The sequence below is a fragment of the Pomacea canaliculata genome, linkage group LG2 (genome assembly GCF_003073045.1).
Source record: "Pomacea canaliculata isolate SZHN2017 linkage group LG2, ASM307304v1, whole genome shotgun sequence".
NCBI classification, from domain to species: Eukaryota; Metazoa; Mollusca; class Gastropoda; order Architaenioglossa; family Ampullariidae; genus Pomacea; species Pomacea canaliculata.
In genome coordinates this window covers 33551427-33661679 of record NC_037591.1, presented here as the reverse complement: position 1 = coordinate 33661679, position 110253 = coordinate 33551427, and the positions used below count along the sequence as shown (strand labels likewise).

General features: G+C 42.1%; 2 protein-coding genes and 1 long non-coding RNA gene across 3 annotated transcripts; 1 reads left to right on the top strand and 2 right to left on the bottom strand.

Moving 5' to 3' along the window:
- Positions 1 to 374: 374 nt before the first annotated feature.
- On the bottom strand, positions 375 to 31789 carry LOC112556648 (D-glucuronyl C5-epimerase-like). The gene is given in 12 exon segments (XM_025225841.1): positions 375 to 7946; positions 8041 to 9222; positions 9852 to 10042; positions 10415 to 10611; positions 11018 to 11275; positions 11886 to 12020; positions 12023 to 12118; positions 12549 to 12720; positions 13990 to 14197; positions 15074 to 15206; positions 15783 to 15911; positions 30774 to 31789. Coding segments are annotated over 9 exon segments (1755 nt in total). The 5' UTR covers positions 15184 to 15206; positions 15783 to 15911; positions 30774 to 31789; the 3' UTR covers positions 375 to 7946; positions 8041 to 8834.
- Positions 31790 to 37894: 6105 nt separating this feature from the next.
- On the bottom strand, positions 37895 to 92074 carry LOC112556649. The gene is made up of 3 exons (XR_003097800.1): positions 91962 to 92074; positions 87837 to 87932; positions 37895 to 38613 (listed from the first exon to the last, which is right to left on the bottom strand). It is a non-coding gene; the product is annotated as an uncharacterized LOC112556649 (long non-coding RNA).
- Positions 92075 to 95527: 3453 nt separating this feature from the next.
- LOC112558005 lies at positions 95528 to 102729 on the top strand. Its single transcript, XM_025228183.1, is given in 6 exon segments — positions 95528 to 98021; positions 98233 to 98676; positions 98678 to 99156; positions 99491 to 99695; positions 100051 to 100287; positions 100473 to 102729. Coding segments are annotated over 6 exon segments (3579 nt in total). The 5' UTR covers positions 95528 to 96830; the 3' UTR covers positions 101496 to 102729.
- Positions 102730 to 110253: the final 7524 nt, after the last annotated feature.

The following is a 110253-nucleotide window of genomic DNA, read 5'->3' as shown; positions in this document are numbered from 1 at the left end:
AAATTTACCATTTCCCAATTGCTGCTATCTTCTCTAGGTGGGAATTGCAGTAACACAGTGTAGCTTAATAAAAAAAGAGTAACATCCCAGGAGACGACTCAATACCTGATGAAAGCGTGTAATGATAACAGTCGAGTTTATAAATATTTTAAATATTTGATCGGTAGTGATATAGAAGCCCGGTTTTGAAACTTTTCCAGATGAGTACCACTATCGAAAATTCGCTTTGATGACTGCATACCACGATTATTAGTTCTGATAAGCATACATCTTTTTCAGCCATTGTTACTACATCACACATTTTAATATGGATTTTCTTGAGGTTGTTTCGCAGTGCATCCAACAACTTAAACAGAACAACACAAAAAAACACATAAAGTTGATGGCAGGTTTTATGGACTGCACATAATTATTCAAATTAGGTCTCTCAAGAATTCACAACATTTTTGAAGTAAAACAGTTTCCAGCATTTTTAAGCAAGTTATTCTGAATGCACATGTTAGGGTGCCAAGCTAAGCACCCATGAAGCAAAATATACAAATACAATTTTATGTACACGCTCATTAAAAAGAAAAATACAAGTATCCACAAAAGACTTATAAACTCAGACATAATGACAATAATCTTCTTTCTCAGAAAAGGTGTTGATTTTTAAAATGACCACACACAGTAAAATACTTCAATTTTTTTGTTTTAAATTAAGAGCTCCATTCAATATTGTTTTCTTTCACTCATTCTAGAGCCAATACAACAGGAAGTGCAATTAGCAGACATCTCTGTATGACCACATGATCTGTTGCTTAACAGAACACCACAAAGACTGTAAAATACACAGAGAAACACCACTAATAAGCAAAAGATTGTAAAGTGCACAAAAATCAGAGCTGATAGAGTACATAGAAAAACAAGGTAATAATAGTAAATCCATTACCTCTCTCCCCCTTAAATCCACGGCAACAGTTACACAAAAAGAGGGTGGAACACAAGGAACTTATTTTAGGGAAAATAATTTTGCTTGAAAAATTAAAAAGACACTGAAATAATAACCATTTAAAAAGACATCTTAGAGACAAAAAAGAACCTTTTCTGGCTGGAAAAAAATCTTATGCACAGACGCTGAAGCAGCACAATGTTTCTCCCTCATTCAACTCTGCATGGGGCATTACTAAAAACAAAATGCTCCAGAAATTACAGAGTTTATAACAAGGCAAACAGGTAAGTGATGGCAAGTTATAAGAGTATGAATAGTTATGAACACTTAGATCACAACATTTTTTAAAAAGAAAGTTCTGATAAATGGAAGCATGAACAGTGTGGACTCTTGAGAGTACATTTCTGATAATAAAATTGGAGCAGGCAGCACTTGGTACATTTGCTTGCTTGTGATATGCTTGCATGTTACGTGAAACTTTATCAGTAACACAATAATGCAGAAGAAAAGGGATAAAAAAATACTCTTAAAAAATAAGTCTATCTGTGCAATGAGTGGAGATAGGTGGTTTTTTCAGAGAACAGGCTCACAGTTTCAAAATAATAATTAAGCATCTATGACAGCTTAGCAGCTGCTGCTGTTAGAGGGTCTCACAATTCTCTACAGGACAGGATAATGTGTTCTTTGTAACTTTCCCTCCTTAAGACAAATGTAGAGGAAGCAAGGAAAAAAAAAATCGGTGATAGTATGAAGCAGATGTGCAAGTTGTGGTGTGCACATATATCATCAAACATCATCAGAACATATCAAGATCACTAGCATGAACAAGATAAAGAAAATTAAATTCAGTGATTCCACAACTACTTTATCTGCATTTTGCCATTTTCCTCACTACAATTCCTCAACACAACTGTGACCACTTATTTCTCTTACATTTGATCAACCCTGTTTTCCATTTAAAAGGAGTTTTTATACAGCTTTTCCTAGGAAATTGTCCATGAAGAGACAAGAAATGACAGAGAATGACAATGAAAAGAAACAACAGCTTCAGCCTTCAAAAATTTAAAGTACAAGAAATAAAGTGCACTATAAGAAGAAAACTATGATGGGATATTAATGGTATTAAACCCTTGAATAAAAGGTACATACCGGTAACAAAGATGGGGAAAAAAAAAACCAGTGGAGGCCCTGTAGGACTAGCACATCATTTTGAAGTTTCCAAACAGTTGGGAGCATATTCAACAGACCACATGTGCCTAGCATCTGTCCACCACACACTCAATGAAACCTCTGTGGAATGCTTAATGTGTGGTGACAGTTATGTACAAATATCACAAAACCACAAATTGCATATCCACCAGTAATGTTTTTCACTAGCAAAAAAGAAAAACTTCTGTAAAAAAATTTTTTTGTCCACTCATTTAGGTACTGAGACACTAGTGACAAGACAACCAAACCCTTACAAGCTTATCACTTTCCTGATAAATGAAATTTTATTATTTTGAAATGTTCTAAATTTTAAAAAAATTGAGACTCCATAAATATTCAGTGAACTGGGTACGTTTACATGATAAATTATTTCAAAGGTTATGCTGTTTACAGGAATCACTAATCACGATTAAAGTTAAAATAACAAAGACATCCCTTAGATGTGGGAACTCCCCAAAATAATCCAAACCCATCAACTTTAGTAATAAAAAGGTAATCCTTACAAAACATCCTAAAATGGTGCTAAGAACAATTTGCTAAAAATTATTGTGATGACGCAATTTAAGAAAAAAATTATTTCAATAAAAAGTTTGGCAAGGAGACCTTTCTAAAAAATCAACTAAAATGATCTAAAATAATTCTTTTAAAAGAAAAGAACTGGAGTAGATTTGCTAATACATCAATTGCTAATAAGCTATTGATTAAAAACACTTAAGAGAGTCACCAACATATTGAGAGGTGAGACTGAGAATCCATATTGATTTAACTAAGAAAATAAAGTGAAAAATCAAGGAGATAATTTCTTTTCAACTCAGCTCAGATTAAGCAAGATGCCACAGAGATGGCTTAAAAAGGAAAACAGCATGTCTCATGCAAAACTGCCACAGTTTAGGGCTCTTTAAATAGAAATCTGCAGAAATGCTTTAAAATAACTGTCTTCAAAACAAATCTATAAAATGTAATTATTTTCAACTACTGTAATTTTGTTCTTCACAGTATGAACTTAACTCTTATCTCAATAAAGAATGATCAATTTGCATGTACGAGGTGTGAGTTCTCAAGGCTTTTTGTGACAAAAAAAGGAGTTGTGACACAAGCATTGTGAACTCTGCTTGCCTAGCACGAGAAAGCTGATAGACAGCAAATCATGCACACCATTAACCACAAAACTAGACAGACCACTTTAGGGGACATAGCACTATGTTGATCGATGGGCAACCCACGTTCAGAGTATAACAGTGCAACCTACAGCCCATGTACAGGATGGCTACCTGTTGTGGGGCCCACCAATAGCCTAAAAGCTTTGTGAGCTGAGTAAACAGCATGACACATAAGTTGTAAAATTTGTCTGAACAGTCGTTGACTGCTTGTCAAAACAAAAAAAGCAAGACACGAAGATATTACTAAATTAGACAAACCAAAGGTAACTAGAGATATCTATAAAGCAAAGCCAGTACTTTGAAGAATACATGTACAATCATTAAGAAGGGAACCTTTACCTCAAAAAAGAAATTACACCTGATGCATGTTTTACATTTATGTAGTAAAGAACCAATAAATAAACAAAACATGCAAACTATCATAATTTATCATTTATGAAATGCACACCATTTTTTAAGCTAGATGGTTTACAGAAAAGACTGAATTTTTATTGGATGATGTCTCTACAGTGAGAACATTTAATAAGTGAAAAACACTCTATGGCACAGGTCCTGCTCAAGGAATTTCCTTACTTGTATAAATATATACTGGCACAGTTTAGCTTGCTATGTGGCTACAAAGCTTGTGTAACAAAAGGAAATAATACATATATTTTATTTCTAAATCAAAAGTAATTACTTCACCAAATAGTTAAACTAAATGAGCATGAAAAAAGATAAGTACACTAGGTGAAAATAGAGATTTAAGTCTGATCAGCTTTCTGGTTAGATTATTAGACATGATCCCAAAACTACTCATTGCACCATACCACAGAATTTCAATATAACCCCTTTCTAAAGTTGGTCATTGTCATTGTCAACGTACTTTTATCTTTTCAAAGCCTACATCCTCTCTTGCAGGAAACTTAGCTTTGCTAAAGCTGTCTGGGTGATTATCCCTAAATTTTTCTGCAAAATTATCACTCAAAATTATTTACATTTAATGTTTCTGCCTAAGCACGTCTGATACCCCAATAAGAGAAAATAAAGATCTTGGCATGAACAATGTTATTCTGATGGCTTTCAGAACTCTGCTACTTTGTAAGGTTGACCAAGACCAATATGTGGGAATTTAGATGAAAAAAAACCAAACAAAAAAACAAGCCAGCAAAAGGACAAATATTTTTGAGGCCAACTGGAACTGATGTTTATACTACTTTTAAATATTCAACAGCAATAAAAGCCATGATTTTCCTTAGTAGCTTTCCAACAATACCACATAAATTTAAAGAAAATATTTAGGCATAATTTATTACTTTAAATAATAATGATGATAATAAAATTAAGTGCCTGATTCTTAAAACCTGTCAACACAGAGAACTTCTTTAAAACACAAAAAAGAGCTACAAAAGAACAAGAAGAATGTATCGTGCACTTCTCTTTCTGGCTGTTTTATGCCATGGCAACAACCATTACTAAATCATGGGGGAGGACCTGGCATTGGAAACAGGTGACATATGCAGGTGAAATGCTTTGTATCAGTGGAGATATTCATCCCCATTGAAGTCTTGGTTACAAGCAATTTAGCTCATCAGACCATACGGCAAATGACACAAACATATTATTACACAAAGTGTTACTTTAAGAGAAAGTTAGTTCTTAGATAGTTTTGATCATGAAAAAGATTGTTACACAAGTTGCAGAATCCCCCCTCACACACACACACATATATTTACTTTATACTTGCAGACATGGTTAAAAAAAGTTAAAAGGACAATAAAAAAAACTAGAAATGTAGATATAGTAATTTAAGACAACTTTAGGTGCTCTTTATACAACTTCACAAACAATAATAATGCAAAAATCACTAATGAGAACCTGGCAACAAGCCAGAAATATCCATCCACAGGCCAAGCTGTGATTATCAAAGAACCTCAAATAAAATTAAACAACAAAGAAATACTTCCATGTACAAAGTCTGAAGCCTGTACACCTGTATGCTTGTAACAGTTTTGATTAAGACTCATCACAGCTCAACATGCCATTTTCTTTCAAACTACCATGCACTTTTCTTTTTAAAAAAATGTAGTGTGAAAATAATGTGACAGAAATTCATGCTCACATAACACTGTTTTGTTTAGAGTCATAGATACAAGGCCTTAGGTGTGGTCTTGCAGGTATTCATGTGTAATGGGGGTTTTGTTTGAAGTAACTTCTCCTTGTATATGCATATTATATCCTATATCTCTAAATGCAACAGACTTTTGTAGCAAGAGAAGAATCTTAGTAAAGTGTACCATTCTGTCTTTTGTTATATTTGGTGTAGAAAGAAAAAGACCAGTTTAATCCTGAAAGCTAAACAAATGTGAAAAGCAGAAATAAAAATTATAAAGGTAAGATGAGGAAGTATGCTTTTTGGGAAACATACACATACGATGACAGATACACAGAGAGATAAAGACAATGGTTGTGAAGGCCAATAAATAATTCTTGAGGAAAACAAGAAAAAAAAAAAAGACCATTTAAAATCAAATACAATTTTCCCATTTTTTTTCACCAGGGCAAACATAAACATTTAAATGTATACAAACGGTGAGTTCTAGGAGAGGTAACTCTGTGACTGGAATGTTTTATAAACAAAACACCAAGTTCGGCTCCCCTTGCCCCAGCACCTTCGAGCTAGTGTTGATCTAAAGATCTTTTTTATCCAGTTATTTTTGTTGCAATATAACCACACTGGGTATTAATCTTTAAATTATGTGATGAATGAGACACAGTTCTTTATTTTGTATTTGTATATTCTACCCTGATGAAGTTAGTTTTGTAATGGTATCTATCCTATCTGGCATAGAAATGACTGGCAATTAAGAACTTTCCACAGGTATTAATCATTTTAAAGAACCCATTTATGCTTTTGTTTGTTCTTATGTAGATTTAATAAGAGCAATCTATTTTGAAAGCTTATTAAATGTCCTGCATAGACACAACAGCTGTAGGCTCTGGCAATAATGAGATCAAGCCAAACCTATGATCATCCGTAGCCTGAGTTGTTCTGTGGATATATAAGACAAATAGCCACTGTCTTAAACGGGGCTTTATACCAGCCAATTTCATGCCCATACCATACTAAAAATACTTTCAGTTAAAATAGTGCCAACTTCCTCACATTATGAAGAAAATTACACAAATAAATATTTACAGTGACTTATTGCAAAACCTGTGTTTGAGAAGTCCTTCTGTAAAATTTGAAATGGGAAAGAAAATTAATACTGTACTAAAAGTAAATATTTAATGCTGTATTGAAACCAGTTGTATAGTTAACAAGATGAGGATATAGAGGTTGTATTAAAACATGGCTCAAGTGCTAATATGCAATAAAAATTGAGAAAATAAAGAAATAAAACTCTAAATACTGCAAAATGCTATACTCTCACACACTTACATAAAACTATACATATATGCATCCTGCTAAGTGCTTGCACTAAGTTCTCAGCTGTTTAGTACTTGTAAGCGAATATATGGTAGGTAAAACAGCTGCTTTCTATATGTTATAATCTACTTCTACTTCCAGACCAAATGATTGAAGTCTGAAATGAACAAACAATTAAAATACTTTAAAATAATCCACTATCAAATCAAAGTAAAATTTTTCTCTATTATTTTTACACTTTAAAAAATGTAGTTCTGAAACTAACTCTGTAAAACAAAGTAGTTATTTCTGACTTTTAAAAATGGAATGCAAAAGGCCAAACATTTGCTCCCTTGTTATGAAGGAGTGGTTAAGCAAGATTTTAGTATCTTCACAATGCACTCTGCAATATTTCCACTTGAAAAATGTACAAGCTGGAAACAGTAGCCTTTACCCTGCCTTAGAAGTCAGTTTTAAGTCCCATCCCTTCTCCTTATTGTTGATTTAGTCTCGACTGACTAGAAAGTAAAACATTTGTTTTCATCCACACAACTGGTTTATTGTACACCTATCATGACTTGAAGGAATATATTATTAGCTAGTGGATAAAAAAATTTGAATTTTCAAACACAGGAATTACAACCAGTAATTCAGACACACACACACAGCTATTTCTAACTTGGTCAGAAATATAGCACCTGCAGCAACATACTTTAAATCAATGAACAAGCTCGAAACATAAATGTTAGTCTTCCATTATCTAGTTCTGGAAAACAAATAAAGAAAGTGAAGGTTCAGATGTGCTAGTTGTACCTAAATAGTCTATTAAGTTAGGCATGATCTATTCAGCTACTCGAAGTTTTCCACAATTCAAAACTGCCAGCCAAATACAAATTGAACATCAATATATATAATAAATAAAACCAATAAAACCATTAAAAACTAATTCTCTGTTCATATTTGCAATACATAACTCCCATGAAAGATCTGGTCCAGAAACAGATCATGATGTTAATGGAAGTTTATTGTCTAGGGGTCTGGCTTTATATTGTATTATATAAGTCAAACCCCTCCTACCAATGTGCAAGTACATTATTACACAACTGAAGCTTTGCCCAGAAGAGTTAGCTGCCCTGAGATCAAGTATATAAACACAAGATGCATGAAACATTCTCTATTACATCACAAATAGGATGTGGTCTGCACTGTTCCCAGTGTATAGCAAAGACATTATGAACTACTCAAAGCCATTCCTCCCCTACAGCCCTCCTTTCACCATCGGCAAAGAAAAAATCTGAATACCGTACGCTGGTTCCTTGCACACCATCATCGGAAACGTCTGGTCACCTTACCTACAGCCCTCCTTTCAAACCATAAACAGAATCATATATGATCACAAATTTATGAACACACGTGATCAGACATGATCAACACAGTATGCCACAGGTCATGTCTTTTCATAAAACATCAATTTCACTCTTGCTTTTTGTTGGGGTGACGTCCTCCATAGCAAGCAAACAATTTCAAGTTGCTGTCATTTAAGCACCTGAGAGACAGCTGATAGATGGTTTCTGAAAAGTGAAAGACTCCTCACCCCTAAACGTTTCAACACATAGTGCACTCTGTGCAAAAAGCATCTCCTGGCTCTTGCTCATCAACATCCTTCCATTCTCAATGCACTTCTAGTCCACCGCTCCACTGCTGTCTGGTGGTGTGCTGAATGTAACACTTTCAGCCTCATTCATTACATCCACGAATGTGATCACTTTGTATGGTTCTCAAACATGTCTGTTTAGACTATATCTCTCACACAGACACACACAAACAATCTCATTCTCACTGGCAAGACTGGGCTGCAGGGTGTTCTGCTGTGTGGCATACTAAAAAAAAAACAACCAAAAACAACATAAAACAAACAAATAAAAAAAATGGGTGATCAACATTATCACAACACACTATGCCACTGATTTCTTACATTCCAGTAGCTGAATTTAAAGTCTGTAGAGGTTGGCAAGTGAAATCACTCCTGGTCAGAATCATGGCACAATCTTCTATAAAGCCACAAGCAGTTAAGAAGATTCCCATCCATTTAAGTGACATTCAAACTGCTGAGTGAAATACCAGCCAAGAGTTAGTGCAACCCTAGTCAGTTGTGTCGTGCACGTTTACCTTTCATATAACCTATCCACCGCTGGGCAGTGGTTTTGAACACTGGGTCACTGTCTATCACTATCAGTTGGAGTAGCTGGTTGATATGTGTTGTGTGGTAGTCCCAACGTGCTCGGTTAGGTTCAATCCCAATAGTAATATGACGCAGATCATAGAAAGTTCCAGTGCCAGAGTCAAACATCAGTAGCATGGCCTTCAGAGATTTCATGCCTGCCTCGTACAACCTGGTAGCCATTTTCCCATCATCTCCTTTTGCTGTCTCCTTGAGATCATATAGGCCAAGGAGGGCGTAGACAAAGCCATTTAAAACAAAACTGCTGGGTGAGGTAGGGTATTCTTCATACCAAGCATACTGACCGAGGAACCTGAATAAGAAAACAATAGGTTTACTGTTTTACATTAGTCTTTCTACCCTTCCATCTAAGACCCCAACCTCTACCCCATATAGAATACATGCTGAAGATATAATGGAGAATCCTCACCCCCAGCTACAGTCTCTACAAAACTTGGTGGGGATGGTATTTTTCACGTCATTTACAGTGACCCAAATTTCTACACGACGTATACTTTTAAAAGTGTCTGTACAGAGCAAAAAGGTTAAGAAAAACTGAGGTCTTTAGTACCCCAGAGGTGCATTGTTCATCATGCAAACAGGTATCACAATATGCTGAGCAGTTAGAATAATAATATATTGTTTTCAAATAACTACCCCTTCAAATTTCTAACAGAGACAATTCACAGGGATTTAAAAAATGCCTAGACTGTAATATATTTTATATAACATGACTGTTCTTTGTTTTCCTGTGGTAAAGACTGTAATAATCCACATTCAGTAAGTTCACTAAAATGAGTCACAAAACATGAATTACAAAAAAAAAAAATTATCGTGCACTTTGAGAAAGCAAAATGCTTTCAATTATTTAATAAGATTTCTTGATGTGCGCATGCAGACTCACACAAATGCTGGCACACATTAAGAATGTCAGATCCTTACCTTGCCAATACACCACCTTGATCGCTGCTAATTTCAAACAGCTTCATTGCACTAACAGCTGCTTGCAGATATTTGGGATTGGACGTAACAAGATATGCTCGCACCAACAAAGACATGGCTTGACCCTGAGCCATGGCAGAATACCAGCCAGGTGGCAACTCCATCACCTCTGGCAACAGCTTCCGAGCAACCTTAAGTGCACAGGTGATTTATATAGCAGATGTGAATTCATCATGAAAAAAACATACTGATTTTTTGTTGTACACAATGGTAAACTTTATGAATTCAATAAATAGAAAATTCACTTCATTATAAATTATTATTTAATGATATAGAACATTAAATATGCATTTGCAAGGATACTGGATGCCTTTAATAAAAGTGTTTATCACCATATTAAAGTGTATAAGAACGAAAGATATATCTGGTGACTCACAGCAATAATAAATGCTCAGCATGTATGCTCGATAGCTAGGTGTAAAACAGGGAACAGAAGGTTATTCCATCTTCTTGGACCCTTTAACTCCTTCAGTAGTGACCATTTTGAGTATCTATAAACTTACCACTATAGGCCACCCTCCATGGCTATCCTGATGTTGAGCTAGCCAGTCTGCTGCAGCAAAGAAGTGGTCCATGTGAGCTGACCTTGCTAACGTCAAGTTGTCCAGACGGCCATGTCCACGTACAGCAATGTCTCGTATACGCGAAAACTGATATCTTGATTTGGTTCGTCGTACCTTGGAATACTTTAGACTCAATCCTGCATGATAATGAATTGAACATTGACATGCAATGACAGTATAGCAATTTTTACTCAAGAAAAGCTGAATGAAAACTAATTGGCTACCCCACAACTTTTGTTTCCTTTTTAAAAAAAGTGGAAAACATGGAAATACAGAGTGTGATTGGACATATACTGTTTTCCATGTCGTTTCTCACACAGAAAAAAAGACCTTGAAATTACAAACCATTAGATTGAAATAAAAAGAACTCTTTAGCATTGTACATGAGACCATATGATTTCATTAGATGATATGTCCTGATAGTGGAATAGTCTTGGTAATAAAATATGGATTTTTAAAACATTGCTTTACACTTTTTAAGACAAATTTATTTCCACTATTGTTAAAACCAAAGTCTGTATCATAACCATAGCCTATGCTCACCCTTCTGTAGATCAATTTTGATATCACGAGCTAAGTGTATCCAATGATTGCGCTCAGGACCAAGTCCATAAAATATATCTGTATTTTCCATGGCAATCAGTGTCGAGGTCAACACATAATGAATATTAAATGTCTGTCCACTACGTGTTTCCACAGAGACGGTAAGACTACCATTGGAGATGAAGAACACATCCACTGTCATTACATAGTCCTCTTTTTCATCTGCGATCATGACCAGCCCTGGATTCTTCAGAGAATCTGAAAGATGGAAAAAAATTATGAAATTATTATTAAAAAAAAACCAAATAGCAACCTATAAGCAACATTCAAGAGATCTCACCTCTATCCATGAACAATTATGTCTTTTTATCTTGACAAACACATGGAAAGGGTGCAAATAAGATGTCTTTCAATAGGAGACTTATAGGGGTTTTTCCCATGGTTTGTCCCAAAAAATGTTTGAGGCATTTTGATCTCCTTGTACCATTACACTGTAGTCTGTTTCCAGTTGTTTTTAATTTCATAGACTGCTCTTATTCTTGTCTTTTGCATTCAACCACTTTGTCACTGCAGTTTGCAAATGATCAATAGCACTGATTTTAACTGAAGTGTGATAAACGGATTTTGATATAAACTGAAGATACTGAGAACAATAAGTGTATAAAATGCATTTCAACATATTTTTTTCAATCTCTTTTGTGAAGTAAAAGAAAAATTTGTGGAAGATTTTATTCATTAAAAAGTCTCCCCAAAAGAAATATGCAAAGGAATAAATCCTCTCACCCTCTCAAACAACAAAAAGGAAACATTATGTATGTCCTAAAGTTTTATTTAATGAGCTTTAAGTTTAGGTTTCTGGCTTCTATACCTGACACTTGAAATTCCACCACATGATTTTTGCTATTGTCTAACAAGAGACTGATTTTGGCCCGGCTATCAGGTTTGGCCCAGTCGGCTGTATCTTCTTCTTCTCCATCCTCCATCACCAGAACTCTGGAAGACCCTCAACTAAGTGCTTGGAGTAGTGACTCAGCCCATACTGGGCAATCTGTACTGGGTAGAAATGACCTTCTGGAGTCCACTGAGTGGAAAATGGCACACCTGCCCACAAAATGCATGGCTTTTAGTAAGGCACTTTAACATTTATTTGAGCAACTCATTAAAAATGATTCATTGTATTTTCTCACTTTAAAACCAAAAGATAATGAGGAAGTCTACTCATCTTGTGACATTACCATCACTTCCTGTAAATATCAGCTAAAGCTATTTTATACTTTGATAAAAACAAAATGAGTGATTGTGCATGAAAATTAAATGTAAGCCTACTCTGTACATACTGCTGTTTTGTGGACTATGTGATAATCCCTTGTGGGCATAAGCCATTTCTAATTTCTACTTGTTTCGTGTGATTATATCATAACATGAAAATATTCAGGTGACCTTAGACATAACCTTATTCAACAAACTGAAGTGTAGTCTTGCTTAATGTCTAAGATCCATAAATCTGATTGACTAGAAACAAAGATCTGACCTTCCATAGCACTGATGCACTTTACTCGGTCTCGCTCCTCTACATGGTAGAACTCGAAAGACATGAAGACACCTCCAGGACTGTACGTCTGCCGAGGTGGGTGCACCTTAGAATTAGAATGCTGAAACACCAGTCGCTCTGATTTCTCCCCAATTTCCAGTTTGCCATAAACCTGTGCAAACAGACAATGCTCATGTGGTTAGAGACTACTATATACCATAATCTGGTTAGTTTTTCCTCACTGGACATGCTGTCCTATGCAAAAACTCCTTTCATCCTCCATTCATTTGCATCACTCCTAACTACCACTCTCCACATTTTTATTGTCATATTCTCCCTCTATAAATCTGCTCATTATATTAAATGAGCAATGCAAGGATATGCTCTGTATTTTACACTTTAATTTCTTCTCTCTCTAAGTCTTCTTATGCATGAAAACTGCATTCTCACTGCTGACTACTGTTATAAGCAGCTGGTATGATGGTTACAATGACACAATGATTCAGGAGTGAGGGCAGTCAAATATCATAAATTTGAAGGTGGTTGGTGCTATCTGCAGACTCTAATCCCACCCTCATCATAAACAAATGACAGACAAAGCATGCAGGGAGATTTTCTAAGCAACATTTAAAAAAAAATATGACATGAAGGAGGGACAGTTCAGAAGAAGGTTTATCTCCTCAAATGGGACGACTTGTAAAATAAGGCCAGTCTGCTTATCCTCATTCTGTCTTATGATAAGGAGGACCTAAATATTCTTAACTCCCTTTCTATTCTTTAATGTGTATACATCCTGACAAAGTGTATATCTTAGCTTTATTTTGTCTTCTTTTTATTATATTATAAACTCCACAAGTGATGCTCAAAATACTTTTGAAAATTCAAGGCAGAAGTTGACCTAGTTTCCTCATCACAAAAGCCTCAAATCCATTGTTTTGTTATAAAGTGGGGGCATACACAATGAAGGAATTGCCACTTTTGTGGGTCTTAAGAGATTTTAAGGTATCTGAATCTCACAGTCTCTCAGACTTTCTTCCTACGAAAGGAATATTTAAATTAAGCATTAGAAACTGATTTAAGGAGCTTCCACAAACTGAATGAGCCCCTTTTGTTGGCTATCAACACCATAAGCTTTTTCCTCTCTGTATAACTGTAAACTTTCCTATTTGTTCATCTGCAAATATCCATCACCACAAGGTGTCTATAAATAGTCTCTCACAGTAATTCCCTCCCCCTTTCTCACCATGCCACCAACTCCCATCCCCTCCTCCTCTACCGACTGAAAAAAATATGGATGCTGAGGCATGCAATTTCTTTTAAGCTATTTACTAGAGTCCTACCCCTCCCCCCACTTTAAAAATGAGCCTTTTAACAAAATATTTCAAACCACAAATATACACAATCAGTTTCTGGATGATCATTCAATCTACCAGCACTTTACCTCAAAGTATTTCTGTACAAAGCTGAAAGGCAGAAACACTTCATGGCCTTCTCGTCGACATTTGATGGGGTAGTCATCGTTGATGAAACAATCAATTTCATGGTATTTAACATTGTTATTTCCACCAACGCCTATGCTGGTCTTGATGGAGTTAGTGCCCCGATGGTGGAACTCAGCTTGGAAATCCGATGGTACAGCCTGGGCGTCTCTGCAGTACAGCAAGGGACTATATTGATTACGCAATCTGTACCGTGTCTTCCCATTATAGGGCATGCATAGACCTATCACAGTAAAATCTCTCTTCACTAAAAAAAGAAAATTCTCCCCCCATCCCCATCCTTGTAAGCTACTTTCCTGCCAAGGTCCAACTTAAGAAAAATGCCATGTGGAAAACACTATATCCTTTAGAGCTGGAGGATGTTGCACATGTTGTTTCTCCCATTATTTATTTCCCTACATTCTTAATGTACTCTGTCTGTAAGTAATAAAAAACACTGCAGCCAAGGAATGCAGGATGAAGTGTGTCATGCCTGCAAATATTTTAAAGCATTGGGAGGAAGGGCGGGGGCAAAGACGCACCTTAAGGTCATTGAAATAAGAAAACAAACAAGTTCTATTCAGTTTGAGCAAAAAAAGTTATTTCTTACAGGTTTTATCCTTTTTAAAACATAAAACTGCATTCATTTTCATAATACCAAACCATAACACTAAGCGTGGGACATCTGTGTACAACTAAGTGCAATAACATTTGTTTGACCTTACATTATAATAAGGCCATATTTTGGTTAAGATCATAAATCAAGGATTATGTCTAGAAAATTAATACACTTCTTGGAAAGTAAACATGCTAGGGTTTTGCTTGTAGGAGAGTTATCATCAGCTTAAGATTCATTATGTCTGCTAGGGTGTGTAGCAAGTACATCTTGGAAGTACTGTGCACACCAAAAACACAGCATACAATTGCTGTACAATATTAACCTGCTGTACACCAGGTATACACATACCATATAATATACACCTGCTGTACACCAGGTATCTACATACTGTATAATATTCACCTACTGTACACCAGGCATCTACATACCGTATAATGTGCACCTGCTGCTTGCTGCAAGAATTCCACAAACAAGCGGTGACCACGATAGAGATGATGCCAACCACACCCACCGCCTTCACCGCCTGGTTAATCCGCATTCTGCTGCACACTCACACCATGGCTGAAAGATGCCACCAAGGTGATAAGCACTATGCTCTTACAACAAATGTTTTGGTTTCTCTGAAGAGAAGCTTGAAAACAAAGTTAATGCAAAAATACCTCATCCAAATACCATAGTTTTATTTAGTACTATTTAATATTGATATCAGTAGTGATTCAGATAGGCTTATCAGTACACAGTATCAAAGAACACACACATACACAGAGAGTACTCTCTAGCTTTCCTGAACATCAAAAATCATCTGCAGCTTTTAGCATGCACCATCAGCTTTTCTTAGCATCAGATAAAAAAAATTGTAAATCTTTTCTAAGCTCCTTGCTGCTTTGAAGTGATTCATAATTTCATATTTATCTGTGTGTCCTGAATTCCCGTTGAAATTGCTTCTGGGGTCTAAATTTTTTCCTCCAGTCTTTGCTACACACAACTAGTACATTTACACCTGTCTTTGTTATATCAAGGCTGTTTGGTATACAGTGGAAACTGTGAGATTGGAAGTAAAAAAGAAAATGTGATAAATCCTAGCACACACACACACACACTACTTAATCTTTTAAATAACAAGACCCCTTTACCTACCTGCAGAACAGCCGGCTGCACCATACCTCAGAGGTTGTGACTAGTTCGACTGCTGTCAACCTTCTGCAAGCTGGTGCTCATTACTAGAAGTTGATATCCCTTCACAAGTGATCCTCAGGATTTTAAACTCTAGAGGTACCAAAAAAATAAATAAATGAATAACTGTGTCAGCATAAAAATAGTACTAATCCTATTTGCCAAAAGCAAATTACAATGACTTTTTTAGACATTATAATTTACCTATATCTACATAATACCTCTTTTATCTTTACTGTCTAAGGTAACAGCAAAACAAAAATTTTAAGAATGGATAAGCTAGTATAACAGCAGAGAGTAAATAAGCCTATTTTCAAATTGTGGGTAAAAAACAACTTGGTTCTGATCTTATGCTGCAACTGTCTTCCATCTACTGTTTGTTGTAAAGCTGGGATAGTTCCTAATAATATGTGCATGTCACTTCAAGGTAATAAATCTTGAATCATGCAACAGGACGCATAAAACAGATAGTAGGAGAAATGGAGTTAATTTTTGCCATGGCAGCCTTCTAGCCTTTTCTACAAGATTCCATTGGCACGATGCCCATCCTAACTACACAATATTTTTTTTCTCTATGGTTTGTGCCATCTGTGCCTATGAAATTGATCATAGTCACATTCTTTTACTAATAAGAAAAGGCATAACTGCAAATTAAGGGAAAAAACTGGGAGACCTGAGTACCAGCCTTTGAAATGGGCAGCTTTACAACAGTGCAGCACAGCAAAACCTTGGCTTGATTTATGATTGGGACAAATTTTTAGAAGTTAGTGCTTCATTATGAGCAGTAATGAGATAAAATGGAATGACAAAGGAATGTGATGATAGATATGATATTTATCTATTTTGCAGTCAAAAGGTCTGAGCAGGAAAAGAAAACTCTTTGTCTTTACAGGTCTACCTATCTAAGCATGTATTTTCTTGCTAAATCCACCCAGTATATTCATATACCTGTATATCTATTCATACACATCTACAAATACAACAGTATGCAATAGAATATAATTCCAAATAGTTTGGACAATGGCCAGAAGATGGCTGTCTACATAGCCGGGACTTATAGCGCCCATGTAATCAAGTGTTACAGACTGCACACTTCAAAATCTCTAAAGGAGGGTATCTCAGGAGCTCAGTGCCTGTCTTGTAATGCTCTGCTAGAGGAGTAAGCTGTTATGGCACAAGTGACCTTTTATCTGTCGCCAATTCAATCTGCTTCAGATTTTCTGAACCGACTTGCAACAATAACACATTCAAATGCGGAGAGAAACAGGTGTACACTTGGCGTCACAATTAACTTTTTTGTAACATTTTCTTGATCTGGTGTGAAAAAATATGTCTAAAAATGGCTGCATAAAGGACACGCATTTTGTACAGTCTCAATTCAAAGCTGTGCTCTCACAATTTGTTTTTTGAGTGGGAGGGATCGAGAGAGAGAGAGCTGACTGCGTGCGTGTGCGTGTGTCATTACAACTGCTGCTAGCGTTTCACTTAAACAAACCTACCACACAACCTTTGACCGAAGCTATCACATACCCATGAAATCCTTACCAGCCCTCTACTGTAGGGGTTTAACATCTACCAGCTGGTACAAGGCGCAAATTTCTCGATCCGCCCAACCCAGACAGGGTTAAAAAAAAAAGTGTTGAGAAATAACTGCATGTTGTAAAAGGCTTGTTTCTCTTCGAAGCCATGTCGTCCACGACTAGGAAAAAAAAAAAAAAAAAAAACAACAAAACATAACACATCCTAAGCGCGTACACACTGGACGGTGATACCGCGTCAGTGCTCCTCCTCCCACGCGCCAACAGACATACTCCTGGCCCCATGCTCATCGCTGGTTTGATGTTCCCTTGGGTACGAAATGTTCTTTGAGCTGCAGGATCACTATGAGGTTAAAATACTTTTACTTAAGAAAACCTTGCAGAACTGGTATCTGCGTGAGGTAAGTATTCCATGTGGACGCTCGACGATGCAGACCAGCACCTCCCACTTGCGACCTCCTTCCCCTTTATTTCTTTCATCCTTGACCTGCTGACGTACAAAAATACTGTAAACAGACTGCTCAGAGTGTAGCCAAGAGCACCTTGCCCTTCGTTTGAGACGGGCTGCGTACAAATGTCTTTCCTGTAAACAGCTTGGGTGGTTCTACGCGCACCAATAAAAGCCCTTCTTTACCCTCGTGCCAACAGACTGCAACAGCGCTCATGCATCGTTGAGATCTTCCCTAGAGACTAGATGTGACGACAACTGCCTTGCACCCCTTCTCCAGGAACGGTAACGCTGCTTGGCTCGAGCTCCTGGTACTACCTCCGCATAATGTCTCCCGTCTCTACGTGATTCATAACCTCCCTTGGGGGGTGTCATTTCCTGCCTTCGAGACCATGACTTGGCTCGTCTCGACACCCAAGCCCTAGCAAAAGCTCTCGAGAAAATGCGTAGAGCCACCCGGCTCTATACTGCCCTCGCCAACGTCTCCGCAGTGTTGTTTCCGGCTTGAACATAGACCCAGGCTGATCCAGACCACGGGTCGCAACGTCCCGGCGCAATCTATCCTCGCCGTTCGGCAAGACTTCCCATTCACCGTCGCCACTGACAACGGCTTGTGCCAACAGCAAGGACAACTTGAAGATCGCTCACTTTCACCTTAGCCATCTCTAGCGAGTTCGCTCCTTCTACAAGTCTGTAACGCATGCTTCTCCTGAAACATCGGTAGCGTGTACCGCCACCATTTCCTGAAACTTTGTGTGACTGCAGTGCCATCGAGACAGCAGCGACATGATCTGTGTAGAAATCGTCTATCTTATAATCTAGTAGATAATACAGTGTACCTAGCTGCCTAACTGTAGATAATACCGCAATGCTTAAAGGTGGATAATGTCTGGGTCCTCAGCCAGCAGACAATACCTGGGCGTGAAAATGTGGAGCAAAGTTGTAATGTCTGGAAGCACAACCAGTTCTGCGACATACAGCAACAAAATAAAACACGGAAACGACTATCTTCAGGCATCCTAATGCCATCTGACTGCCGCCCTGTAGCTCTCTCCAAATCTGCCAAGTCACGTGCACACCCTCACAGGCCGATGTCACAACGATGCCAGAGTCACTACCGTCAATAGTTCTTAATAGGCCTGGTCTCCTCATCAGATGCTAATATTTCTCCTTCTTAGCCGTCTTGCAGTTCTGTTTCTTCACCATTTCTGTTTGTGCCTTTCTCTGTCCATCGTGCTGTACAGATAGATGGCCAGCGGTGTGCAAGCTGGTGGAGAGGCCATGCAGACGATCTTCCACTTTGGTCTCTGCTTCTCATCTGTGGCAAGGAAGTAAACGACTGCGAAAGAGAGAGAGAAAGTCTTTCCACGGTTTCACAACTGTTTTTTCTTATCGCTCATCCTTCAAGCTAAGTTGCTCAGTTGTCATCAGCCAGGGGCCCAGCGTTTGGACCGCCGCCGCCGAGTAGCACCTGCTCGCTGTCTTTCCGTCGAGATGACAGCGAGACCTGAGCGACACAGCTAAAAGGCTCTCATCTTGATGAATGGCGCCAGATGCACCCATCCCCCTCTGCAAAACTCTTTTCAGAACTTCCCCATTTACCCCCTCCACACACACCCGTTTTGCATGGGGGAAGGGGAAGGAGAAGGAGGGAAAGGATAAGGAACGTGAACATTTGCCTGATCCAACGGAACCATGGTTGACGGATGATTCGTAAGCGTAGAAGGGGATTTCATCTGGATCAAAGAAGTTCTTTTGCACACACCCCAAGCGGCATGCAATCAATTTATCCACCTGTAGAAAAAAAATCAGGTGTTTGTGTTTTATAGATATAGAGCGAGAGTTACAGAGTTACTAAAACAAGCAGATGGATTTTCGGCTCTCGCCTGCATGAGTATCCCGAGAGGCTGACCGGCACTCTTTTCACAAGTTCACGCAGTTGTTGTTAAAAACTATTATTACATTTTTTTGGCCCAGATGTGGTGACATGACCTTGTCTTCTAGCTCGATGCTGGTAGAACAGAGCACACATGCTGGTGTCAGAGGTAGAGGCTAACGGCACCGTATTTTAACCTACAACGACTCCTGCATTACGTGCTCCTACACCCCAAGCTTTCACGTCTCATAAACACCACAACCACCGCGACCACAACACAAAGAGTGCCTTCCCATCGTGTCTGGCCTGTGCGCAAGACTTATCACAATCATATAGGGAGGCAAGAAACCGTAAGCAAACATTACAAAGACAGCCGTGGAAAGGCAGATTACCTAGCGTCCGCGGCGATGTAAAACATGGCCCTGTAAACCAAACCTGTACCCGTACAGACCTCTTCACTCACAGCGCGCGCTCTCGCGAAATTAAACGCCCCCACCCTGCCTCCCCGCGGCACTCTTTGACCTCCTCCGCCCACTCCTCAAGTGTATGTACCTCTCAATGGACGTTAGCGTGGAGCTGGCTCCCATCTCCAGCACCTCCCTGCCCCCTTTCCAAGGATTAGATTTATCATATCCCATCTAATACCCTGCCAAGCTCTTAACATAAATAGTCTCTTCCTTGCACAGAGCACAACCTTTTTGGTTCCTTCCCCTTTCCCCTTCCTTCTCTTCTTCTTATCACCCCCTTGCTTGTCATCTACAACGCACAGCGCCAGCCTTTCCTTCCATCTCCTGCACCGCCGAGTACAGAATGCTCGTGGCGTGCAGGACCGCTCACAGCTCGCTTGTCGCGCCGATGGCCAAACGCATTGAGGAAAGATGAGGACGATGATGAAGAATCGCGCGGCGTGCGGAATGAGAACGGGAACGACGGTCTGGTGATGAGGGCGGCGATGTGGTGGTTTAGAGGTGTGGAGGGATGCAAGTTCGGGAGGGTGCATGGGAGCGAGATGGAAACGGCAAATGCTGCAGGAAGGAAGATATATATTACCGGTGGGGGAGGGTGGGCACAGGTCTACAACAAGAAGTGATGCCATCAGTTTTAAGAACGAGTTAAATTGCCAAATGATTTACAGTTTGCTTCTGAGGAAAGAGTTTGCCTGTCTGGCACGCTCTCTGAAAGTTGAGTGCACTTCCTGTGCTATTAAGTTACTCTACTCCGATCTCCTACCCCAACTCTCCAAGTTCGTGTTGGAAGTCGACTCACCCTATCCAGCTCACCTCTCCTGCCCTCCCATGCTTTTCTTGTTCATTCTTTGGTTTGCTGGCCATTTTTAAAAGTGTTTTTTCTAGGTCATTATCAGCCTATTTTTGGCAGACATTTATCGAAAAAGCTGATCTTCTAAGCACCTCTAATCTTTTAACGAATTCTTCCTCTCGCACCATGTACAGTTCACTGGGATCTGATCACAACTCGGGGATCAAGTGTTTAAAGAGCCGCGACCCAGTTCGAGATGCCAGGATGTCTGAAATCCTCTTTTAAGAACGCACTGGCTGACTGTGGGGTGGGAGAGTGCGGCAAAACACTAATTCTTGATGTGAGCCTTTGAAAGCCTGGTAATATGCCGTGTCATAAAACACCTCATATCTGCTCCTGTCAGCAGACGCCTCGGAGCAAAACATACACGCGTAGTGCTGGGAGGATGGAAGACTGACAGGTAATGATGATGAGAGTGCTAGCCATCGCTCCCTTCACTGCAATTTCTCAGTATTTTCCACATTAAGTCTACAAATCCACACATAATTAGAAAAAAAAAACTTTCGCAAAGTTTCGCGCAGCCTATGAGCTGCATAAGCTGTCAGAAAACTAAGAAAAGGCGATATTAAAACACAAAATCCCGCATATTAGGCATTTAATGCATTCAGTGGCAAAGCAAACGGCTCGATCTGTACACAAGTGCCATATGCAGCTAAAAAAAAAAACCAGGAGATGCTCAAGACGAGGTCTGAAAACACACACACACAAAACGATCCTTAACATGCCAACAGAGAAAATGAAAGAAATATATGGTAGAGTGACGAGTAGGCTGGAGATGGAGAGAACGCTGTGATGAGCGTGTTAATAAAATAAAAAGAAAAAAAAGGAAAAACCAGCAGAAATAATACAACTGTCAACAATTTTTGTTTTCACTACACCTCCCTCTTTCTCTTCAAACTCTCTTTTTGCGAAAACAGGAAACTGGCCACATTAGACGCCAATTATTATTATTGGAGCAAGCAGGCCAGGTCGAGCACAGTATGATTCATACACGACACACCTGTAATATCTCCTGCCATCACGTGCGAGAAACCGCGAAGACTGACGTCATCCGTCATCACGTCATGGGAAGCAACCCAAGCGGCAGCTCGTAATGACCTCCCCTGGCTCTCGCCGTCACGAGCTTCAGTCCAGCGATACACACACAACCCGAGTCCCTGGCGGCTACAAGGTGAGAGGTGGGGCGGGGCAGGGTGAGTAAGGCATTTCTCTCAGCCGCTCAGATCGATCAAATGCTGCACTGATCCTCGCGCTGCCAGCCCGCCTCAGCTGAAGACCCTTCATCACCTGTTCGCGTGAATGTGCGAAGAAAAGAGCGCCGCAGGGTTGAGATAAGTCTACCTAAGTCCAGGTACTCAGTCGTACTGAAGAGGACGCACCAAGCAACAAAGAGTGTCGTGGTGTCCCGTAATGGGACTTCCGTGTCTCTCTTGTGTAGACTCCAACCTGCCTCACGAGACTAACCTCACATCACCTGACAAACTCACCTGGAGATTCCCGTCGTGCATGGAAGTGCTCTCCGGCGCCTTCCTCGTCCGTTGGAAGGATGACGCACGCGCGTGCGTACTTGCTGGCGTCGCGCGCGGAGGACAATGGGAGGGACATTCCAGCCTGCGGAAGCCACGAGTTCGGCCTGTCTCACTGCCAGTTAATGACGACTGGGCAGATAGCGCCCCCTTAACACACACCTGCCTGCTGACAGTCACCTCAAGCCAGTCTTGCTCCCTGTTAGAGGGCGGGGGACGTGTCTGCGCCTCCACCTCCCCTCAGCACACTGACACTCGAGGCCACAAATGCGAACCTGATTATGCGAGCAGTCTGGTGGCGGCCACAATGCCTGCAGAGATGCGGACGTGACGTGACCAAGACGTGAGAAGGAAAACGTAGGTTTGTCGTTCGGCTGTTTTTCCCTCCCTACTTTCCCACACACCTCATCGGTGGTCTGGAGGAAAGAATATAATATGGTTTCAACCCATGCAGCTCTGAGGGACCCGTAACACCTGTCCTGCGCCCACCCTCTCAACTGGGTCTTCCTCACCTCATTTCGCACTCCCCGCCGGCGCCATGAGCTTCGTTTCTCAACTGCTGCTGTCACCTTCTACTTCCTGTCCTTCATTCCCCCCTCCCACATCATCGGTTCTCCTCGCATTCTTAAAAAAAAATATATGTCAGCGCACTGTATAAAAAAGGCACTAGAAACACAACTAATCAGAGTCAGATTATGGAAAGACGTGTCTTCCCGGCGACATTTCTTTTGACTGTCTCGTCATGGTCCTCTGTGAGGTGATAATTACACCCGCATCATTATAAATTCAAGGACTATATATAAATATTTTCTTAACACTTCAAAAGCTGAAAAGTATTAAAAATGAACAATAAACAAACCCACTGACAGAAACCATATCTGCAAAATTGTAGCATCAAACTTACCTGGGTGTGCTACAGGACAGGACAGATGACTAGACTTCAGTCACTAGCGTCAAGGGAAAAAAAAGTTAGTCTCGAGCCCAAACTGCTTATCGTCCGGTAAAAACGGCTAAACTGTTTTAGGACGACCACAAAGACACTGCGTGGTTGAATGGTCGTCCTCCACCTACCCTCTACCCCACGTCGCGTTTCGGACAATGGGCTATTACTGGTAGCCGGTGGGGGCAGCTGGCCTTCGTCGCAGTATTCATTACGACGGGTTCACGATGCGCAAAGTTCAGCCGGTGACAGTAGCCACAGTGGGTAGAGGAGGAGGAGGAGGAGGGCGGTCATAGTGTCACGTAACAGCTACGTCATGCTGACTTGCCACTGACAGCTGTCACTCATCAACACCCCTACCCCTCACCCACCACAATTGCTATTAAGCAGGCGACATATTAGTCTCCGCAACTCGGTTGTCTTTCAGCACGCCTTCCTTACCCTCCACCCCTATATCCACCCCACAAGTGCGTGTGTGGTATCCGGCGTTATCTGCATACACCCTGGAGTGATGAGACTCCACGTCTCGCCAAGCGACGGACAATCAGCGGCAGTTGTCATCTGATGACCTAGCGGAAAGATGTTGCGGATAACACAGTCAAACGACAGCAACTGAAAACCAACCTTACTGAAAACGTTGAAATAGAATGGCAAGCTCGTTTATCATGGACGAGGCTTCACGAGAGTCCAACATGTTCTGTAAAACCTTTAGATAAAGTATGGATTTGAAAGTATTTGTGACTGGCTAATACTACCTACTACTACAAAGACGAGAAAGAAATTTGTCCTGATTTCCTCATTTTACCTCCAGGCAACGAGTTACCCTCGCTTCATTAATCCGGCCCCTGGCTGGCGTCTACCTACGGCTGTGACTCGAAAAGCCGGTGATAAAATTTCAAGTGGCGCAGGCAGACACTGGGAAAGTAAACTGCTGACAGTACTACTCGGGGCGAGGGAGTTATATCTGAGCTTCGATTCTGACGACCTTGACGTCTGGCTTTGTCCCCGCAAGGAAGGTTGCGACCTCATGTCAGGGAATGTTTGCTTCCTTTGTGTAGCTTTTCTTCAAGGGCGACCTCTCGACCCTACGGGTATTTTTTTTGTTGTTGTTGAATTTTTCGTCATCCTAGTCGTCATCATCTCCACTTTTCAACGCTGCCCTAAAGCGAACAATCTGACAATATTACACCAACACAAAGAAAACGCAACACACGCAATGAACAAAACGACTCACGGTTCGACTCCCGGACTTGAAACTATAAACACTGAAGTTATAATCAGTTAATTGCCGGGCGCTGCGGGTAGGCGGAGAACGTGTCAGCTGCTGCAGTTGCCTATTTTCACCCTCTAGTCAGGGAACTGGGTGGAGGCGGAGTAAGCTAACACCACGCACGGATTCGCTCTGACAGTCCCTGATTTAAAGGCCATGTGACACGAGTGACCGTGACGACAGAGACAGTCACACAGACGCTCGTAAACGCCTGAGTGCTTTTATACAAACGAGAGCTGCGCAAGCGAGGTGTTATAGGGGACAACGGACACTAATGCTGTCCACTAGCCGGACCTGTCTAACACAACACAAGTTTACTCTTCTGACTACTTTTTCGGATGCATGAAATGAAACAGTCTAAACGGGGTTTTTTCCCCCATGCGTAGGAAAGCCTTCGAAAATTAATTTTTAAAAAATGGCAAGAAACTTTAGTCGTTACAAAGGAAAGGGGGTAATGAAGGAGACCAGGATCCTGACCTCTCCCTCCCCAAATCCTCTCCCGTCGCCAGGCCTGCGAACAGGTGCTGCATGTAGAGAAAACTACCAAATCCAGGAAATTACCTTCTCCACTGTCTTGGAGAAAAGCGTTTTTCTACCAGCCCCGCCCTTCCAGCGGCACAGAAAAAGAGAACAGCAAGGACAGGCCAAGAAAGAACATAGTGGTATTCACATTATTATAGACAACAGCAGAGTTCACCTTGGCGCAGGGGGTGGTGGTGGTCTAAGCTTCACGCGAAAGGGTAGGGGAGAGAGGATGGGTAAGGATAGGAGAGAGGAGGGATAGCGGTGGTCCTTTGTTGATGACCTATGTTTCCTTGGGAGGTCAAGGATTTCGGTAAACACCAGCAGATAGGCACCCTACAGAGACCCCTATTTACAACCTTCGCTTCCACAAGCACTATGAAAACGGGTGACGGCGATTCCCCGCACAAAATGGACCAAGAGTCGAGGGCTCTTCAGTCAAATTATTCACGAGGTCGTTGCGACTGTCGCGCGCCACAGGACTATAGCGCCCTCGTGTCCGGTCAAACGGTCGTGCGAAAAACTCGACCGCCTGGGCAAAGTTCGGCATAAAGGGTAGGGGTAAGAGATGCAGGAGTCTAAAGGAAGAATAAAAGGGTGGACAGGCAGCGACTCAATGCGGTGCTCTATATGGCGTAGCTGGTAACGCCAACGGTTTTCAGTACGAACGTTGTCAAGTGAATCTTCTCTTTTCCCTTCTGAATATGAGTTTAGTTTAGTTTTTTTTTTTTTTTCTTTTTTTTACAACTTTTGTTTGTTCACGCTGCACATTCAGCCATGCCATGCAGTGACAAGACTTTCTACACAATCACACTAATTTTTACTCTCCACACACATTTCAAGTACAAGTGTACGGGACGTTTTTGTCATTTTTCCTCGGAGAATATTTTAAGAAAGGCCTCCCACTTCACACGACAGCGTCTTCAGTCCTGGCTCCATTACACGGGCAACCGCTGCTCAAGCACCTCCGGGCGCCTAGACCGAAGTGCACGTTAAACAGTCAGCATTCCTTTAATAAGTGCCATACGCTCAATGATAACATTGCAATTCTCTTGTACATATCACTTTTGTTCTGGAAGACGACATAACAGACGACCGTAATGCGGCACAATGTAACGAACACCAAAAAGCTTACAAACTACGAGGCGAAGACAAGACCATGACAAGGATCATAATGATGTTGATGACGACGAAAAATAAAAGCATCATAGATGCACGGGGTAGGGAGGAGGCGGGGTGATTAGACACAAAGTGCCTGGGCAGACAGTACGGAAGTAGTGAAGCCGGGTGCGCCGCAGGTCTGACGGCGTTTGTTGTTGTGTCTTGCTGCGCGCCGACCATCAACACGCGGTGCAGCGAACGCAGCGCCCGGAAAAATTATTAAAATAACCCGCGTGCCTGCGCCATCTGCCGGGCTGCTTTCAAAAGTAGAAGGGAGGAGAACATGCCGCATGCCGACAAATCTGATTATGCGCAGGCGAAGCGCTGCATCTCGGGCCTGCCACTTTTTACCTCGTCCAGCAGCTGCCGCCCTCGCCAGGGCTCGTCCCTCCCGCTCCCAGCACCTTCAAGCGCTTCCGACGTTAAGAGGGCCAAGGGATTTGGTCTACTTCCTGCTTTTTGCCCGGCGAGTTGTCTTTGTTTATGACGCAAGCAGAGGGAGCAAACATACAGGCGGATTTCGGTAAACTTGCTACTGCCTGCTCGTCCTTTCCTACCTGACCCACGCATCTCCACCTCCAACCTCAAGCTAACCTGCAACTCCGCAGTCTACAACAGCCAGTGGAGTGTTGCGCGAACAGGTAAGAAATGCGCTGGGCGAAACGTGATACAGACTCACTGTATTTCCTGTCGCTCGAAACCAATTATAAGGAGCTTTAGGGATGTAGGCAGCACATCACACCTCATTTACCGCGCTGCTAACGCCATCTCGTGGGCCCGAACCCAGTTCTCCCGAACTACACCCGCCCAGTCGCCCCTTCTTTCTCGTTCTTCACCCCTCTTCGTCTTCGTGCAAGAGCTCCCCCGCCCACAGTCGTGCACCCTACAACCGAGGCAGATGGCGAGGAATATTTTTTCCAGATAAACACCGATGTTTATAGTTTCCTCCCGCTGTACACGAGGATGCAACAGTCTCGCTGCGTGGGTGAATGGGAAAGGGGGGTGGATGGGCGGGAAAGTTGGGGGTGGCAAACACAAAGAGTCTGCAGTCTTGTCCAGACTACTAAATAAAGATGCTGTATGTTGCGCGACGAAAACCTGTTCCTCCATCCGCGGCGCGTGCAGGTACCAGGCAACGCTAGCAGCGCCCTCACAGCCGGGAACGTGAGGGTGCAGCAGTGATCAGTTGAGACCGTAGGTAAGCGAGGGCATCACGCCGTGAGTAAAAGGTCTTAACGGGACACAAAATTGCGGTAAAGACAACTATGTTTGGCAACTACACCAACTTAATAAAATATCAAACACAAACGACAATAAAAGACAAACAACCACCACAAAAAAAACAAACCAAGCATCAAAAGAAAAAAAATCAAAGGAAAAAACAAGAACCCCACCTTCACCAAGCTAATACAACATCCCCCTCCCCTTCCAAAGCCCGATGGTTATATAGACTTTTGCTATTGTCCGACAATACGAGTCCGGATAAGGCTCAGTTTGGGGACATAGGGGCTACTTGGCAAGCAAGCAGTGCGGCAGTTGGTGATAAGATACGACCCACGTACACGATCATCTCGCCCTCCCTTCACATCTCGCTCCATCTCCGTAATCACCATCCGCGATTTTGTCCCGTGCGGCGCCTCTCATCTAATGCCGATTAGGCATAAACCGAGAGTTACTACCCCGCTCATGGGAGTTGGAGCCTGGAAGCAAGGGCTAGGTTTTATGGCGATTCGTATCTCCTTTACCGTACATAAACGTGTCCATAGGGCGAGCTCCTCGTCTGAAATTTATGGGCACTTTTATTCGGAAGATGCAGGGGATGTAGGAATGCTCACGTAATCTAGACTCCATTTGCATACCTAAGCAAGACAAGGGAACAAAGCAGGAAATCCAACCTACACAAGTGTCTGAAGAGCGTGCACTCTCAAACACAAGGTATAGCACACACAGAAGGGGAGAGTGGGTCTAGCAGCAAAAGCATATTTAACAGCAGAATATCTCAAAGGTCTCAGCATCTGATAACAATATTATATGGCAGCTAGTAAAGAATCAACCCAACATCCGACAACTGTTATATATCAACAGCAATCCACTGTGTAGCATCCGCTGCATCAAAGATGTCAAAGGAACTACGTTTAAACAAAATCGATGAGGAAAACAGCAAAGCAAAAACAGCTGGAGAGAAAAGCGGAGGATATGCGAAAAGCGAAGGCGGAAGGAGAGAGAGACAAAGAGAAAGGAAATGAGAGAAAATCGCCTTGCTAGAGATTGGTGCAAAAGGCTTTAGGTCCTGCTGCTCACCGGAAGCAAAACAGGAATGCAAGCGGCATTGGAGTTTCTATTTAACCTTGCACGCGAACAAACAATTAAAGTCCCTCAGCAAACCCTTGACATGCAACTTTCTAATTTCTGCATGTCGGCACTAACACCCGAGTGGAACAATACGATGCTAGAAAGAAAACGCCAGTTTAGCATTTTACGATATCTGGTCAGACATCTCTGAGAAAATGTGCAAGGCCTCGGGGATAACGGTTATCCCTTAAATACATTCTTCTTCCTTTTTTGCTCTATGGAGAGAGCGGGTTGAAATCCTCTGGAGACGAATAGGCCGTCTCAGAAACCAGGCAACTTTCCTGGCGATAGCAAGCATTAAATATAGTGACATTTCCTTCCTAAAACTTTCTATATTTTTTTGTAAAAGAAGGTGTGTGTGTGTGTGAGAGAGAGAGAGGGAGTCAACGAAGTCACGAGATTCGCAGGAAAACAGAAAAATAAAAACTGATCTGATTTACACCCGACACTATTCAACAGGCAGTAAATAACAAGATTTTTTAAATCAGATGTTTTACTCCAAATGTCACCATTCTTGTGCAGAGGCTGGAATAAATCAAGCATATTGTCGATACGCGTGGGTGACATGAAGAGCCCTCAACTCCCTCCTCCCAACTATATTTCGTGCTTTGATTACACGTGCATGGGCGGTGAGAAAGGGGAGAACGCAGGCATTAGTCTTCATATGAGGCTGAAGGAAAACTGTGTGCATCTGCCTTTGTTAAAAACAAGGATGGTCGGTCGTTTGAGTTTTCGCCGTGCCAGAAACTAAGGCTACATCACGACGAGCTAAAATCAAAGAAAAAGAAAGACGAGAGGGATGGAGGAAAGAAACAAAATACGGAACAAAACAAAAGACTCTATCGTATGTCTTTCTTTCCTGCCTGCATCCGTGTGCGGTGTGTGGGCGAAAGTGGCTGTGCCAACAAACTAATCTTTAATCTGCTTCAGTTGTGCATACACTGAAGCATATTCTGATAGCTTCCACTCCTCCCGACCGACTCCGCCCCTCCAGCCATGGCGTCCTGCTGATCTCTAGCTGCCTTGTGTTCTCATGTCCATGTCCCAGGAGCATGACTGTCTGGTGAAGGTGAGTCATCGATGCTTTCGACAGGCGTGTTTTCGATCACTGTCATCGCATTCCACAGAGGACAGACTTAGCTACGATGTGCCCTCGGGCTAGGCTCTGTGAGAAGTTTACAGAACGAACACGCAATATTGGCTTGGTTATATATACCAACATTTCTAGACAGTTTTTGTGCAGCACGATTTGAAAACTTGATTACTTCACGGGACTCTGGAATTATTTGTGCCTGTCAAAGAAATGTCAAGTAACAAGTCAGGATACAACTAAAAAATATTGACGCTCTAATTTATTTCAAAATTTTGGGTTGCCGAGTTAAAAACACGTTTGTTAGTTGAGTCCCACATCCTTTTTGTGTGTAAAGGCAAGTCGTCTTTTCCTGGTTCCTCTTGTGGGCAAGAATGTATAAATGTTATCCCCACCATCAAAAAATTGACAAACAACGACGCTGAAGAAGAAAGTAATCTTCTGAACAGCAAGAGATCATCGCTTTACAGCAATTGTTTTTCACCAGATCGACTACCCAGCTATCACATTGGCATTCTATCCTACTGTTCGGTACTTTACTCTTTGTCATGCCGCTTTGCTCAGTTTTTCCTTACTACCCTGTCACAATCCTCACATCCGCTATACCCGCGTGTTGACGAGGCAAAATATCCTCATTCGAACAATAAACAATGGCAGCCTACTATTTCCGCTCCAAATGCGATTGTAAATAGACTATTGTTTGGCAACCCAAAATTTCATTGGCAGAGCATCTATCACTACTTGCTACTTCCCTTCTCCTTTAAGTGTCCTCTGGGGTGGAGTGTGTATGTCGGTGGGGTGGGAGGAGAGATGAGACGAGAGTAGCGACACTAGAGCTAGGTGGGCTGGGTTAGGGCTTAAAAGAACGAGCTGCTAAGATTACCTGGTCCTAAAAGATAGAAGTTTCTAGCTTACCCATTATACCATGATAGGCGCCCGTGAAAAGACACTTGGTGTCTTCAAACGACTCCTTGTTCTCCACTAGTCTTCACGTCGCCATCGGTGCTCCCCTCCCTTTCGTAACAGCCTCTCGTGTTGGGGGGAGTGAGGTCTACTGATCAAGTGAGGTGATAGCACTCACTCAGGAGCGCTTGTCAGGGACGGAACGCGACTGTCACCCTACTCTACCGGCGTGTCGCGAGCCAAGGGATGTGACCGTGGACAAGATACATTATATCCATGACACGCAAACCTCCAAACTGCTCACAGAAAAAAAGAGAAGAGAGTTTAAAGGTCATCGAAACAAAAGGGCCGAGCCAGTGTCCTGAGCAAGCCAGTTTGCGTGTGTCGTAAGCAGAGCCCTTCGTAAACAAGAAACATTCCTCGCGGTCTGACTCACACTACGCATGTCAGCAAACAGGTGTATGCATGTGGTCAGCAGCATGAAGCCGCAACTAATACACACATAAGGACGAGAGAAAAGGAGCAGCAAAGAAAGATAAAAAAAAAAGAGCCGTTAGCCAACCCACCCTCCTACCGTTCTCCCACAAAACCTCTCAGAGCAACACAATATGTGACACTTTCAGAGGGACACAGTTGTAAGCCAGTGAATGAATAAGAGGGTGAGTCAGCATGCGTGCGACTATGCACAGTCTTTCTTCTTACCCCTACCTGTTAAAAATGATAGAAATCGTTCGCGTTTATCAGATCCCAGTTGTCGGTGCCCGTACACCTCACTATGAACAGTGTGTGACAGTTTGATTGATTCTTTTCAAATGCCGCTGGCTTGCGAGCTGTCAGTCCACGGGATCACGAGCGCTTTCTAAAGCCACAGGTATGTCACCTGTCTTCGTTCTTGTTCACCCTCGCATGGTCAGTCGCACAGTTGTACCTGTTGACACCTCGCCACAAACTAACCCGTGCTGCTGTCAGGCGAAATATTTTTTCGATTACGTGGCAGAGGAGTTAATCTTCTCCCCACTTCCAATAACCCGCCCCTAACAAATAGAAAAAAAAACCCCCCCCCCCCAAATTTTGCGAGCTCCGTGCAGAATTAGGAATCTAAAATATATTATTTGGGGGTTCGGTGACACCTTGCTTATTAACAAATCAAAATGTAACCGATACCATTTACCCGAGTGTGGGAAAAGCCCGTAGGTCGTTATACTTACTTCAGTTGAAGGTTTACATTGTAGCAGATCAGTCCATCTTCAGAAGCACACCTGCAAAAAGACAAGAAACGTGAAGCGTGTATATATGTAGTTATAAAACGAATCCTATCTATAAGTTTTATGCAAAGAAATAAAAATATGCATAGGTCTTAACTTCTGAACAGTGTATTTTTTTTTTTTTTACCTTCTCTCCTTCAAGCGTTGGTGAAAATGCATTGCAATCATTCTCTGTAGGGTTTTTATCTGTTCTAAAATATTTATCAGAGTGAAATTTTCCGATATCGATCGCCGCCATGTCTGTCTCTTTTTTATGTTTATCAGTACAATTATTCAAGAGGCAAGAGACAGACCGATAGAGAAAGAATGACACAGATACAGAGACAAGCTCTGTGAGTGGATCGGGAAAGAAGATGAAGGAAAAACGACATTTGCGTGCCTTCTGTGACTAGCTAAAAATAAACTAGTCTATTCAGCCCTGCGGACCTTCCCGAAGGCTGGGCGAGTTCTAAAAGTTTTTTTAAACTGCCATACATGAGAAAAGAATGTCTTTATCTGCGTGCCAGAACAAAATGCTTACAGGCGTTAAAGGTATCTGAGCGACATCAGCCTAACGTTCACGACTCCCTGGCGTGTGATCGATACTTTGATCACTAGGGTTTACAAAACACAGCCCCTCTACCAGTCTGTACGTCTGTTTGCCAGAAGCCAGAAGACCCCGGTGAGTTAGGTAAGTGGATTAGAGAACAAAATGGGAGTCAGTAACTGTGGGTGTCTTTTTTTCCCTTATATGCACAGAAGGAACAGCGTGCCCGAGATGAGATTTGAACCTACGATGACAGATCCTCATCGTGCAGGCGACAAAGTGCGTAACCGTGGAGCCAGTGGAACTGAGGAACCAAGAAGACATCACTCACATACGTTTTTCGGGAGGGAGGGAATCCAAGTAGAAGCGACTAGTGGTGTTCTGCAGCCGGCCCGGATAAAATATATACCTCGTATAGTTAATAACCGAGTCACACATGTTCATATCGACAAGTTTTAACACATTTCTTTCTCGGCTCTATCTCCTCCCTCCCCACACTCCACCACCGTCCTATTCACACGCTCTTTTCTCGACCCACTAGCGTTTGTTTGTGTTTCAAGCGACTAGTCACCCGCTTGAGAACTCTCCGGGGTCTAAGGCCGTACGAGTTGAAAAAGCGACGCGGCAAGGCAAACACGGAAGTAACAAGGAAAGCATTTTGATGTCGGCGAACTGCAAGGGAAGAGTGAAGAGGGAAAAGAAGGCGAAGTGCCTCCTACAAGTGTCCCTCAATCTTTGACTTCAGCTGATGCTTTCATTTGTACCGAGGACACACGCCTCGTGCTTCGTAGCAATCAAGAGGCTACTCTTCTCCCACCTCCTCCCAAAATCATCTTTTCTCGTCAATAAAACAGATTCACGTGTCATTCCTGGATGGGACCACGTAGGTACGAGTGTATTTTGCAAATGTGATAAGCATGTGCAACGGTCAGTGGTCACGTAAGTTCTTAGCTGAAACACCCATCCCCTACCCCAACATGCACTGTCGTGGTGGGTATGGGCGCCAGAAGTGCGGATGGGAGTGGAGGTAGGTCAAAGGCAAAGTTGCACACTGGGAGACACGCGCCACGCACCGCACTCGGTCGCATATGCCTGTCCCTGTCGCACAGCACCCAAAGCCCAGCGACCTACAGGCGCGGTCCCCCGTTGCATAACCCCTGTAGAAGGGACGACTGTCTGCCAGTCACGGCTGGAGTCCGGCAGCTTTTCTAGCCTGACAGCTTCTCCCCAGTGGAGGAATTCCTTGCCCTCGCGTAATGAGACTCGCACGGCAAATTGCTGTGTCGCTCCCGGTTAACTCTGCTGTTTGTTCTGCAAAAGCCAGCAAGTCGAGGACAATGCTGCCATGACCCGGGGCATAGAATGGCTGCTAAGGTCAATCAAGCCTGCCAGACTGTAGTCACTAAGCAAGCCAAATGCTCATTTAAAAATGGCCTGTGGCACGGGGAAGCAGGAAAACTTACTGCTGCAAATTGGACAAAGCAATCATTTTCGAAAAAGAAGAGCAAGGTCCAGGTGCATGCTGGTGCTAATGCGCAGAAAATAGAATATTAGCACTGTAGCTAGGCGCGACTGTGCATCGGGGCCTGGCTATGACAACCTTTAGACATTCCTGTTTCTAACAGAAACATTTATATTTCCCTTATTCTTTCTTTTTTCCCTTCCCTTAAAATTATTTCCTCCTGTGTCCACTGCCTTTAGTGCACCTTTCGAAAATAAAGATGAGACGCTATATCTGAAAGCATTTTACTAGCATACTGTCAGACAACTAGCTTACCTTCTTCAAAGAGAGAGCAACAAACAGCAACAAGAAACTGTGATTTGATGTCGACAAGCTCACCCTTGAACGTCTTTTGTTTTCAGTGTCGCATAAGTAGGACCACAAAGAATGCTTGCTCATATCTGGCGCTGAACGCCACAACACTGATCCACACATGCGAGAACTTAAGATGGTTGCCCCAAGTACCAACGTGCACTTAGTGAGCCCCTAAAGTGGTGGAGAGGTACCCACAACTCTAAAGGGTCTGCGAACAATACAGTAAACGCCGTTAGTTTGTAAAGCCAGTTTTTCCGCTTTTTGTGTGGACTGAGGTATAGGCATCCCACATAACCTGTGGGTGGATTCGGAGGGCTATCTGGTTACTGACCTATATTAGTAGTAAACCCAGTTTTGAACTTGATAACCAGAGGGTTTTTATGTGTTTGTAGCTTCATATCAGCCCACCGATGCTGAAATAGCAACAGTTCATCTTGCTCATTTTTTGTCCGTCAGCGAAAAAAAAAAAAAAAAGTACGGCTTTAGAATGATAGCTTGGTTTTCACCTACTCATGGAATTAAGTCCATAAACATAACAAAACCAACTAACAAAATGAACGCGTCCTATCTACTACCCACACTGCAAAATATAATAAAAGTTAGCACCTGGTTTACAAGCGCCAGATCAAAGTCTTCTTTAAGAAAATTGACATCAACAATTCCCAGCTTCCACCATCAAATCGACATCGCTCGATAGCTGGGATAAGCACCAACAGAGCGCCGCCAAGATGGTGTAATCCCGACTGCCAGTCCTCTCCTCGGCAACACAGTGGACATGCAAACAACGCCGAGAGTCCAGAGGGCTGGGAGAGCGGATTTCACCCGACTGCATGCTGTTGGTATTTTTTTTTTTTTTTCTTCAATAAACACGTATATGTCGTCCTCAAGCATTGAAGCCCAGTCGTTTCTCGGGTTAGCCATAAGGCGATTACAAAGACGGACGGCTAAGACGCAGTTAATGCCGGGAAAGGGGAACTAAATAAAAGTAATATTTATTATACGGCCATACTTTCCTCTGTCTTCCCGACACAGGAATAAATTTCACTTTTACACATAGCTAGTGTACTGGCGATGAACTCCTCGGCCCATCTTAAAGGTAGTAAAAGCCGCCAAAGGGCACGGCGAGTTTCTCTTCAAGTCCCTGGGACGGCAAGGCCTCATAAACTCCCTCCAACCAAGATTGGTCTACAGATAAGACAGTTATTTCCACTTCATGTCAGTGACGCGTGCGGCCATCACCTATGCACACGGTGTACACGCACACATGCGCACATGCTTTCACTAATGACGCTCGCGACGGAAAATCTCTTAATCTCGCAGTGACGAGGAGGGTCATTAGTACAGCAAAGGCCCCCCAGCACCACCCACACCCACACCTCTCTGCCGCCAGTCCAGTAGGGAAGAGGTGGTCTCTCAAGATAAACGTAAAGGCAGAGAGATCATCTTTGATAATCTGGCTGCACCAATCAACACTAATTAATGTTATCTCGCTCAAATTCACTTGCTGACTCGGTTCTACAACGATGATGTGTTAATAAGTGTCAAAACACCAGTGCACGAACTGAAGCTGACACTGCCGAGCAACTGATTCCAATGTTAGTTACCCTCGTTTTCACTGTCGGTCTCAAAAATTACTTGTTCATCTCAAAACATTTCCATGTTTCCAAAGTGCTCGGCGCGCATGCGTGTACTGTGGGGCAGGGTAGAGAAAGGGACATTAAACACTAGTAAGGAGTGGATGTGGGAAGCAATTTGTTGTTGCTTTTGTTTCGATGGTGTACCTTTAACACACACACCCATCCATCTGAAGTCGAGCGCATATATATACAATGGGGAAGTCAGGAAGAAGACGTGAGGAAGGAATGGAATGGGAGAGGCAGAGACCCTAGGCGCGTGGCGTGGCGTTCGAGCGGTACGATAAGAAAGGAGCTGATATACAAACGGGGACCAGTTGTGGCCATGAAAACAGTGACAGCGGGCTGGGAGACACCCAACTGATAATGGTTTTCATGCCTCTGAGAATGATTCTCGGTTAAAGTGTTGCTCTTTAACAGCTCTCTGCTGTGACATGTTGCTGACTAAGCAAATTTTGTGTGGTTGCAGGTCCTCAAATAAATCGCATGCAGCAGAAAGCATTCTAGCTTAAAACTACATATGCCACTCAATCTTCCACTACAGAAATTGCGGGATTTCCAGAATTTCATAATCCTTTGTAAAGATTTCCGATTCAGAGGACGTAAGACTGACACGAACCAAGAAATCCCCAAAACAATAAAAGATCAGATAAATCAGAAACTCAAAACGTTTGACCACATTCCTCAAAATGCCAAAAAAAAAAAAAAAAAAAATTATTAATGCAAAACTTTTCACAAGAGTCCTATAAAAATGCACATCAAAGATTTAAGGCAGAAAAAATGCATGCTTTGTATGTTAACGTAGAATGGCAAAAGTGCAGTAAGGCAGCAGTTATCAAAAAAAAAAAAAAAAAAAGAAAAAGAAAAAGAAAATTAAAAAACCAAGAGTAAGAAGGAAATAAACCAAGTGGTTGAGCTCTTGTTTTAAACCCCTCCCTTCCAAAAAAGCACAATTCTGTTAGACATAAGATTTCTTGTACAATTAGGGACGAGTTGCTACAAGTAAGATTTTGTTTTTTTTGCAAGGTAGAGACATCTTACAGTCATGCACACAGGCACACACGAACAAAACACACATATGCACACACAAAACACGATCATGACCACGTGCAGACAGACAAGTGTAAACCACCAAAGCACAGATATCCTGGAGGTATTTACGGTCTCGCTCCTACGTTAATGCGCGCACACACCCACTGATAATCAGAGATTAGGAGAACTGTGTTATCAGCAGGCAGCTGGAACAAGATACGACAGCATATTTATTCTGCAGCAATGTGTCAGCTTACAATCAGGTCTTAAAACGACCGAACTTGTCATCACACAGGATGTATTTCTCTAGCCTCCCTTTCCTCTGGGCGCAGTATCGCCAGCAATATCTGCTGTTCATGCAATGGGCCCCACACCACCATAACCTTCACAACTGCCTCCGCCCAGTAAGACGACATCTCCATAAAACTCGACTCAAACTGCAGCACGAGGCTGTCGTCAAAAGACATATACGGTTACTGCCAACCGTTGGAGAAGGTAGACAAAGACCCGACTGCTTGTGGCTGTCTCAACCGAATGCGCCTAAAACTCCCTGAGAAAAGGAAGCATCTCCAAGTGCACCAATTTACAGTCCAAAAAACTGTTTCATATCCCGTTCTCTTCTTCCTCGTTTTACTTTTGGGAACCTTGATTTTTTTTTTCTTAAAAAAAGGATTCTCGTGGTAAATGAAAATGTCAGTTTAAAGATTTAACCTGGGATGAGAACCTACAGTAATGATGTAAATATGTAGATGACTTTGCATAACTGTCCTAGCAATTTACCCTCAGTCAGCTTAAAAAAAAAATTATTTAAAAATGTAAACTGTGGCTTGAGAGATGGCAAGGACTGAAGAACGGCTGGATGCTTCAATTGTCTACACACCGACCATTTAACAGTTTAAATAAATTAATAAAAAAAGTCTGTGAGGCAATCAACGGCTCAGCTAGATAATAGATAATAGTCAGCAGACTACTCACGTTGTTGCTGTCGGTTTCAAAGCACATAACAGCAAAGCTAGTATTTTTTCACAGCTAGCTCTTACTTCTACAATGCTGTGATATACTACTGCAGGCAGTATAACAGTTTGTTTGCTCTCTCCTTTTCACAAACATTTTATCAGTAACTTCAACTATTTTGCCGCTTTCACCCTCGTTTTTGTTTGCTCCCCTGAAGTGGGCACATTAAGACTTTCTCTCACTCTCCACACCCACACACAAACAAGCGTGCGCTCGTTCTATTTCTACTCACTCAAACTTGCTTCCCGCCACCACCAGCTGCGTCGCCACACGATATGCCGTTAGCAGCAGCAGGTCTGGCGTCGTCTAACGCATGTATTTGAAGCTGCAAATGCTGCTGCTGCTGCATAGTTGTGCTGCCCGCTTAACGGCTTTGGCTTCCGACAACTGCCTGCCCGTGGCTACCATCACCCGCTACCCACACAGAAGACGCAGGGATGCTGCAAGCAGGCACTATGTCTTCAGCAGATCAGTGGTTTTTAAAAACAGGTTTTCTCAGTTTGATACTTGTGTGGTAATGCCGTTCAGAACCATCAGATGTTCTTGAGCATCGAGGGTGAAAGCTCTGCAAGCAACAAAAGCTGTTTCATGACGAAAACAGCTGCAAAAGAAAAGGGAGGAAAAAAACTACTTAAACTTACACGAAGCTCATCTTCGCTGCGGAGAGGATGAGACGAAAAACACCGAGAGAGAGAGGAGAGAGAAAGAGAGACGCTCTGCTGTTAATGGCAGATTATTTGGGAACAACTCTGCCACCTATATGCAAGCATCTCTCTTTATGAGCTTCCCTGCTGCTTCTGTTCGTAATGAGCTGCAGTTAACCCGCAATATATTCATCCGCCTTTGTGGCGGCTCTTTTTTATTTAGTTCAATGGGCTGCTTCTGTTCCCCGCCTCCATACCTGATAACAAAACTGCTTATTGTGGCTTTTTAATCCCCTTGTCTTAATCGTAGTCATAGACCTTAGTCCAGTAACATCCCTTTTAAAACCGCTGCCAACTTCACCAACAAAGAAAATCAAACAGAAGATTAAATAGTGAAGAAGATTAAAAGCAAATTTGCAAAGAAATAAAGTGTGAGTATACAGAGAGAGAAGTGTGTGTGTGGGTTAACAAACTTGTGAAATGCGCATCGTGAAATAACTTCACCACTTCTATCTCTTAATAAAAACTCTTCGTAACTTTTCCAAAATGATGTTTTTTATATGCCTGTCTAAAGAAATAATGTGCAGCAAAAGCTATTCCAATGCAAGCACAAATAAAATTTTAGTTTTAAAAACTCAATATACTAGCCAGATATAACATAAACCTCATTCAGAGATGTGACCCAACGAAAAAGCCTGACCGATTTAACAGAAAGAACGTTGGGTGAAGAACAGCATCCGATTTTTCCCTAAAGGCAACGGCAGACTGCATGACCCACAAAATGTGAATACATTTCCGGTCGGTTATATTACCAACATTATTTACGGCTCAGCAATACAGCGGACTGTTATAATCTTTTCAGAACGATATATTTCATGACCCGCTGCCAAAAAAAAAAAAAAAAAAAAAAAGGGAGAGTATTCATAACAGTCGTCCGGAGTTTACGACCTAAATGTGACATTAAGTTTTATTAGCAGAGGAAAGAAAAACAGGATGGAGGAAAAGAGAAGGAGAAAGTATGAGGCTGAGCGATAGCCAACTCATTAAGCATATAATTACGATTCATGTGCAGAAAGAACATGCAAAGCCCGTTATAAAACAGAATTGCCAAGTGACTAGTCTCGATCAACTGGTGAGATCCATCGGAAAATAACATTCTTGACTTATCACTTTGAGAATCCAGTGCGACATCGGGGAACAGGAAAGTAAGACCTCTTGTAGACTGACTTGAAAATGTAAATTTCTAATGGCATTTCTAGATCGAAACTTCAAACTAGGAAGGAAATTTATTTGAAAACACATAACACCGGAGACTGTGTGAGAAAAGAAGACTGAAGAGGTGCACTTCGATGTAATCTGTGGCTGGTGACTTAAGTATTGACGGGAAAAAATCCGTATGTAATCGCAAATGTTTCGAGAAGCCGATTAGCGAAGAAGTGTGTTAAAAAAAAAAAAAGCAGGAAACCAAAATAAAAAAAGAAAAGAGGAAGAAAAGGAGGAGGTTGTGGTGATGGAAGTCTATAATGGGAATTATATTGTTACCAGAAATACAGAGAATTGGTTTAAACTTTAGAGGAAATGCATTTAATCCACGCAGTGCTCTTCTTTTACCGCGAGTTCCACAAGAGGAAACAATAAAAAATTTAAAAAAAACAACAAATAGCAAACAACGCCACACCATAAAGAACGACTAATCAGAGTGAGGTGATTTAATCAGACCCCAGCCTCTGCTATCGCTTGTCTATTTTTAAAACACTTGGACAACATCTACTTGCAAATTAATTCTTACTGCTATTGACAACACGAGCTCCTCGTTTTTATTAACGTCGCTTAAAATAAATTAAGATAAATGTAATTAAATATATGGCTTTCAACATCGATTTCATTCTCTACGGCTTTCTTTCAGAGGACCTCTACCCAACTACTCTCCTACTTCTGGTTCATAAATCTCACGTGCTAGTATTGGAATCTTTTTCACCATCTGTTGGCAAACACTCCATTCCGTATTGTCCTTCCTGTCTCTGACATCGATAAGTGAACTTTTTACCTGTTCTAACATCCAGCACAGTCCTTCCATCAAGCGTTCTCTGGTTGCACATAGTCAAAGTTGTTTTCTAACAAACAAAAACACACGTGCCAAAGAATGAAAATAGCAACGAAGAGCATTTCGACTGTCAATGTGAAGGCTGAATTAGAGACTGCCTTATAAACTTTATACTTTCGGATTTTTTTTAAAGCCAAACTCAATGTCTTGAATATCCAACTTTATGATCAGACGGACTAATCACGATTGATTAAAAAGTTTCAAAAGTTGTTTTCAAGACAAGATTCCACCAAGAAGCGATATTTGTGAGCGACGATAACGTGCGTAATTAAAGTTTGTTTGTCGTTATTGAGAAGCCGTTGTGACAAGAAAATGATATCTTTCGCCACCGGCTTTGGTTCTCTTCTTAACATTTTTTGTTATACATGTTATACATATGTTTTTGTTTGGTTGGTTTTTTCCTAGAGCTTGAAATGAGAACATCTAGACTTACTTCTTGAGTTAGCAATACGACTTGTTGGGTCAGAATTAAGGTTTCAGATTAAAGGTATGAGATTCTGACTTTAGGTCTGGATCAGAATGAGCACACGAAACGGACGAAGAAGTTGTGTAGAAGGTGCAGAAGGCTGATCGCACCATAAAGGAGAAAATTGAACGAGGGTGGGGTGGGGACCAGTGTACGCGAGCATCGGTGCAGAAAAAGGACCGCCAGGGGGCCAGAGAAACGGATGTGGGTAGAGGGAGGTTCTATAAGCGGAGAAATGTCTTTGATCCTTTGTTATCAACTTTTTTTTTTTTTTTGACGCAGCGACCTGACATTCAGGGTATAAAATAGTTCAATTGGCTGTCTGCACTAACTGCACTAACTGTACTACCTGTGATCAGAGGTGATTCCAAGTCAAGCAAAAAATTAACTTCGAAAATGCCGGCTGCTAAACAAAACGTAAATCGATATTATTTTTTGAATACAAACATGCGTAATGAATTAAGAAAAAATAGAAGAGAAAACATGAACTGAGCTTAATTCTAACTTTTGACATTACTGAAGGCAGCGAGGAGTTTTTGAGCGTGTGATAACATCGTTGTTCAATCAGCGAACACACTCTTGAGATGTCCTGAGAACAAAGGTCTTGATTTTCCAACACCCAGGTGAGAATTGTGACGGTGAAGGACTTGCATTTTCTCAACAGGCTTAATTGCTTAGTCAGGATTTTGAGAATTGGTCAATTAAAAAAATTAAAACATGGATCGTTCTTTGCTCGTCAGTCACTGGGTCCTTTAATGCACCTCTGTGTCTCCAGCACCTGTCGCGCACTACCCGTATCCGCTCGTGACCGAAAGAATGCCGGTGACTTCGCTCCGCCTTCAGGCCCCCACTCCAAACATCGCGCTTGTTAAAAATATCAGAAGTAGAACGTGTCAACAACAGGTTATGCCGTCATTATCAGCACCTGTATGGAAATCGGCATACCTTAGGTGCCTTGAGGTGAGGGTGAGTGGCAGTGCGGCACGACTTGAAAAAAAAGATGATAATATCGGTCAGGTGAGAAAACTATATCAAGCTCGTTTTTGTTCTTAAAAGGCGCGCACGCTTGTGCCTTTGTTGTGTTATCCGATACCATCAGCTACCCACTTTCAAAGACAAAGCCCTTAGATTTGGTGGAAAGATGGCAGAAGTTTCTATATGCGGCTTTAAAAAGTACTTGTCTTTCCACTGTTTCACCACTATTTATAGCCATTAGGATCAAGTTCTACTTCGCCGTTTCTGTCCTTATAAGGACACACCTACACTTGTATTTCTAATGAAAAGCAAGTAAAAATAAAGTAGCAAAAGAACTGTTTCTATCCTGTGAATCGGTAGCGAGACCAGATTTCTCTGTCAGCACGAAAGGTCAAAAAACTTATTGTGATTTTATTGTCAAAGTTATTGCTGCTGGCACGCGCCTCATATGCACAAACGCACGCAATGCAATTTAAAAGTAGAAGTTTGTAATCTTTTCGTGAAAATCCAATCCTGGCATTCTCCCAGCCTCCGTTCACACCCACAGACAGTGTCAGATGCCTCTGATAAAAATATGATCCTTCACGACACTGATAATGAAAACGCACCTCGCTACAACATCACTGCTTCAACAGCTTTTTCGACTTCCTTTGCTACAACCCCTCGTGTTGCTCCACCGATCTCGCGTTTAGCTACAGAATCCTAACCAAAACTATCCCATGAACATACATCGCCAAACTCAAATGACCAGTGACGTAACTTCACGTAAGAATGACACCACATCAGCGTAGTTTGAAAAAAAGAAGAAAAAACTCAGATATACCAAGTTTTCATAAATCACTAAAAGCGCATAAATTTGCCACAAATAGTAAAATACTGTCTTCCTCGTCATTAATGTGCTGATGTGCCCATTAAGTACAGTAATATAAACATTAAAATATTTTCAGCGCCTTTTTTATTGCGTATGGGTCGTGAACCCCATCTTGTAAAGCAATAATTAATGCTATCTGACAACACCTGCCACTGACTCGTCTGCACTTTTCGTGACTATCAGTACTAGCAGCTGCAAACTCATCCATCCACTCAATAAAATCCACTCTGACTTCATTTAAGTAAAACTATTAACTCAATGTAATATATCTTTATCAATTCAAAATTCGTATTTTAAACTCGCACGATATCCTTATTAGTCGAATCGTTAAGCGTTTTTAAGATTTACTTCACATTTTCACAAGGAAGAAACCATAATGTCCAGTTCAATATAGATTTTTCAAGAAACAAACAAGCAAAGCAATAATAAAATTTTAGATATATATAAAAAAAGAGGTCTTCCAAAATGAACGTTCTCCGACATAATTAAAAATTGTCTAATTGTGGAAAAAAGCTAATGAAGAGCATAACCTGTGTAGTTAATCGACTAATCAAGATTATAACGAGCATAAAGAATAGTCTAATTAAGACCATGACCCGTCTAATGATGATATAATGAACAGCCGCACAGAGCGACGGCCGCGTTGCCTAAGGAAAGTGACCAGTGCTTTGTTCGTGACAAAGACATCCGCCATCTGCCTGAGCCTACTGGGCATCACCGCGCAGCAAGACTTGTGATGTGTGGTCAACAATCAAAGGACACACCAATGGATCACTTATTCTCTTGGTTATAACTTAAAAAAAATATTATTTACTTTTATTTTACATTGCAATTTATCGAGTTACCGGTATCATTGTAGCAGCAACTAGATTCTTTAATGCACACGTAGTGACTGAGTAAAACATCAGACCCTCTTGTGTGGGTTGAATGTGAGCCACAGCTTACAGTTACAGCTAACGAGGACATCACCAGACAGTAATGGACTACGCACTCGTCGACAGTCCAAGGAAAACTTGAGAGATCAAGGAAACATTTTTTTTTAAGCCTATCATGTCATACTCAGAACCTTAGTTTGTCATTGAAAACAATGCTCACCTCATTTTACAAATCTGGAAGCCACTGGAAACTGTGGTACACATACAAAAGAAAAAAAAGCACGCGGACAGTAGGACTGCGATGTCAAAAGTCGATACCTCCATTGATTGTTTCCAAGGAAGCGCGTAATGCGTGCCCACCATCTCATAAAGAATTTAAAGGGGCAACACCAAGCCCCCGTTGACCCGCACAGCCTCCTGCTTGGGACCTGCTGTTGAAATACTAAGCGATAGGACCGAAGTGTCTAATCAGAAATGGCACAATCGCTTCTGTCCTTCTTGACCTCAGGTCTGCTGATTATCTGTTTACTTGTCCCGAGGGATCTTCAAGGTGTCGTCCTCCGGACCATCGACGTGTGAGAGATCTCCAACCCGAGCAGGTGTTGTCTTGGTTACGATGGCGGCCAACGTCAAGGCTAACAGATTACCCTGATCATGCATTACGCATATCGCTTTATCCGTCAGCTTAACACCGGACCTCTCTGGTAACAATCAGTCTGTCTGGCTACTTGACCGTGAACAAGACAACCGAACACTGGACCGAGAAGCCACGCTGTGATGGTAACGGCGTGTATGGCCGGGAAGGAAAAGGTAAAGAAGACGACAGTAAAAGAAGACAATAAAACAAGATACAGAATAGCACGAAAAATGAACCCTGAAGGAAATGTGTAGATAGATACTCAGAGTAAAAGAAGGAGAACGAGGAAGCGAAACGCGATGAACGGAAGGGTTAGGGTTATAACTCCACGGACATAACTCCAGTACAAGAGGGTCAGACAACTCCAGTACAAAAGAGACAGGTCGGACAGAGAACAAGAAAAAGAAAAGAAGAATGTTGAAACTATCGTATAACAGTCGTTTTACGTGGATTAGAAAACAGAGAAGTCTTTTTATTCATTCATTGCTCGCTGGGATTACCGGCCTGTCAAGGGAGCCGCGCAAGGACTGCGGTTCTACTCACTACACTGTCATTATACTCCATTCATGTTTGACCTAGCGTCTTATGACAAGAAAGAAGCAGGGCCATCGGGCATAAATCAATGTAAAGTGAATTGTTATTCTGATGAAACGGAACACAAAGGAGCGGGTTACAGACAACAGATCAGAAATAAATCATGAACAACAGCACAAAGAGGCTCCAATCTTGTCCAACAAGCGATAAGAAACGCTTTCTCTTCCGCGGTATGACAGCAACGACAGATGTACTTCCTTGCGGTCAAGATTCTTTGCACTGACTTACATTTGTATATTTATTCTTAGTCATTTCTCAGACAAAAGCGAACACATTCACTGCATCGTTCAGAACATTTTTCATGCTTTTCAGTCCAAAAAGAGGCTCTGTAATACTGTGCTCGGATAATTAAGAATGTGTTTGCCTTTGCCTAGGTGTCGAAAATTTGTGATGACTGAATGACAGCAAGAATTACAATCATTTTCTCAATTTTCACAAGTTCACTTTATTTCTATACACATGTGTTAAAAAGTAAGAGCAAGACATCATATTTATCTCGGTTGCATCCAGTGGTGATGAATGCTGAGAAGAAGCATTTGTAAACGCGTGAGTAAAATCTTTCAGAACTAACACCACAAATGTCAATCATTAAAACGGTTCCATCTAATAAACCACTTAAGATATAAGAAACTAAGAATGATCTCCCCCACACATATCTTCTTATTTACAATACACATAAAAGGCCACGTCAGAGAAAAAAGTACCATCGGAACCCAGCAAACTTTGACACGTCCGTTGCTTCATCTTCTCTGAACTGGTTCCTGTAAACAGAACGCAGAAAGAGTTGACTTCTGAACCCCCTTCGTCCCCTGAAGAATGTTATCAAAAATTATTTTCGCCCTTCTCTGACATCCCGCTCTGTGTTTCGGATTGCATCAGGCAAAACAGGTTTGTAAATTGAGGGAAAGAAGCCATTTATTTCTCCGAAATTCCACTAACTGAATAGGAAAGGGTGCGAGCGTACGCCGAGGGACAACGTCGATCGATGGTCGCCACTCCTCTTTTCTGCACCAGGCCTGGCGTCTTCCTCTCGCAGTGCCACAGTATTCCCCAGTGCCTTTCCTCCGCTCCGCTGCTACCGACTCGAGAACGGAATCATAGAAGATGATAATTTAACGAAAATTTCGCGGAAGTTTCTAGTCGATCGCTATCACCAGGAAAAGAAAAAAAAATTACCTCCAACGCAGCATCTCTGCCTTATTTCATCCTCCCCCTCAGTTCCTCCCTTCAGCTCAGTCTCGTTCATTCTCGTCCACATTTCCAATTTCCGGTTGCCTTGTCACTGGCTTGTAATACGCGCGATTACAAGAAAACTGTCCTCCCAAAGCGTTTTAACCTGCGAGCAGAGATCGCTCTATTATGCAGCTCAGTGCTCGGCTAAGTGTTTCGCATCCTGCATTCAAGAATAAAAGTCGATTTAGGAAGTCCATGCAAAACACGCGCGACCAACATCTGCTTTTCAATTTGCCTTCATTTTCGCTGCAAATTATCGGCTGTGACACTTTGTAAAGCTCGAGCCGACTTTAAAACTAAAGTGCTAAGATGAAACATATTGCGCTGGCTTCTACCTCTACTTGTCCCTCAACCTTTTCAACCCTGAATATAAAGGTGACATTCAACATTTGAATTAGAAATTATAGGTTAACCATAAACCGTCACATTCAAGTTATGGAATCCTTCTCAACAGGCAGCCAGCAAGCTCTTTGTGACAGCTAGCAAACAAGCATCCCGTGTAAGGGCAGCTATTTTAGTTAGGTATTTATTCACCGAGCGTCTTGCTGTCCGTGGTAGGCTTGGCTTGAACTTTTTTCTTATTATATAGGTTCACAGCATATACAAAAAGGTAGTTGTATCATGGCGAGGTTGCCCAACCAAAGTCCTGACAGACTATTTGATCGAGTTTTCTTTTATGCAGCCGGACCGTCCGGCCCCTGATTTTTGTTTTCGAAAACGTCTATTACCGCGTTATCAAGACTTTTTTGGCGTGCTTTGCTGTTTTTTTTTTCTTCTTCTTTCGTTAACAACGATGGGCATTTTTCGTAAAATCCCTTGATGATCAAGAAAAAGGTTACACCCCTGCGTAAAGTCTTAACAAGTAGAACGGTTTGTTGTAAAAGCTTAGAAATACTTGGTTATCCACACAACTAGACTCTGTTTTGTATGTGCGTGGACGGATAGTCAAAGTCAGAGAAAGAGTAATTGTTGTGTTTAATGCAAAAACTAGGTTTATTATAATTACATGATTAGCGTAGAGTGTCAATGTTGCTAACCTAACGCTTTCAAGGCTTTTGAAGTGGGTCCCTTAGCTAGCATGTTTAGGGAGCTGGAGGAATCATTCGTCCGGTCTTCAACTATACCTGCATGTTGCTGAAGTACCTTTAACAGTTCACGTATTGTAGCCTAGGCAACCCAAGTCTGATTTGTCCCCAAGTGACTGGATTTTAGAGTTAGGTTCTAACGTTTTGTTGCGTGTTTCGTGACATCTGGCAACTCGTCCTCGTGGAGACCACAGTGTGAGCTGTTGATGTCTCAGGGCAGTAATGGTTCGCCTACACTTCAAGATTTGCAGCAACATGAGGACACGCGATATGCCTCGCCAACACAGCTGCAATGACACGGCCGGCGCTTTGCTGTAATAAGCCTGTGGTGCTGTGTCGCTCACACATTTTAAAAATTTATGCAGTAATTAGCAAAACAAAAATCAACAGCAGTGGAGTAGGGAACTGGATGGGGGGCTATGGGGGGCAACCGCCACATCAAAAAGCAAACAAACAAAAAACACTGAGGAGGCAAGAATGTAAACGTCGTTCCCTGTCAGCATGGAGTTCGCCCACAAAAAGCTGAGCATCTTCCTACACCAATTAACAGACTTTTTCCTTTACTTCGTCCATGAGCGCCTTCGCTAACGGACCGGAGACAGGAGAGATGAAGAGAATGAGAGAGAGACAAGAGTGTATTGAGTTGAAAAATAGACTGTGCGGGGTAAGTCAGATCAGTAAAACCCACACCTACCAGAATACTCCCACGCGATTAATGAAGCGAAGATGGCCGTTGGACTGAAATGAGTACTGACGTGAACTGGATCAGGGTGACTGATTACATACCCCTTTCCTCACCGCTGTCGGTCTTCGAGGCGGTGCTAGAAGCAGTGCAACGCAATTACTCGGCTTGCCGAGCTACAGCTGCTTCGCCCCCTCGTATTCACGCTGTCAAAACTGATCAACGTCTTTGCCTGGCCACGCGCGTGCTTTTGCGCAGGCCATGCACGCACATGTGTTTCACAAACCTCGCAGAACACTGACACTGCTTCACAATATCTATATTATTCAATAATGGTCACTGGCCTGGTCAAAGACGCTGTCGCCGTCAACACTATATACGCTGGCATCTAACTACTACACCGTTTAACGAAGGTCTACAAAAGCGGGACCAGGGCGAGGGTGAATTAATTCTTGGCACCTGTCGCTTGAAGTCACACACTCAGTGCACGCTCTGCGACCCCATGCGTCACCGTTACGCCAAAGTACCAACCAAAAAAAAAAACTCTAAGCGTACACGGGTATGTATGGACATACAAGTGACCTACCCTAGCTTTTAAGCACCTCTATGCCCCAAGTACGAGCGGCTGCAAAGACTTAACCCAATCCACAACAGACCCGCCGCGCGGCTAACGTTAAGTTGCCCCGGGTCCTGTCGGGACGCCCCAGGCATACCAGGAATACCTGACAGTATGAACGCCTTGTCCAACGTCCTGCCGGCCGCTCCACGCCCCTTTCTTTATGGCTACCACACGGTTGCCTCGAGGACAGGACTCAAGACTAGAAAACAGCAAGACGACGACAGGTTGTAGACGCCGCCGCACTTTTCCTCTGGGGTGTAGGAGTGAGGGTGGTGCGTGGGACGAAGAATCAAAAGTTAGGGCAAGGATTTGTTTGTTGTTGCTTTTTTTTGAGGGGGAAGGTGTGTGTTTGGGGGTTCGCATCTGCGAGGAACTCGCCAAAAATACAACCTTACCTCGCTGAACAAGCAGATTCGGCTGCAAAAGTATGCAGAACACCTTTGAAATATCTCTCTCACACAACAGGCAGTGTATACAAAACGACTGTTAGCTGCGTCCTTCAGAATAATCGCAAACTCGCGTGGGGATGAATGAAGGAGAAAGGAGGGGTGGAGGGAGAGGTCGGTGACTGACAAGAAAAGTCTGAAGGGGATGGGGTGTGTGGAAAAAAATAAACCTTGCGTCCCCTTTCAAACAAACGGAATGCCAAACACCTCACACATGGGCTGTTCCCGCGCGTAACAAGAGTTTGTGCAAGGAAACAGATACAGCAAACGGTGAATTCGAAACTCTTTACCTACCTTGTCGCTTGTTGAAGGCGCATCGCTAGCTGGCGTAAGGTGAAAACTGGCTGGCGTGGTGAGCCGTGTACTCCGGTGTGCCTGGTGAAAAGAGCAGGCCGCAGGAAGGAGGAGGAGAAGACTAGAGGCAGAACCTTGGAGGCGCACACGCTACTCAATAGACGTATATCCCTCGCGGTTGTAGCATTGTGGGCCCGTGTGTTGGCAGGACAAGCGCAAACACGCGGCCGAGAGAAAGCCGGGGGAGAGAGAGAGCGAAGCCTCGCAGAACGAGCGACGGGCAGAGCGCACGCGGCGAACGCCACCACCGTCACGCCGCCCCCCACCCAACTACAAAACCCCACCCAGGCGTCCCCCGCACTCAATCTCCAGCCTGCCACGCCGATCCACGTGGACTCAAACTACAACGGGCCCTGCTCGACGAAGTAGACAAAAGCAGTTGCACAGGGATAGAGAAGGGGAGGATGAGGAGGTGAAGCGACGGTGTCCACAGATGAACCCTGACAAGAGTGTGGCCCTCCCTGCCACAGGCAATGACAGTGGACAGTCGTTCTGCTCGATGCTACACAGTAGTGTCTAACGATATCTGCTCGTCGCACGCATGCTGTCCCCACGTGAACCAGGAAGTACCGAGCACGCACACACACAATAGACTCATACAAATAAACCTATCATGGATGGGCCTGTTTACGGAAATAAAAGTGGCATAAAACTTTTTTGCTCCTACCTTTCCCAATAAAGAATAGTAAACGATCGTATCATTTTAAAGGCACCCAAGGACACCAGTTCCACTGCAACCAAAGATTTACAACGATATATCGAATTTATACGGCTGTTCATACTAATACAGGTTCGACAGAAATGGGCAACAGGATGAAAAAAACCCAAGGGCATTTTGTTCGTTTCGGTAGCTGATTTAAGTGCGTTTAATGACAACGGTTCAATTATAAAAAAAGGCCATCACACACACAATGACATACACATTCAAGGATTTCGTTTGTCCTACAACTGCGAATCGAAAAGGGATAGCCGCTCTTTGTGTAACTTCAACAAAAGCAAGCAAATGATTTTTTTCTGGGATCCCAATGGGAGTGCATGCGCGCGCGCAGATGGGTGCATACATTGTATTGACTTTAACGATCATCTACTGCAATATTGCAGCTCCCACAGCAGCTGGCCAGTGACGTCAAACAGTACTACACGTACACCCTCAAAGACCACTTTACCCCAACGTCGACACCGACCACAACTACAACAAAAATGTAAACCCAGCAACAATTTACACAAGTATTGATTACATTTCAAATCCTTAAGAAAGAAATAACAAGCAAGAAAGACGTTATAAAGATGAAATTTATACGTTCTGATATTCTCGAGACAAGAACATTCAACATAAAGACGAAATAACATCTGAACTGTTTAAGAATACACAAAATGTAATAAAATGGAAGCTGAGGGGGGAACTAATTGCACACAAAGCACAGAAAAGGAAATGCTCTGTTGTAATGACGATGGACAGAGAATAAGAAAGAGGGAGAGACGACTAAAATGGGAGTGAGAGAGGATGAAAGTTGGAGAAAAAAGGAATAAGAGAACATCGAAAGGAACAGAAAATGGGAACTGAGGGAAGGACAGGTAAAGAATGAACAGAATGAAGAAAGAATGAAGAGAGATAGAAAGAGAGATGAAAACCTGAAGTAGAATTTAGGAATGTCAAGTGCTACCAAAACCATTTCGACAGTCCCCTCGACAATTTTACAGAGGTATGTACGGCCACAATGTTTATAAAAAAGGAGCTGTTTTCCGCCTCCCCCATCTCTCTTCCTCACTCGACGTGAACCAAAATAGTGTATATAGGAAAGGAACTAATTTGTTACCTTGCAGGACGGTGGAAATTCGGACTCGTACAGCTGGAGTGTGCGAGCGTGGGATGAAAATTAGGAAACCGCTCCATAAGCTCTCTCCATTTTTACACAAACTTTGGTATGCAAGGTCAGCCGACGTTCACGACAACAACGCCGACTTTACAGCGAGGCCGCATTGGCACTCCGACTCAGGGAGGGATTTACCTACAGCTTCTACGTCCATTAATTAAACAGCATGGACATTAAAACCATCTCAAGTGGAGGAAGAAAGAACAAAGAAACGTCTGCAGAAAGACGAGAACTATAACTTGAAAACTTCACAAAGAGAACAAGGCGACCTATTTTGTTAAATGTCCAGCCTTTCATCGCTCCCTCTACTCTGGCACTTCAGCTCTTGCTCTTTCTCTGCGGGAGCTATTCTTTCGTCTGTCTACACGACTGTAGAGTTATCTACAGTTACCCTCCCCCCAACTCTCTTTACAAGCACAAAGGCACTCTTAAACTGGGTGCTGAAAAGCCATGCACCGATATTTCTGTTCTGTTAGGGTGCCAGAACTCACTTGAAAAATGTTGTCCTGATCTTAAACCTAAATCCACGCCTACCGTCGTCTGGAGTGAATGTTGGGCATGCAAGAAAAGAAAGGAGATACTGGAATAGTGTTTGTAAGCAGCAGGAACTGCAACAATGACTGCTAAGGAATAACCCCGCCTCCACAAATTTTGTGGAAAAAGAAAGAGTCCACCACCCACTACCCTAAAACAAACCGAGAACACATTTAGATAAAGAAATTGAAGTGGTGCGCTGGGCAGTGCTTCTCAGATTCTAGCTGTAAACTTTCAAAGAGCTGCATACAGCTCAGATGGTCATCAGGTCATTGCAACACAAACCTATTCGTCTGCTGTAGTCAATTTGTGATAACATGCATATAAAGACGATTGTGCCCACAGCAGCCAACATGTTAGGGAAAAAGGCTTATTTATACTTTCAAATAACGACATACATTACTGGGGAACAGTGGGAGGCGACGAATACGTGCAAGCAAGATATCGAAATTTTATTCCAACTGCTATTTCAGAACATACTTTTTCTTTTTCCCCCACATAAAAAAAAAAACAAAAAAAAACTGCTTTTTGTTTGTCTTTGTCATATATATGGATTAGGGTCAGGTATGAAGTTATGGTCAGGTGAGGCAGGAGTAAGAAAATAATGGGCATTCTCCCAGCAAACTTTGCACACGGGTAAAAACAACACCGCTTTAAGCCACATGGCCTTTTTCCTTAAAGCACGCCGGGTCGGGGTAAGTACGTTGGAGGAAAAAAAAAAAAAAAAGACCGAAGCCCCAAGAACAAACGAAGCAAAAATTGGTCGGCATGGAGCGCTTCAGGCCATTGAGAACTGAGCAGTATTTTTAAACCTCTTTCAGCTATGAGCTATTACAGCTGAATGGCTTCCACTGAGATATCACTAAATAACTATAATTATAATATATATATCGATATCGACTCCGTTTAATAAGCCTGTAGGTCTTGAGAACAAGACTTTTATTTCGACTTATCCTCTACTTATCTTTCTCTTTCCTACTCTAAATTGGTTTTGCAACACACCCTCGTTTAAGTGTTCACAACCCCACCTACCTCTTCATACATACACATTCTTTTAAAGAGTCATGGGCCAAACTATGAGAAGCTGTCCAAAGCCAGGTCCGCTGGGGAGGTGTTGCTGCGGCCCTATACTCCTTGAGGAGTAACAAGGACTAAACTAAGCTAACTCTTAAAGAGTCTCGGATATACAAGGTACGGCAGGTTCCAATCAACCCGCAAGACGAGCAAGGAAGCGTGGCCGGGGACGATTTTACTGCATGCGTTCAGTTCTCAAGTTACCCCCACCCTCATACTTCTCCGCCCCAATCCTATCGCCACTCTACCAACCCCTCTTCCCCTTAAAAACTCCATGGTCCAGTCAAAACGGCGCCTGCTGTCTCATCATGTTAAAGCAGGGACATCAACATTCTTTTTTCTTTTTCTTCCCCTCCTGTGGCAGAGAGTGCACTAGTTGCATTCTCTCACCGCGGCCGCCGCCCGGAAGAACAGCGGAAAAGCAGCAGACAGTAGTAGAACAAAGAAGCCACGAGATGCTTTCTACTACTGGAATCTACATGCTGCCAGAACATTTGCTGCTGGTTAGTGCCTGACCTAGTGCACCGAAGTCCACGTTTGTCCAAGGATATTCACATCGACAACAAGTCAATTTTGTGTCCACTGAAGGACAACGACAGCTGTCTTAATGACATTGTCCACCCCAATATCGATGTCCAATCACATTGCGCTCGTGACCTAGGACAATATCATTAGCTGCACCAAACCAACAGGAAAACTAGGTACATTTTGTTTCAATAAAGGAAGGTGATGAGTTCGAAGGGCGATTATAAACGGTATCAAGCAAGGAAATGGTTACAAAGGTCAAAGTTCAAAGGCTGATGTCCCGTCTCATAGGTGTCTCTCCTCTCTCGAGTTCGTTTTCAACATGGATTTATTTATTTTCTCACATATATCAGAGGTATGCACATTTTATCGTTGGTTACTAGAAATTAAGAATTTTTGCTTGATCAGATATTATTCCTGAGTCAACGATGTCTGATATAAAGCCTCAAAATCGATGAATTTTACGGATTAGAAAAGAACCCCGCAAAGCAATCTCTTAAAAAGGTTGTTTTACTGTGAACAGTCCCTCTGCCAAGCCTTTTTATGAGTTAGGCATACGTTTTACTGTTATTAACAGACAGTAAAGGATTGTATCTGTCACAAATACGTCTTAATCATTTGGGAAAATACTTTTAAAATATTCCGCTCTGTCTCCATTTAGTCACCAGTCTCGTTTTACCTGCACGCGCGGTGACGTCCAGCAGTCTTGCGCCCATGAGCACCCTGCACGCGTTAACCTGGACCAACCTGTAATGTAACACTAAAGTTCCAGCCATCATTTAGAGAAAAAGTCAGCTCACCTAGCACCGACTCTTCTCTCGTCTTTTTCAAGCTTCATCAAACCAGGTAATAATCTTCTTTAACCAACCCTTTTATCTCAAACGGGAATGCAGATGAAGGAATAGGTGTTGGGGCTGGGTGGTGGAGACCAAATTTAATATGGACACGTTTCCCTCGACGGAAAATTCCCTTTGCTGCCGGGACTGAATTTTAGGTCTAGGCTAGTTCCCACAGGACCATATAAAAGTGTCAAGCCGAGAACGAATGGAGAATGATGAGGATTATCGAATAATTTGATGTCAAGAGACACGGTAACACTCGCTTTTTGCTGATGACAAGTACAAATGAAACTGCTGGAGGATTATTGAGTGTGAGAGATGAAAACAGTAAGCGGGATGGACATCATGTCAGCCATGTTTTTATTGATAAATGTTGTCATTGAAATATGACAAAGTTTTTACTAAGCATACGGACAGTGACTACAGGTTGTTCATAACATACGATGAGAAAACAGCCTGGAAAGAAAGGGGAACACTAATCACTATGCTATTCTTTATTCGACACACACCTTCACAATAAAGTGCTTTGAGAACAGACTTTAGCAAGGACCTGTAACACGATTAAAGTTGTGCGCACCTCCCCACACACCCTCCCTCTCTCTCTTGTGTGTGTGAGAGAGAACTTGCTATTAATTCCTGACGGAAGCGATATGGTAAAGCACTCTTTGTTGGGGAAGTCCTGGAAGCCGACTATTACGTCAGTGACGGCCTGCAATTAATACTGCCACAAGCAACACAATAACAGGCTGCAGGTCTTGCTCCAATGAGCCCAGGCTTCCTCCTTCACTCAGGCGAGTTGGCGGTCCTCGCTCCTCCCTCACCCTACCCCATTCGCCCGTAGTCTGTAATTTACTTTAAGCTGGCGAGGGCTGGAAGTGGGGTGCCTGAACTGTCTGGCAGAAGATGGAACTGTCTGCCACTGACCCGCGACTCTTTCATCAACCCCTCCGCCCCACAACCACCACCACCATCACCACTTTCCCCTTCCCGTCTGGCGGTAGCTTCTGTTAGGCGCAGTCAAACTGAGTGTCATCCTCACGAGTAGCTCGTGCAGAACCGCCAAATGGAGCTGCTGCTCCACCAGAAGCTTGCCAAGCTGAGGGTTATAAGGTCTAAAGGGCCTTAGTAAGCGGCCACAAACTGTCGGATACGTTATAATGTTAGGATAATCCTTTTTCATGGTAAATATCTGTCAAACCATTTGCCGAACACAGTCCCAGACATCTGATATTGAACGAGTTTCTTTGTGTGGCAAGTTTTTAGTGTCGGTAATAACATAAAAGTTTGCCAGACACATACTTAACGTGTCTGGTTTAAAATGACCTTACGTCGTGTGGCTTGAGCAAAACAGCATCTACGGGTTCAATCACAGGTCTGAAGAACATTTGTTCCAGCAGAAGGGTTTACAATAGGCAATCGGCCATTTCCCTGGTCTTCCATCAAAAGCGGCACTAACCAGTCTGCTTGAGAGATAAAGGATAAAGAACATGATAATCACGTAAGCACTAAATAGGTGATGATTGTTTGCGGGTGGATGCTGTCGAAAACTTTCACTAAAGAATGCAACACCCGCGTTGTGTGTGTCATGAGCATGAAAATGAACAAATAGCCGAAAAAGCAGTTAAAGAGCTCAAGTTTGTCTAAAAGACGATAACAATTGTAGAATACTTCGTTGGGGTTTCTTCTTTAATTAATTGACAGTTCTAAGAACATCAGAAACCTGTCGTTGGTGGACACCTTCTATAAACAAATAAAATGATGAAATAGAAAGATTTGAGAAACTTTAGGGAAACAAGGCTGACCTGAAATGTGTTTCGTTCAACGGTCACAACAAAAGGCATCTAAAGTGCAATAATAACCAACAGTTTTCTAAGAGAGTGTAAGTGAAATTTTGAACGGAGCCATCTGGCAGGAACTGCTGCCAGACACAGACGGAGCCTGTTCGTTATCTATGACGTTTGAGTCAGGCTTACTGTAACTCAAGTTTTGACATTCTCGTTTAAAGACCATACAGACATGCCGGAAATAGAAATAGCCTAAAAAAAACTGATGCAGCAGCCTCTCCAGTTTTAAAGTTACGGTTCCAAGCACATAAACCATTCATTCCCTTTAATCTTCGTTCCAGCGAGAGAACGCCAAAAACGAAAAAAAGAAGACCAAGGTACATACACGCACCATATTAAATATACATTATATTACTAATTTTCCAGAAGGATTTTTGTTTAATAAAACCGGATTATATCTTTATATTCTAATATCCAAGATCAACGCAAGATTCTACACGTGCTTTCAATTTTTCATCTCTAGTTTCACACGGTACAGAACACAGCAGGAAAGACAGGGCACATTCCGACTGATCTCTAGGTTTTATGAAGCAGTCCGTCAATGTCAAAGTTCACAAGAATGCAGAGTTGTTTGCACATCACTTAATCTTCCGATAGAATGGGATGGAGAGGAATTATGGCGAAGAAATATGAGTCAGATTTGGTTGACTCACCTCTCCAGCACTGACACTGATAGTTGTCGAGGGTTTTTCTCTCTCGTCTTGCCTGTGCACCTTTCACGAATATGCTGGGTCGATAGCCCCGCGCGCCCCACGTCTAGGTAAACGCTCTGCATGGGTTAAACTGTCCTCTCGCGTTCTTGTAAACATTGCCAGGGCAAATCCTGAAGAGATTTTCAGAACACAAGAGTATTCGGTGTCAAATTCACAGCTGTTTTGAGAACCGTCTAGACAAGATTTGCTGGTACGTAGCACAAACAAAATGCAATCGTGTTATATTATCTACCGTAAACAAATATGCAACAAACAAGAGATAGTGCGCGCGGTGTATGTGTGTGAGTGAGGGTAAAAGAAAAGAGAGGAAAGAGAACGAACGAACCAAAAACATTTAAAACCATGTGGCCTCAACAATGCGGGAGTTAAGCACAACTCACACAGTTTTAAAGATCATGTGTCACAGCTAAAACCATGTCAATAAATATCAATAAATGTTCCCATAAACAAACTGAATCAGTAGAAAATAAACAGTAAGAAGACGTGCTTTAGTTAATGTATAATTATTTTTATGATGTTTGAAATAGTAGTAAAGATATCTGGCTGGTATAAGGTGCGCTGAATCACCGAACAAAGAGAAGAAGGCCAAGTCACATTGTGAGTTACATATTTCTGTGGCAGGAATCTACGTCTTATGACAGCACTGGAAAAGACAATGTATTTCATCATCTTGCAAAGAAAATCTGGCATAAAGGTCATTGTATATCTGTATCCATGGATTTTCAGGTCAGAGATTCCCGTTCGGAATCAAGAGAATCTTGTTATTTACACAGTGTAAATAAGGTTCCACATTATCATCATTTGTGTAACAGCACGCGCTGAACGGGTTAATAAGATAAACAGATGATCAATGGGATAGACATACGACTTATCCGCAATAACAGAGACAGGACTAGGGGATATACTAAAGTGTGTATCCCAAGCTCTCAGCGCAAAAAATGCCGTCCCTGAACTTATAAAACTTCTCTTTTCAAATACAGCCAAATTATCGAAGGCCGAAGCACGCAGGAAAGGACTACAATTGACTTCAGCTCTCTCAGAGAAGACGGGATGGACACAGTACATCGATGTTTCTACTTCAGCGAACGCTCGAGGTCCTTCTCCCAACTCTCGTCGTCTATGCAGGGTGAGGAGATGAAATGTTTTCACCAATCTACTGCAACGTATGAAAAAAATTGTGTGTGTTGTAAGGAGAAAGACAGTAATAATTTTATGGAGTGAAATGATTCGTGGGAAACCATGATGAGGACGACGACGTTCTGCGAAGCAAGTCAGCCGGGAAAAGGATTACGAGAAAGAGAGCATCACACTCATGTCCACTCGTGGAACGGGTCATCAGAAGAACTCACTCTTTTACCCTGCGTATGCAAGCAGTTAAAATAATAAACAGAAAAAATGGCCTAGATTCCGCGAACCGAAACAAGCTTTTAACCCCTCCTCATTCCTCCACAGATTTTGAAAGCTACAATCCAGCATACCCGGACGACATCTTCCCACACCTTAACAGAAATCGATGCCTCTTCTCCTCGCTTCTGATAATTTCGCTTCTACCTGACGATTATGGGTTGCCATCGTCACGCAGTTGGCTGCAAATTAGTACGTCTCGTGCACCTTAAAAACAAAGCACACCATAACACCTGCATTATTTAAGGCGGCCTGTGACGTCGAACCAATCAAAGCATCGCCGTCGTCTCGACTTTTCCATGACGACATCCTTGCTATTATCAACCAATTTCTTGGTAACCATAGTTACCTATCCAAGCGAAAGACTGAAATTCTCTCCAAACAGTAATTAAGGAATTCACTCCACCATTTGATGCCTTTGTTATAGCAATCGATGGACTGTCGCATCCTTTCTTCTCAATCACCCATTTCCCATCTTTTTCTCCTTCCTGACCTGTATCTATCGATATCAAAACTGCGCTTTCTACTAAACACCCGGGGGCTGCAACATCATTGGTTTTGGTGATTTAAAAATAATAATCACGTGATCAAAAGACGTCAAGAAATGTCGTTTTTGCCATGATTCGCCCACGCGACTGTAAGTTTTTTCTCTAGCACGCTTTTTCTATATTATATTCACCAGACCGGTTAATGACAGCAACGTAGACGTTTCAGACGGTTCAAAGTCCTTTCAGCGATCCAAGATTCTTGACTGCCATCGATGTTGTTTCTCTGGCAGCTTTTTTCCCCATTGTCGTTACACGCAGGGTAGAACAATGAGGTCAAAATGTTTACACAATCAAAACGTTTACCCGGCGAGCAAATGACACTACCAGGAGAGTGACAGCGCGGACTGGTTGTTATCTCAAAGTCTGGTGTGTACAGAAAAAAAAAAAAAAACAATGGACGATTCGATCCATTTCAGACTGCGATGATTCCACCCCACCCACCTATGCTACAAATATGCAGCAAACAGACTCTAACAGACACATACAACGTGCAAACACACTCCACTACGACTTCAACATATCAAAACTTATCAGAAACAAAGTAAATGTATTGTGTTTAAGGCGTATCCATTCCGCTGTTGCCTAACCAGCTTAGTTACTGGAAGCAAAGCTGTCATCCTGAAAATAAATTAGCTATATAGGCGAACAGATAAAAGAGATAGGGGTGCTTGGTTTTGTGGGTGTGTGTTGGGGTCGGTGGGTGTGGTTGTTCGAGAGCAGAGGGCTAGAGAGTGGTCGGTAAGGTAAAAACTAAAGCGTACATTTCTCGCTACTCTTCACCATTAGAAACACGTATTTGTCTGTCCCACATGCTGCATACCAATTAAAAGATCAGACACAGTCCACGACAAACAACATAAATCGGATCACTTTTAAGGGCAAACTTAAGTGCAAGAAAAGTTTAAAAAACTAGAGCTGTTTTACTGCTAGTTGCAAGTTTTAAAAAAGCGAGACATTCGAGCTCTCAGAATATCGACTTTCTCGTGTGTTGGACGGGAAGAGGTTAAAACCTCGTTTTCAGTTACGGGGTGTAAGGACAACATCTACGTAGTCTTTGATAATAACTGCCACCTTTACATGTTAATGACTTCTTTGAAGATAGCGCGTTTTTTTTAAAGAAAAGTAAATCCATATGTGCTTATTCTCTCCACTCCCCGACGCACACAGGAAAAGAAAAAAAAAAAAGGAGAGAAAATGTGAAATATCGCTCGGGGCAAGGAAGCATCATGAAACAATCGTCTGCAAAAGAGGAAACAACTTTCGCTTAAGTTGGATTCTCATAATTCTGAAGTTCGGCGTATCAGATTACCAGCTACTGCAAGAAAACGATCTGATAATGCTTATATGAAAGAACGAAAGGCTGCAACAGCATCGTTCTCGTGAAGAACACGATCACACATATGACGCCCGACTTGCAATGGTAATCGCGTGCGATATCACGTGCTCAGCAGAACAAGGCGGTCACGCCAAGAAACTGCTCGCGATTTCATCACACAGGCTGCACCTTCTCTCCATCATCTTTCTCTGCCACTCACCCTTACTGCGAGGGCACGGGTACGAGTATCTTTGCAGCAGAGCGAAACACTGGTGTTGCCTTTCAGATAAAGGCGCCGACTTCTTTCTACTGCCAGTCGGAGAGGAGCTCGCAATATCTCGACTAAATTAAGCGACGACAAACATCAAGTTCTGACATATTCACGGCGCCATCTGTAGGCAAATATCCCGATGTTTCCTCGCAAATGACACGCCGTGTAGATTCTGGCTTTTTTTCCTGCGAATATTCTGCTTATGCGCATGTAAAGAAAGCATTACGCAACCTACAGCCGGCAGGCCGGGTACCAAACATGCCAGATCCCATATCGCAGACATTACTGGAGTCGGCGACGGCCCGCAGGGAAATCTTTAAGACCTGGCCAGCGACTCGGGGTTATTACTGAGATTCAGAATCGTTTATATTGAGGGAGGAGGGCATGGAGAAGCAATCTAAACGAACCATTTAGATAAGAATCTTTCAGGTTCTTTTGGGCTGCGAGTGTGTGTGCGCGCGCGTGACATTATGTCAAAGCGCAGACAAGTCGCACTATAAAGGTAATGACCAGAGGTTTTCTTATCTTGATGGATGGTTATTGTTTAGTAATAATACTTCATGTAACCTAAGTTTAAGTTGCATAGTTCCCATACTCTGAGTCGCACAACTCTCTTGCTATACAAGAAAGACATGTCAGTCTTTCACGGGAAGCATACATCATCCTAGGTGCAGAATGAAAGAAATAAGTGCCGAGAGAAGTGATTTCAGCCGAATTATGCGATCTTTCTACACACAGCAGGAAGAAGTCAAGGAAGGGACAGTCTAGAGAGGGGAAGTGAAGAAGACGGACATGCTTCCGATGTCTGGAATCAGCTCCCTGTCTTGTCATTTGACAACAGTCGGGCACTGACCCTCTTCTGCGTTTTATCGACTTGTATTGCAGACGGTAATAAGCCAGGAAGGCACTCAACAACTGCGCCACTCACACGAGCGCATGCGCCCCATTCAATATGTGCCAGACACATCGTAAGTCTGCACAGCATCTTGAACTTTTTGTGGTAGTGGACCACTCCTAACTGTTTCTTCTTCCTCGCAACTCTTGCTCTTCCACTTTCCCCTGAACTACTCATCCTTTGACATCTCAGCTTTTTAAATTCCGCCTTTAGAGATTGCATTTTTTTGAAGTATGCGATGAAAGCGAGGCTTAACCCTACGATGTGTCCTCAGAGGATGGATGGATGATGTTAGGTAGACAGGACACCTTCTTCTGTACCGTGATAAAGCGGAAGCGCCAGGAACGTGAACGTGAAGATCAAGGACAAACTCTGCATCGCTCGCTGACATATTCTACAACGCACGTAAGCCTGTTTTATGCACAGACAGAAGTGATGAAAGGATGGGACAAGAAAACGGAAAGTCTGTTGGACTGATTTGGAAAAGAAAGAAAAAAAGAATGACAGGGCAAACGAAGCAGCAAGAGGAACGCTTTTCACTAACCTTCGTTCTACCCAGCTCCACGCGTATACCCGTGCCGCTGCGTTTTACTGAAATAGCTTTTCTCCTAAGCGGAAGCCTCGTGTGGCATGAATTGCAGTGTCAAAAATGATGGAGTTCTCTGATATATAGCAACGAGAAGAGAGAAGTACAGAAAGTGCTGCATGGGTTTTCTTTTCTTTTTGTTGTGGAGAGCGCTTGGGAGGGGGGATAGACGGGCAGAACGATAAGTTTGTGGCGGACGAAACTGAGGGAGTGACAGAGCTGCTTATAAGAGCACATACAGCGCAGTAAATACATTTCATCACGGTCATACAATACGGAATGATCGCGCACGATGGCCAAATTCTCTAAATGTTGTACATCGTCATGGCTTCTCGTCTTCAGTTTTACTGTTCGCATTCTCTGGCACCAGACAGCCTCTTTCAAAAGAATTCAAGGAAAAAAAGTCCCTATTTCCATATCATCAAATTTTGGAAAGCTGTGGGGCTTTTGGTCGTTTTAAGAAAAATGTGGCGTGATAACCGAATTACTTTTTTCATCAGCAGTGTCTTTTCTTATCGTCACCTCATCCTCACCTATCGACACTTACTTTGTTAAACATTTTGCGCACTCTTAGACCAGCTACTTCACCAGTTCTTAAAGGGAGTTTTTAAAATATAGAAAAAAAGTTGTTTTAAAAGATACATCATCAAGACTTCAGTAATAACAAATGCGAGCGCATGAACATCTGCGAGAGAGAGAGAGAAGAAATATAAAAAAACTATAATTTCTATCTTCGCAAGCTTAAGTGGTTTAAAATCTGGCTCAGTATTTATTTATTTTCGAAGTGGACATCGGCAATCTCAGGACTGCTCTAATCGCCAGAGAACGTCTGCTACCATGTCTATGATTGACGACGAGCACCCCAGCTGGAAATAAACGAAGCTCTTGAAGCACTCACCGCGCAACAAGTTCCAGCAAACTTGCGCATCTATGCTGAGGCCATCAAAGGCGCCATACACATACCTAACGAAATACAGGCGGTACACCGTTAAGACCAGTGAAGCACGACTTTATCATTGTTAACAAAAAGACCTGGACAATCGTGACAATGATGCTGCCTTTAAATTAGTGAAAACACTAATTAATTAAACTGTTTTCACGGACAAACCTATCGTCATTCATTTTTAACGTTGTAAGCAATTACCATTTCTTCATTAATGACAACATCTATAATGCCAACGAACCCATGAACCCACAATTGCATCCATGGAAATAATACATTAAAGTATACGGCTGTGATATAATTGATAATTTTGACATCTAATGTTAGGTGAAGATGGATTTTTGCACTAGGATAATGACAATAAAATGACAAACAACTGTTATTCTTACTCAACGATTATAAAAAGTTATCTAAAATGTTTACAACAAATACTCAGTACCGACAGACGAAAAAAGTTACCAGGATGTCTTTTCTATGTCATTTTAGTGAACTGACAGTCACAAAGAACACAATCATAAGAAATGATATCTACAGAACTCGTAAGGCATTTCAACGTTTTCCTGAAAAGACGAGAAGACAGGAAGGAAAAATCGAAGACAAGAAATCTAATTATAATAAGAATTTTCTTCTGATAATTTAATATTTATTAAATTAAAAAAACGAAAGACAATAATAGGAAAAATAAGAAACATTATCACGGTGGTAGAGAAACACTTTTTCTCATGCCACGAGTGAAAGTGTAGACAGGAACCCACATGTCTTCATCAACACTAATTTGTATAATTGGTTGACTGTGCACAGCTGTGCTAGTGGCCTGGTGTTCCCCAAAGATGACCATAAGAGAGAATGAGGAGGAAGAGACACAGGAAACAGCAGAGTGGAGAGAGATGAAAAGGCGAAAGGAAAAGAAAGGGCACGGATGTAGGGCTGAACAACAAATATCATGTCGTACAGCAAAGACCGAAAACTTGACGATGACGCCATACAACAATGCGTTTTCGGCACTTTTTATGAGAAACAATAATTCACATATGCATGCCTTTAAAAAAAAATTGTTTACTTTAATCCGCACTTTTTTTATGAAAGCCTGATGATGCGTATAATGTCACCCTTATACCGTACACACAACCTGTCTTTTGCAGGAAAAAAACCCCAAAACGACTGTCTTGCACAACTGCCGTTACCTAGGGCTCGAGGCATTGGCTTCACATCTGCTGATAAGACCTGTAAGCGTTTAAGTCTAAACACAAGATGAATAATAAATCTTCTGCCGAAGCTGATGGGTTAAGGAAAATAAACAGCTAACATACGCAAACAGCCATCCCTATTCCGAAACAGAAATCTCGCTCTATTCGGGACACTAACACGAGACTTCGCTGTTAACTTCCTCTCTCGCTCTTTTTGCTCCACCCCCTTCATCCGCAAATAAACAAGTACCATTATTTTTAGCAACACTGCGTATACATATTATGGAACAACCGATATGTGGTTGTGGATGAACCCGTGTAAACATGTCTAAAGTGAAGAACATCAATTTAGATGATAGGCACGCGTACAATACAGGCAGGTATCTAGAATGCCCTGACAATCTGTATAAAGGATGGGGTGGGGGGAATCAGACCCCCGTTAACATTATTCGCATGTTCAGTAGGAGGATTAAGCGAGGACTGCGTACAAACGCGATGTTACCACGTCAAAAAGTCCTATAACTCATCTTCTTTGTTTTCTTTTTCTCTCTCTTTCTCCCCCTTTTCCAATTTCCCTACGGGATAAATGCAAATATGACTGTCGTATAAGCGGACACAGATGTGTGCGGATTGCAAGATAGTTTTTAAAACAAAAATCCTCGTCGTCTAGATCCTTCAAAAGCAACTCGCAGGAGCTATAGGAAAAGACCACCCGTTGTTGAGGCGGTAAAAATGAGAAAGCGCGCGCTCGACCACGTACTCAACGCCGCCTGCTTTACACAGACCAGAAGGAACAAACATTTCGACGGAGGAAGCACATCGAATACCAGAACCACTGGGACTGCCTGCCAGCACGGAGAAAAATGGGGCCCGTTGTGGCATCCGCAGCAGACCTAAGTGACTGTTCGTCGACAGCGGCTTAAGATGTATTTTGGTGTCTGGGTCTGGAGCTTACGTATGAGACCTCCATCTAATTCAACTCTCGCTCCGGCAGGCAAAGAAAAGTCTGCAAAGACGACGTGAAATAATGAATAAATGAATGACTCGTGTGTGTGAGTGAGAGAGAGAGAAAAAATCTCCACCTCTGATGAGTGTTTATGCCTTCTTTCTTTTCATTTCTCCTTTTTTTGCGCGGGAAAGGTTTTCAAACATTCGATGCAAACTCAAAGGTTGCATTCATCACATTGTCTTCGTCGTTGACATGTCTTGGTTGGACACTTGCCCCATTGCCTCACATCCACCGTCTTCTATCTTTCTCAGACCTGCAGGATGAACCTTTTCCTACTCTGGCGCCTCACGCTATCGAATCGCGAGTTTTATGAGTCAAGTGGAAGAAGAATAAGTATACGATGTATGAATAGCTCCTAGAAGCTCGACGAGTATGTGCCACGCATTTTAAAAAATGCTAAAGCTACCAAAAAAAAAAAAAAAAAAGGATGATAACAAGCATGTTTCTTGGCGAGCTTTCCAGTCCCACAGTAAATCTACAGCTCCAAGCACGTGGTGTGAGACTTCATATTTTTTGCAAATGCCGGTTTCAACTGAGCAATACCTTATTTCTCTCTCTTTCTCTCTCTCACACACACAACATTCGTTTTTCAATTCCCCTTTTTTTGAACAAAAAAAATCCTACCCACAATTGTAATTTAGAACTCAGGGTTATAGAGACTGTCATCAGAATTGCAAAACACAAGACAAAATGTGGGGTATATCTGTTTTATTTTCTAGTTCACTGATTCTTTAGCGTTTTACGACCAAAACCTCTCGAAAACGTTTGATCAATGTTCAACCCACTGCAAAATTTCTTTTCACACTTGAAGATGAGGATTTTTTAAATTTTGAAAGCAATAATCTAAAAATCAGCACTCAGATGTTAACTCTGTTATTCTCTCCTTTTGATTATGTAAGCAGCGAGTCTGCTATATACGCACTAAAACCACCTTGTCAAGTCATACCACGAACTTATATTACTGTACTGCTTGCAGACGATTTTTTCCAGTTAACTACTAAAACGAGGCTGGTGTATACAAAGTTTCCGGTTTAGCCAAGTCTCAGCTTGACTGTTAAAACGAGGCTGGTATATACAAAGCATCCGGTTTATCACATTCATTGTTTAGGCTCGCCGAGACTAGCAGCGCAAAGAGGCTAAGTTTTGGTCTCGGCAGAGAGATAGCAATCCACATATACACGTCCGTGATCATAATGGCAGCTGGCTGAGTGATAACTCCTCACTCAAGGACACAAGTCACTCTTTGTCCCATCCCTGAAATTCAACTTGCACTCACTGGAGTGCGGCCACTCTGGTCTAGTTCTATTGCTCACACTTAAAGTTTATTAAAAAATCTACTTGCTTTTGTATCTCAAGGGTTTGTTATAGAGACAGTTTTCTGTGTTGCAACAATAGCTGTCTCCGCTCTGTATGTTTTTTTTTCCTTTAAATAATAACGTGCTAAGCTCATATGCTTAAGTTACTGGTTTGAAAATAAGTCTCAAGTGGCTGGTCTGCAGTGAAAGTCGACTTCGCTAAGTTTAGAATAATCTTCTTGACAACCGAGACCGGCGACTTAAGACCTGACATGAGCACCAGCCACAGGCGACTTTTGGAAGTTAATTTGAAAAACTTGGATTGGACGCCGTCCGACTTAAGACACTGCATGCAAACCAGTCCTGCTTCCTTTCATGACATCTAATCAGCCTTATTTTTTTTCTGTATTTTTTTTAAAAGTCGTGGCTGCATACAGAATTACACAGGTTTCCAGGACTCAGGGAAAACTGATTTCAGAACGCTCTGATGGGTTGGGTTTGATTTAATGATAGCTTGCCTGGAGAGAATCATTTATAATGAATGGATTACAGAACTCAATTCTATTCTGATAAAGTAAGTTATGAATGTATGTCTGTAGGTTGCTCCGCCTTCACCACATCCTATGTATTAACACTAGATGAAAGTTTGATGTTTCAATCTGTAGAGGCAGAAAGAAAAAGTTTCATCCTTTCAACACTCACACACAACGCTTTAACGGTTTCCGTTTCAGCCAAAAATAAAATAATAAATCAGCATATAGGCAATGAACTAAGTGCGCGTGCACTTATGAGGTCAGAGACGGACCACGAGTTCAAAAGTTGAGCATGGGCAACACAACACAATGCTAACAGTACCACGGTTCTGCTGAAGCGATGGTTTACATATGACAGGTGCACTAGCGCAGGCGACGACAATAAATCAGCTCTGCAGTAAAAAGGACTCAGTTCACGCCGAGGTTGCAGTCCCACCATGTGTAGTCAAAGGTAGCTAGCACCTCCATGTCTGAACTCCACACGTGGTCAATTAAATCTCATAACCGCCACGAATAAAATTAACTGCCAGGGCTTCTGCTAAGGATAAATTCTTTGGGGTCCCAGGGACCCCTTCTTCATATTTTTAAGCGGTCTCTGTTCTTCGCCCAAATTTGAATGGGACCCCATTGAAGAAAATTGAAGGGGTCCTCCGAACTTTTAATGCGCACTGTACGCAATTTTTTGCGTAAGCAGAAGCCCTGCAGACTGCAATACAACAGTCCCTACCGACGGTTTCTGATCCCAAGCAAGTTAACAAAGTGATGCTAAGAAAACGCTGAATGTGGATAAATTCTTGCATTGTAAGAAAGCATGCACAGTGTGTGTGTGTGTGTGTGTGCGAAATTTTGCAATAAATTTATCAAACTAAATTTCCAAAATGTAAGGAAAACAGTTATGGTTTCGGAAACCCCGTGATACGAACATGTTTTCAGAAACGTCGCAGTTTAGTGATATGAAAACGATGTGACGATCGTCAGTAATGACATTTAACTGCCTTAAAAACGCAATACTATGTGTTATGAGTAGAATGCGATAATGCAAGATGACCCAAAGATTTGCCCTCTTCATGATATTTGGTCTCCTAGGAGCTCATAACTCTGGTGGCCCCGTTAATGTTCGATCAAATACGTGGCATAACACTCGTCCAAATTGCCGAACGAGCATTTGCCTTTGGCAACCAGTTGGTTAGAAAGCAAAAGTGCGATCAAAATGCAGAGAAAACAGTTGTAAAATCCGAAACACGACGCAGTTTATCAGTGCCACGAAACACACTGCAGTTTTATATCAGACGGCAATCGTGGAGAGCAAAGTTATTTTAGAAATGTTGCGAAGAAATAAAAATACCGTGTGGTATAAACTTTAGCCGCAAATACGTGAGTTTAATCTGAAAGAGAAGGAAGTGTATGTATTCCCAAAACTATTATGGTTTGGTGTTTGTTCTTTCTCTCTCCCTCTCCATGTCTCGTCGAGCGAGTATGTGAATATGTGTGTGTGTGTGAGAGAGACTGTGTGTGAAAGAGAGAATGCGCTTAATGTGGATAAATTCTTGCGTTGTAAGAAAGCATGCATTTACGTACACATATCTGTGAGATGTAAATGTATGTCTGTGAGTGAATAAGCTTATGACTAAAGACAGACAAGTTTCTCCCTATTGATGCCTCATGCAGTTTCTATGAAACACAAGCGCAGACGCACCTATCGAACTGATCTGTAATGAGCGACTGTATTTCACAATAACTGTTTGCTCGGATGCAATCAGAATGCCTTGTTAGGACAGTAGGTTGAAATGTACATTATTAAAATAGCTTCTTTGACGCTCGTGTAAATAAAAAATAAAGATGAAGTGTGCAAAGAATCACAAATAAATATTTACAAACCATTCTCCCGCCTGACCGCACACGCTGTCGGTATTTCGCTATTTCATCTAAGTTTAAGAGCCTCTCAAATTTAGTAGACTGTGGTTATGTCTGGAAAATGTTTATATGACAATCAAATGCCAAATATACTCCCATATTCGAGGTTAAGAAGGCATTTACTAATTAGAACTGAAAAACTGATAAAAGTTACACACATATGCTGTAAAGTTACAACGAAAGCTGACAATAGAACAAATTGGCTTATCAGGTGCTCGTTCACGCACAAGTGCGCGCTATCAGAAACATACTCCCTCCCTCTCTCTCACACACACACATACTTACTTCTGTGAGGCACTAAGCTGACTATAATGGTCTTGTCTGTCGTCGACAGTTTCGGGAGAAAAAGCCCTAATCAAGCCCAAGGGCAAGTTCACTGGAAAATCAATGATGGTTCCAGACAGTCTTAATGTACCCAGACGGGGAACAGCTTTACTTCCAAGGAAATAAAGCTGACAATTCCAGGGCTCAAGGAAATATAGCAGAGTTATGCTCGGAGTCTATAGGGGCGAACCGGGCCCAGACCTAGATTGTTCTTTTATCTTCGGAAAGTAAAGCGCAGGGCCGAGAGGAGACAACTTAAGTTCCAAAAGAAATGATGCCGGTATTCCTGCTATTTCTTTTTTTCTCGTCCTGCGGCGTTTTTGTTAAACAAAAAGAACGAAGGAACGTCAGTTCATGTACTTGGTTTACATAAACTAGGAATGATACATCCTAAGAGATTTTTCAAAGGAATTCTTTCTCTTTCCACTCTTTTAGACAAACGCAATCTCTCGCCACGCCACCGTGTCTCTCCTCTTCCTGTGCGTGGAGAGACAGAAAATATACTGCAAACTCAGAAGTAAATCATCCTTCATGACTTGCTAGTTTGCTGTTCGTGTGCGTGACGGCTCCGCTAACCCGGGGCCCGAACACAAAGTCGAGAAGAACGATACGAAAAAGTTAAGACTTTAGTTCCCCAAAAGGCCAGATCCTCCTCGGCATACCAAAGGATGGGGTCACTCGAGAGGCATGCTTGGAGAGGGGGCGCATGCATCCTTGACAGCGTTGACAGAGTTGGCACGATGGTCGATAAGGACGTGTGTTTCAGTTCCACTGCCTTCTAGCTCTCGATGCCTTTCGTAACAGGAAGCTAGCTGAACCTGCAGAAAAACCTGCAGAAGCAAACATCTTCCCTCATCCTCAACACCATCCCCCCTCCCTCCAAAAAAGACTAACAAATCATATCCTCTCAGAATAAACCAAATGCACCCATACACCACTCTTAGTTTTTAATCTCTTAGTTTTACGACAGCACAAACCTCGACAACTGGTTTCCAAACGACGTAAGCGACAACAAACTTCGAACACCCCTACCTCAAATACTTCCACTATATTTTTAAAATCCCCCGGCTTGCCAACACCAGTTACCAAGCCCCCTAGAATTATTCATCTTCCATTTTACTGTCAGTAATTAGCTGTCTCTACACCTCGGCACATTTTGTAGACTTCGACCGTAATGTATGTAAATTTAAATAAGGTGTTTTAATTTAGCTCTGAGATAATTGTCAGATGGGATGAAACGGTAATCGTTTGCAGTCAATCTGGATCAGGAAAACACAGTGGTAGCAGGATCAGGACGGGGACAGGGGGAATTCCTCATGGCACAGGTCCACCTGCAAGTTTTATTAATAGTACAAATATCCTGAACACCGACTAAAGACGATCAGATTTTTGCAATGGTTTACTGCTGGATGATGATTGAATTATGGACTGGATCTCTGAAGCCCAAAACACTTTAATATACTATTCAAGAACACAATTTGTTTTTACCGATTAAGTAAAGCTCAGAGCTAGATACTTTTTTCCCAAACAGGCCAAATCGTGGTTAGGTTTGAACAAATACGCCTAATTAACATATGGTCTCGACTCTCTCTCTGGCTGAGACCTTTACAACGTAAACGTGTCCATGCACAATCGTGATCTCTGTGTTTGCGACTTCTTTCTATGAATGGTGATGTTTGTAGGGGTGTATCTCAAAAACAGGGGGATTTCATTCACCTAGGAAAAAAAGAAAAACCAATCCTTTAACCGGACACATAAAGGCAACTAGTAATTCAACGATTGCCAAGCTAAATCACATTTTTGACACCTGTGGTCGGTTGAGAAGGTCTTTAATGTTACGCAAAGGCATGCGTGAGGGCTGCTCAAAAACTTTGTCAGGTGCCCAAAAGGGTTAACGCCATCCCTATTTGTAGTTTACACTCAGGTACATAGCCCTCACTTATAAAACATAAGATCTCATTATCACGGCAAAACATGACTGTGTGACGTATGAGCCAGTGTCATTAACCTGTCATTTAGATAAATAAATGCTACTGTTACGTGCGCCCACCCCTATCCCAAACAATGCCAGTTTGAAACAGCACAGTCGAAGAAATGATTCGCGTTACCCACGAGCATGCCAGAGAGAGAGAAAAAAAGAGGAAGGGAAAGGTGTGCGTGGGAGAGACAGGGAAAGAGAGAAACAAAAAGGAGTAAAGGGCGGACACTGAATCAGATGAATGACTTTTTCTCTCCATTTGTCGATTGTACTTAACCACACCCCTTGTATCAGTCATTTTCTGGTCTTTAGGAATCGAAATCTATCTTCTTGTCTTTGTTGAGTCAAACAGTTTTCTCTCAATATAACTAGCCGACACACCTACGAACTATGGCCACCTATATTCAATAATTCTCCGAAAAATGTCATTCATGGCCGTAAATGTCACAATAAACATCTGAATACCACAGAAGCCAAAACCAGCGTTACCTGTTCAGGTGCGTCAACCAATAGCAGCTGCCTCTCTCGTATAGTGTTGCATTAGATGATACGAAGCACTAACAAGAACAGCAACACGAACTTACCTATAAATCATCGCTTACATCGAGTTTTAATAAATGATCACACCGACCTTTTGTGCAAAGAGTAAGAGGCGACATTTATCATTTTTTCCTCGCCAATAATGACGATAAGTCGTCTGACACTGACACGTGAACTTTCAAAGCAATTCCACTCTCTACAGCTTTTTACCCCCTTTAGGTACATTTTACGCCCACGCGCCAACCTACGTACTTCGCGCACACCACCTTTGACTCTTTACTAGGGTACCGACATGACAGTAAAGTCGAAGTTAGTCGAAGAGAAACTTATATGTAAAAATCGACGAATTAATGCAGCTTCACATTCAGTTCTCGTTCAATTCACGTCCAAAGCAAAACACTAGAAGTGGAAGTAAGTATATCTATACATTTTCGCCGATCAGCAAGATTTAAAACGATGGATAATATTTGTAAAACAGCCCCTCTTTTGACCAAAAACAAAACAAACAAAAACTACACTACTGTCAAGAGCAATGTGCACTCTGTCTGTAGCACTGACAATAAAATGATGTCTGAAAAAAAAAATCCTCGCTATATGCTCGCTCAAGCAGCAGAATGTGGACAGCGGGAGCGCAGGCTACAGTAATCACAATACCAGTTGTAGCTACCTTTAAACACAACATAAAGCATCATTGATTTGAAACTTTTACCAGAAGCACAGAACAATGCATCAGAACAGGAGCTAATCGTGAAGGACGATCAATCTACATGTGACACTTCGGTTAACTGTCACGCGACATGCACAAACATCAATGCTGCAAGCGCGAGTCGATAATCTACAGTAATTGAAACGTTGTAAGGACTTTGTTTGTTGTTTTGTTTTGTATTTTACTCTTTCCCACTCTTATCACGCCTACCAATGGCACAAGAGGTTGTTTCACAAAACATTACGCTTCGTTCACTGTAAACTGTTACTAACAACTTATTAATATTCAAATAGCGCTGTCGCGAAAAATCACCCCAACGAATAGAACCCATTCAAAAATACAATTAGCAGTTTTTAAAAATTAATTTAAAACTTTGTCACAAGAGAAGCAAACATTTCCCCTTTTCCTTCTGATATAAAAAAATTGCACGCGGTGCAAATAGAAAACTTGAAGGAATACGCGTGGTTATAAATCCCAGACCATCTCTTCTGCTACGAAGAAAACCAAAGCTACCCACACAACTTTCTCGACGAACAGCACAAGGCAATTTTGAGACAACTATGGGCGTTAGCGTGGAACGAAAAATAGTTATAAAACATTCCATCTTCAGAGTTAGACGCACCTTTTTGATGCAAACAATAAGCAGTTTCGACAGGTAAATCAGTGCTGCTGCGCTCGGGTTGCGTAAACTCGACAAATTCGTCTTCAAGGCGATGGCTGGAAAGATCACGCCAGAGGTGCTTAACAGAGATTACGGGAAAGTCTCAAGTCGCCGTGGCCATGCCCTGCACTTTTCTTTAGACCTGAAGCCAAAGGGCAGGTATAATCCTGTACCCACTACCCCGTTTTCTGAGCTCCTAATGCTTATAAAAGCATGAACCCCCACTCCACCCTCTTCCACCGCTACCCTTTCACCATGCTTTACGTTCACTGTCTATGAACATCATAACCTAGCAAACTATAAGCTAGCCAGACAAGAAAGTCCTGGAAATGTACCCTCCAAAAAACCGCAGCTAAACACGATATTATTTTCTAGACACCTGACTTGCCTCTGCACATCTTCTAGACAACTTAACTGGGCTTAAAATACATCTGCTACTTTTATTCTTGTTATACCACAAAACAGATTTTTTTTCAGAAATACGTTTCTCCTTGCAACGACTTGTCATATTTGTCAAAAAGTCTCAATGGGGTCTATAAAAGTCCTATCGCCGGTCCGCAACCCGCGCTCGATCCAAGAAAGGGATACTTTATGATCACGGAACGCAAAGCACCTTTACTATAAGGTAAACTACAAACCATCAATAAAAAGAGTCATGAAATTCGTTTCCCCTCTGCCACGCAAGTTACTGACAAATGCTTCGTTTTGAAAAGCACCGAGTCGCCGCGGCCATGACCTGCACTTTGCTTAAAACTTAGAGTCATAGAGCGAATCCACCCCCCTCCTCCCATAAAAAATCCAAACGTCCCAACGTGACTTATAATTTTGAAAAGTTATTTGCAAATGTTCCCACCAACGGTGAGTGATTGTGGCATGGGTCCCATCTATAAACACGCTTCATCTTTGCAACAATATATACACAGAAAAGTGCCTCTTCTAAGCGGCTGAAAAAAGAGAAAGAATTTTTCTTTCACTACCAGAGGAAAAATCTGCCCTCTTAAAAGGGACCATTCCACCAGGTGGCCAAATCCTGTGAATTATTGCCCCTGCGCAGTCCACTAACTTTGTATAGAGGAGAAGTACACACGTGACCCAACGCCGTGGTTGTATTTAAACAAGACGCCAAGTGGACATTAAATGCCCGCTATGGACGAGTTCAACAGGAATCCCGTGAGCTGACATATGGCCGTGAGTCACATTATAATAGCTTTATCAAGTCTAAAAGCTTTCTCCTTTTCCTTTCATATAGAATAAATCAAAAAGTTTATTAACAACTGGGCCATAATTCCTATCGAAATACATGACCGACAAATTCTGCAAAAACATGATTTTTCTTGTAATAGAGAAAAAAAGCACTGCAGCATTACTTTGAAATGTATCTCGGTGAAAAAATGTTTTAAAAAGCAAGACTGGAAGACACGGCCAGGCAACAAGCTGCATTTACCAAAGAACTTATTTCTTGCTCCGAAAAAAAACGCGAAGGTGTTGATGAAAAATGATATGCCCATGGTCATTTCAAACGAGAACAGAACCCCTGCCATACTGTCATCACAATTTCTGGACACTGAGGCTGCGTGACCGGTCAACGGCCGCTAGATGCTAACCCAGGTGGGCGGCGATTGTAAACACGGCGTTTAGGACGGCACGGTCTGGCGAGGAGACCTTGCAAATCGCGCCGAGAGTGTAACGAGCTCGACTTCACTCGCAAGCAAACCCAACTCCTGCTTTAATGCCCGGCAGCAAACTTCAAGCGGCACGAAGAGCTCTATCGAGGAAGTTGTTGAGGCCGTGGAAAAGGGGAGAAATAACGAACGTTTGCTTTCTCAACAAGCAAGCTCCGACTCCCGAGTACACTAACGGATCCCTTCCACCCAGCGTACAGGCGCGGTTTGCGATAAAGAATGTGACAAATAGTCTGTTTAGTAAGGCAGCAATATTAGTAAACTTTCTCCTCCTCCAAAGTGATCAATGAATTAACGAATACACATTTTATTCCTTAAGATAAATCATACTATTCAAATTAGTTAAAAGATGACGCTTCATTCTTTATTTGGCAATAGCTTTTATGCCTACTATAGTGCTTAGTATAGAATGTGCTCATCATTTAAGAGTACAGACGTAGATTACTTACAACAATCATAATGATGTTAACATTAACGGGATTTCTATTCTTTCTTTACACAGTTCTTTGAGTTTGTTTAAAGAACACGTGACCCTTCTCGAATAATCAATGCTGAGTAATTGTTTCAACAAACTGCTCAAGTAGGTTTTTAAAACGAAAAACAAAAGTTGACAAAAACAAACTACATGTATTATAGCTCAAGATTTTTGTATCTCCTACCAAACGAAAGTCAAGAAAATTTGCCTTATACATGCACAAATCAAATGAGCACGAAGCACTTACATACTTTGACAAACGAGCGGCGACAGAGCTGCGGGAGACTACATCCATCATTTCAGTTTAGGTTCATCGCCCAAAGAGACATAAACATCAGGGAAAGTCCCCACCAGAAATCCTATACTTTATAAGCTACTACAGACAGGATAAAGATGCCTAACATAATACCCCACCCTACCCCCTTACTAGCAATAAGGAAAGTGGCTCATTTAAAATCTGCATGAGTGTATTTGCGGCCGATAATACCACAAATTCTAATCATTTAGTCACACGACAGAGGTCTCGGCAGGGTTCAGCAGGAACTTGAAGACGCGTAAAGCCGGTATTGTTTGTTTTCAGTCATGTTTCATCTCCTCCTACCGCAACGCAGCAGGACTGAAATTTCCTATGGACGGTCGATGCCATTACTGTAATTTTACACCAACGTCCATCAGATATCGACATAAACTTAGAGGCTCAAAAAGGTGTTGATCACAGGAGAGCGTAGCAGAGAGGAAATGCTGAACTAATGAACTGTCTAAAATTAAGCTGATGGCTGAAGGTTAATAACTGCCTTAAACCCTAGTCACGTCTCCTTAGAGCAGTACCACAAACTCTTTTGTTGCATAAAAGTACTGTAGCTAGTAAAGAAAGGGTTTGATAAGATCAACACCTTAGCTTGAAACTGCTGACAACATTACAGCCAGGAAGAAGTTTGTAATATTTTATGTCCTTTTCACTATACCACGGCGCCTGCAAAGAGAGGGAAGGTGTGGAAAAGCACGTGTAGGAAGACTTTAACGCGTTCCCGCTGAAAACTATTCTCCAGGTGAGCGAACAACAGGTCTACCTTGCTGATGCCGTAAGTAGGCTGTCCCCAAGCTTCACCGTTCCATGTCTAAGCTCCATCATATATTACAAGGATGATTCAAGGCTCAACTGCCAGTATCGTGCCGGTTGCCGATTCATTCCGCATGGATAAACCTAGTCACGACCAGTGAAAAGCCATGAGCTATTTGGCTGAAACTCCACACAAATGTGCTAACAAAAGTATACAGGGCATGGATTAGTGAACTGGGAGCGGTCCGGTAATAAAATAGTAAAATCGCTAGCTTGTCGCAATGACAACGAAGACCCCGACGCCTGCTTCGGCCTTGCCTTCGGAGGTTTTCTCTTGGTACACCCGTTTCTCTCCCTTTGTAGTGCATAACCGCTGCCAGGTGGATACAAGTGCTATCACATTAAGCTAACCAACCATTAGTACATTAAGGAGCTACATTAGTTTCCTTTTTCATATACTTTTGGGATTTTTTTCGGCAGTTATGACTTAAGCATCGACAAATATCCTCTCTCTCACACATATGAACGCACACGTACACCCACATTCTCTAAGAACACTTTGAACTCTATCTTGAATCTTCTTTCTCAGTGTACATTTATATAGCTCACCAAATGCTGGTAATCGAAGCGCTCTGACTAGATTAAGACTAGGTGTCTCACCCATGAAATCACATGCCCCAAGACGTTGAATTAACTCCATTGCTGTGGTTCGTAACTGCTCATTCAGTCGTGATACATCAGAGTCAAAGCTGCCTTTTACTTTTGTTTGCCCGGCATACGGTAGTATTTGAGAGAAATTCACAGCAATTATCGTCCGTAACTGGCCATCAAGTTTTAAGTTGAAATGAGCCAATGCCTTAATCGATAAAGTTCAGTTTCTCTCTCTCGCACAAGCTAAAGAAAAAAAAAAAAAGACATAGAAAGCTGGGTTTAAAAGACAGATGCTAACGTTCTGTTTCGTTTCCACTAATTTCTGGTTTCAAACGAACCGTTTACTTACAGTCGTGTTTAAAACACAGCTCGGAAATCTCCATGTTCTCTTACTTATTCGCGGAGAAAATAAACTGACCCACTTGGTGATGTATAGGTACCATTAAATAAGAAAGGCATCATGCCACACCAGCCTTTTCCACATCACTCAGCTCTTTCTTCCTGTATTCGACTTCGAAATTGTAAGGCTCGATCCCCAGATCCACGATTCCTGCATTTCGACGACCATAGAATTGTAAGTGAACTCTCGCGCCGGATGAGTTCGATTGAGTTAATGAGCAACAGAAGATTGTAGTCCTCTGTTACATCCTCAGGCCTGTGTTTTGTTTCAGATGTGATTGTAAGCTACTGTTTTGCTACCAGAAATTTTGAGCGGAAATGATTCAGAACGCCACTATCATTACAAATACAAAGCATTTATTTATCCTTTTCAGTAAATCTCCAACAGCAATATTAGAACATTACATAAAACAGCACAGGCTAAAAAAACATAATATTCGAACCTAACTTGACATTTCACTTGACATTCACTGTGCTTTGTCGTAGAGCTACCTTAACTGTCTTCAGTCACCGAGACGAGATGATTGAGAGTACTGTGTGCAGACAACAAAGCATCATGACTCATTCAATCTTTTGTACTTCCAAGGACGATGGACATTTTATCTCTTTGAAATAAATGGTGTACAATTGTCGAAGAAAAAGCTGAAAAAAATCCAGACAGAATTTGTGGTATGGTAAAAGCGGACTTGCCAGCTCCAAACGTGCCTATAAATGCACTGAGTGGGAAGGAATAACCTCCTAACTCTGGTATGACATGTGTTAATCATAAAAAGTGCCAGCCGTGTTTTCTGAGAGAATGCCAATATTCTTCAGTATTTCTTAACGATAAATCAAAAACAGCCAGAAAGCCAGTGTGCACTCTGACTTTTCATCAGACCCCTCTGACATCTACAGGGTTGCCATGTAAGTAATAAGAGATGACTTGAGTTTCAGAAATACCACTGTTCAAGTTTGGGTAAGACCTTTACAATCTAAGCAAGTGGTAAACAAGAATCTTCAACAACAAACCAATAAACAAAAATTAACGCTCTTGGCCTTTTCATAAAGTTAAAAACTTGATTCATATGGACAGAATACAATCCCACAAGTAAGCTCAAAACCCGCGAAAAATGTATTATTTAAAGCGTTGACGTTGTTTTCCACAGGAAACACTCATATATTCATGGTTCAGACACACACTGACATTCACAAGTCGCACGGCCGAAACAACAAAGGACAGCCTAAATCTGTTGGTCCTGCATGCAGGTACACAAAATTGGCGGCCCAATGGGAGGTTGAAAAATTCTGTCAACATGACATGCCTATCACCACGAGGGATTTCAGACACTTTCAGAAGTGTCTAACTGTGAGACAGAGATGGACTGAGAAACAAGAATTCGCACTCGGGAAAAGGAACTACCCTCAACAAATCATCTACATCATCACATAGTACATGGTAGGGGTCAGCTAACAATGCCTTTCGACTTTCACTTATTCTGGTAACAGATTTACGTCTTTCTCGATGGTTTGTGCAAACACTACAACTGAACTCCCTTTCCCTCCTCATCCCTACAGCCAATCAGTTTCCCCAGCACAGGCTGTGGAGGTGGGTAGGGTGTACTTAGCAGGCATACGAACGTCTGGATTCTTGATGCACAAATCTCAATCTCTGTCAATCACTTCCGCTACAATCCAAAAGTAGAAGCAAACTATTTCCAAATACTCAGTTGTGAAGTGACAGCTAGAGCATCATCGTGCGCTGCACACAATCCCGAATCCTGCGCTGGGAGCGGGCGAAACAGCACCCGTCAGGAAAATAAGCACACTGGATCCTCGACACTGTCTTCCAAACAAACAAGTCACCTGGTATGGCAACGCCAGACCCCAGGGGTCACCACTCAGAAACGCATCCAGAGACCCAGTAAACAAGCCTCTGTCATGTGGAGTCATCATTCCTTCCTTTCGCATTTAAAGAAGAAGAAGAAAAAAAAAGAGATAGAAAAAACTCTCCTCATCCTAATCACAGGCGAAAAAAGGTGCAAAACATACTCATAAATACGGAATGAGTAAACCTGACGAACAACACGGCAATAATTTTCCGACCATCACTGTTATAACACGAAGGCTCCTTGGAGAATAGTGGTTTAATCCTGTTTTAACGCACTCATTTACATCATTGAATAATATTGGAGCTGGTGAGGCGAGGAACGAGAAAGCTACACCCGCGAAGGTTCACTTCCAGAATCATCAGTTCTATCTTCTGTACTCGCAAAAACAAGGTTATCTTAACAACTGTTCGTTCATTCTGCTCAACATATGGAAAACGTCTTAAAGTTCTGAAAGTTTTCCACTTCACGAGCGAGAACTTCTAAATAAGTTTTTTAATATGACGCACGCTTGCTAGCAGCCCTAAGTGGGTTTTCCTTGCTGCTGTGCCGAAACTCATATCAGAATCACGGAGGCAGGAGACATAAATTTGTCAGGCCTTCCTGGGTTTGGAATGGAATGGAAATTAACAGTACTTGTCTGTGAAACTATGTTGTACTAGTCCCGCTTGGTCAGCGGTGAGCAGAAGGGGAAACAGACATTCCATATACTTACTTCTACTCTCTCATCATTTTACGATGCCAGTCTTAAATGTAAGATGCATGCTGACAATACCACAGCTTACACGTCATTCAGTGAAACACCCTTATTAAAAAAAGGAAATAAAATCACAAGAGAGGAGTGGGGGGGGCAGAGGGACATGGGGAGTGCTGCTGTAAATGTACAGGTCGAATATTTAAGAATTTGAACTCCACATTTAGCGTTATTTAAAAATCTGTCACGTCAGCGATACCGTGTAGAAAGACAGCGGCGCTCTTTGTGTGCCACGTAAAACAATTATTCTCTTGTTCCACACTAAGCTTTAAAAAAGGGAAAAAAAACCTGCCTGGTGAAGTTGTTTTTAGTTTTTAATTCTTGCTATTCAGGAGAGAACAGCTATGCTGTTCGTTATACAAACGAAAGAACATGTACATGCACTTTCCGGAGGACTCTGTCCTAAATGAAACGTAAATATGAGATGACAGTAACATCTTTAATTCAAATCACATAAATGAAAATAAACAAGTGATCAACCACAAAGCTGTCGTCCAACTTTGTCAGGATTAACTACTCTCTTATTAAACCAGTCTGCAGCACTTCCCACCCAACATGCACGTCCTTGCAACAAACTCCAGCGCACGTCCGTTCCTATGATTAATTAAACAGCTGCATTGATCATGTTTTCCTGTCGTAAATAAAGCATGAAGCTTCGGCGACAGACAGAAGGCATCTGCCTTCGATCTACCTGGTGCCTTTCTGCTCACTCTGCTCGAGAGTAGCCCGTGTCACGAGGACATTCATTCCCTCCCAGAAACCCCGGCTCTTATCTACAGATCGGCGTCTTATTTCCGCCTGCACCTACCAGCTTTCCAGGTGCTATCAAGTTTCGCAGTCTCGTGCGTTTCTCAGAGGAACGATCTTAATTGCTACCGTTGGTGCTGTCTCCTATCAGCAAGCATCTACGATCGTACTTATCGGGAAAAAATCCGACTACGCTGCAGCAAATTGAATTTGGGGCTGAACAAACGGGATGGCTAGTTTGGTCTGTATTTCGGTACAGACAGTCGTATTCGTGCCATATCAGATGAATGCGAATCTTGGCGCGGTCTGTTTGATATAATTTAGAATGTATATTTGGCAACTCTTCTCTAAGTCTCACTGCCCTTCCTGAATTATAACTAAGTCGGAATGTTAGCAAAATTTGGTAAATAGGTATAAATAAAATACCTAGTTCTTTCTGAAGCAGAATGTCTTAAGTGGAATTGAAGAAAGGCCCGGTTTGAACAACAATAGACTAAGTCAAATGAAGTGGGATTGTACTCCTTTATAGACAGTTATTTTAAACAGTCAACGGTGAATGTTAAAAAAAAAAAAGAAGACGACAGCAGAATTCAATGTGGCCTCTACAGGAGGAACATTCGGATTTGTTCAACTTACTGAACATTGCTCTCAAAGGGATTTAAAAAAATAAGGACACAGTTATGCAACGACTTCTCTATTCTACAGGTTTAGAAAAAAAATAACAATAATGATAATAAGTCTGTGAGCCAAAGCCAGGCTCTCCGAGCATTACAAACACAAAAACACAAGACAGACAAAATTCCTGTGGGTCTGTAAAGTCAATGGGAATGCCAGGTTGTACTTCTGTCGGATGGCATTCACAGACCAAGATGTCAATGAGACAAATCTACAGTCATTGGCCTGGAGTAGAATTAACTTTGGTCAAATCGTCAGGAGAATATCCAGATGATCACAAAGCAGAAATTGAATTACAATGTTGAAACGCATGACTGATTGTCGCTGTTGTAAAGTCTATCCCAGGGACGACTTCTAAAAATGAAGAAACTGTGATGGCCTAAGCCAGAGAGGATTAGCGGCGGTGAAGAGTTGATATTAGCAGAGGAATATATAAAAAGGCTACAGGCAAGTAAACAGTCAAAAACAATACCGATAATGACAGAGAAAAAGTGCAGCTGGGTACAACTGGCACCACAAGCACAACTCAAGATGAAAACGAAAATGTGGAGAGTTGGCCCCTTCAAACCTGTTTGGCGAAGGGACACCATTCTATGGGTAATGTACTTACGGGGAAGTTTTTACAGAGCCAACTTAAGTGAAACCACCTGATTTAAAAAAAAAATCGACTCTTTTTTAAAAATTTCACACGCAAATTAAATGAAAGTATTGATTTTCTTCAGTGCACCTCGTCTGGCTTGGGAAAAAACTTATTTTTCGACTGTTTGAAGCCATAATAGTTCTTTGCTGTAAAACTCTACCAAAGCACCTTTAACCGCCCGTGCACTTTTACACTCAAACCTAAACTCACAAATATTGTTTGTCATCATGTCAATAAGTGTAAACGCTCTGTGGCATTTGCAGGAAACAAACTCATGCATAAAATCACATTTCTTTACAAAAGATGAGTTCAGAGTGCTCATGGATGACTCCTTCAACTGCAGAATATTTTTTAAATGATTTTACTTGGTGGGAAGAGACCACACAGCGGACAAGAAGTACCAAACGCTGAATAAACGAATTCTTTTAAAAGGGTGTGGGGGGTAAAGTGGGGGGGGGGTCTTCACGAGAACATATCAGGGACAAAGCTAAAAGAAACCGTTGTCTGAGGGGTGCGTGAAATAATTTATACACGTGAGGCAGACTCGTCTGTAATAGCGATCCAAGCGTGAACCACGCAACAGCGGTCCTCGCTGTGTTACTCAGCAGGACAGTCTCGGGCAGGCCACAGGTGAGGAAAGATGGCGCACACCAGCGTGGTAACGGCACGCACGCATCATTAACCGTACTTGATATTCGGCACCCTTAATACACTTCCAGCAAGGACATCCTCCTATGGGAAACCCATCACTATAATCTGCAGGTTTCTCTGGCTCCCCCATCTCCTCTTCTCTCCACCCCCCTACCCCATACACCCTCTCACGTTCTCCTCTGTCGTTGGGAGTTCGGAATAGCCGCAGGGGCTCAACGCAAGACATCTCTCCTAGGATGCCAGGAACCTTCATTATTGCCCAAAAACCTGAAAGGTATACACGAATATAAACTGCAAATTAAGGACGCGCCATCTTCTTAATTCGTTTTCATCTGGTTAGACGCGTGTAATGTGATCTGGGTAGCTGTGCCTTCTTATTCCCCCACCCCACTCTCTCTTTGACTGGGTAGGCTGTTAGAGGGTGTGGATGTCACGTGGAGCTGTTTTCTTTTGGGTGTCTCGGATAGCTGCTGTTCTGATGTGCCATCAGCAGGGATCTACGCGACAGGGGGATAGGGTTAGGGCGGCAAAGGACAGGAGATGTTTACAGGGCACATCACTGTCGCTGGAAGATGAAGGGGTACTTCTATACCTTTCCACCCAACGTGTTCTAATGGTTCTGAAATGTGATACGACGATCCACGGTAGAAAGAGCGATTATTATAAGTTTGTAAAGGACCTCACAGGTGAACTAATAAAAGGTGACCGGAAATATCAGCAGGGTTGCCCCTGTTTTGTTTCCTTTAGGCTTATGGCAACGCTATATAACGAAAAGAAAAACAGCACAACATACCACTGAAACCCAAGAGCATGTTTAATTTTCTGACAATAAATACCGTACCACCGAGTACCTTTAACTTGTGAAAGCAAACTTTTAAGACGAGCTGCTACGGAGTACTGTATCTCATCCTCCATTACCTTTCTCTCTCATGCAAACACATAGAGCATGACACTATGTTTAATCCAGAAACAATATGGTGATTGCTGATTTTTAAGACTGGCTTATCAAACTATATGATATCCGAGCTACAAAATATGGACCACTTTACCAGAGAAAATTTAACCAGGTACCCTTCTTAAGGTATCCCTTGTTATGCTTTTCACACAGTAACAGCTGCTGGATGCAAACCACTCTTGAATGAAAGGCGCAAAGCAACCAGCTGGAAAAGAACATCGCCTGCAAGGAAGAATTATACCGCAAAACCATCTGCTGGGGACACGATGCAGAAGCAGATGTCTTATGCATTGAAAGGAAAATTCTGGGCCGATAAACGTCTACAAGCGCGTGATTTAAGCGATCGTTTACACCTGATTAGTTTGCCGTAATATCTTTTAAACCTCTTTGCCTTTATGCAAGTATGCGCCGAGTCAACAGAGGCTAACTTGATACCATTATTCTACAATAACATTTGCTTGCTTTGCAATGGCAATTTAAAACATTCGTTACCTATTAAGACGATATTACCCTACTGCTTCTATCCTAAAAGAGAATGCGAGTATAAGGAGGGGATGTGTGCATGCATGCGCGAGCGTATTTATGTGCACGTCCATGCCAACAGGCATTGACTTCTCACACTCCTTGTTACGTCTAAGAGATGACAAGATACAGGACAAGCTCAATACGTGTTGTCTAATGTGTGACTATTTGGCGAATTTTATCACGACGGACATACAATATCTTTGTGCGATGATAAAAAGCCTTTAGAAAAAAAAAAGCTTCCAAGACTGTTGGGAGTAAAACAAGTCACATCCTTCTCAGAAATCGAAAAGAAAACTGTCCTTGTTAGACGAAAATAACTTTGTAAAATGGATCCTGGTCAAGACAGGGAAACACACCAGAGGATAAATTCATTCTGATGGAGGCAAACCACTGGGAATGGGAAGGCTCTAAAGTAATAATCCAAAGCCATGCAAAAATCGAGTAGCGAGCCGTTGTGACCTAGCCGGAGGACCGTTACAGCAGCACACGCCCGGATCTCACAAGACTTATAATTAATAATGCAGCACCAGCATTTTTGATGATGCTCTTGTTATCTCTGAAACTCTTGTGAGGCGAGAGGCAAAAAGAAAAGTGTATGGTGCCGGAATCATACTCATCCCCCACACCAATATTATGCAAATATTCATCACTTATTATTAGTAGGCTATTTCGTATAACCTCAAAGTGACACGTAACAATTTCACACAAGAAACAAGGTTAATAATGGCACAGAACGGGGATAATGGGCGGAACCTGCCTTACCTTCCTTCCTTTTTTTTAAATGCAAAAAAATCTGTGCCGACAAAGGCACAATATACTATCATTAACACTGGAGGCATTTTGGAACCGCCTTCCCTACTTATGTTACATCATAAAAAGTATAAGCTTGGCTTGTGTCACAAGTTCGGCTGTGCTCGCTTCTTAAGACCACGAGACGGCAAGTCGAGCTAGGGGAAAGTGGAGCGGAACTTGGCATTTTCTGCATCTTAATGACACAAAGCCTACATCAACAGACAGAGAAATCCCACGTCCGATTATTAGTCACTTCAAAATATGTTGCAGAAACACTGTGTGTGTGTATATAAAACCTTCCGTTTATAACTACGTATATCAAATGAGCAAAGAAGAGGGGAGGATAGATGTGTGATATAACTCTCTAAATATCTGCAGAATAATGTTTAAGTAAATGGTAACTGTGAAAAAAAGCCCCTAAAAATTATACCCAAGGTGAAGGATAATAATACTCACAGAGAAAATACTGAGAAGATGTGTCTGTTAAGACGAAGAAATGGATGAACGTCCTACTTAAACTACAAAGGCAGATTGAGACAGCACTAGTACATGACCGTTTGGCCTCGGATATGACCATCATCCTGAAGAAGAAAGGTATTTGTACTGAGTAAAAAAGTCCACTAATCTATTAAAACAAGGCTACTACCCAATTTGAAGAACTATCGCACACTCTAAGATGCAGTAAGTTCACAATAAACAACGCTTTCCAAAATTCTGATAAAGTCTATCCCACCAAGTAATTACTATAGGGGTTTGCCGTCATAAAATGAATGACTTTGAAAAGAAGGGGAAAGGTGATGAAATGTTGGAGTGACGGTGTAAGTCATAGTAACGACAGTTAATAACTACAAGGATCATAAAAACCGTTTTGGATAAAGATACCATGCTAGATATAAATACGCAGCTATGGATGAAGTGACGAGAGATGCACTCTACAAACATTCCATTCCTCAGGGGGAAAACTCCCTCGTGCTTATAGCCGGTGCTTGCTTATATCCTAAGCATGGCGCATAAATTTTAAACTTGACGTGTACTTTTTATTAAGTGAAGAGTATAGAAGTTTATGCGTCTGCTTAATGTTCTTTTTAACCCGTCAAAAGAAGCTAAAAGTTTGGTCCAGTTTGCTGAAGTTGTGAGTGAAGGTCCCAGGCAAAAAAAAAAAACAGGTTTGGAGAGAACGTTCAGGACATCGGAGCTTTGGTCAAGATGCAAAGCCTAAACTTGTTTACCAATACACCGCCAATGCAATGGGTCTTAGCGGGACCCTAGAGGTCTGATGCTTTGAAACTCTGCCCGGTTAATGATGGTCTTTAATGCTGCGTTCGAACTTCTCCAAGTGGGGTTGATGCTTTATCTACGCCGTCCAACAGACGACTGCTTTACATGTTCATCTACCCGCGTTCATTACCCTGGTCCGCGAGCAGATAAGTACGAAGCAAGCTCAAGGTGCGGTATGGCAGCTGTCGCTTTTCATGTTTCGACTGGCTGCGTGGAAAGTATGTTTGGCGCGTTGTCTTCTCTGCTGTCGTCAAGGTCTGCCTGCACTCCTCCCCTTTCCTACCCCTCCTCCTTTAAAAAAAAAAAGCCATCACAAGCAAGTTCTCTCTTATCTCCAGACACGCCCGTCACAAAGCCAAGCAAGCGATAGTCTGAACAGTATCCGTAGACACTGAGTGACCTCCGTTTCTCAGCTCTCGACTCCTACTCAAGCGCTTGTTAGGCTCACAATAATATACGTTGCTGCTTTGTGAGACTCGTCCTTTACAAATGACACGAGGGTACACGCGCGCGAGCTAATTTAGTACTGCAGCTTATTCAATGGTGCACTTTGCATAAACTCACGAAACTGCAATCATCAGGAGACATTTACGACCCTTTCTTACTACCTCAAGTAAAGAATGAAACAAAGCAGGTGGGAAAGCCAAGCACTTTTTTGGTATTAACTCAAGTGCAATTGCAATCAATCTGAGCACCCCTTACACAAAGAAGCTATTTTTTTCGCTAACAGAGACTGCATCGAAGCCTAACATCAAGAATGATTGACATGACAAATGCCTAGCATTAAACAGTTAATACCACAGGGGGTGGTAAATGGTACATTTAAAAGCTGAATAATTTCTCTACAAGCTTCTTCCATTGGCTTAAATTTAATGACAACACATCATGTTTTTTCTAATGTAATTTATTGTGGTGAAGCAAGCAAAACATATCCATGTAGGGATCTGCTTAATGTGTCTTCTGATGGTCTGGGGCAGCAAAATCAATAGCATTATTTTGCATCTTATCATTATTTAAATTCTGGTTAGTCTTTATTTACTTTACGATGACTTCACTTCATCTAAATGAACTGTATTTTTTTTTTTGTGTTAAACATAGATAAATGCTGAATTTTCACCATGACCCTACCTCAGAAATACAATTTTGGCACAAACGTGATGATCTGTGTTACTCTTACCATTTGCAGCAAAAATCACAATAAAAGAAGAGGAACTTGCTCCTATAATATCACCAACTTACTATTGTTATCATTTAATATAAAAAAATTCCTCCTTTTGATGGTCTTCATAACAGCATAAATAACACTCTATGCATGGCTGTAATCTTTAGTCACATTTATGAGTAATATGTGTGTGTGTGTGTATATATATCATAAAGCTCAAAGTAAAGCTATGTTGTAAAAATGAAAGCATTCTATTTTCTACATCTGTAGGCATAACTAATATGGTATCGATAAATGCGAAAAACCCAAACTTCTTAGTGTACTATATCTGAACTGGATTTTAGGAAAATACTGCATTATTACAAAAGAAAGCAACTTACTTGTGTCTTTTCATTGTTGCGAAAGAATGCAAAACATTCTTTTATATCAGATGACACATTTTGTACTGTCTGCTTGTGATAAGCCAACCTATCAACCTGAAATGTTCAATTACCTATTATTATTATATTAATAATATCTATCATTAAGCCCTTATGCCAAACTTAATCATTTGCAAAATCTCAATTATGAATGTTCAACAAACTCTGATTGGTAGGTATCACTGTAAAAAGATATAGACATACTTTCAATAAGCTACCATATTTCTATTTTTCATGTCTAAACAAACAATTCTTAACATGTAAAATTTGTCATTCTTTAATTTAATTCTTTAAAATTCTTAAAACCATGATGCTGGCCTATCTTGGTCTCTATTCTTTTATTATATTTTCTATTTCTTTCTATCGCCTGAATTACATAAACTCCTTTGTTTTGCAATATGTTTTGCACAAATTCAGGAACAGTAAATGTGCCAACCTCTATACACATAATAAGGTATTATACCAAACAAGAAAACAATACTGCTGACCACACAAAAAAGAACACTGTTGAGATGAAAGGTAGCAACAAAATGATTCTGAAACAACACTTGGATAAAGAAATCAACAGTCCCCACCCTTGGAAGATAGCCAAAACTTAAAATCACTGACTATAAACTTAAGAAACAAACGTGACAACTAAAAGAATATGGAATCATGCAAACCTGCACCTTTAAGGCTAAAGCTGATCCAGTGTCTTTGAATTAACCTATTTTGTGTGGTCTGAGAACATGACTAAAAATCTATGTCAGCGTTGAGTGCAATGCAGTTTTGCAAGACTATTTTAAAGATTAACACTGCTGTCCACATATTTGAGTAATATTATATAAAGTAGTAGCATACTTTTGTACAGTCATGCACTACACAACATTTCAGTCAATAAAAGTATAAGAATATCATGAAATTGAAACAAATGCCTAGTGACTTCCCTTTGTAACATCGGATCATTTTCTTGTGTTGTTTACTACCAGCATGTCAAGGCCTGGCTTACCGAGAAAGACTGTGTACACTAGAAATGTGCGGGGCATGGATTCTGATTCTTTTCGTACTGAACTTCAGCGTTCTGCTCTCCTGGTCTCCCCTCCTGACAATGTGGATGAGCTTGTGGCTCTGTACAACAGCACCCTGACTGCTCTTCTTGACAAGTTTGCGCCTGTGAAAAAGAGGTGCATTACTGAGCGTCCTGATACCGCGTGGTTTACTCCAGAGGTACGCCGAGCCAAGAAGGTCAGGCGTCAGGCGGAGCGCAGATGGCGCAAGAGTAGACTGGAGGTGGATCGTCAGATTTATCGCCATACAAGGAGCCAGTGTTCAGCCATCATTGTCAAAGCTAGGTCGCGGTATGTTATGAATATTCTAAGCTCTGCAGTTTCTGATTCTCGCAAGATGTTCACAGTTGTGAATGGTCTCCTGGGTAAAGATGTGACTCAGCCTGTTCTTCCAGAGATGGATGATCAGATCGCTGCCAGTACACTAAGTGCTTACTTTGAAGACAAAATAAAGACCATCATGGACAGCTTCAGTGACTCGGTTGCTACTGTGGAGCAAACCAGTGACTTGTTTTGTGGCATGCCCCTCTCTAACTTTCAACCAGTGACAGAGGATGAACTATTGAAATTAGTTCGGCGTTGTCGCCCAACCACGTCTGTGGATGATCCTATCCCCACTAGTGTTCTTCTCCAGCACCTTGACATTCTACTTCCTGTACTAGTTCGCATAGTCAATGCTAGCCTTTTCTCTGCCTCTGTACCCAGACAATTTAAAACAGCTGTGATCAAGCCTATCTTAAAGAAGCACAACTTGGACCCTAGCTTGTGTAAAAACTATAGACCTGTTTCGAATTTGCCTTTTGTTTCGAAACTTGTGGAGCGTGTCGTTGCTCAGCAGTTGACATTCCACCTGGACCGCTACAGCTTATTGGATAAATTCCAGTCGGCGTATAGACCCAAGCACAGCTGTGAGACAGCCCTTCTGCGTCTTATGAACGATCTTCTGTGCAGTGCGGATGCAGGGAAAGTGACTCTTGTGGTCCTCCTTGATCTGAGTGCGGCCTTCGATGTCATTGATCACTCCACTCTACTGACTCGTCTCCAAATGGAGGTGGGCATTGGTGGTTCCGCCTTGCAGTGGTTCCATTCCTACCTCAGTGATCGCACACAAAGGGTGATGGTCAATCAAGCTTCTTCAGTGACAGTTCCACTGCTGTGCGGTGTCCCGCAGGGCTCTGTTTTGGGCCCGGTTCTATTTTCTATTTACACATCTCAGCTTGGTCCTCTCATTGAGAAGCATAATGTGAACCGTAAGATGTTTGCAGATGACACTGAACTCTATTTTTCATTTAGTACTGACAGTGAGTCGGTGCGTGAGGCAGTTTGTGCTGTAGAAGATTGTTGCTTAGAGGTCAAGTCATGGATGCTGAGGAATAAACTCAAGCTTAATGATGAGAAGACAGAGGCGATGCTATGTGGTTCCAAGCTTAGCCTTAGTAAAGTCTCTCTAGACTCCATCCAAGTGGGTCAAGCTAGAATTCCTCTCTCCAGCTCCGTACGGAACCTTGGACTCTATGTTGACAATCTTCTAACTATGTCTGATCATGTCAGTTCTGTAGTCAAGGCATGTTATTTCCATATCCGCACTCTTGGACGACTCCGACCCAGTCTTAATAAGAAGACTGCAAATGCAGTTGCTGTGTCCCTCATCGGTTCTACATTAGACTATGCCAACAGCTGCCTCTGGGGGATTTCAAAGAGCGAGTTGTCGAGGCTACAGCGAGTGCAAAATACGGCTGCGAGGATAGTGGCAGGAAAGAAAACAACTGACCATATTACTCCTGTACTTCGTGACCTACATTGGCTTCCTGTGGAGAAGCGAATTGAGCATAAATTGTTAACCTTAACCTATGGCTGTCTTCACGACCTTGCGCCTGCCTATCTGCAAGAACTCATTCGCTGTTACCAACCCCAGCGGAACCTTCGTTCAGCAGCACACTTCAGACTTGAACGACCGAGTGTTCAGTCAGGGAATGCTAATAAGAAGACTGCGGGTTTCAGATCCTTCTCCAATGTAGCCCCGCTTTTGTGGAACTCGCTTCCCCTCTCGACCAAGGAGTCTGATAGTATTGGATCTTTCAAGAAAAATCTGAAGACTCACTTGTTTAAACTTTTTTGAAGTTTTCATTTGACCTGCAGTTTGGTGGCTGCTGGGATCACCGCGCATTGAGCGCATCTTTGTGATGCGGATACTGGCGCGCTATAAAACTACATCATCATCATCATCATCATAGTGCAACATATTACTCATGTTTTTGTGATAATGCTGGTGTAGACAGAGCTACTGCACTGTCAGTTCTATAAAAGTATAGATCATACAAATATGCTCAATACGCAATACTTGAAAACAATGATAATCAACTATAATTGTGTAAGTACACTATATCATGTTTGCACAATGATAAAATTGCCTCTGACAAATTTCTCAGAGCATATCTTTGCTGTTAAGCAACCCATGACTATGTTAAAAGTAATAACTTTATAGTATCAATATAGATCACTCATTTTTAAATGCACGTGTATATTACACAAAATGGTATTTACATGTGTATATGCATATATGTGAGTCAATAAGTGAAATAGAGAAATTATGGGTGTGCTTGTATGTATTTCATGCTAATAAATAAGTGACAAGAAAAAGAAGGAAAAATGACTGCTTATAATACATGCTATGGAATATTAACAAACTGTGTGGATTTGAAATGACTGCTGCCAGAACACCATTCTTCTTTCGTTATAAGTTTATTATTCACTTTAAACGGTCAATAATGAGATACTACGCTTCAGATTTTTAAACCGTCATAACGAAAATTCAGTAAATGCAACCTAATAACTTAGTATATTATAAAACAAAACTGCATGTTAAGTCCAAATCTTCGGAAAAATCTATAACATGCTGCAGTTATGATTTTCAGTGTCATCATCAGTTGTCTTTCATTCGATCGCGAATGGTTCCTGTGCTTCGTAGATTTTCACGATTAAGACGACATAAACATAAAATACCTTTAAGGATATCTCTAAAATACATAAAATTACTCACCTAGTAACATATTATGTCTGCTACATAACGTGTCTTTGGAAGCAATTCTTGTGAACAACAAACACAACCACATAAACCTCTCGTCTGCAACAATCCAATTACTTGAAAGGTTCACCAGACCGGAAACAATTAATAGTGATTTCCCTTGGATGCCACCGCCATTGCTGTGGAATATAGATGTGTGAACAGCCTCAGCAATAATTAGGGGAAAAGCCTTATGAGAAATAGTCAAAAATTAGCAGTTATCTGTTTCATCTTTGTAGTTGGGAGAGTTTGTTTTTTTTTAATTTGTTTAAATATATAAAATGTAAATTACCACTGTTACCCTACGATATTACAGTAAGACTGCACGAGTAGTGTCCCTTGGGCCAATTTGAAGCCGTGACTTTATGATTAGTCGCGCATGCAAGCGCACAGACACTCAGAACTCTCTATCTCTGTCACTCTTTCGTTCGCTACTTCTACATTCATGCATAGACTGGCTGCCTAGAGGAAAAATATTACTGTTTTTATGTGACATAACATATAAATGCTTGTAAGGCGCATATATCCACTTCAAATTACATATTTTTGCAGATTCCTAATATGCATTAAAAACCGTTATTTAACTGTTATTTAATACATCAACAAATAATTTGAATTTATTGTAAACTTATTTAAAGAGTGTGTGTGTGTGCACTCACACCGTCTTAATCTACGTACAAACAGATCATGGGACATAACTCTAGCAATGATACCGAAGACAGGACGGAATGATAGCTTCCCTTTAAATCTACGAGTAATACGATTAATTTTTTTTTTTTTTAACTAAATAAAAGAAAATTTAGAAAGTGTTAGTAGCATCCGTAATTCACTGACAGGTGAAGAAATTTTATGCTAAGAGTTATTGATAATAATACAATTTCTGAACAAGGCCCTCAGGTAAGGTGGCCAGACGTTTCGGGGGCGAAAGCGGGACACGTGCCGATGATGGTGTCGTCACCGTCAAAGAACGCCGAAAAAAGTGATTTTTAAGGACAACCGGGACATTTGATGGACTTGCCAGAAAGCCAGAAAGCGGGACATTGGGCGTCCCGCCCGATAGGCAGGCGGGACACGAGGTTAAAAGCGGGACTGTCCCGCCTAAAGGGGGACGTCTGGTCACCTTACCTCAGGGGATCTTCAGACTCTTTCGTGCCGTGCAGTACACAGCCTAGAGTCCAGTAGCTGACCAGTAATGAACGATCCACAGCGAGGCGTCAAGAGGTGTGCCAAACTATGGACGTGTTTAGGATATTAATTCGTGGCCAAACGTTGCAGGTATTGCATGACAGCTACTCAGCCTCATTGTCTTCACGTTAATGGCGAAAGATCAGAAAACAAAAGCAAGAACGCATTGTCCCCGTGCAGAAACAATTCAGACTGATTAGATAAAAGAAGTATATATGTATATATGACACCAGCCCGTATTATTCGTTGAAATTCGAGGGTTTTTGGTAAAGGGTTGGTGGAGGAAGAAGGACGGAAAAGAGAAAGACAAAGATAACAGATATTGCTAGAAAAAGTTTCCAGAAAGAGAATGGGGTTTGGGGAGAGAAAAGTGAAGAGTGTAAGGTGCAGATGCAGAAACAGATACGCAAAGATGCATAAAGTGCGATGAAGGGTAGAAGAAAGAAAAATGCAAGAAAGATGCTAGCAACGACGAGGTTGCGCAAACGAGCCATTAAAGTTGTTTAGTGACCAGAATTGTTTCGCCCATGCGTCGGAAACTTGTCAAGAGCATAATGCAGTCGAGACAAGCTCCAACTGGACAGATAACTAAAACAGACTACACAAGCTGACCTCGACGATTCCTCACCAGCTGTTGTCAGCATCAGCCCATGATAAGCCCTATAAACCCTTCATGGGAGAAGGATAAGGCGGAGTGAACATCTTCCATTGCTATCGGAAAAAATCAGGTAACCTGCAATCTGCAAAGTACATACCATGTGTGTCACTGAGGGATTATTGCTTTCACTTTCGTTTCGCTTTTAAACTGCGGGGTCGTTAGAGCCGCCTGGTTTCCAAGATGCTGGAAATTTTATATAATTATAAAATTATATATTTTATATAATTATAAAATTATATAAACAGGTCCAGAGATACGATAAGATCCCGACGTGATGCGAAAGGACTGTCGAAGAAACCGAATTTCCTACCAGCATTATTATAAAGAGGGAATAAATGAAGGAAGAAGTAAACAGTCCAGGAAAGAAAGAAACACTGAAACGAAGAAGGAAAGAAAAAAAAACACCAAAACAATAGAAGAATATTGGAAAAAAAGAAGCGAACACACAAAGAAAGAAACCAGAGAGATTGGGCTGTCTCATACCTGTGTCACCTAATTAAAGAGCAGAGAAAGAGTTGCTTTGCTGTCAGCTATATAGCTTTATTTGGTGGCCGGTTAATATTTTTTTTTAAATCTTAGATTGATAAATAGATAGATAGAAAGGTGCATGAACATAGCGCTTTGTTCGATCATGGGCTTATCTTTATCTAAACAGCTGACTGCAGGCAGCTTTGTCACAAATAGAGGCCCGTTAAGGGATTAGATAATAAATTCAAAGTTCACTAAATTTTTACCAAGCAAATATCTTCGAACGTTTGACAAAATGTTGGCAAAGTTATGTGTGAAGGTCACAAGAATACACTTACTTTTTGTGATTTTGGGGACACTGAAACTTTAATCAACATGTTAAGTGGCTTCAATTACAACATGTATTGCGAAAGTCAGAGATACTTTCAGTTTCGGAAAAAGTTGATAACTCCACTCTTCCCATGAATGTTGCTCGAGGGTTTGAGGAATTATGTCATGCCATCATACTGCAGAACAAGGTTATCTGACAGTCACCTGACCGAACAGGTTAATCTAAAATGTTTAATTAACTTTAAATTGCAAGTTCTAAAATTAGGACATAAAGATTTACTTGCAGCTGTTGCGTAACATATTCATTCTTTAAATCCTTATTTTAAGAATCATCCCATAAAACCGCGGATGACCGGTAAGGTCTGTACATTGTGCGCTGAATTTTTAAAATGAACGGCGGAAGTATTTGTTTAGCTATCATCCCATAACTAGAAGTCATAGCGATAATTAAAAACTGTTTATGTATACTGGGAAAAGAGCCATGCATAATACTCATCAGGTTTAATAAAGATATGGACATGTCCCCATAAGACACGAAAGATAAATATCAAAAAATCTGTTTATCTGTCGCTTTCACCCTCCCTCCCCAGGACTGCTGTCGGTCTGTCAACATCCAGTGACTTATCGGCTCTTTGATGTTTCCTCTTTTAATGAATGATTTCGGCCTGTCCAGTCATACCTTTTTCTGGCTTTCTTCAAATGGATAAATATATTCCATCTGGTTCGAAAAGCGACCATCAAGACATACTTTATGTTCAAATTTAAAATTATGAGGTAATCTCATTTTGTAATTTAATTCACACATCATCGCATTCTACTTTTATTAATCTTTCCGATGTCCTTCACATCCGCTTGTTATTTGTTTAGATAGTTTACAAATTGGGTGACATTAGTGGCTATAAACTCAAGTTTGTTGAGTATGCTGTTCAGCCGTGTCCTTCACCTAGCCTCGAGAGCAGAACTGGAGACAAAGAGGCGGCGGCGCAGGTCCAGGGAAAAGAGCAGGTGAAGACAGAAAATTGGAATATCTTTGTAAGTCACTGGTCTGACGCTTAACTCAACCATAATGCCCTCGTCTTATGAAAACTTGGCTCTAGCAGCTGATAGCTAAGCCAACATATTGTCTCGGAATCTTGATCGAAGAGGATCAGAACTCCCCAAAGAAATCACAAGTGTCGCCTGTAGTTTTCGTTCTCCAAAAACACAGAAGAGAAGAGGGAGGTTGTTCACAAGTGCATCTGCACCAGTAGAACCATCGCCGTTGTTACCTGAGGCTGTTGCGCGGCTGTAACCAGATTCCATTTGGAACCAAGGGTCTCCTTTCTGGTTGGTGTAAACCCATACCTGTGTCACCTGGGTGACCTCCTGCCTGGTGCCTGACTGCTTCTTTCAGGACTTCAAGCGATGCCAGTCCTTGCAAGGGAAAGACTGAAACGGGGTTAGTGTCTCATTTCTTTTCTCGTCAGCGACGATAACGGATGCTCGTAGAACCAGTTCGTAACTTTAATGAAAAGAATTAAACTTGTTTTCTCCCCCTTTCTGGATTGATAAACTCAAAGAAAAGAGGTCGGACAAGATGTTATCTGTAGAACGCACTTACATTAGATAATCTTGAACGGAGAGTTATGTTCTCAATTGAAGTCAGTGCATGTATCAAAATAAGGACTGAACTATCATCGGGAATTTCAGCGATTGGTCATCTTAATAAAACTTCGATGAATAGTTTATATTTGCACATTGACATTTTTGTGAGAGGAAAAGCTCATGCAGATGAGATAGATATCAACATGACTTGTTGTGCTTAGCTAAAAATCAGCTGGACTATTCTAATGGAATGAGATGTCTTTTGAGAACTTACCTACACCATTTTGAAATGAAAGAAGGAATAAATTAAACTCAATGTGGTGAGTGAGGCACACTACGATCTCAAAGCAAATGGTTGATAAAACGCCCATATCCTGTCCATCGATCTTCCACGATCACTGCAAACATGAAATGACGTTTGGATGCCCTGCAAGTGTTCCACATCGAGCTGGCCAGGAAAACGATTTCTGTCAGCAAGCTAAATTAATGTGCTTTTAGCTTTTACCACTGACACCCTGCGCAATATTTGTTTGACCGAAGTGTGACCGAAGGAAGCATTCTGCGCAATACATTTCTGCAAAGCGCGTGAAAGCAGCGAGCAAGAAAAGAACCAAACGATAATGGCTTCCTTCTTGTTACTCATCTCTGGGATCTTTCTCGTCGTCTCCCTAAGTATACCATTAGTGAGGGAGAAACCTTTAACATCAGAGCCGTCTGGTCACGAAGATTACTCCGATGACGAAGGCGACGATGATTCAAAGTCAGTGACTCGTTCGCAAAAATATTCTACCTTCAAGGAAAGTTACAAACGAAATGACATGAAGCAGTTTGCGAATTCATCCCAGGACAAAATTGTTACTTACTTAAAGGATTTCATAAGAAAGAATACCAAAAACCTCTTTGATGGCAAAAGGTCTAGAGGTACTGGGAAGGGAAATTCTAACTACACCGGGTCTCTGAACGAAAACGGAGACCATCATCAAACTTTCAAGACTTTGGAACAAAATTTGGACAATTTCGTGGCTGTTTTTAACACTGAATCCATCGCTGAACCGACACCTGAGTTAATTAGCGTTGGCCAGAAGGGTGTGACACAAGCTTTGGTCACAATGAAGGACTTCCATGACATGATATCTTGCATTTATGTCAAAGGATTCCAGAACGACAGGTGGATTCAGGTAGTGAGCCGTTGCCCTCCGGAATGGACCAACCAGACCGTGCAAAGGCTTTGCCAAGAGGAAGCGGTCCAAAATGGTCCTGTGCTGGAGCTTCCAGTCCAAAACGACCAAGGGATCACATTCGCCAACCATTTCTGCGCCGCATGTCACGGGGTGAGCAAGCTGTTGGAATGGAAGGTCGGCTGGACGTGTGATGACACGAGGGTGTTCGCAGCCTCCGTTGGAGGGTACTTCTCTAGCGGCGCGGTCTCAGAGGGATTCTTCTTAGGACTGCAGCAGGATCAATCCTGCAAGATGACCGTCACGCCACCTATCGCAAACACCATCGAGTCCTGCTCGGCGCCACATTTCAGACATGGCCCTTCTATCCCTATCAACAACATGCCTGGGACAAACTACCCGGTGTCCTTCAACGTACTGATGAACTTTGACTTTGCCGGCAAGACTCACATCCTTTTTGTTGCGGAGTACGAGGAGGAGACAGAGGCTGGCCCCAGGTGCGAACGTGATGAAGCCTACGATCCGTTCCAGAACGAGTGTCGCCAGGTATTCTGCGCACCTGGTCAGCGCCTGGGCTCCACTGGCTGTGTTCCGGAACAGAATGTCCATGCCAGCAGTCCTATCCATCGAGAGGTAATCTTTCTTTTTTTCTTCTTTCATTGCCTACGTTGTAACTCCGTGGCTTGAGGTTAATGACAAATCTGAGATCAAAGGCTTCTGTAGACTTTGATTAATTTATTTGTTTGCTCATTAAATAAATTACAGAGTATTCGTGAGAATAAAGTATTCAAGTGTGCATTCGGATGTCCACATAAATATACCGCTACTCTGTCCCTCGCACCAGACGCAGGGGGACCTCTCGCAGCTTGCTGATTCCAGGGACATCCAGCGTGTGCACATGGAGGTCAACATCCCGGCCAGTGATTTGCTCTTGTTCAATATCTCCGGCTACAATGACTACCTCCAAGAGCAGATCGCAGCGCAGCTAAACATTAGTCGTTATCGAATCAAGAACTTCGAGGTCTCCTTCCATCAAGGTAACTCGTCCAGCAACTCAGTCGTGATCCAGACAATGAGCAAAGAGGAGTGCCGCGAGGAAGCACTCGAATGCGACGACAATGAAGGGTCATCGAACCCAACTCGTGATGACCTCAGAACGACATCGTCTGAGTCGCCGACTGTGTCCGGTTCCATGACTCGGCCAGACTCGGTCACGATGCCAACAAAACGACGACAAAGATGGCGGGGACAACGGCTCGCACCTCACAAATACATCGTCTAACCCCCACGGGGTCATGGCTACGTCTCCTGATGATGCGGTCACTGCTTCGTCTCGCGACTACGTGACCACAGCTACGTCCGCAGAAGACGTAGTCACGACTGCGTCAGCGGACTACGTGGTGCGAATCTCCTTCATTCTGCAGCCGTCCAGGAAGGGTGAGCAGCGCTCCCTCGATGTAGTGGAGTCGCTTAGCTCGCTGGTCAGCAAACAACGGTTGCGTCTGATGATCAACGGCACGAGCCTGCTGGTGGTCAGCGTGGACAACAACGAGTCCAGCGACACCGTGGAGCCTGCCTGCCCGTACGGACGAACCAGCGTGCAGTCCGGCGACATGATGGTGTTACAGCGTTACAACCCAGGGCTCGGCAACACCGAGACATTACTGTACGTCAACAACACGGGTATCATGTACCCGACTGGCAAGTTTGAACTGACCGTTGGTATTGAAGGCAGCTCGCTGTCAATGAACTACAGCGAAGCGATCAGGTGAGAAAGACAGACTCAAAGCAAAACAAAACACAAAACATAAGCGACCAAAACCAAGAAACGAACCCGGAAGCAAAACCCGAAACACAAAACTTAAATCTAACATGAACACAGAAAAGAAAACAGAAAAAAAAACTATTTCCAAACGTACTCTTTTGTAAGAGTATATTTAGTTGTTTTTGGGGGTTTTTCTTTTTCTTTTTCTTTTTTTTTTTTTTTTTTTTTTTTTTGTCAGCTTTGCTCTTTACACCATTGCTGGCGCAATAGATCGTAACGGAAACATTCGGGTCTTTGGTGAGGCAAATTGCTTGAATTTATGTGTTATTTGTTTTAGGGTAGCCGTTGTGTGCGACATGCCGCACATCGCCGCCTCACAGTGCCTTCGTATACAACTGGAGCGGTCCGAGTACGAGTGGGACCCGAGAGGAAAGGAGCTCCATTTCCAGAACCAGAGCTATAACTTCTCGTCCTTTGAGGTGGTCAACGAGAGCACTGGCAGAGTGGAAATTTGTGTCCCTGACACTTACGCGAAATCTGTGGTTCGTGACCTTTCTTTAAGTTCAAAGCGAGGCATTCCTGTGTAGCAGACTACATTTTTTATTCTGTCTCTCTTTTATGTGTTTGCGTGCATGTGTGTGTGTGATTACTTTTTTTTAGTGAGGTTTCTTTATTTTGGTAAGCATAAGACATAATATACGGGGAGGGGGGACGAGAGAAAAGCAGCAATACAACGACGAAACAGTGACAAAAAAGAACAAAAGGAATGAACATAAAAAATAAAATTGGTGAATGAACGAAAAACCTATAACCAGTAGAAAGAATGGTCAGACTATTAAGGAGTTTTCATGGAAAAGTTCCAGACCTATAACTCCGTCTCTCGTCTCGTCTCCACAGGCACCCGAGAAGTCGAGACGACTCAGCAGCTGCTACGTCAACTACGAGAACCTCCTGAAGGCGGAGGGATACATGACGGCAGTTATGGGTCGAGTCTCCATCGTGGCACTGGCCAGTGTGCTCATTACCTACTGTCTCTTTCCTAAGCTTCGGAACCTGCCAGGGGTGAACATCGTCAACCTGACGACAGCTCTCTTTATCGCTGAGATCATATTTATTACGGGTGAAGACATTCAGGTAAGTCCATATCCTCCGCTCTTATATAATATCCACACGCACCCTCGTCAGTATGATAGCGATGAGCTAGTGTTTGTTCGTGTTCATTCATTTTCTGTTGATGACAACAACCTACCCTCCTGATTTACCGTATTCATGTTTGACGATTAAAGATTATATGTGTGTTTGTGTGTTTGTTTGTTCAGACTCGCTGGCTGTGTAGCGCCACCGCGGCGGCCTTGCACTACTTCTTCCTGGCCTCGCACTGCTGGATGAATGTCATGAGCTACGACGTCTTCCGCACCTTCACGTCCAGCGCGTGCATCTTGACCCGCATCCGCGACAAGGGCAAGTACCTGCCCCGCTACGCGCTGTACGCTTGGGGCGCTCCGCTCCTCGTCATCGGCGCCTGCGTCTTCATCGACTTCTCGCACGTGCTGCCCGGCATCAACATCGGCTACGGTGGCACCTGGGCCGTGGCGCACACACACGACCCGTGGCCGCATCCAACCAACGCGTCCTTGGCAACCACCATCGACATGGCGGCTGCAGTCGACCACCACTTTGGTGGCTGCCACGACGAACAGAGGCAGCGGCGCGCTTGGGAAAGGGATGTGATGGATTCGAAAGGCAACGGGAAGGAGAGAGATGACCACGAGGTGGCAGCGCACCCCCCGAATGAAACAGACTTCCGGGACGATAACGCATTCAAGATGCCGGATCGCTCGTGCTGGATCCAGCAGCCTTTGGCGGCTTTGTTCGCCTTCGGGGCTCCCATCCTGATTATCTTCCTCGTCAACTGCTTCCTCTTCGCTCGGACAATCCTCAGCATCCGCCGCACGGCGCAGCTGGCAAAGCTCAGCACGCGCAGGTCGTCAGTCCGTAACCTGTCGGGCCGCAGTGACGTCATTCTCTACGTCAAGATGGCCACCGTCATGGGGTTCACCTGGGTCTTTGGCCTGGCCTCCTCCATCATCAGCGCCGTGGTTGACGAGCCTACCTCCGAGGTGTGCATGGTGCTGCATGTCTTGGGAATCCTCTTCCCCATCATGAATTGCTCGCAGGGTCTGTTCATCTTCTTCGTCTACGTCTTCAACCGCCGCGTCCTCCGACTGTACAAGGAAAAAGCAGTGGAAGTTAGGAAGATGTTACTGGCGAAAAAACAGAATGTAAAATCGGCCAAGCCATCCAGATCCAAAAATACCATTGCATATATTTACAAAGAGTAATATTAGAAATTTTCTATGTTTACACACACATATATATATACGCACACACATAAATAAAGTGGAGAGATATTGACACATTCTCAGCTGTATATATATATATACACACACATACATATACAAGTATATATATCTCTTAAGTAGGCAAAAATTTAAAAATTCCCAGCTGAAAATTTCTTGACTGACGAAAGGGGTAATGGGAAATGCAAATGTTTAAAAGATTTCCTTCATTCCTGGCTGTTTGTGTCCAGGCTGGCCTCAAAGTCCTCTGACTAGAGATTCCTTCGTGTAAATATAATTCATGAAAACTTCTTTTTTGCGTTTTCCACCATTCAAAAAGCACGTTTAAGCATGTGAACGTGTTCTGTGGGCAAATCAGTGAACAAAACTATTGTCTATGAGTTGCCGTGACACACCCTGACAATACAAAGACGATCTCAGAGGATCTGTCATACCAGGAACAGGCTCGCATGTACGTGAGACTTGTAAAACAAGAAATATCAGTCAATGGAATGAACATGGAGTGAACGCGCCTGTGAACTAACTCTGATTTGACGAAGACTAACACAAGGGAAAGAGAACTTTAAAAAATCGCACAAAGGAAAGTAGTTAAGTCTCTTGCTCAAACGTTTTTTCCCATAGACCCGTCATCTTGTGTTTGTCTACAAGACAATATCTGAGCTATAGGGCATTTTTTAAATGAAAAAGGAAGAAACATACTTTTAAAAAATAAATAATTTCTATGGTACGATCAATGACTTCTACTGAATAAGACTTCTAAATATAAAAATGTCATACAGGTACAGGGAATGTATATTTACCCAGTATATTTGGAATTAAACATAATCTCATCAATATTCAAGATTTTCAATTGTTCGATGATTGAAAAGTGCTATACCTCTTATATTTAATATTAACAGTCAATTGTAACACGAAGACTACTTGTCTAAACTCTTGTCAGTACAATGTACAGTGCATGTGAGTTTGTCCGCTCGCCTTCATTTCAAAGTCAATTGGTCAGACTGATTTTTTTAAACTTTAGAATCAGGCGACTGGACATTAAATCACCTGATATATATAATTATATACTTTGAGGTGTTTGTGATGGAGACGCCTTTCCATGATTCAGTGCTTTTTGACAGCTGTATTGTAAAGATTTACCTTTTTATACGATCTTCAAAAGGAAGGAATTCAAGAAATAAAAGATGAAAATTTTACTTTTGACTTCGCTTCTATCTTCACATAGGTGAATGATGTATATACCTTCAGACTGCCTAAAATAATTTTTGTTTACGGAAGGTATGAAGTGTGGGGCCTTTGCTAAGAAAATCTAGTACTGTATTGTCAATACACATGGATGCCCACAATGCGCACACACACACACACGCAAGCACGCACGCACAAACAAACAAACAAACAAACAAACAAACAAACAAACAAACCCCTTACATTTTTATCGCTTTTTAAAACATCTGGCAATACCCATGAACTACTTAACGAACATTAAAAATTTGAGATAAGAACAGAAACATTGGCTGTCATATGTTGCTAGACAATGCAACGATTCATTTATACCCTACAGAAACACAATTCAACTGATACTCTTATTGCATTTATTAGCTTTGGACTAGCTAGATTGCAAGACCATAACTCCAAGACCATAAACTATTACAGGGTGAGCGCGTTGGAAACACCAAAAGCAGCAGCAGCAGCAACAACAACACACACTCGTCTCTCTGGCCCTATTACTGTGACCAGTCGTTAGGTGGACATGATGAGCTGCAGTATACTGATGTATACGCGACAGTTGGTCTGTTCTGCTTCCTTTGAGCACTACACAGGTGCACTCTTGTCAAGATACTTCATTGCCATGCCAAGATTATACGCCCTGATAAAAATGATAACTATAGAAAGGCCGATCCATCAAAGCATAATAAATACTGCATTAGTCAGTCGTCAGTCACCCTTGACCGGCACCATTCTTTGGGTGCTCACATGGATAGTCGTGGCAGGTGACAGGGTCCCCCACTCTTGCCCATTGTTGGTGACAGTCAGCAGGTCCTGTACAGGACGACCAGTTCAGTCCTTGACCTCCGTCAGCCAGTTCTTCCTCTGGTCACCTCGGTGTCGACTACCCTCCAAGTTTGGTGAGTGGGACCCAATGCCCATGTGAATTATGGTGCCTTCAAACTCTACAATAGTTTATTGGCCGAAAATAGTTTTTTTTTTAATGTAATCACGAGAATCACGATTGAGGCACTGACGCGGGACTCTAGAGACTCGAACTACTTTTTGCTGGTGAGTGGAAGTCATACAACAGCATGCTGCAGAGTTGAATTCCTTTAAGTTCTGTTTGGGTTCAGATAAGGTGACAGTTCAGAGGCTGGCTGGTCCTTGAATGCCACTTTAAATTCATCTTATCGTGCGGGGAATTAAAAAAAATCACATGGTGGCGTTACGAAAACGTCCCATCTGCTGTTTCCTGAGCATTGATAAGAGTCTCATCAGTTCAGAGTGTGCAGGTTTCGAGAAAGACGAGGTCGCTGGTAAAACCTCGCCAAGGTAACAACGATTCCTACAGCAAAGGCAGTAACTGGGCGAAACATTTGCTTGGTTGAAATATGTGTCAACAGCAGATATCAAGGCGGGGGAGTGGGGAGAGGAAGTCAGGGTAGAGTGGGGCGGACAAAAGGAAACAGTGGGTTGACACTGGAACCTTTTATCTCCTCACCTCACCCGTCAAAAAATTGTCGACTTCAGGTTTCCAAACTCACAGTGTGTGCTCGCGTGGGACCATGCTCCGGTCACGTGACTTTTGGAAGACTGAGGCACTGCGACAGATGGCAATATGCCAGGTGAACTCCCGGGATACATCCCATAGAAACTGCTATTCAATGAAGTGGAATCCCTCATACTTTGACGGTGTTTTCTTTTTAAAAAGATTGCATGTCACAAAAGCCAGTTTCTTATTGCATGATAGTTTAATAATATACATATGAGACCCAAAATATGGGGTACCTCGCAGTAAACAGTACAGCATCATATGCACGCATCGTGTTAAGATAATAAGAGCAACATGCTGTAAATAATTCACACACAAACACACACGCACGCACTCACGCACGCTCACAAAGAATCATTCTATTGATATTTGCCGAATCATGGAAACAGTGGGCGATGATGTGAAAGGGAGAGAATAAAATTATACTATCGAATCATTTATAATGACTTGCGTCCCTTTGACTGAAACCAAGGGATGTAGGGGAGTTTTTCAAACGCTACATTTGCCTCCTCCAGAGAAAGGAAGTTTGATGGCAAGGGGTGGACAGGGCATCGAGAAAAAAGAGGAGTGGGTGCAGGGCTGAGATCTCTCAAACAGGAAGGAATTGATCGGGTTAAGGGGCTGCCTGCCATGTCCTGGATGCACAGTCAATCATAATGATGACATAGGTTACTTTCCCTTTTAATTCCAACTTACAACACCCAAGTGGTCAGAGAAATAATGTGCTTTTCAATTGTTATCAATGTGGGAAAATTACCCTTTCAACCTCATTCTAATTACACAAGTAGGGATAATGTCAAAGAAGCATTTTTTTTTTTTAATTTTCCGTGCGATGGGCAGTTCCACTGAAGGGCTTATGACAATGTCTTGTCCGCGAATTGCAACCTCGATCGCGTTCTAAAGTTCATTAAATGTCACTTAAAGAAAGCATAAAACGCCTGCACTCTAGAATTTTCGGATGATATTTTTTTGTAAAATGCTCTCACAGATGCCTCCACCACTTCTTGCAGTTCACTGCCTCACCCACACCTCCTCCTCCTCCTCCTCCTCCTCCTCCTGTCTTTCTCCTTCTTCAAGCAGCGGGCGCAGTGGATACCAAAAACATTACTTTGCTGACTTTTACATTGTTTTACACCCGTTATCTTCTTCTGACGTGGCCTTGCAAGCCAGCTGTGAGTGACCTTTGATACGTGAGAGGAGCAGGTTGCTGCACGTGCAATACTTAAAAACATTGCCACGTGCGAGACAAGGCTAGCGGCAAGATCAGCGCCTAAGTTCGAATTCGCGATGCTATAAAAAAATTCCACGTGAGATAAAGAAAAATGCGTGCACGAACTTGAATAAATCGAAATGTTGTCACGTTGACTAAACTTGTGTTTTTATGTGTAAATTTATATCAAATGTTTTATCAGCATGAACAGTGTGATTTCCCCAGGCTGTAGGGATGTCGTCCTTTGTATACGGAGCACTCAAAAAACAATTTCTAAATCAGCTCCGTGATTAACTGTACGCTTATCTTCAATCCGTTCCCCAAAATTTTCCGTACGCTTTTAATTATGTTATTGTAAGATTTCCTGAAACCAATTTTTTGCTTTACTTTGCATATTTTTTCGAGTTTGATTAAACATTTTTATAGAATTCAAAAACATCACCCTTTCCACTGATAAATTTTAAGAAAAGTTGCTCATCATACTGATGTGCTTTTTAAAACTAATCATTAACTGTGGTCATGATCAACTAAAAAAAAATACAAATAAAACTAGTTAACAAATTACATGTTTTCCTTTTAAATAAAATTCTAGTCAACAGTATCTGAGCCTTTATAAATAAATATATATATTTTTTTACTATTTCCTTAAATTATTTTTCCTTTTCAGGGCGAAGTATCACCGTAAAATAAAGTTGCTTGTTTATTTTATTACCCTGGTTAACAAACGTGATATCCTAGTCATTGTTTGTTTGTTTTGTTTTGTTTGTTTGTTTGTTTGTTTGTTTGTTTGTTTGTTTGTTTAAAGGATGGAGTTGCTAGCCCCACGCCCAACCCTCCTCCTTCATCCGGGCCTGGGATCGGCAGGTTACCCTGGGGGTTTCCAGGCGGAGTTGTCATTGTCTTTGTCACGCGCATTCATACATGTGTGTGTGCGTAGGTTCATGTGTATGCCTTCTCAGGCAGATCCCTATTTCAGCCTCCTGACAAACTCCAATCCCGTGGCATCGGGATGCCAAACTCCGCAGTCCTCGCAGTTTATGAGATTAACTCCAACAGGGGAAAGAACTCTAGCTTCTGAATGGATCCGCGGCGTGCCCAAGCCATTAGCCTATCGAGCTTGTCACTCTAGACGGGAGATAATCTTTTGAAAACGACACCGAGAGGCGTGCTCCATGATTGAAAACGCGGTCTGTCCTTCCACTCTGCCGAGCCTTTTTTTCTAATTTTTTCTCGCTGGTGTCCTCCGTCGACTTGCACTCGCAAAAGGTCCACAAAGGTTGGTTTTTATTTTATTTTTCGTCCCCACCCCATTTCTTCTCAGACCGGGTTCTTTCGAGCATTAAAACTTCTTCCCCTAAGGTCGGAAAAAATAAACAGCTGTAAAAAAAAAAAAAGTGAACAGATATAAGGACAAAAGCATAAAAGTCGATTTCGTCTATCGCCTGGTAGGAGGGAGATAACCACGAAATGGACGAAAGGGGAGAGAATCAGATGACATTCGGTCGACTTCGCTTGGAGCAGTGATCAAACATTTGGCTGGCGGCATCTTGTGGCCGTGGGCGAGGACTGTCTGATCGGCGACTGCTGTTGCCTAAAGAAAATAAGGACCGGTGAGGACCGAAGGCCAAATCGCATGCATGGCCGCATGGGAGGTTACTTCCATTAAACAGAGACTGCCCTACTTTTTTTTCCCCTCCACATCCCTGTCCACAACCTCTGTTGTTACGACGAAAAGGGGAACAAAGCTCCCTTCCTAATACAGCTCTACACGATCTTAGACACCAGCTCAGGTGTACGAAATCGGACACCTAGAATCCTGGTAAATTAGCGAAAACATTGTTTACCTTTCCCACATTGAAAAGATTTTAAATAGCTTATATTTGCTGTTGGATGCGATGAGTTCGTGAAAAGACATCACAGATTGTAAATATAAACAGAAATCGTAGCTAGCAGGAGATTATTCTGGCTGTAACTCCACGTCCACAAACAAAATAGCAACAACAAAGAAGCAAAAACTGATCCCATGATTATTGAGCAAAAATCACAGTTGTTTAAAATCCGGAGTCTGATTTGTTTATCAGAAATAAAACTTGAAACAGTATTTTTTAACATTTCAGACCAAGTTTATTTTATTTGTCTCCATTTAAAACTGTGAAACATTTGTTTTCCTATTTCTTCGACTTTTTCTTACGGGCGAGGATGATTAATTACGGATTATTAAAATTTAAATTATTGAATGTTCTGCAATATCAACAGCAAGGCGGAAGCACTTTACTACTTCAACCAACCAAAAAATCCATCAGCCACTCACCGATAGTCACTGATTAGACAAGACAGAGTTTTAACAAACACGTGAATGCTTTTATCGTGGATTGATAATTTAAGTGATGTACATTCCATTTATATTTTAAACTCATTTAATATTTGAACTATAGTAGTGAAGATGGTTTTTGAGACAAGGGACTTTATTGAAAATTAATCATCTTCATAGGAAGATATCTGTCTCTGTCTTCACAGCGAAGTAGTCGGCTTTCAGAAGCCCCTGAACTGATTCCTCCAGTCCCCACGCCCCATCCTTCCATCTCACGTACATTTATTCCTCCTCCTCCACCAACACCACCACCCACACCACCACTAACAACAACAACAACAACAACGACCGTAAGCATCAGTAACATTTAGTATCTACATAAATCGTCACTTTCACTAAGTTCTTAATGATTTTAACTAACACGAAGAAGTGAGATGTGCGAAAAGTTTTTGATTTTATTCAGTCGATCGAAGATACAAGATCTGTACCGAGGGAATAAAAAGTAGCAAAAGAGGGATGAACAGGAATAAAAAGAAAAAGTAATCTAAAAAGCAAACAGTATGTCCACGCTAGAAAAAAATCCAAACAAACAAGAAAGAAAGAACGAAAGAAAGAAAGAAAAGACAACTTAAAAAAAGAAAAATGGAAACTTAAAATAAAAAAGAAAAAGACATACAGAAAACAACAGAAGAAGCAAACAGGCGAAACACAAGCAGAAAGCAAAATATTGAAGAAATCAATCTTGATCGACTGACTTGGAAAATCCATGCAGCCATAGTGTCTACCAACACGTGGGTTGCTGTCTGGTGCTGTCCGATAAAAAAATAAGTAACTTCCACTTACACTTGATTAAGAATTACAAACTCTGAAACACTTTTTTTTTTCTTTTTGAGTCGCTTTCATACCTCTCCTTGTTGACACAAAGAAAAGGGAAAAAGAGACATCGCTTAGCTTGAAGGAATGAAACGTGAGCTTCAACACGGCTTGAGGTTTCTTACGAACACAGGCCGCCAATGTTCGTAAAGATTATCCTCCTTCAGTCCACACAACTTCCCACCCACCCACTCACCCACCCACCTTTTAACCGTTCCTACACCTCTGAAGTCGTAAAAGATTAAAAGAAGGAAGAAAAAGAAACTCGGTCTATCGACCAAGCTCTTTCCACACAGACTGATGCTAACTGCCTGATGGCAACCGGTTTCGTGGTTTAATAGTCTCAAAGAATGTCCAGACCCCTTTCTGAACTAAACTGCGGGATTTCTTTTCGACTTTTTCTGTGTGTACACCCGCGTCTATGAGGCCCTGTGGTTGCGGTGACACGAACACACACTGGTGGTACACTACTCCGATGTCTGGTCTTTCCTCGCTCTGTCTATCTACTTCAGGGATTGAAGAACTTCCGATACAGACCCAAGACTCTCTTTTAAGAGGCACGGATGTCTGGGATTGTGGTTTCACAAAGAAGTACTTTACCGAGTTTAAAGTGTTGGACCTCGATAATCATTTTTGTCTAGGACAATTTCCTTTCTTTTCCTGCAGTGACCAAAAGAAGTTTAAAGAGGGAAATATTATTTACATATTCAGTAGGTGACCTCATTTTTATAAGGTCATGGTGCCGAACTGTTTTCAGTAGATTTTTTTTTTTTGGTCAAGGGGAAGTGAATGAATGAAACAAGTGTCACACGAACCATACGAAAGCCAGTAATAACAATGTCTCATCGTACGAGTTTTGTATGTGGTCAAAGTCTTTAGATGTCCAGCATCACATCAAGGGTGTACACCCGTGTTCTGGTCGTGGTGCCCAGACTCCGCGAAGCCCGGAAACAACACCCCGTAATGAACTTCCGAGCAACACTCGCCGCTCGTTGCCAGAACATCATCAACCTCCTTCCCTCTATTTTCCCACCTCGCCTCCATCTTATTTCGCGAGACTGCCGCTTGGTTAATGATACCCCCTCTACCCCGCTATTTCCACCCTCATCACCGCCCTCCTATCTCGTCCGGTGGTCCGCGGGAAGGTGCAGGAAATGGCCGGGAAACCCTAGTACACGTTTGGGACAAAGAGGCGAATGTAGCGAGTCTTGAGCAGGACACCCAGCTGAACATCAACGGAGTTCACTACGAGGCCAAGATTGAGGAGAGTGTTTGGGGGAGGATGTCACGTGATGAGGATGTCTGTGATGACTTGTCTTCTTACTATTTTTGTTTTGATCCAGAGAATATGACAACACCAGGTTGAATTTTGGATGGTCAACTTTTCTTCAACATTTATTTTACCCTCAACAAAAAAAGGGTACAGGGAGATATTATTTTCACTTCCTTGCGGCATTTTCCTTCTCAGGTGACCAAGAGCGGAACCAGGGCAGCACCTGTGACAGAAATAAAAGATTCCCTCAGCATTGCCCTTCCTGAATTCAAGGCTGACCGACCATTCATGTTTGTCCTGCGAGAGAAGAAG